Genomic DNA, 142632 nt, shown 5'->3' with positions numbered 1-142632 from the left:
CCACAGTTTCTAGATTTATTTTCTAGCCAATAACAAATTAATTATGTCTGTACCTGTTGTAAAAAAATTGCAACCTTCGGTTAACAAATTGCTTTCTTTAAGTATGTAGTATGAATGAGGAAAAAACAAAAAAAAGTAAATCTGAGAGGAATTTGCACGAGGTTTAGACTTCAGGCAAACAATATGTTCAACAGAGAAATAATTTGAGATACAAATTTTTATCCTGTAGTATCTCCCACTGACTTTAGACAAATAATTTAGTTAGGTAATAAATAACTTAATTAATTTCCTCATTGTCTCATCTGATCACCTGCAGACATCATTGTCTGGAAGCTCCCTTACATCAGAAGATGAGCAGAAACTTATTCTCCTGGTGCCCTTTTATAAATGTGTTTGGGATTGGTGTAATTGTAGCCCTCTGCTGCTTGGATGGAGCTTCCTGTCCCTTTATATTGCACAGGAGGATTGGGCCCATCCGTAATAGATACAATGAAGAGAACAAAGAGATAACAACTCAGTGAGGAAGCAAGGCAGGGGCCTTGTCTGCTGGGAACTTAGTAACACAGCTCTATTCATTTGTGCTGGGAGTACTGCGCTTGGAAAGAAACAGTGCTGTGCAAAGATAGCCCTGGAACAGGCTGATAGCCAAAACTGAAATTTCAAAAGGGAAGCTACAATCAAGCCAATAAAAAGTGAAAGGACTACTTTGTAGTTCCCACTCCTCCCATCCTTATTTTTTGTTTCTCTGTGAGATTCTAACTGGTGACCTTTAAATGTGTCCTTGAATTCACTGACTTCTTACATTTATTTTCTACTCTTAAACACTGATATGTTTTTCTCACCAGCCCAATACTCATCCTTTGAATTCTCATTCTGAACAATGCAGCCCAATCAATAGTAGTTTTTAATTTTTCTTCAAATTACATAATAAAACATTGACATGTTAACATTCAAATTACTTGTATATGATATTGCTTGTCATTTAAAGTCCAGCAAAATATTACCCATCAGAAATAACGAGTATAAACAATCTGTTGTATATTTTTCATCTGTTTTTCTATACATATATCAAGATTTTATGTATATATATATATATACACATATATATGTAAATAGTATTATCCCATATTAGTTTAACTTGTACACATCTGTCTGTTATAAATTCTTTATTATATTCCAAGCTTTTATATTAGGTACAACTATTTTATATACTAAGAGTTTGTAGTATGTTTTATTTCCTGGTAAGGTGTGATTTGAATCTTTTTAAAACCTCTCTTCCATTTGGTGAAACTGTCACCTTCCATATATAAATTTTAGAATAACTGTAACAAACATTTCTCTGAAAATCTTGCTGGACTGTTTCTTGAAATCACATTGAATTCCTCAATTTATTTGGGGAGAACTGACATCTTTAAAATGTTCATGTGTCCTTTCCATGTACAGGTTTACCTCTACATTTAACCAGATCTTCACTTAAGTACTTTAAGTGTAATTTTTAAATAGTATCTTTAAAGGTCTTGTTGCTTGTGATGATGCCAATTTCTACACATTAAGGTTTTTTCCTACTGTAAATGGTATGTTAATTTGTAATAGCTTAGATGATTTTAGCTGGTATAAAGAAAACTTTTGGTTTTTTAAGTTCATCTTATATGTGAACATCTTACTGAACATATAATTCTAAAAATCTGTTTATCATTTTAATGATTATATCATATGAGAATAATGATAGTTGAACCATTTTTATTCTGATCATTAAAACTCTTCTTTCTTCCTTGACTTAGTGTGTTGGTCAGGAGTTCCTCTTTCAGGTTGAACAGTTACAATAATAAGGGTATTCAACTGCTTTCCCTTTGGTACAGTGCCCTCAGCACAAGGAGGCTGCCTTTTCCAAAGTTATGCTCCCTCCCTGGGGCAACGCCAATCCAATGACTAGTTGATGAGAGAGATCAAAGGCTTGGCCCACATGCCCCAATTTTGGCGACTCTGAAAAGCTACCCAGAGCTCCCTATACAATTATGTGGGTTCTTGTTTTTGTTTCCTCAAATATTTTTGGATAGAATCACACATGCATGAACCAATCAGTACTGTGCTGAATACTGAAGGAGGTCCCGCTGTAGATTTTTGAAATTCTCTTTTTATGCTGTTCTATTTTCATCAGTACTCTACCCTCTGAACTCTAGTTGCTTTGGCCTCCCCTGATTCCCATGTTCTTCCCCTCAACACAGGAAGATTGTCAGACACACCCAGGTTTGCCCTCCTTTGGGCATGGCCTGGAATTTCTCTCCATTAAGCTGCACCAATCTTTCTCCACTAAACAGGGCTCACCTCATTTTTCTTTTTTCTCAGGGATCATCCTCCATTGCCTCATTGCCTAATGTCCAATGTCTTCAGAACCGTTGTTTCACATACTTTGTCCAGTTTTTGTTGTTGTTGTTTCAAGTGAGAGGATAAATCTAGCCCTGTTGCTCCATCTTGACAACCTGAAGTCTTCCTGAGTATAGAAAATCATGCTGGACAAGCAGAAGAAAGCACCATCTGACTTCTGACTGCTCCCTGGGCTCAGAGACGGATTTGTGACTGCACAAGCTTCCTACACTGTTTTACAGCTGAAACCTTAGTATCTTAGCAGGACTATGCACCATAACAAAAGGGAATATACCTCCAGGGGAACCTGAAGTCAGAGTGATTTGGGGACTCCAAAATATACCTAAGAAATTTGAAGAAAGTTGTAGGACTGGAGGAAGGGCAGTGGTGTATAGAAATAGGAAATCAAGTGACATATGACTAGTTTAGGACCTTCAAGATTAAGAATAGTACTTAGGTTTATTTTTAAGTGAATAGTCTATCAAAATTTTCTTCCCTGTGTGTTTAAACCTTAGGATGTGTACTCAGAATTAATATGAGTGTCTTAGGGAAGACCATGTGAATTTTTTTCACAAGGTTAAGTAAGGACAGCTGTATGACCAGGCCTCCAGGTTAATTATGTTGGGCTGTAGGCACCCCAATCTCTGTCTTCACCCATAAAAAGAGAAACTTATGCCAAAATTTCTTGAATAATCAAAGACTGGAGATGACAAAACCCACAGAAGCGTCAGCATTAAAATATAGTCATCTTTCTCTCCCTCTCACATATTCAAATGATAATGAAGTTCTACTCATTCTTTAAAGAAACTTCTTTAAAATACTTTCTTTCACTTTTTCTTGTGCCCTTTGCAGTTAAAGGGAGTAAGCAGCTCCCCAGCTCTTCACCTTTCACCAAGTTTTTGTTATACTCTATGCATAAAATATATACTTTTTCATCTAATACTTGCAATTTATCAGTCAAGAGACATTTCAAAACAAGATCATATTTGTTGTGACAAAGGATTACACTTCAAATGCTTTTAAGAATTTTAGAATCTACTCTCCAGAACCAGAGTCTAAGGACCTCCTAAGAGAGTGGCCCTTGCTTTCATCCTATGGGATGTTGCAAATAAAAATTATGTCTAACCTTTGAGTTAGGTTATTAGATGAGCCTCAGCCCTAAATTCCCTACTACCTGTAAACAAAAAAAAGGGGGGGGGGCTATGTAATAAACTTGACAAGTTTCGGGGGCTACATGGCAAGCCTGACAAGCACAATGACCAAAAGTAACCACACAGGATGGTCTGGTCACAAATTCCTAACTGGGCAGGTCATGGTGGGTAGTGACATCCCAGGCTTATAGATTCCTTAGCAAAGGTCAGTTTTACCTTAAGTGAACACTGTCCATTGTTCTCCTATCTAGGATAACATGCCTTTGAAATGTTAATCTTTTCCAAACCCTTGGGAGACATAAATCATCTGGTAAATCACCCAGTGGAGCACAATGATTGAAATTTCTCGTTGTTTTCTTGTTGCTCACATACCATCTCCATTAACTGTAACTGTTAAATGTTAACTATCCTGTACCCACCAATGTAAGAGAAATATGTGTCTCCATTTTACCTTTTATCCAACCCTAGACATTTCTCCCTACTGCTTTGCTTTTTACTGCTTCCTTAATCTACCACCAATGAATTTCCTGTACCTTCCTTATGTTCTCTCCTTTGATTCTAAATGCATAAAATAAACCGCAAAACTACCATTCTCCAGAGCATTTTCTCACTCCCTTGACATCTTGCTTCTGGGCACGTCCTCAAAATTTTGACTCAAATAAACTCATAATTTTTTTTTATAGCTTTGGACATTCTTTCATCGACATACCCATGCAAATAATGAAATGACATCACTGCCTGCAAACTATAATAATATATTGTGTTTTCTCACTCCTATTCATCAGGTTATGATATCCAAAAGTTTTACTATATGCCATACTTACCATCCCGTCATTTGAGGCTCTTAAGTGCAACTCCAGACTGTATGGAACATGATTTGGAGTAAACAGAATGTCCCCTATACCATCACAGTCAGTTTTACCACTTCCCATGTTACTGGTCTTCTCATTCCCCACCTCCACCTCCACTAGGGTCCTCAGTCTCCTCATCTTTATATAAAGAGTCTGAATGTGTATGGCTTCTGCTGGACATAGATTGGTACCTCCATGAATATTATCCTTTGTAATTGAAGTTTGAACAGTCATGATTGGAGAAAGATAGTGATCTCTGTGAATTCTGTGCCTCTGCTTACTTCTTCCTTACTCTGAATGGGAGAGTCTAGAGATAAGATGCTTATTGGCATCAACAGGTTCAGAAAATGACACAGAGGTCATGCCTGAAGAGCAGAGCTAGAGCTTCAATTGTACCTGAGGAAGGGGTGTCATGTCTCAGAAACTCTGCAGTCAGATAGACCTACACTTGAATTGATGCCCACCACTCACCAGATGGAACCTTTGTCAATGTTTCTCCATAAACTTTTGTTTTCTTATGTATAAAGTAGAATAATAATTCTTGCTCTGCAGAAGTATTATAAAGGTGAAATGATTTAAATTTATAAATGTCTAGACACAAAGTTAAGTACCTAAGAATGTTAGTTACCTGAACTATGTAAATGAACTTTGGGCAGATATTAAGAGACCTACAGTAATTCCTGATATGGAAGGAATAGAGATTAGGTAGGAAATATTCCTTATCCAAGCATTATTATACTTTGGGGAACCCTAAATGCTGGAATAGCAACAGAGGAAATAGTAATAAGTGTTCCTATAGAGAATCCCTTCTGTCTATTTAAAGCTTCCTCTGTAGCAACTTCTGAAACTCCTGCTTTAACTCTTTGGTCCGAATCCCATATACAATAGGGTTCAAAGCAAGATGAGGTGATGAAGACATTGAGCAAGATCAGGATGTCCATGGGGACCCTCTTCCTGGACACATTTGTCAACACCACAACCAATAGAATGGCGCTGAAGAAGAAGATAAAGATGAAATGGGAGCCACACGTACTCAGGGCTTTGACTGCAGCCCCCTCAGCCTTGATCTTAAGCACAGCTCTAAGAATGAAGGTGTAGCAGAGGAAGATGAGGATGAAATCCAAGCCTAGTAAGGTCCAAACAGCCACAAACTGGTAGATTCCATTAGGGTGAAATTGTCACAGGAGAGCCTGGACACCGAAAGGTTGGCACAGATGTAGTTCTCAATTACTTTTTCCACAACAATGAAACCAGTCAGAGAGAATGGGGAGTGGTGAGAGAAGCAAAACATTCCAAGCCATGAGGAAAACACTAGCCTTGGCCACAAATTTGTCAGTGATGATGGATGAGTATCGTAGTGGGTGGCAGATGGCCACGTAGCGGTCATAGGCCATGACCATGAATGTGCAGGACTGCATGGGGAGTAAACTGTTCATGATGAACATCTGGAGGAAGCAGGCAGAGAAGCTGATGGACCTGAGGTCAAACCAGAAGATGGCCAGGACCTTGGGGATGACGGTGAGGCAGAGCACCATGTCCAGCAGAGAGAGGAGGCTGAGCAGGTAGTACACGGGCTGGGGCAGAGAGGCCTACAGCCGGATGGTGATCAGAAGAATACCATTGGCCACCATGGCCAGGAGGAAGAGGAGACTGAGGGGCAGGGACAGCCAGTGCTGCCAACTCTGGTAGTTAGGGAAGCAGATGAGTACATGCTGGGAGATGTCATGAGATAAATCTTAATATGAGGACTCTTCACCTGAGTTTATGTATGGTAAGGCACACGAATTAGGTCAATAAAAAATGAAGTTATTGAAATATTTGCTAACACTTACCCAGAAAACTGATGAAATATAGAACAGCAAACCCAAATAAAAGCCAAGTTCAGTGAAGATAAATATGAATAGGGGGAGAGCTTGGCAAAATATTTCTAAAGTTAATTTGGAAAAATAAAAATAATAGACTAGCCACAGGTTTAGAAGGAAAATAATGAGAAGAATTACCTCATTAAAACAACTGCAAAAGTATTACCTTGTCTTGTGCACCTGAAACTAATAAATAAAAAAAAAAGACAAATAGTAACAAGTGTTGGAGAGGCTGTGGAGAAAAAGGAACCCTCATCCACTGTTGGTGGGAATGCAGACTGGTGCAGCCGCTATGGAAGGCAGTGTGGAGGTTCCTCAAAAAATTACGAATAGAATTACCATATGACCCAGCAATTCTTCTCCTGGGTATCTATCCAAAAAATCTGAAAACATTTATATGTAAAGACACATGTGCTCCAATGCAGCTTTATTTATGGTAACCAAGACATGGAAACAACCAAAATGTCCTTCGATAGATGAATGGATAAAGAAGTTGTGGTATATATACACAATGGAATACTATTTGACAATAAGAAAAGATGAAATAGGACTATTTGTGACAACATGGATGGATCTTGAGATTATAATGCTAAGAAAAATAAGTCAGACAGAAAAAGCGGAGAACCATATGATTTCACTGATATGTGGTATCCGAACCAAAAACCACAAAAGAACAAGACAAACAAATGAGAAACAAAAACTCATAGACACAGACAATAGTTTAGTGGTTACCAGAGGGTAAGGGGGGAGGCGGGTGGTAGATGAGGGTAAAGGGGATCCAATATGTGGTGATGGAAGGAGAACTCACTCTGGGTGGTGAACACACAATGGGATTTATAGATGATGTAATACAGAATTGTACACCTGAAATCTATGTAACTGTACTAGCAATTGTCACCCCAATAAACTTTTTTTAAAAAGGAGGAAAAAAAAAAAACAACTGCAAATCTACAAAATTTTTCTATGTGATACTAAGCAAATTGACTAATTGTAGATCCCATAGGTGGCCAGAAATGTGCATTAGTTTACAGAATAATTCAGAATTCATAAAGATGTCATAAAATCATATTTAACTGCAGGTCTTTTCAGTAAGTATTGCTAACATAATTTGTTAGATAGTGGTAAAAACTTAGTTTTTCCTCACTTTTTATCACACACCAAAGTAAACTGAGATGAAAAATTTATGATGTGAATGATACTCCCAATCCAATGACAAAAGAAAAGTAAACATTGATTAAATATAAAGAAGTTCCCCAAATTCATCTATCATTCTGACTTATTGTACCTTTAGCACAAACCATTCTGGACACACTTAGTAACTCAAGCCTGCACAAGCGCAGTTCAATGTTCCTATAGACAGTTATGCTCAAAGGCAGGCTGTTTTCATTAACATTTTGGCCACCAACCTCAAATGAGCACTTAATAGGCACGTTCAATATAACAGCCCCTGGTTAGTTCACTTCTTCACTCACTGTAATCAGTTTTTCTTTTTTCCTAAATTTTTTTCAAATGCTAAATCCTTTCCTCTGTTCCACAAAGAGAGCAGAGACTATCAGATAGATGAATGGATAAAGAAGTTCCTCAATTTCCCACGATAGACTCATAAACTCATAGGTACTTATACCCTTATCTTCCTCTTTGTATTTGACTCAAGGATCTACTCCTCCTCTTACTTCCAATCCCTTCACCTCTGATTTGGAGTCTATTCACTCCGATCTCCTCAGGAACTTTAACCTATTAATTATCCAATCAATTTTCTGTGTTTTCAAGCTCTCCCTTCCTAGATCCTTCCTATGGACATGAAAAATGCTCAAGGCTTTCAGATCTTAATACATTTCTACATCTATCCCACATCCATGTTTGGTGTAAAGACCATGATTTCAGTTTTGAACAAAGACACCAAATCTCTATCTCTCCTTCCTTTTTTTTTTTTTTCTACACTGAAACTTCAAGAACCAGAATAGGAAAGAGATATCTAAAAGGAGACAAGCAACTGTTAGCTTCAATACTCCAGGTGAAAATTGATCAGTGTGTAAACAGATGGCTATGGAATGGCTCTGAGGGTATAGAAAGGGTCACCTTTTAGAGATATAAATATATTGCCATAGATAGAGATTAGACTAAGTAGTTGTATAGAGGAAGAAAGGGTAGAACTTCTAAACTTCTATTGTCTCTTCTGGATTAAACAACTAAATGAATTTCACAAGACAGACAACAGGCTTTGAAAAGACTTGGTATATACTGTAAAGGCAGAGATGATGGATCCAATTTTGACATGTTGAGTTTATAGCATCTGTAAGATATCAAAATAAACATAATTATGAACTGTTGGAGAAAAGAGTTGGAATTCACTTGAAAGTATGGAGTTAATAGGTAGGGAATTGGAAACTATCATCACATAAGGTATAGTTCAAACCATAGCTATTCTTATTTCTCACCGTTTACTCATTCTCCTGGTTGACTGTTTTTAGTCTTATCCTGCCATCCCTGAAAGATCCTTCCTTAGCTCTTTGGTTTTTTCCCTGTCCCTTAAGTGGCGCCTATCCTTGATCATACTTCACAAATGCAAGTCTCTGATCCATCCACATCCCTGTTTTCATTCTTTCCTTGCATTGCAGAAAACTATTCTAATTAAGCTCATCCTTCTGTTACCTGGATTTCACTAAGGAGGGTGTACGTAATATAGCATAACAAAGGAGGGGGTAAAAAGAAATAGGTGAAGAAAAAAGGAGTCAGATGCCTGGATATAATGTCAGGTGGAAGTACAGACATGAATGAGTTGAAGTTTTTATATATTCAGTTAATAAGAACTACTAAGAAACTTACGATCTACTAAAAGATGTAACCATGATTAGAGAGAAAGTGGTGACTCTTCTATTCTGCTTTTTCAGATTCAAGCACCCTTAGAGTATTGTGTTCAGTTCAGTGCGCTTTAATTTAAGGAACATTTTTGAAACTGTACCTTATAGAAGAAGATAATCAGAATAAAGAGGGCCTTAAAACTCATAATGAAAAACAATTTAGGAAAGTGAAGAGATTTTACCTAAGCGCTGCCTTCCACATGGATGGTTGACTTTCAAGAGGAAGAGATAAAAACTATAACCACTAAGAGAAAAATCACAGAGAAATCTGTTTCTGTTGACTATGAGTCTTGTATAATAATCAAAGGAGACTTTCTCTCTTGTTAACACTACTCTGCTAGAACGCCTTGGGGAAAGGCAATAACCAAATTTCCTCAGCAGCTCTCTCCAAGCCTTGTGGTCCTTGGTGCCCAGTGTTTTATTAAACACCAAACACTGTCCCTGTCCCGGAACCATCCTTCATTCCTCTGGAATCCCTAGACAGCTTTTCCGGGCAGGCCATATGGATTTCAGGCATGTACTTGCTGAAGTTCCCAGCCGTAGAAAACATGGGACCTCTTGTATTCAAATATATGGGAATGCTGAGACTATAGAAGTGCATTTTCTTTCAGGAGGAACCTAGAATTTCTGAATGTTCATGCGTCTGATACCAACACTCACAGCCTTTTCCTTTTTTTATCATGGGAGCCAAAATAAGAATGAGAAGGTCTCCTGCTCTGAGTGCCTTACCAACCCAGCTGCTACATTGCTTTCATCCCTTAACCCTGGAACTCACCAAGGATGTGACAGATTGGATCCTTCCCAAGGAGTCAACTGCTGCATCCAGAAACCAGAACTTGAACTATTTCCTTGGCTCCGATGAAAAAATCTAGAGTGTTTTCTGATCTACAGTCAATTCTTCACACTGCCCCACCCCTTCTCCAAGCCAGCTAGGAGCACTTGTAGTTTGGGATACTGGGTCCCATTAGCTGAGGAGCTGGATCTCATGAGAACCATCTTCTTACCCTTCTTACAGCTATTGGGTGCTAGTAGTTGAGAAGTGGGGAACAAGATTTGAAACTGACTTAAAATTCAAATCTGCATTTATCTGCTTGACCCCACAGACCATCCTATTAAACATTATACCACTTTCAACATCCTGAAATGGTATATTGAACCTTCCAGAATTTCTTAACAAAGCTGTACTGTTGCTTTTTATATTATCCTGAATTCAACTCAGCTGTTTGATATGTGCACAAGTTTGGGCAGCTGATTAACCCTATCTAAACCTCAATAATGCAATGAATACATATTATTATCAATCATATGTATAGCACAAGGATAGTCACAGGAATAAAAAGATGAATAAAGGAATTAAGGCTCCTTCCCTTGTTGAGATTCCTATATAGTAATTACATGCCATTATTGTATCGGTACTGATCAGTACTGTATCCCCAACTGATCATTATTGTTCATCAAATAAAGCTAACTTTCGTAATATGGACTATTCAAGACTACACATGAACCGGACTCTTAGCTTCATGAGCATTAGATCTATACTGATTTTGTTTCTCATTAATGTGATACCTCATAGTGTTTAGAATGTAGTGGGATCAACACGTTTTTACCTAATTAATTAATTCAAGTTCATACATAATCTTCTTCCTACTTTTCTAGTGTATTTAGAACTACTTTTCTGAGTGATTATTCCAGTCATAGATATTTGTTGAATATCTCGTGTGGGATTGTGATGATGAAGTTAAAATAAAACCAGTCAGATTCATTGTGGGTTTTTTTTTTTCTCTTTTACCAAACAGAAGAAGAAAAATGGAAGGTGAAGAGAAGGGAAGGGAAGGGAAGGGAAGGGAAGGGAAGGGAAGGGAAGGGAAGGGAAGGGAAAGGAAGGAAAGATTTCCATACTTTTTTTTGTTTTTGTTTTTGTTTTTTGTGGGGCTTTTTTGGTCATTTCCATCACTTTGTTAAAATTCTTGTTTTGTTCATGATTTGTTAACTTCATTTTATTTGGTTGTCTGTGTGGTCTTATAATTCACTGAACTTCTTTAAAAGGATTATTCTGAATTCTTTGTCAGACAATTCATAGATAATCTTTTTTTAGGTATTAGTTATTGATGTTTTATTAGATTTTTTGGTGGTATTGTGTTTACATGATTCTTCGGGATCCTCATATCCTTGCACTGATATTTGCCCACTGGGGTAAGCAGTCTCCTCTTCCATACTTTACAGGTTTGCATTGGCGGGGAAAAATCCTCCACCAGTCAGCTCTGCTTCAGGTACTGGGTGGGTCAGCTGGCAGCATCCAAGGCCAGGTGGGGCTTGCTGTCGTGGTCTTTAGTTGGGCAAGGCCACTACCTATGCTCTGAGGTTCTAGGAAGACAGAAGTCATGCTGACTGGGTTTCGCAGTTGGGTCATCCTGCGATTTGGGCTCTGCATTCAAACAGGGCTGCTGAGTGGGCTCCCTGGTCAGGTGGAGCTGACTGTGAGCCATCTCGTTAGGCTCTGCAATCATCTCCAGTTGGGCAAGATTGCTAGCTGTGTTTCCTGCCTGGGCAATGCCACAGGTTGGACTCTGCAATTGGAGCGGGCTGCAGGCTGGACTCCGTAATTACTCCTGGTCAAATGGGGCCTCTGGCATGCTCTTCAATTGGATGGTGTTGCTGTGTTCAGGTAAGACCACAGGCAAGACTTCACAGTCAGACAGGGCCTCAAGCTGTGCTCTGCAATCAGACAGGGCCACAGTCTGTGCCCTGAATTTGGGTGAGACCACAGGTTGGGCTTCACAATCACGTAGGACACTGGCTGTGCTCCGCTATTGGGCAAGTATAATGGCCAAGCTCTCTGATCAGGTCAGCCTTCCAGCTTATCACCTAGCTGAATGAAGCTTGAGACTTCTCTATGGTCCAGCATTGCTGCTGCCCAGGCTTTCTGGTTGTATGGGGCCACAGGCTCCTCAACTGGGCAGGTCACTGGCTGGACTTCCTGCCTGGGCAAGGCCACTGGCTGGGGAGAATTGTAGGCTGGGCTCCCAGGCTTTCAAGGTCACTGTTGGCAACCTGGTTTTGAGGGATCTGAGGAAACGCTCAGTAGTTGGGCAGGGCTGCTGGCTTGGCAACCTGCCTGAGCAGTACAGGGTTTCCTGGTCAAGCAAAACTGGAGAGTATGCTCAGCAATTGGCAGGGGGTGACGGTGTCTGCGAATTTGCTTCCCTACCTGGGTGGGGCATAGAATGGACTCTAATGTTGGTAAGGCTCATTGATTGGGGGCCCAAATCAGGTAGAACTGCCAACTGAGCTACCTGGCCAGACAGGGCCACGAGCTCAGGTCTGCAAATGGGCAGAACTGCTGCCTGAGATTTCTGCTTAGGCTTCACTGCAGCAGAAATGCAGCCCTCCAAGATCTGAGTGCAGGTTGTTATGAGACCCACCCACCCCTCTTCTTCACCTCTATCTGACCCCTGATGATCAAGCCTTGCAGATTACCTCGTGATCCCTGTGAAATGAGACCTGAGTTAGCCTCCGAGAAAGCATTCAGAATGTTGGCATTGCTGGACGACTACACTGGGTCTCCTTTCCCACTGGAAAAACAGGAGGTCCAGGTGGGCCCTCTCAGCACGGTGCTGTGCCAGCCTGAAAGAGGGATGAGGCAGTCAAAGTGAAACTGCTCCTCTTACCTTTCTAACGCAGTCTTTCTCGGTCTGTGTAGTCCAGAGGGATGTGACAGTCTCACCCCCGGGTTCTGGGATATTCACAACGGTGTCTTGTCTATGGATAGTTGTTAATTGGTCTTCTTGTGAGGAGGACTGAAGTCAGACAATCTGTATTGCCATCTGAACGACATCACCTCCCTCTCTTTTCTTCCTTGATAAGTTGTATTAGGGCTTTATAGATTTTATTGATATTTCCAAATAATCAAGTTTCAAATTTGTCGATTTTCTTCATTGTTTCTGTTTTCTATTTTATTGATTCCACTTTTATCTTTAGTAACGCCTTACTCTTGTTTACCTTGGGCTTAATTTATTCTTCTTTTTCTAAATTCTTAAGTTATCAACTTAGATAATTTATTTTAAATCTTTATTCTTTTCTAAAACAGGCATGTAAAAGTATAATTTTCTCTCTAATTTCTCTGTAGCTGTATCCCACAACTTTTACTAAATGTCATTATCAATTAGTTTGAAATATTTTCTAACATTTTCTGTGACTTCTTATTTGACCCATGGATTGTTTACATATGTGTTGTTTAATTTCCAAGTGTTTGGGGCTTATCACGACATCTTATTGTTATTTCCAATTTAATTATATGTTGATAAGAGACTATATTCTGCAACATGTTGTTTTTTGAAATTTATTGAAACATAATTTATGACCCAGCACACAAAAAGCATTCTGCCCCTCCCTACATTTTCCAACCCTCATGTAACATTATCAATCTCATCCAAAGGATGTGAAAGGAGTGTAAATGCTGCTTATTAAAGAAGCATCTGATTTCTTCCACTTTCGCTTCATAGAGGAAGGCTTTTCTTCCCTCTTACCACAAGGGGGAAATAATAGCGGAGAAACTTCTGCTCTTTTCCCCCTCTCCTCCTCCCTTCCTCGCTTCATCATATGGGAAGAAGGATCACTAGTACAATTCACAGAGGTTGTTGGAAACAGTGGTTGGGGTTATTCCATATCAAGAGTAGGAAAAATATTCCAACCTATCTGTTTCACTGCCTGCCTGGAAGATGTGTAGGGCCACCAGAGGACTTTCTTTGGCTTCATTTTCAAATATCATAAACTCACCTGTCCATAATCTCTTTCCCTGAGAGAAACCTGGAAACTGCCCTTTTCTCTTGCATTTTACATTCTGCTAGGGCTCCATTTAGGGGGATATTGCAACCCTTTTTGATGACTGGGTATTTGTACTTGGAGCAAATTTTCAAATCAAATCTCACCATATCTGGGTAAGGGTAAGGGGTAGAAAGGGATCCTGAGACCTAAAATTTAGGGAATGAAATTGAAGGCTTCCTTTTTGTCCTCTGATCCCACCTATATTTTCCAATTGTGACTTGCCAGAGAGCCATGCACATGAAATATATTAATTTTTTAACCACTATTACCTCGATCTCTCTTTAATGCCTTGTGGACATTCTCTACTGCTATGAATGCAGTATGGATAAAAACTGAGAAATCTGCACTTTTAATCTCCAACAGCATGCCTGAGCTTCTGTCTGTCAAAGAGATGCCCTGTCTCTGTCAGGTGAAGAGCATCTAATTCTAAGATCGAAGATCTGTCCTTCTAATTCAAAACAGAAAATCACACTAAAAAGTAATAAAAGGGAACACCCATTGCAGAGATATAAATTTTGTGCAATAATTGAATTCAGTATCTCAAATAATTATGGAGGGTGTTTGTTCTGTTGGAGAGTAAGTCAGACATTCAGTGTTGAGAAGTAAATGAAACCTAAGATTGTTGCTTTCCTGGAGCCTACAATCTAGCATGGAAGATATATACAATGTAAGTAATGCTCATAAATTGTAATAATTCTGATGCAAGATGTTAGACCGATAACATGATTTACTTCCTCTCTTTCTCAAAGTTACCATTTTTTTTCAAACATCTCTAGAACTTATTTATCTTACAACTGGAAGTTTATACCTTTTGAAACACCTTCACACATTTCCCCCACCCCTCACATCCCACTTCTAGCAACCACCAATTTGTTCTTGGCTTTTATGAATTCAGTTTTTTAACATTACACGTATAAGTGATAACATGCACTATTTGTGTCTTTCTCTTCTGACTTATGTCACTTAGCAACATAACCTTATGGTCCATCCATGTTGTCGCAAATGGAAGGATTTTCTTCTTTTCGTATTGCTGAATAATATATATATATATATAATATTTTCTTTATCCATTCATCTGTTGCTCAACTTGTAGGTAGTTTCTATGTCATGGCTATTGTAAATCATGCTGCACATAGGAGTGCAGCTATCCTCTAGACAATGATTTTGTTTCTTTTGTTTATATACTTAAAAGAATTGCTGGATCATAGTACTATTTTTAATGTTTTGAGAAACATCCATCCATACTGTTTTCCGTAGTGACTAAACCAAATCACATTTTCCCTAACAGTGCACAAAGATTCCCTTTTCTCCACATCCTAACCAACACTTATCTTTTGTCTTCTTGATAACAGACATTCCAACAGGTGTGGGATATCTCATTGCAGTTTCAATTTGCATTTCCCTGATAATTAGTGATGTTGGGCATCTTTTCATGTACCTGTTGACCATTTGCATGTCTTCTTTGGGAAAATGTCTGTTCAGATCCTCTGTCCATCTTTCAATCCATTGTGATTGGTTGGTTGTTTTTTTTAATTTATTTATTGGGGTGACAATTGTTAATGAAATTACATAATTTCAGGTGTACAATTCTGTATTACATCATCTATAAATCCCATTGTGTGTTTTTTGTTTGTTTTTGCTATTGGGTTGTATGAGTTCTTTATATAATTTAGATATTAACCCCTTACCTGATATGTTATTTGCAAATATTTTATCTGATTCCATAGGTTGACTTTTCATCTTATTGATGCTTTCCTTCGCTTTGCAGAGCTTTTTACTCTAATGTAGTTCCACTTGTTTATTTTGGTCTTTGTGGCCTTGGCTTTTGTTGTCAAATCCAAAAAATCATTGCCAAGACCAACAATTGTCAAGTTTATCTCCTATGTTTTCTTCTAGGAGTTTTATTATTTCTAGAGAGAAGAATGTATATAGAGGAAAAAGACATTTATAAAATATGTAATATTTTTAAATGACCTTTCCATGCACCTTTGAGGTGGTAGAAAAGTAAAGAATTCTAAATCAGCAGGAAAGACAAGAAAAGGTTAACCCAAAGAGCCATATTTAGCTGAATATTTAAATATTTGTATAATATTGATAAATGTTTAACATGGGTGATCAAACAAAACAGACAAGGCACAAATAAATACAAATATAATGAAATAGGGGAAATACCACAGGCACAGTATGAAATAAAACAATAAGAAAATGTTACAAATAATCTTCTGATAGTAAATTTAAATGACAGTAAAATAGGAATTCAAGTGGCATGACTACTTCCACCTTTATTAGTAAAGGTATGTTTGCCAACACTATATTCCAGCACATTTTATAGTTATTAGCTAATAATAATTACATGGCTCCTTTTTTTGTTAAATTAGTACTTATAAAACACACATATATTCAATACTTGGTCTTATTCAAAGTATTTATTCTAAGAAAAAATATAAATAAATTAAAATACAATAAATTAAAAATACAGACTTTATTTTAAAAAGAAATCCACTGTACATATAATGTTTCTTTTTGAAAATAGGGATTATAACATATTTTTCCTAGAACCTATTGTAGTACCTGCACAACTTGAGTTCTTTTTAAATAAATGAGTAACTGCTATATTGTAATGAAAGATGTTTTCCACATTGTGGACATCTCAAATGCTTTGGAAAGAGACATTTTTGCTACACAAGAGTCCAGTGACCTTGAGTTCACAGAACTTAGAGGGTTTGAGGACACTCTAAAACTAAAAACCACGCAAAGATTGGGACTTCCCATTCCCATTCCAGAGGATGTTATGCAGTCATTGGTTAAAGGCAGAAAAAAATGGCATATCCATCAGTTTATCCTATCCCCAAGTTTCTCCATCACAAGAAGTAGGGAAATGTTGGGATCAGGAGGAAAAAAAAAATGAATACAAAAAATATTCACAAATCCAACAATCCAGGTACATCCCAACCAGCTAGGGAACAAAATGGCCATAAGTACTCTGCCATGAGACTCATAGGACTAGAAGGACTTTTTAGTGTGGGATGGCTTCTGTTTATATAGCCTAGACCAGGCATGGGCTCCTGGCAGTACCTTTGGCAGGAGCCTCTGAAGAAAATAATCAAGATGTATTTATATTTATCCTTTTCTGTAGAACACCCTGAGTACTCGCTCACGGATCTGCTGAGTCTTCACCCCATAGACAAGAGGGTTGAGTGCAGGGGGCACAAGGAGGTAGAGTGTGGCCAGAAGAACATGGATGTGATGGGGTACATGGTTGCCAAAACGGTGAGTGAGGAAGGAAAACATGCCAGGAATATAGAAGACCAGGATAACACAAATATGAGACCCACATGTGCTAAAGGCCTTAAATCGCGCCTCATGCCCTGGAAATTTCAGTACTGCCTGGAGGATGAGGACATAGGAAATACCAATGGCCAGGACATCTAGTCCAACCACAAGCAGTGCCACTGCCAACCCATAAGCTCGGTTCACTGTGGTATCTGAGCAAGCAAGTTTCACCACAGCCATATGTTCACAATATGCATGACCTATGACAGTGGTGTGGCAGAATACAAGTCTCCACAACAGGATGGGGAAGGGGAGGAGGAGGAGTAATCCCCGCACGAGCACTGCTGTTCCAATTTGCCCAATGGTTCCTGGATGCAGGATGGTGGAATGGTGCAGAGGGTGACATATGGCTATATAGCGATCCAGGGCCATGGCCACGAGTACACCTGATTCCATGGAAGAGAATGCATGGATGAGGAACATCTGGATCAGACAGACAGTGTACCCAATCTCATGGGCATGACCCAGGAGCACTGCAAGGACTTTGGGTGCCGTGGAGGAGGCCAGGACCAGGTCAATGCCAGATAATATGGCCAGAAAGAGGTACATAGGCTGGTGCAAGGATGGGTCAATCCAGATGATGAAAACAATGGTGACATTGCCCACTAGGGCAAGGAGGTAAAGCACACACAGTGGCAACGCTATCCAGTGCTGGCTGTCCTCTAAACCTGGGATGCCAATCAGGAAAAAAGAAGGCTGGAGTAGCCTCCAGCTAGAATTGCTGAGGGTTATCATGAATATCTCAGAGAGGAAAGAGAGAAAAGAAGCCAAAATCATGATTTCTCCAATCCTGATAGGTTATCGCATTGTCCAGATATTGCTACCATTTTCATGAGAAGAAGAAGGCTTTAACTGAAACACAAAGGGATAAACGGAATAAATATACAAGGAAGAAAATCTCCTTTTCTTGAGATAATTTTTTTTTATAGCTGAGACATCCAAATGTCTGAATTAGGATAGGTCTAGTTTCATTTAGAGATAAGAGTAAGCATATGATGTTTTTAGATACATGTTTAAAGTCTACCATTCAATTACTTCTAATTTGCAATTGTCTACTTGAAAGGATACTCTTATTACCTCTTGGCATTACCGAACAATGTAAACCAATCTGTTATTCTTTAGTCTCCCTCAGTTTCCATAGCATAGTACGCCACGGTTGTTTCTCCTATATCCCCAGTACCACGATCTTCTATCTATCCATCGTATGCTGTTGATTTCTGTCTTCTCCTCTGTTCCCGTTCTATCCATTATGTCTTATTGCATGGTTTTAATTACTTACATACTTTAATACTTCAAAATCTATGTTTCTAAGTCAAATAGCTTTCTGAAACGCAAGTCTATTTTTTCATTTGCTTCTTAGTTATACCACACATTCAAAAATAGCTATACCACACATTCAATGTATTTAAGACCAAATTAATTCACCTGTTCTACTCAAATCTTCTCTACCTCCATTTTGTCTATGTTTTTGTGAATTATATCACTTTCTATCTATCCAACCCAATGTAGAAATTTAATACTATCCTTATTCATTCTTATCTCTCATCCCTTTTACCTATTTACCAGTTCCTGTTGACTTTATTTTTAATTCTTTTTTGTCAACCCCTAACATCATTGCCATCTAGTTCACACTCCCAATTTTTCTTACCTGGATTATTTCCTTAGATCTCTCTGCCTTTGCTATCATACCCTTCCCAATCACTCTCCACCCTGAAGTCAAGAGTTTTTCCTGAAATGTAGATGTCGTCATGTCACCTTTAAGATTAAAGTATTTTTGAATTTACTCCATGGAAAGATACCGTGCATTTAAGACCGGCATACAAGGTTTTCAAAGGTTATCTTATGTAAATGATCTTATGTCAATATTGTTATCATTACTAATGTTAATAATAAAAGATCACTGAGTATGGGATCACTGGCCTCTTTCTTTTTCTCTTTATCTCCATGAGTCTTCTTCTTGTTTCAAACTTTTACTGTCTGTCTCTCATCATGGTGTGATGATGATTCACTGTTTCTGACCCCCCTATGTTAACAAGAAGCACCAATGAAATAAGTGCTCTGTTTAACCTTCTACATATGAGTCACCTCCTGGCCATTAAAACAAAAAACTTGAAACTGGATATGTTTGTGTCTGTATGCTTGTCTTAAAAGCCAGGCAAAGTCTGAAATAATTATAATTTTTATGTAAGGTAGGGCTGCACATGTATATGTTTACGTAAAAAGAGTCAGGGATAGCAAAGTTCCTGTGAATCATGCACCCTTCTATAGGTCACTCCAAGAGTCTTTTTATGGATCAATGATGACTACAATGTTGCCCAGAAACTCTGAACATGGCAGCTACAAAATCTGAAATGCCAGGTGGGCATATATCTTCCAGCCTTTTGTTCTTTTCCTTCCAGATTCAGATCCACTGTTAACTTCAAGTTACAGTGACATATTTTTACTGAGACCCCCCCACCAGAAGAATCTCATAATCTTACAAAAATTCACATTTCAGTGCTTAACATTCTACACAATGAGAAAGTTAATTCTCTTTCTTAACCACTCTCCTTCTGCTGCAACTTTCAGCCCATTGTTTAGCTGAGGAGTCAGAAGAGAGCTGAACACTTGGAGAAGGCCACCGGTCACTTTGACAGAAGAGGTGTCAGTGGAGCAGTGAAGAATGAAGCCAAGCTACAATGGGTGAAGGAGAGAAGCAGAGATAAATGCATGGGCCTGAAAATAACCTGCCTCTTTGTGCTGCGTGGTTTGTGAGTCTAGAGGAAAAGCCTAGAGCTGCTTATTAAGCATTAATCACTAAAGTAAATAAGAGGTCCCTCCATGATTTTTAGAAGAGAAGCAGAAGGGATTTTATTCCCAGGAACCTAAAAGTGAAGATATATTTAGCTCTCTGATCAGGAAGCAGAGGACAATTAGCAAAGAACTAATGTTGTGCTTTCCTACTTATTCATGTAAATTCAGTCCAGGTGACCTGTCTACTGTAAAGCTATTCCCAAATTCTGTAATGCAGTATAGCATGTGTCCTTTTCTTTCCTGTGAAATCACTTGACCTGCCCTGTCATTGCCCTGATTACTTTGCATTGAAAACCTGTCAGTGTGTCCATCCTTGAAGAGTAGGGAATGTGCTCTGTTTATGGCAGCAGTCTCGGGACAAGTTCTAGAAGTGCTGGAATCCAGCGGGTACTCGGTAATGTTTGCTGGATAAATAAATAAATAAATATCTATGTGATTAAATTTTAAAAATAAGTAGATTAGTATATAAAACAACCAGGAATCATGGGAACTTGACCAGACACACTGAACTTACAGGATGAGAAGGAGGTAGCAGATAGTGGGGTGTCCATGAATGGACTGACTCTTCAATGCTCCTCACCTGAAGTGATATTCTGGGTGCTCCACGGCAGAAGGAACCCGATCTCTCTGCCAAGGAAGTGATGCTAGAATCCTGGGTGTGTGTCAGAAATGAGGGATCCTGGGGTCACGACTGGTCACGTCTGTCACTGTACCTGTTTCTGCAGGCAGGGAGGCTCCTCTGTGGGATATGGCCTGTCCCTGTCTCCTGAATCTCCTTTTTAACAGTGTCATGGACTTTACAACAGTGGTAATAGGGAGATGCAGGGATACACGAGTGAGCTTGCAGCAATGTGTAATCTGAAAGGCAGAAGCTAAGGGGCATGGAACAGAGAGGGTTAGTTTTGAGGAGTCAGACCTGGGAGAACAGCTCCTCTGAGACAAGGGCGCAAAAATGTAAGACTACTATGAGGTATCAGACCGGAGGTGTTGGAAGACCCAGAGCCGTAACAGCCAACCAAGCAATAACTCCTATTACAAGAGCTACAGGAACGGCAGAAGTAGTGAGCTGTCAATAATCTTCCCCAAATCCATAAACCCCAAACCTGACCTCATTTTCCACACCTGAAATCCTGTAATGAATGTTTAGCTGCTCCTGTCATCTTCACTCTGAAAGGCAAGTCTATTCTTGATACTTCGTCAAGGCAGGGCTGGTGAGTGTGAATAAAGCACTGGGCAGGTAAGATATTATTACCCATTGACAGGGCTCAGAGGACACACCGGGGTTAAAGGTGGCCTCGAGATTGTCTGGAGGCTCCCAGAGCAACGTCTCCTGCCCCAGGGATAGCTGGCTGGGCAGATAGGCAGAGCAGAGAGTGCCACCTGCACGTAGCCAAGTGTCCCACATCTTTCCAGTGTTTGTCATCGCCCCTAAGGCGATGTGGCCCCTAAGCCACATCCTGGTGGCTGTGATAGGAAACCTCATGCTCAGTGAGCTAGGAAACCTCACATCTGAGCACTATAAGCTCATACTTCTCATTCTCACAGGTCAAACTCAGACCAAATAATTTCTTTAGTGGATTCTGTTGTTAAATGTGTTCACTCCTCCATCTGCTATGAGTGTTGGCTGCTAAAAAGCTCATAATTGAGTTACTTTCACATGCGCAAAGACAGCTACTTACCCAAGATTAATATTGTTATCTGAGAGCCCCTCTTACTCAATAACGGGTCTATATAGGAATACAAAGACTTGATCCTCTTTCTTCAATACAAAACAACACTGAAGAGCCATTCCTCTCAAGAGCTTCCCCTGGAATTAGCTCAGGCATCTGGGGAAATTAAATCATAGTTTAACTTCTTTCTCTGCTCCATCCTGCTTCCCTCACTTTTGACAGGTGTTATTTCCTAGTCTGCTTCACAATAAGGTTCCTGCATGCAAGCCTCTGCCTTAGAGTCTGTTTCTGGAGAATCCAACCTAAGACAAATACCACTTGTCTCAGGCTAATTGAATGCTCTGCTTCTCTTCTGGAGGACTGTGACAGGTCCATGGACATCAAGTCCAGTACTATGGTAAATATGGAATTAATATAGATTCTCAGACTATACATCCCAAAGAGATGAGCTAAGACCTCCTCTATCATATCTTCCCAACACCAGACAAATCTTTCCTTTGGTCCCATCTCTGACAAAGCAGCTACCGGTTCTCCCCAGTGTCCACATTCTCCTTTAGAATAATGCTGCAATTGCACGGTCTATTCATTCATCTACTCAACAAGTATTTCATTCACAGATCGTGGGAAGCCTCATTTCTCATTCATTCATTCCATTTGGTTGGTAGATATTAAATATCTACCAAATCGATGTACTCTGCTAGAGTTGGAAAAAACAGACAATGAATATGATAAATGGTTCTTGTCATCATAGCTCATAGGACGATATATGTTACATATATGATCACAGATACCTAATAATAGTTATCAGTGTTATAAATTAAAATTACAGTGTGTTAAAGCATATAATATGAGAGCCTTCACTAAATGAATGGGTTAAAAGTGAAGAGAGATGTAAGAATATGCTAAGGATACAAAATCCCTGAGGCAGGAGGGAAGGGAGCATGATATCGCCAAACCTGAAAGAATCATGAAATTTGGAAATGTAGTACTCGCGAACTAAGCCTGGTGTGTAAGCAGAAAGCTTAGCATGAACATTTTAGGTCATGTTAAAGGGCAGTGGAAAGTTATGAAATTTTTAAACAAAAGATTGAGACATGATCAGAATCTCATTATCAAGTATCATGCTGGGAGTATGGATGAACAGGAAGGAATGAAGCACAGATTCTGGGAGACCTGTTGGAAACAAATACAGTGATCTCTCAAGAGGTCCAAGGATATGGCATGGAAATCAGTTCTGAGGTTAGTCTTTGGGGGAAAAGAAATCAAGACTATAAAAATCCAGAGGGTTCAATGGGTCATTTACATAAATACTGAAGTCCCTACCAGGATTATGGGTAGGCAAAAAATTAGAGAATATATTGATCGAGTCAACATTTAATGAAGAGCAACCAGGAGATATATCCATAACTGGGAGTGGTAGAGGATGAAATACATAAGATAGAAAAAACAGAGGTAGAAGAGGTGTGAGAAAATGAATGGTCCCCACTTAGTAGAAAGTGTAATATTTTAATCAGAAAAATAAATGGAAATAATGAGAACATCAGCTTCACATCCATTTTGCGGGCATTAAATGAGAGAGTTTATGTGCAAAGTTTTCTTTTCAGGGCTCAAGTTACCATGCAGTAAGAGCTGAACAACAGGAGCTGCTCATATTATCAAGATTTCATGCTAATAGATATATTCAAACTAAGACCGTTCAAAACTAGTTTGGCCAAAAGCACTTAGAGACCTCTAAGCCATTGGCCATAACCATCACTCATCCTCCACCCACTGAGGGAACTTCCTTTCCAATACTGTGGCTGCTCCCACTCTCCTACAGATCTTTCTTCCACTCCCACCCATGGAGCATGGACAAAAGTTGTGAGAGGGTCTCCACTATTTGCCCTATCTTTGAAGAGCTAGACTCTTGCTAATAATATTGAAGATTAATATTTAACAGGAGAAATGGGATCTTAGAGTATGGCATAGAGCAGAAGCTGCTCAGGGAAAGATTGAGGCAGTCTCCCCCTAGGGAAATAAGTTTAGCCCTGATCTTCCTCCTACCTACCCAACAAACCAGGTCCATTGTCTTCTAAGCCCCGGTTATTCATTGTATCAGTTCAACCTGACCAAACCCATGTCCCATTCCTGCCCATTACCTCCCGTAGAGATTTAGTCCTCTATGAATTGGAACCAATCTCTAATACAGCACTATCACATTTTACCATAATTTCTATATTTTCAATTTTATTTTAAATCACACTCAGAGCCTGGTAAATACTCAGGATGAGGAAGAAAATAATGAAGAAAAGGAGAGCACATGAATTTAAAAAGGAAGACAAATGCTAGTTTTCTATTTGTTCTCTGCTTAGACACAGCAATGAGTCTGCATTATAAGAGTACTCATGTCCTCTAGTGTTGTCTGCACAGTGTCCAAAATACCAGCAGTTGAAATTACATTTGAAAAGACTTAGTTAAGTTTGTGTTACTCATGAAGGTGGCAATAAAGACAATAATGTTAATAGTGATCATGATTGCAATGGTAATTCTGTGACAACTTATTTCTTCAACATAAATTTATTGACTACGTATTGTGCTAAACTTTGGAGATTTATGTATTCATGTATTCAAAAACACACATGTGTCAATGTGATTGATGAGGAAATATATTAGTAATGACACAGTCCATTAAAATAATGAGTTTTATTTATTGAGCAAACACATATTGAGAGCTTATCATGTGCCAATAATTACTATGCTAAAAATATAATACAACTCATCATTTAGCAAGAATGGAGACAGAAATAATTCAACCAATCATTTTGTAATTATAAATTACGATGGATAATGAAATAAATATACACAGAACTCTGAGTTCAGAAAACAAGTGACCCGATCTAGTTATGAAAATCTTCTTTAAGGAGGTCAGGTTTGAACTGAAGTTCAAAATGAGAAGGAATGGTGAGGATAAGGATAAGGGTATGTATTCCCATTAGGAAAAGCCCAGATTATCCATGGCTGGCGGAAGCATGGACACTTGAGAAAGAAATATAACTAAGAACAGTGATATTAGAAACACATGATGCTCAATCAGCACTACATGTATTGCAAGAATATGTAAATACTTAAGAACATACAACAAACACATTAAAGTGAGTGCCAGTGGTAAGAACCGGAAGATAATGTGCAAGGTAGTTAGAAATGAAGACAGAAAATAAACAATCAAGAATTAGAACAATAATTATTGTACACAATAAACTCTAATTCAAGTCTCTACACGTAGGCTAAAAAATGAAGAAATAAAAGAATTATTATTACTCTCAGAGGATAAAACTGCATAATACTACAAGAGTCATAGACAGTCATCCATCTCAAAAACAGGCTGGAAAAGTACATGGAATAAAGAAATCAAGCTTTATCTGCAATTCCGGAGTAAGATGGAACATGAATTTGTAAAGAGTTTCTCTCATAAACTGAAAACTCTAAAGTATTTCAATAGTTTGCAACCCGTTTCTGTGATGCCAAGCTTTTCTGATAGAGAGAGCCTGTCTGCTCCCACATACTGGTTATGCGCCAGTGTCATGATGATGGGAAGTGATCCATGTTTTCGTATGTTTGAAATAGGCACCTAATTCATCTCTTCCTAAACTTCTAGTCACTTGATCCAGGTCTGTCAAAGTCCTAACTGTTTCTTCATTACATGATGCATTTATCTTGTCAACACAAGTTAGTCATAAATTTTTAGAAGAAAAAGGTATCAAAAAAATTATTTGCTAATTGATCAGTTGAGATAACCCCAGCCTTCTCAGTTTTCCATCCCAATATATAAACACCATAAGCCTCAGGAGAGATTTCCCAACTTCCAAACACCCAGGATAGCTTTATTTGCCTTCTCTTCACTCCAGGTAAATGACCTGGGCTGTGAGGTTCCCACCTCCCCAGGGGATGGTCTCCCTGGCCCGTGAAGTCTAGCTGATGAGAACTGTACTCAGGTGGGATCAATCCTCTTAGGGTTTATAATTTTAAACAGCTGCTCCCGGATCTGCTTAGTCTTGATCCCATAGACAATGGGATCCAGTGCAGGGGGAAAGAGCAGGTAGAGATTGGCAAGGATGACCTTGGCAGCAGAGGCTGTGGGTGGGCCAAAACGCTGCATGATCACAGAAAGAAAGCCTGGTCCATAGAAGAAGAGGATAACACAGACATGAGCTGTACACGTGCTGCCCGCTTTAGCACGTGTCTCAGGTGAAGAAAAATGGATTACAGTCCTCACAATCTGCCCATAGGAATAGGCAATAAAGGCCACATCTCCCACACCAAGAAAGATTGCCACAGCAAAAGCATAGAGGTTATCCACTGTGGTGGCCCCACAGGCCAGCTTCACCACTGCCATATGCTCACAGTAGGTATAGGCAATTGTGTGGGAGCCACAGTAGGGCAGCCGATGGGCCAGGCTTGGAAAGGTGATGGTTAATACCACACCTCGCAGCACCACCAGGCCTCCAATCTTGGTGACAACAACCGGGGTAAGAATAGTTGCATAACGCAGTGGGTTACAGATGGCCACATAGCGGTCCAGGGCCATAGCCACCAGCACTCCTGATTCCATGGCAGAGAATGCATGGATAAAGAACATCTGGGAAAGACAGGAGTAGGAGCTGATGGCTGTAGCACCAAACCAGAAAATGGCCAGCATCTTGGGCAGAGTAGAGAGGGAGAGAATCAGGTCGACAAAGGAGAGCATTGCAAGAAAGAAAAACATGGGTTGGTGAAGGCTGCGTTCTGTCCAGATGAGAAAAATCATGACACTATTCCCAGTCACTGCCAGAAAGAACATGAAGCAAAAGGGAAGTGAGATCCAAATGTGGGCAGCAGTCAGTCCTGGGATGCCAGCCAGGAAGAAAGTATGTGGGAAGAGATGAGAATTATTGGCGAGAACTGTGGTGAGCATCTCATTTAGAAGAGTAAAATGCCACTGCAAAAAAAAAAAAAAAAAAAAAAAAGTGGGTTAAATTCAATGACATGGGGGTTGGGAGCTCAAGATATATGGTCTCAGTAAAACAACCATCACTATCACTCTTGCCCCCACAGTCTTCCAAAAACAGTGAAAAATAATTTTCTGTTTAGTCAATATTTCTGCAAGATCTTCAAACACAGAAGAGTCACGTCAGTTTGGTCCAATGGGAAATGCATTTGACAAGAAGTTCAGAAACGAGGTTCCAGCTTCCAGAATTAATTATCCTAATATATCTGTGACCTGGAGCAATTCACATAACCAGATTTAAGTAAATGTTCAGGAACTGGTGTTAAATCAAAATCCTTCACATCCTGCTCATATTCCCAAGTTCTGAATGTTGATTAAATTTAATTAACATTGGTCTCATATGGTCCCATAGTCTTATACCACTAGCCTTCATCTGAAAATGCCTAAAATCCTAACATCTGAAAAATCCCTTAATTTGGAGACATCCCACTCCCCCAAATTTCATTTGACTGACAGGTTAAGAATACATGGTCCCTGATGACTCCAAGTGATCAGCATCTTCTTTGGATTATTTCCCAGTCATTTCACAAATACACATCTTATTTCTGTCCCCAGTATCTCAATGGCTATCTGATTTCACCATCTCCTGTATCTCCCTCTTCTTCAAGGTATGGTTGTACAGGGATAGACACAAAGTTCAGAGCTGTGGTGACCTGGAATAAACAGAAGCTCTTGGTAATAACAACCAAGTGAAAGCCAAAGAATTCTGTGTCAGAGCCACATTACTGAGAACAGGAGAGAAAATGGGCAGATAGTTCCGTTTTTCATGTAATCACACAAAGTGTACAAAATTATTCAGATCCCCAACATGTCCTGTGCCCAACATGTTCTATGCCCTAACCAGAAAACTGAGGTCTAGAAAGAAGTCAATGGCCTAGGGTCCCAGATATATTTACTGACAGAATGAGATGAGAACTTATATCCACTGATCCCTGAACTAGGAAGTCATCATCCTGTCTCCATGTTAGCAGTGATTGCTGCAGAACCAAGAAACAACATCCAGTGCCTGTGGCCAAGGGTTGGCAGTAGAGGAATCAAAAAGCTAAAGAATGATTTAGGGATTATATGTCTCCTCATTACCCCCCAATACCTCCAGTACCACAATCCTCTCACATGAAAGGAAAACACAAGGACACACAGAGACCTGGGCTAGGGTCTGAGAGGGCTTTGGATCATAACATAATTGATTCACATTCCAGGCAGAAAAGCTGCAGCCACATTGATCTCAGTTTCAGTGACAGCAAGAAGAGGTCTCTAAACATGAGGGAAAGAAGCAGAAGTTGGTCCAGGAGCATTGTTCAAGAAATAAGAAGCATCACAGCGTTAAAATAGCCAAGAACCTTTTGTTTTTCTCCCCAAGAGAAACCGTGTGATTATTTCCCATACTTTCAACCACAGATGCTAAGAAGACTATGTGATGACAGCCGAGATATGAGGGCTGGAAAGATGGGAGAATTGAGTGGACCGATAGTTCTGGTGTCATGAAACAAACTCTGGACCAGGAGTCAAGATCCTGGTTTAGGGTACTATTTCTGCCATATGTCAGCTGTGTGACTTTAAGCAAAGCATCTAACCATTTTCAAGCCTTAATTTCCTTATATGTGAAATGAGTATATCAAAGCCTACCTCCCAGGAACATTGTGAGAGTCCAATGATATATAAATATGAAAATTATTTGTCAAATGCTAAAAACAGTAATTTTATTATTTTTACTAAATTTTAAGAAATAAATGATGCATTAGGAGGAATCTGTTTAAGAACAACAGAAACTAGAGATTCGGAGACAAAGCATTTGATTTAACAAAACATGATAGATTCATCCCATGGGCAGATGTTTTATAGGAGTAACCTGGAGCAACCCAGTCAAAAAACACTACATCCTCCCTGACCCTGCTCCCTGCCTCCCTCCCAATCACCCCTTATTCCCTTCAGCACCTCTAGACTACGGTAATGGGTGGAGATGTAGAGCACATGAGGAAATGTGGTTCTCATCACCTGAACATCTGCTTCAAATTATCTTCAAAGTTGACCAACCCTAAGCCTCAGCCCACCTTGTGGAACGTAACAGTGTCTTTAGAACAATGTAAGAAATAATTGCATCTGATGTCCCAACTATCCCCTCAGGACTAGTAAATGTCCCTCATTATAAGATTGTGCCTTAAGGAAAAGTCTGCCCCAGTATGCTCAGCTCCTCTACCTCCATCAGGAAAGTAGGTAAAGGGAGGTAAGGGGTCCTGGAACAAGAAAAATCTGGTACACAGATTTAGGTGCCTCCATTCATGTGACTCACCCTGTGGGCTTCAAACAGCAGCAGATTTACAAATAGCTGACTGATGAGCTGGGACTAGAATATTTGCCTGCCTTTGGAGGAAGAAATTTGCACACACCTAATCCCTCCCTCGCCTGTGTCCACATAACATGGAAGATCCAGATAGACCTCAGATGATGTACAGAGTATTGGCGGTATTTCCAATTTTCCCTAGTGATATCAAGACCATGCATTTCCATCCCAAACAACCTGTCAGATTATCCAAATCTGGAAAGCTTGAGGGAAAGCTAATTTGTGATGGAGCCTGTATATATCTCTCTTCCTTGGGCTTACCCTTAGCCATTACTCACCAAAGAGCTGCACCTATCGAGTGATGAGAAGTTAAGCTACCAGTCAGGTCCCAAGAACAGGGTATATAATGGGCACCTTTTCAGGCATTGCTTTTAGGAATCCAAAGCAAAGCTCCCACCATCAATATACCAATTAGTACTTCTGCCTCCTCTTCTAACAAAGGTTTAACAAGGTCTTTTCCTCTTATTGGGGCCTCAGGGAACAACTCCAGCAGGGAATATTTTGAACAGCATACTCCAGGGTGCCATGTCAAGAGACGGCCAACGCCCTGCAAGCAGAAGCAAGGAGAGGCTTCCTGCTGTGGGGAAAGGGACCACCTGGTTTGGTTACAGGAAAAGAGGGTTCTTGGCTTCACATAGGAAAGAATTTAAATGTGAGCCAATACAGAGTTTAAAGTAAATATATGTTCATTTAGCAGAGTACATAAGAAAACAAAGCCCATCCCAAAGACAGAGTGGCAGTCTCTAATTGCTAGTGGAAGAGACCCCTTCATCCCCCAGGCTAGGGTTTATATGTGTTTTCTGCTTCCATGGAAAATTCATTGGTATGGGGGGAAAAGAGGATAGAAGGACAATGGTAAGTTATCTTTAACTTTAGTAAGAAGCAAGAATAGGGGCAGGTTTGTTTTTATTTTTTTTTAATTAAAGTTTATTGGGGTGACAATGGTTAGTAAAGTTACATAGGTTTCAAGTGTACAATTCTGTAATACATCATCTATATATCACATTGTATGTTCACCACCCAGCGTCAGTTCTCCTTCCATCACCATATATTTGACCTCATTTACCCTTCCCCTGTGGTAACCACTAAACTATTGTCTGTGTCTATGAGTTTTTGCTTCTTTACTTGTTTGTCGTGTTCCTTTGTTTTCAGTTTTATATACTACATATCACTGAAATCATATGGTTTCTACTTTTTCTATCTGACTTGTTTAGCTTAGCATGATAATCTCAGGATCAATCCATGTTGTTGCAAGTGATACTATTTCATCTTTTCTTAGTATTAGTATTATACTAAGAGTATAATTCCATTGTATATATATGTACATATATATCTACATATATACAATGGAATACTATATGTATATATATACCACATCTTCTTTATCTAATCATCTATTGAAGGATACTTTGGTTGTTTCCATGTCTTGGTCACTATAAATAAAGCTGCAATGAGCGTCGGAGCACATATATCTTTACAGATAAATGTTTTCAGATTTTTTGGGTAGATACCCAGGAGAGGGATTGCTGGGTCATATGGTAATTCTATTGTTAATTTTTTGAGGAACCTCCACACTGCCTTCCATAGGAGCTACACCCATCTGCATTCCCACCAACAATGTATGAGGCTTCCTTTTTAGCCCCACAGCCTCTCCAACACTTGTTATTATTTGTCTTGATGATAGCCATTCTAAGTGGTGTTCGGTGAATCACAAAGAACTAGACAATCTAAATAGACCTACCAAGAGTAAGGAAATTGAATCAGTCATCCAAAACCTTCCCAAAAGCAAAAGTACACAACCACATGGCTTTATTAGTGAATTCTACCAAACATTCAAAGAGAATCTAATACCTGTCCTACTTCAACTCTTCCAAAAAATTGAAGAAGAGACAATGCTCCCTAACTCATTTTATGAGGCCAGCATTACCTTGATACCAAAACCTGGTAAGGATAACACAAAAAAAGAAAATTACAGACCAATATCTCTGATGAATACAGATGCAAAAATCCTAAACAAAATTCTAGCAAATCGAATGCAACAATGCGTTAAAAAGATTATACATCACGACCAAGTGAGGTTCATCCCAGAGGCATAAGGAAAGTTCAACATACACAAATCAATCAATGTGATACACCACATACACAAAATAAAGTACAAAAATCATATGATTACATCAATAGATGCAGAAAAAGCTTTTGACAAGATACAACATCCATTTATGGTTAAAACACTTAATAAAATGAGTATAGCAGGTTTGTTTTTAACTCTTGTAAAGAACAACCTGTATTTTTTTCCATGGACTTAATTAACTACAGGGGTGGTCATAATGGAATCTCTCGTCTTTCGATAGTTTGCTCTATGTAATTGATCAATGTCTGCCTGTGTCTTGGACCACATAGGCAGCAGGCTTAGAATCCAACCTTTTAGTTCCTTTTTCTGCAAAAACAATCCTTATGCCCCTTCCCTATATTAGTTTGATGGCCAGCCAAGATCTGATCTAGGGAGGGTGGTGGGAAGGGGCAACAACAGAACCAGCATACAACATTACCTAGATGACCCCCATTACATAGGTGGAACCAGGAGAGAAAGAATGTTTAATAAGCAGGAGGCTTTATGAGAAGAGAGAACCTGGGCAAGGCATAAGGCTGGAGAAAATGGCAGGTGTCTCCTGTGCCTAAATTCAAAATGATAGATACAAGGGTAAGCCAAGTCTTGTAGATATTGTCATCCATATATTACCTCACTTCAGTGAAATAACTCACAACTCTGCCCCTATTTAATCAGTATCTCTACATTCGACTCTCATCTCAGCCACAAAGAGCACTCCTGAAAGTGCTGCCATATTAATCTATGGGAGGATATGCAAGAGAATGAAGGATATGGACATTGCATTGACTTGAGAGAGATTGGAGAAATTGAGTATATACAGCTTACACAGAAGAACACTTGGGGTGGCATACATGATTCTTCATGGATTCTTCAAACCTAGGAAGAAACTCCCAGTGAGGAAAAAAGAATTTGTCTTATGAAGCCAATGGGAAATACAAGAATAAAAACATGTAAATTTATAGTTCAGGACTCAGTCAGACCTGTGTGCCTTCAAAGTTATAATTCCCTATTAAAGATACAGAGACCAACACAGGCTATGTTGGAAGGAAATACTAGCACAAGGTTGATTGGGAATGGTCAGAACTCAGAATCAGGCCATCCTTTTAAAAGACTATGTTCTAAGGGCACTGACCCAGTTCTAAAGGGAAGAAGACATAGCAGGTGTCATTTCAAGTAGAGCCAAGATTATGAACCCTAACATGAAGCATTCAGTTTTCTAACCGAGAAGTCAAGTTTGGTAACAGTGAGCTTAGGATACATGATGCTATATACCTCTGAAACTGCAGGAGGCAGGCATTATGCAGTAGAAAATACCAGTGGAGGAGGAAGCAGTAGGCAAGACAAGTAGCAAGAGCAATACAAAGGCCAGTCCAAGAGTAACTGAGGGGTTGTACTGAAACTTAAGCCCAGAAAATAGTCTTAGAACAGGGACATTCAATTAGTGTGAATATGGAACACCTGACTGAAAGTCAGCACCCTCAACTGCAGTCAAAAATCATGTAAAATATTAAGAGATTGAGACAAGATTGAAGCTCCCAAAACAGTCAAGAGGCTTGGAGCAATAATTTAGATGAAAAAACAATTTTTTTGAGTTCCTCTTAAGAGTGTGGAAAGAAAATACAGAGATTTTAAATGGGTCAGGTGGCAGATACACATCAAACTGAAGTAAGGCACCACCAAAGGCAAAGCAGAGGTTCATACAAAACCTGCAGCCACACCTTGAAGAGATGGAAACATCTTGAAGAATGAGCATCTAATTATGCTTGTGGGGACCAGGGAAGGCTTCACAAATGAGGCAACATTAGAGAGGAAAGTTGAAGAGTGGGAATAGAATACTCCAGAATGGTTCATTAGCATTGAAAAGGACACCAAAACTCCTACAGTATGGAATTCTTGATGAACAGCTAAGAGATCCATGTTGAGGGAGCAGTGAAGAGGGATGAGATTTAAGGGGGAACTTGGATCTAGACTGCGAAAGGCCTTAAGTGCTCTTCCAAACATCACTGAATGTTAATAAGAGGTCACAGACAGCACAATAGACAAGTTGTTTAAGCAGGGCAGTGATAGTGATAGTTTAGTACTTTAATAGATTTATTTCATAATATTCTGGGCATAGAAACAAAAATATGATATTAGAATGGGTAGGACTTAGTGAAATCTTGGAAGAGAGCAGTGACAATAGGATAAAAAGGAGAAAACTAGCTTAGGTCTTTACTGGTAAATTCTATCAAACATTTAAGAAAAGAACAATAACAATACTATGTAAACTTTTAGAAAATAGGGGAAAAGGCAACAATTTGGTTTAATAGAAGAAAATCTCAAATAGGTTTAGAAGAGGTAAGGAATTGGGAGCTGTATATTCAAAGAGATGTTTTGGCAAGTTTGTAAAAAAAGAAAAAGGAAAAAGAGGAAGCAGATTCAGGAGCATGGTACAGGGAAAGAGAGAGTTGAGATGAGAAAGCGTATTGGTCAAGGTCCCAGCTTGCAGATGGTACATGCAAAAAGGGAGATAGAGGAAAGTATAATGAAGAGAATGGTCCAAAGATATGGGGAAAGCTTAAATAAATAATAATAAAAGAAAACAGGGATGGTGACATACACCAGGGCTGGCAACCTCAACAGCCGTTACCATCTCACAGACGTGGGGAGCAATGGGAGGAAACCGCTACCAGTATTGATAAGATCTTGCCATGGAGGAACCACTTGATAGGAGTAGAAGGCCTTCAGGAGAGGAACGCAGACACTGCCAAACAGGGGACCAGTAGGGAAATATTCAGAGGAATAAATCCCTCAACTTGTCTATCTTGCTGCCCTCTGATCTCCCGCAAGTGCCTCCCATTAGCCAAATCCAACCATAAACCAAGGGCCATAGACTTTAACCTTTATGGGTACAGAGGAGAGAGCAAAGTAGATCTGGAGGGGCAAAGAGGTTTCCAGCAGAAGGGTCATCTGCATTTTTAGATGTGTACATATTGGAGAAAAGGAAGTGGTAAAAGATAAAGCATAGAGAATACATCTGCTGGAAGATGGTCCCTGAAGGGAGACATGTGGGAGATGGGGGGTGAGGAGTTCAAGAATTCACAGGAGGAAAGCCTCTTCCTAAACCTTCATCAAGACAGACATGACCATCAAATAGTGGTTCCATGGGACTGGGGAGTGAGTATTTTTGTTCCCTGAGCTGAGCTTGATACATCTCTGAGATCACTGGGAGCCTTCTGGAGCTGGGATGAAAAATAAAAAATAAAAAAAACACCAAGCCTTGATGCACACAGGAAAAAAGATTAGAGAAAGCCACTTGGAGGTCCTAGGGAGTGGCAGAGAAAGTCCAGCGCATCTCCAGGCTCTAATTTGTAAAACAGCCCAGGTCCCAAGAGAGAGAAGATGAACTCTGATGAGACAAGTAAAGAGTTAACAGGAGTGAGTTGTAAGCTGGCAGGAGCCAGCTTAATCATTAACTGCTTGGCTCTGACTCCCCTGGCCATCACTACACCTGCAGGCTGACAAGCACTTTACATTCATCATAGGTGGGGAAAAACTAGTTTCCAATCACAATGGCAACATCTACAAACTAACGATCACCCATCAGGACAATTCCCAGAAGAAGACAATTGTAACCACAGCGCTGCTGCAAGCTGACAAACACCCTACGTCCTGCTTAGAAAAACATAAAACCCCAGCATTCCTTCTCATCAGGGCCTCTGTCCCTATCAGGCTCTGTCCTGGCAAAACTTCCTTTGCCAGAACTGTCTCTCTTTGACTTTCAATAAATCTTTGCTTACTCTTGTAGAGTCTTGTAAATTCTTTTTACATTCTGCAAACAACCAGGGGTTAATTCTACACCAAGACACCCTCAGCGGTAAAGGCATAAAAGAGAGGTGTAGCCAAGAGAGTAGAAAGCAGCTACAGAAGGCAGTTCCATTTGGAAAGGACCCCTCCAGGACCTCCTAGCAGGGAGTAACCAGGGGCAGAGGTGAGAGGAGCAGGCCCTTTTCTTGCTCTGTGTTCCTCGCTCTTTCTCCTCCCACCTGGGCTTTCTCACTTTGCTTCCTTAGTTTGATCCTTCCAACTCTGACCCTCTTTTCCCTTAAGATCTTCACCTGTACAAAGAGACAAAGGCCTGAGATCTGGAGAACAAGTAAGAAAAATGAGATGAAGCTCGCCTCTGGACGTGTTAAAGCAATTAGAAATTTCTACCAGAGGAAAGAGCAACCATTTTAGAGCCTGACCCAAGGGAGGCGGGCTGTCAATGCTGACAGAAGGTGAAAGCAGGACGTCCTCCCATTTCAATTCCAGATCCAAGATCCTGAAAAGAGATAGCCATTGAATTGACTCATTTCTGATTCAAAAATAAAATCAAGAATATCAAATTACCCAAAATAATAAAGGGTTATCTAAAAAGCATTAGCCACCACCCCACTGAAGGAAGAGCTCTAGAGGCATTCTACTTAAAGTCCAAACCCAGACCCTTATCTGGGTCTAGACTATCAGCACTTCTTTATATTATTTAGAAAAGTATAAACATTTTAATAAGATGCAAAATAAAAATAAGAGCTTACACTATTTAAAGTTCTCCTAATAATCAGTAATACATTTTTCTACCGAAAACAAAAATTCTGAGAATTTACAAAAAGTTATTAGCTTTGGAAAGCAATAGTGTAAAATAGCTGTAACTTGTGAAATGTTTTTTGTCTGTTTTTTTTTTCTTTTTAATTAAAGTTTATTGGGTGACAATTGTTAGTATAGTTATATAAGTTTCCCATAAAGATATATGTGCTCTGATGTTCTTGCAGGTTTATTTACGGTGGCTAAGACATGGAAACAACCAAACTGTCCTTCAGTAGATGATTGGATAAAGAACATGTGGTATATATGCCCAATGGAATACTATTCTGCCATAAGAAAAGATGAAATAGTGTCATTTGTGAAATGTTTTCAAAGTAGCAATCATCAGAAGGTTTTTTTTTTAAGTAATAATCACCAATTAGGAAATATAATGAAATAAAAAAGTAATAATAATGGGGGGAAATTCCAAAAATACCTATGACCGAAAGGAAAAACATATTAGATTTCTGAATGGAAAGAATCAACAGGGTAAAGACATCAGTTCTTCCATGATTAATTTATGATTTACTTTAATATTTAAAAAAAATCACAACTAGTCTTTCTTTCTTTCTTTCTTTCTTTCTTTCTTTCTTTCTTTCTTTCTTTCTTTCTTTCTTTCTTTCTTTCTTCTTTCTTTCTTTCTTTCTTTTTTTAATATTCTCCACTTTTACTTTTATTATTAATAGAATATAGACATTTGGAGACTCAATCAGTCTTTCTTTAACTTAAAAAAATTATTTGAAATTATTAGTAAGACTCTTCTCTACCATATAGTAAATATACTAATTCAGTTGGTATTGGCATAAAAACAGAGAAGACTGTCGAGTTAGGCAATTATCCTTGAATGTATGTTCGAACTTAATATTTGACAGAAAAGCACATTGCAAATTAATGAGGAGGGGAAGATTTATTTACTGAATGGTGCTGGAACAATGGGTTAGCTATTTGTGGGTAAAATTAATTTGGAGACTTTCTTACTCCATGTCCAATTTCAAATGTTACAAAATTAATCTTAAAATAATTTTGTAAATGAAATACAGCAAACACTTATTAAAATACGTGATTTTACATTATTTAAAGCTTAAAATCACGAAATAACTAATTTTAAAAGTACGATTGTAATGAATACATAAAAGTTTATATTTTTATGTAATATATTTTTATGTATTTGTTTAAAGGATAAATAGAATTTAATGGAAAATGAATCAGGAAATATTTCCGGAAAATTCAACAGATAGAGGTAATATTCTTAAACTATAATGAAACTCATACAAATTCATAAGGTCATGTTTCCAGATTCCATGCTAAGCACTTGAAAAACATTTCATTTAATACTACAAGACAAGTTAAATATAAAGCTAAAAGTGAAAATGGAGTAAACATATAAATGGGGGGGGGGGAGGAACCTTTGAAAAAGCCAAAGTTCACTAAATAATGAAGTAAAAGGTAAACCAGAATTTAAATATCAATTTTTACTTATTTTATTAATAAAAATTTTTAAATCAAAATATCCAGTTATGGCATGGATGTGATGAAATACACACCCATAACTAATTCTGGGTGTGTAAAGTACTACAGTGTATCTATGAAGCAACATTTCAGTGTATGACAAGAGCACTGTTGTCATGTAGGACCAGAAAAATTTCTTGAAAAGACAATTTGGCAATGTCAATCAAAATCATTTTTTTTTCCATTTCACCCAACAATTTACTTCTAGGAAATTATTCTATGGAAAACTTACATATATGCTTAAAGATATATGAACAATCTACATTTTTAATCATTTTTTACAGTAGCAAAATACTGGAAGCAAATTGAATTCATCAAAAGTGCTCATAAAAATACTGGACATCCATGTGGTAGAAAATCATGCAACTTAACAACTATGAGACCTATCTCTATGGAGATAGGGAACAGTCTTCAAGATAACTAAGCTAGAAAAGAAAAAGAAAGGAAACAAAGGATTAAAAAGGGTATGATTAGTATGCTACCATTTATTTTTGCCTTTTATGGGAAATATATATACCCATATTCTTGTTCATGCAAAAACTATCTCGGAAGGATTCCCAAGAAATTGGTATTAATGGTTACCTGTGGTAAGGAAGGGATTTGGGAAGCCCAAGCACAGGAGTCTTACTTTTCATTGTTTATTATTTTTCATTTGATTTGATTTTTTTTACCATGTGCGTATATGACATGTAAAATAATATCAAAATACTGTTAAAAGTAAAATTTAAGGTGGCTATGCCTTTTGTATGTATTGCTTTTGTATCATTTTTTAAATTTTAGTCAAAGAAAATTATCTGAAAAGTAAAATATTGGTGAGTAATTTATGAAATAGCCAAACAGGAATATAAAGCAGTCATTAGAATTAAGATAACATATTGCTTTTAATAATACTGGAAAACTGTGGTTGATGTATTCATCCATGCAATATATTTTTGCTGAGAGCCTATTTTATGTCTTAGAAGACAATGCTAAAAGACAAAGGCAACATACAAAATTACCTCTGTATGATGTAAACTGCTTAAACAGAAAACAGAAAAATGGAAGTAAGTAAACCAAATATTAACATTTGTTATCTGTTGGAAGGAAGATTATTGTTAATATATTTGGACATGCTTATTAAACACACAAGTGGTAATGACAAATCGCTGTTCTAACCTACCTATTTAGAGCTAATTTTGGCTTTCTTTATTGCTCTTCTGTGGAATATTTCCAAGAGAAAAAAAAAATGTCGCGGGTCATTCATGAATAAAAGAAACTGGGTTGGTGGTGAGAGTCTCTCTCAAATCAGGAGCCTCAGCTGAACTTATACATGCAACTCCTTCCTATTTCAGTTTTATGGACAGACACTGAGAATGAGACACCCGTGCCATGGATACCTCCACCAGTATTACCAACAGCTCCAGTCTTCGGATTTCCCAGTTCATCCTCTTGGGACTCCCAGGCATTCATGAGTGGCAGCACTGGCTCTCCCTGCTCCTGGCTCTGCCCTACCTCTTAGCTCTTTGTGCCAATCTCCTCATCTTGATCACCGTCCAACATGAATCCACACTGCATGAGCCCACGTACCATTTCTTTGGCATATTGGCAGTCATGGACATTGGCCTGGCCACCACCATCATGCCCAAGATTCTGGCTATCTTCTGGTTTGATTCCAAAGCCATCAGCCTCCCTGAGAGTTTTGCTCAGATCTATGCCATCCACCGCTTCTTGTGTATGGAGCCTGGTATCTTCCTCTGCATGGCAGTGGATAGATACATAGCATCTGCCATCCCTTCACTACCCCTCCATAGTTAGTGAAGCTTTTATGATCAAAGTCACAGGATTCATGGTGCTCAGAAATGACCTGTTGACCATCCAGTGCCTGTACTGGCTGCCAAAGACACCATTGCTTCAAAAACGAAATTGATCACAGCCGGTGCTCTAACTTGGGGGTTATCAGTGTGGCTTGTAATGACATTACTGTAAACAAATTTTACCAACTGATCTTAGCCTGGATCCTGGTTAGGAGTGATGTGGCTCTGACTTTTTTCTTCCAGTGCTCTAATCCTTCACACTGTGCTGAAGCTGAACTCAGCAGAAGCAATGACCAAGGCGCTGAGTACCTGTAGCTCCTCCCACCTCATCCTCATTCTGTTCTTCAACACAGGTATCATTGTGCTGTCACATACCTTGCAGAGAAAAAGATTCCCTTTATGCCTGTGCTCCTTAACGTGCTGCACAATGTCAGCTCCCCTGCTCTCAATCCCATGGTCTATGCTCTCAGGATGAATGAGTTCAGACTGGGCTTCCAGAGGTTGCTTGGGCTGGGTGAAGATGTGCCTACCAAGTAACTACAGCGTTAGAAGGCCATCAACGTGTTAGGAAAGGAAGAGGTTTTAGCTCTGAATAGGCCTGGATTTTAATCTGCCTTTATCTCTCACTAGGAAAAAAATGGCCAATAACATCATGAAAACTGTCAGCCTCACTAACTGAAACAAAGTTACAATGAGATTTCCTATTACTAGAAATAAGTAAGCGTAGAAAAATGAAATGTTCTTGACCACCCAGACATACACCACTACCATGCTTTAAGATATGATGTACATGTGGAAAAATTCATCTAATTGTGTGGGAAATTTTTCTTCCTAGGAAAAGAAGAATATGGTCCTAGAAAATGCCCTAGCAAAGTAATTCCAAAAAAACAATAAATTACATCTAAATTAACTTTTACCATTTGCACATCTAACAAAAATGCACACTTTTGTGTACAAGGACCCTGATCTTTGTTCATTTTGTACCTTTGCTGAGCCTAATACACAACTCTGTGCACAATAGATGCTTAATAAATACTTTATTCATGATACAGTCAGTCAGGAGACAGGCATAACATTATCTGCTGAATCCTATGTATTGAAGAAAATATCCTGGACCATGGTAAGAATGACCTCAGGAAGCTTGCATATGATTTCACCTTGAAGAACAACCTCTGAGAAGCAGCACTGGGACCAAAGCAAGGTCAGAAACCGTGAGCTTATACACTGCTGGTGGGAATGTAAACTGGTGCAGCTGTTTTACAAAACAGTCTGGCAACCTCTTAAGTGATTGAACAAGAGTTGCCATATGATCCAGCAATTCTACTCTTACATACATACCCAATATAATTGAAAACATATGCCCACACAAAAATTTGCACATGAACATTCATAGCAGCATCATAATAATCCCAAAATGAAAACAATCCAAATGTGCATCAACTGATGAATGGATAAACAAAATGTGATATATCAATACAATGAAATATCATCTAGCCAGAAGAGGTAAAGAAGTACTGATACATTCTACATCATGGATGAACTTTGAAAATATTATGCTGACTAAAAGAAGCTAGACAGAAAATCACACATATTATATGATTCCATTTCTGTGAAATGTCCAAAATAGGCAAATCCATAAGTATAGGAAGCAGATTAGTGATTGCCAAGGGCTAAGGGAAAGGGAAAATGGGGAACAACTGTTTAATGGGTACAGGGTTTCTTTTAAGGGTGATGAAAATTTCTGTAATTAGAAGTGATAGTTGCACAACATTGTGAATGTAATGGAACTGAATTAAACACTTTCAAATGGTTAAAGTGCTGAATGTTATGTGAATTAATTAATTAATCAATTTAAAAAAACCTTTCTTCTTATATTGTCTCTCCACTGCTCTCTACTGACAAAGTTCAGCATCCTTCCAGCTGACAAAGTCATATTATTTAAAGGGCCCAGATCCACATTCACAGAGTAGACCAAAAAATATGAATTTGTAATTTAGTCACAATAAGTTTATTACCAGCATAGTTCACACCTTTGACTACTTAGCTTCCACATGCACATTTTTTACACACATTTGAACTCCCATAAAATAAACAAGTCAACACATCTGTTTTAAAAGATACAGCATTTCTTCATACAAAGGAAGGAATTCTACCTTTTCCTCCAAAATGACAAGATGCACAATCCCAAGAGTCATTGTACGCATTGCTGGATATATTACCAATTTCTCAAGTTCAGTCAGTCCCACTGAATATTCTATCACCTAAAGACTAAATTGTAACATTAACTTCCAATAACTTGTACGCATATATAGAAAAGAAAATGGTTAGCATATAGAAATAAAAGTTTCATATAAAAAGCAAATGGAAAATATTCAAAGCTACTACAGTTCTAATTTCTATAATTGTTCACAAGGTCATAAGTGATATCTACCACATTCCCCCCAACTCTGTCAAAACTTGGTAGAGTAACCAGAACCTTCATTCCTAAAGGGTCTGAATTCTCAGTCATCCTGCTAAAGATTTAACATCCTGCTAAGGATTCAGCATCCTTTTTTGTTGGTATACTTTTCTGTTAACCTTTACTATCGGACATGGAAGTACTAAGAGGTCCCTCAGAGTACAAGTACCCTGGGTTCCCAAAATAGTCTACTTGTCTCCACTGTATAGAAGCAACCTAATTTCTCCTTGGTAATCGGGATTAATTACTCCTTACGAGGTCTGACAATTAAGTTCACAAACTCATCCTAGAAAAAGTGCTACATACCTCATTGCTGAATATCACTATGGTCACAGGTGTGACCATACAGAGAGTTATGTTTTAGTTCTATTTATGCAGAAATACGGATCTTTATTATTCCTTTAAATTGCCACATAATTTTACAGCATATGATTATGCCAAATTATATTTATTTATCTATTGATATACTTACAATTATTTGGGGTTTTTTTGCTATGGATACCACTGTTAACATCTTCATGTATGCTTCCATTTTCATATATATGAAAGCTTCTCTACAGTATACACCTAGAAGTGGAATTGCTGGGTCATAAATATTCACATTTTCACCATTAGCAGATATTGTCAAATTGCTCTTCAAAATAGTTGGTCCAATTTGTATTCCCACTAGTAGTTCATGAGAGATACTGTTTTTTAAATTCCTTGACAACGCTTTATATTATCAGACTTACATTTTTGTGAATCTGATTAATAAGAAATATTAGCTGATTATTTTTAATTTACATTTTTCATATAATTACTGATAATTTAGGTTTCCTCTTCTATAAGTTGTCTGATCATTTCCTTCGTCCATTTTTTATTCAGTTGCCTTTTTTACTCCTGTATTTTTGTAGCCCTTCTCTATACATTCTGGATATTAATGCTTTATGTTGGAAATACAACCTTCCAGTCTATTAATTATCTTTTAATTTTGTTTATGATGTCATTCGCCTTACAGAAAATTATAATTTTAATAAAAAGCACATTTAGGCCATGGGGTTTTGTGTGTTATTTACTAAGTCCTTTCCTATCCTGAGATTGTAAAAATTATTATATGAGTTCTGACAATTAGGTTTGTGAACACATCCTAGAAAAAGTGCTACATACATCATTGCTGAATATCACTACGGTCACCTACGAAGTATTCCCCTAGAAAAGCTATGCACCAACTCCAGAGCCTAGTCCACCGTTCAAAGAAATTATGGAACTCTTTTTCTGGAATGGCCATCAGAGCTGTCATCACATTACCCTTGATGTCCTAAATGTCTTCCTTTCAATATTTCCTTTATCTTCAGGTAAAGAAAGAAGTCATTGGGGGCCAAATCAAGTGAGTAGGGAGGGTGTTCCAATACAGTTATTTGTTTACTGGCTAGAAAGTCCCTCACAGGTGGTGCTGTGTGAGCTGGTACACTGTTGTGATGCAAGAGCCATGAATTATTGGCAAAAAGTTCAGGTCGTTTTTGTCTAACTTTTTCATGCAGCCTTTTCAGCACTTCTAAATAGTAAACTTGGTTAACTGTTTGTCCAGTTGGTACAAATTCATAATGAATAATCCCTCCGATATCAAAAAAGGTTAGCAACATCGTTTTGACTCTTGATTTGGGCTGATGGAACTTTTTTGGTCGTGGTAAATTGGCCGACTTCTGTTGTGTGCTTTGACACTTCGTTTCAGGGTCATATTGGTACCCCCATGTTTCATCACCAGTGATAACATGGCCCAAAACATTATCTTGCCTCTCCAAACAGTCTTGGCAAACTTTGACTCTCCTTTGGGACCATTTTTATATACACCTTTCTCATGCCAAGATTTTCAGTTAAGATTTTCCTAATTTTTTTCTATCAATGTTTACTTGGTCTGCTATGTTTCTCACAGTCAGCTGATGATTTTTAAGCACAATTCGATGAATTTTTGCAATGTTTTCATTAGTTCTGCTCATTACTGGTCACCCTGACCTCTCTTCATCAGTGATGCATTCCCTCCCCTCGGAAAAATATTTAATCCATTTGTACACTGCTCTTTTCTTCATGGTATTATCCCCATAAACTTGGACTAATGTGTCCCTGATTTCACTTCCACACTTACCAAGTTTAACAAGAAATTTAATGTTTGTTCATTGCTCTAATTCAGGGGTGTCCAAACTGTGGCCCGCGGGCCAACTGCAGCCCATGATCTATTGTTAATTGGCTCGCAGCAAATTCCAAAAATATATTTAGTTTACTTAAATAAACCAGGTAAGGCAATACGTACTTCACCTCGATTGAGTGGCCCGGCTGTTTGTGTATTTTACCGCATATGGCCCTTGGTGAAAAACGTTGAAAAAAGTTTAGACACCCCTGGCTCTAGAGGATCCTCTTAGTTATGTAAGTCAAGATTTTTTTTTCATGATGCCTTTTCAGTTTATTTTTTTGTACTTATGTATTCCTAAACAAAGTACAGTATTTCAAATGTTAAAATTTATACAAATGATGTATTCTACAGTCTACAGATTGTTTTGTTTTGTTTTATTAGTTTCAAGTGTACAAAACAATGTACTAGACATTTACACCCCTCCACATATAAGTCAAGAATTTGACAGGAATTATTTTGTCACTTTACAAACTTTTTGCCAACTTATGAGCTAATTTGCACTAAACACTAAGAGGAATATTTCAACCCTTTTTTTTAACATTGAACATTACTTCAACTTCTCTAATGACTTAAGAAAATCCCAGTGAGATCCTATGGCAGTATAAAGGACACAAAAATTATCTAAAATGGGACTTTCCCTGGAAGAGAAATGATGAAAATTTGTGGACAGGAAGAGAAGTTGATTATTTGTTTGCTTGTTTGTTTGTTTGTTTGTTTGTTTCAACGCCAGATCAGCAAAGGTGAAATGTTGGCTCCAGGATGACATGTGGATAAGTTTGGGACCTCCTGACACAATCACATGGCATTAGGGCAGACTGAGAAGAAAGGCCCAACTGTGCCAGTAAACTTGGAAGCCCAACAGTGAGAACCTTAGGCCATTAAAATTCAAGGAATTGAATCATCTTACCTTTGACAGAGTAAGTTAGATAGCAAGGACTTTATTACAGCTATCAATAAGGCAGAATTGGATATGTACTTTCACCTGTTTTAACAGTGATCCCACATACCAAGAAAAGAAACACTGACAGCTGATAAACAGAAGTGAGCTAATGGATGGGTCAAATTGCCTGTTTCTCTTTCCATACAGTGTTTAGACTAAGTTCCTGAAATTCTTTGGCATTTCAAGGAGTAAAAACAAGTCCCAAAAGAAACATACTGGAATTTCTTCTAACCTGGCCCTGGAAGAGGTTAGATTTCCATTTCTACTAATGGCTGATAGGATAACTCAGATAAAGCCACCAAGTGAAAACAAGTAGAAATGATGGAAGAACATCTTTAATTGGGTATAAAGAGATTGGAAAAGTAACAAAGTAGCAAAAACTCATGTGGCTAAAATCTGAGGGTAAAAGAAAACTCAGAAAGACTTTATTTCAGCTCCAACAGGTAAAGAGAGCTTAGAAGTTGTCACTCCTATCCTTACATCAAGGAAAAGTTGGGAAAACTGAAAGTCAACCACTTTTCTTCCACCCATCAGAAAACTGAGGCCTAGCTAACATCCAGGAGTCAGAGAAACACCCTTTCTCTAGGTGAAATATGGGCCTAATAATGTCTTTTCCCTGAAGAGGAGTTTTCTATTATGGGGAATGCTCTGGATGTATTTCACAATGTTAACTCTTCCCCCTCCTCTGCCAGAGCCAGCAGACCATGCTTGGATCTTTACTATAAGAACCTGCTGGGATTGCTGAACATAAGTGTGGGGCCTCCCTAAGATTACAGTTTAAAGTACTTCTCATTCCCATGCTAGTCCACACTCATCCTCCAGGATTTTTCAGAATTATCTTTGAAGACTTCCTACTAGCTTGTGGCTCCAGCAGCTTCTGCTCCAATTAGCCACATTCTCTATATTCACCAGTTTTTCCAAATTTGTGGTTGTGGTTGTCCTGCAATGTCAATTTTTTGATGAGTCCAAGAAAAGTCATTTAATTTTCTTTTCGTCAGCTTTTTGTTTTAAGAACAGGAGCAATGATGTAAAGTTCTTTACATGTCAAACGTTCTAGGACTGGATTATACTTAAAGTATGAAACAAATATGTATGAGTCCATACTAACATAAACAAGTATTCCAATAAATAGATACATAGGGGGCAACAGACAAACATCCCATGGAGAAAAATTCCAAATAATTTATGTAGCTACACCACCCTCAAGAAGATGAAGCATAATTCCTCATTTCCTAAGTGCACAGTGACTTCTTTCTAAAAGCCTACCTTGGCTACAAGTAGGAAAATAAAAATAAAAAAGCAAACTAACACCAAAATATGTATTTGAAATTATGTATTATTATACCTTCTTCCTCAGTATGCCCTGTCAATTAACCAAATGTTAATAATTTCTTAAATCCAACTGACTCTCCAAAGCCACAGATTCCTCTATAGACATGGATTTTACAACTGGAGTTACCACATGGCTGGGAGCCATGGAGACACATGATCCAGAGACAAGAAAAGAGAACAGGACTGAATTTTCTAGGCTTTTTATTATATTAACTGCTCAGATTAACATACTCCTACTCTGAATTGAGAGCCTAGAAATAACACATATACATGGGGCAAACAATTTTCAACAAAGAAGCCAAAAACATACAATGGAGAGAAAAAAACTTCTTCAATAAATGGTGCTGGGAACATTGGAAAGCCACATGCAAAAGAATAGAACTAGACTGCCACTTGTCATCATACACAAAAGTTAACTCAAAATGCATCAAAGACCCAAATATAAGACCTGAAACAATAAAATACATATAGGATAAAACATATGTACTAAACTTGTAGACTTTGGTCTTAGAGAGGATTTTATGAGTTTGACCTCAAAGGCAAGGGAAGTAAAAGCAAAAATAAATGAATGGACTATATCAAACTAAAAAGCTTCTGCACAGCAAAAGAAACCATCAACAAAGCAAAAAGGCAACCAACTAAATGGGAGAAGATATTTCCAATCAACACCTCCAATAAGGAATTAATATATAAAATATATAAAGAACTCATACAACTCAACAACAACAACAAAAATAGCCCCAAACAACCCAATTCAAAAATGGACAGAGGACCTGACAGACACTTCTCCCAAGAAGACACACAAATGGCCAATAGATACATGAAAAGATACTCAACTTCACCAGCTATAAGGGAAATGCAAATCAAAACTACAGTGAGATACCACGTCACACCTGTCAGAATGGCTTTCATCAACAAGACAAGTAATAACAAGTATTGGAGAGGTTGTGGAGAAAAAGGAACCTCATACACTGCTAGTAGGAATATAAATCAGTACAGACACTGTGGAAAACAATATGAAGATTCCTCAAAAAATTAAGGATAGAGTTATCATATGACCCAGCAATCCCTCTTCTGGGTATCTACCCCAAAATTTTGAAAACATTTATTCATAACGATATATATATATATATATATATATATATATATCTATGTTCATTGCAGCATTATTCATGGTGACCAAGAAATGGAAACAACTGAAGTGTTCTTTGATAGATGATTGGATAAAGAAGAAGTGGTACATATATACAATGGAATACTACTTCGCCATAAGATGAAATACTGCCATGCGGGACAACATGAGTGGATCAGGAGAATATCATGCTAAACAAAATAAATCAAATAGAAAAAAGTCAAGAACTATATGATTTCAGTCATATGTGACATACAAAACTGAAAGCAACAAACAAAAACTCATAAACACAGACAACAGTATGGTGGTTATCAGAGGAAAAAGATGGTGGGGGCGGGAGAAAGAGGTAAAGAGGGTTAAATATATGGTGACAGAAGATTTGATTCTGAGTGGTGAACACACAAATCAATATAAAGATGATGTATTTATTATATAAATGTACACTTGAAACCTATATAATTTTATTAACAAATGTCACCCCAATAAATTTAATAAAATTAAGAATATATATATGTATGTATGTATATATATATATATATATATTTATATTTATATATATGTATATATGTATATATTCCTACTCTGGATAGTGAGTTAAGAATAAACAAAAGCCAAGAGTATTATGACAATGGACTGACCACCACATAGCAAAAAAAAATCAAGGGGAAAAATGCACCTTCTTCACATTAGTAAACAAACTATCAATTAGGATTGTGTTTAGCTGTATATGAGCCAATAGATTATAGTGGTTAGACAAATTGGAGTTTATCTCATGCCACACATACAATCAGAGGGGGGGGGAGGGAGGGAGGGAGGGAAACAGAGAGAGGAAATCAGGCAGTTAAGAATTGTTAAGGCAATTCTATTGTGCCATCAAGGGACCAGGCTCTTTTTACTGCTCTGCCATTCTAAACTGCAGCTACCATACTCCACATTCAGACAAGAAAAAGGAAGAAATTTAAAAGGAAGTCTCAACAGACTTTTACTCACATCTGTTTGGTCAGAAATGTGTCTGATGTTCATCTCTGGTTACAAGGAAGACTCAAATGTTAAGTCTTTTAGTTTCCCAGACTCTATGATAGTGGAAAGTTTTGGAAAGGTGGGCTTAAATGAGTGCTGAATGAACTAACTCCCAGTAAAGACAGACAATACATACACATCACATTATTTTCATGAAATATTTTCAGAAACTGATAAAATATTGGTCCATAAAAAACTCTTAAAATTCCAGAGTAGTTAAGTTCCAAAGATCTCTGAATCAACATAACAAATTCAGCACTCACTACAGCTTCTTCCTCCCATTATAAAACCTAGTAATCACTAACAACATAGTCAATAATAAATCAACTAATAACAAATGGGGAGCCATTGACAATACAGACAAAAATTGAGTAAACACCAAAGATGAAAGGCAACTGTGATGGAATTATAAAAGACTAGAAGCCCAAAAGGTGTACAGCAAAGGATTGTTATAAAAATAATGTAGATTCAGACTGAGAAATATCTGATACTGAGAGAAGCATAGGGCCATGAGAAAACCAATCTGGTGACTAATAGGTAGCACAGTAGGAGTAGCCAGGCATGCCTATTCTTCTACACATACACTTTTGGACCAAAAAGTGGGCTAAAAGTCAAGCAACAACTGTGGATGTTTCCAGAATATCAGAGATTGGATCAGAACACAGGGCAGCAGTGACCCATGAGGCTATGAACAACCATGCCCTATGAGGTATGGGGAACAAGCTCAACCATAAATCAAGCTACTAGCACACCTCACATCTCTACAACAGGTTGCATCAAACAAATACAACAGCATCCTGAGATTGCCTACTAGAAAGGAAAACAACTAACCAATGACAAAGATGGCTTGGTCTAAATTTTAGACAGGTTTCTTTCTGACTACAGTCCCCTGACCTCTCTTTTCTTATAGCATTTGCTTCAGAAAACTTGTACTTGTAAATTCTTTCTCTGCCCCTTTGTAGTGTATATAAATCCTATCCTAACCTCTTATCAGTTATATAACCCAGGAAATGTCTTTCTCAAGGACCTGGGAACTATCTCTTGAAATTTAAACATTGAAGGAGATAGCATCCCATCTCTCAGTCTCTGTGGAGAGTAGAAGCCTAACTTCCAAAGGCGCCAATTAGCAAACACAGATGGCCTAATCACAGACAAAAACATTTGCAATCTCAGGAATAACTCAATGTGCTTGACACATGCCATTGATCAACCACCCCCTAAAGTCCTTCAGTAGTTTTCCACTAGCTCACCCCAGGGCTTAAACCCATTTCACAAGACACCTTACAACCCAGTCTTACCTTTTCTTTAAGAAGAACTGGATATCCAGAGTTGGTCTGTGCTCTCTTCCTCATTGCTCGCAATAGTATCCGAATAAAAATCAACTTCCATATGCTCATCCTCTCTAGTGCAATTTTTTCTTTAACACCAAATACAACCATCTATTTGAGCAAAACCAACATGAAGAATGGCTTTAAAATTAATAAGCACAACTCACACCTGAAGAGATAGAATAAATTCAACATCAACCAAAAAAACACTTCCTCTCAAGGTAACCTTCTCTACGCCAACTCCACTTCAGGATTCCAGTCACTCATCCTTTCACGTCTAGAGGTTGTGACTAGTGCTATTATTAGCCCTAGGTAACTGTACTATCACTTAGGATCTCTTACTGACTACATCCTTATAAATAGTCCCTTTGTAAGTACTCCCTTCTCAAATTTTTTAATTTGAGAAATAACAAGAGTTGTCAAGGATGTAGAAAAAGGGAACTTTTGTGCACTGTTACTGGGAATGTACATTGGTGTAGCCACTATGGAAAACAGTATGGAGGCTTCTCAAGAAATTAAAAATAGAACTACCATATGATCATATGATTCAGCAATTTCATTTCTAGGTATTTATCCGGAGAAAACAAACTTAAACAATGGGATACGTGGTACTGCAAAAGAACACAGGTTTTAACACTCAACAGACCTTGGTTGGGATTTGATTTCTCTTCTTCATTAGGAAATATAAATTCTTAGCTAACACATGAACAAAAATTCACATACTCTAGAAATAAAAATATTGTAAATGACAATAACTATGAGAGGTGGTTTCTGCCTAGTGGAAATATATACATTGTTTTTAATGGTATCAATATACATTTAAAAGTTTCAAGCATGGAAATAACTGAAATGTCCATCAGGTGATGAATGGATGAACAAAATCAATAGATTCATATATTGGAATATTATTCAGCAATAAAATGGAATGAAGTACTGACACATGCTATAACATGGATAAACCTTAAAAACACTATGCTAATTGAAAAAAGCCAGACCAAAATAAGGGCCATATGTTGTATGATTCCATTTACATGAAATACACATAATAGAGAAATCCGTAGAGACAGAAAGTAGGTCTGTGTTTGTCGGGTTCTGTGACTGCCGGGTATGGGGGAATGGTGATGACTGCTAATAGGTAACAGATTTCTTTTCATGGTAATTAAAATGTTCTGGAATTAGATAATGGTAATAGTTACACAACTCTATGAATATACTAAAAACCATTGAATTGTACACTTTGAAAGGGTAAATTTATAGTATGTGAACTAAGTTGATATTTTTTAAAATGTTGCCAGATGTTGTCTAACAGTGAAGGCAGCAGATTTTTCTTTCGTCTAGAAGAATTAGCATAGTAAAAATTGTGTATGGCAAGAGTGCAATATACATTATTTTGTGGCTTGAAAAAGGCCTGACCTCTCTCATTATATATGGAGCTAATTTGTATTGGAGCCAAGAAGCTTTCTGGAAGAAAGGTAATGAAATCACCTGCCCCATAATCTCTTCATTTTAGTTTAACATAATATTACCTTCCCTGATGAGTAGATGAAGATGATCCTAACAGTCTAGATTTAACTGCATCAAAGATCATAGAAGATCCCATAAGGGAAAATCGCACCATAAGTGGAGTGTGTGTGTGCGCGCGCGCGCTTGCATGCATGCACGTGCACACGTGTTTGTGTTGGGAAGAGTAAAACTGATGTCCTGGGATTAATGGCAAAGGAGAACAAGTGAGGGTTGCCAGATTTAGAAAATAAAAATACAAGCTGTTAGTTAAACTTTAATTTCACATAAATAGCAAGTAATTTTTTTAGTAAAAGGATGTGCCATGCAGTAAACTTGGGAGTTCAAGCATGAAGGATTCTTAGCCAAATATTATATTGAGGAAATGTACCCATCTTACCTGTGATATTTGGTACCTACTCAGACTGAAAAAGTATTCATTGTTTATATGAAATTCCAACTCAACTTGGTGTCCTATATTTTATCTGGAAAACCTACAGGGAATAGATTGCTTCCAGGTCACCATGCAGCTGAGGATGAAATTCCTTCTGACTCTACGGGAATATTTTGGGAAGAGTAAGCATATAAATTCAAGCTAAAGAACTATAAATTTGGTAGCCCAAGTATGAAGCATGCTTGGCCAAACATAATATTAAGGAAATGCATTCATCTTACCTCAAAAAAATTTTTTAGGCAATAAAATATAGCAGTATGGATGTGTGAAGAAGTCGTGAACCCTCACTCTAGGAAACAACTGTAAAATTAGAAAAAATTATCAGAAATACTCATTTCATGGTTCTGGAAACACGGAGCCCACAGAGCAGTGGAAAACCACAAATTGGGAGACATTTATTCATGAATAGCTGCTAAACTTCAAGTAGGAGGCATAGGACTCTGTTGTTCTTGCCTAGGTCTGCCCCTCATCCAACTTCCTCCAGCCCAACTTGGTCTGTGTAATAGTTTTATCAGGGAAAGATTGGCTATAAAATAAGTAGCTTCAATGCCAGGGGGCGCTGACTTGATTTGGAAGGAAGAGCGGAAAACCCTTCCCAAGAGTGCCAAATGGAAAACTCCTGTAGCCCATTCTAACCAAAGGCTGTTGTCCTGGTTGGTGCACACAGCAGACGGGAAGACTGACCAGAGGTTTTTCAGGGAGAGATTACAAATGAAATAAGCACAGGGGGTTTAATAAGCTCTCTACATGTACCTGATTGACTGAAAGGCTATACATACACTCAAGGGAGAAAAGAGCCCAAACTTTTCTCCACACGCAAAGCTGAGGAAACTGAGCACAGGAAACTGAGTGCATATGCAGAAGAGACTCAAGTTGTCTGGAGGAAAACTAAAAGCTAGGGGAGACTTGAACACTGCCTGAACTTTGAATATGCTTCCCAAGCCATACGCAGACCTATTAGTAGAGGACAGAAGTAATACTGGCTCAAGGTATTCGGGTACAACTTCTGATAAATCATTGGTAGTCCACTAAGCTATGCAGACACAGGGCAACGCATAAAAATTCAAGATTAAAAATAAAAGTTTAAAAAATATATGAGCAGCAATGTCTGGTGAGCATTGTGAAAGAGACAGATTCTACAGATTCCAGGAAACATTACTAAAAACAAACAAAACAGCAACACCACCTCAGGAAAAAAATCAGAAAAAAAAGTTCTTTAAAATGTCTACTTTTTAAAAAAATTAAGTTGAGACATGAAAAGAAACAGGAAATTATGACCTACGGTAGGGGGAAGCAGTCATCAAAACTGTCACTCAGTGGACCCAGATGTTGGGTTTATCAAACACAAACTTCAGGGCAGCTATTGTAAATATGTTCAAAGAATTAAAGAGAACCATATAAAGAATTAGAGGAAAATACAGAGAATCTCAACAACAAAAAAATAGAAACTATACAAATGAAAACTGAACAGGTACGTGCAAAAAAGTGAAACTGGATTGCTCTTGTGTACCATATACAAAAATAAACTCAAAATGGATTAAAGACTTAAATGTAAGACCTGAAACCATAAAACTCCTAGAAGAAAAAACAGTATCTCTCATAAACTACTAGTGGGAATATAAACCAGACGAACTATTTTGAAGAGCAATTTGACAATATCTACTAACAGTGAAAATGTGCATATTTATGACCCAGCAATTCCACTTCTAGATGTGTACGCTAGAGAAGCTTTCATATATATGAAAATGGAAGCATGCATAAAGATGTTAATAGTGGTATGCATAACAAAAAAACACAAATTGTAAGTATATCAATAGATAAATAAATATAATTTGGCATAATCATATGCTGTAAAACTACGTGGCAATTTAAAGGAATAATAAAGATCCGTATTTCTGCATAAATAGAACTAAAACATAATTCTCTGTATACAGTAGGAGGTTAGTAAATATTTTAAGGCACTAATTAGCAAAAGCATTAAAACCTGAATTAAAATGATAACACAATTTATGATAATTATTGTCTCTAAGGTGAAAATGGAACAATATAACAATATACGAGATAAGAGACTTTAATTTTATCTGTAATTTTTACTGCCTTTATTTACAAAGGACTAAAAACAAGTGGGACAAAATGTTAATAATTGTCAATTCTGGATGTGTTGATACATGTGCATTTGTTTTTATTCTTTGTACTTTTATATACGTATATATTAGCCAATTCCCAAATAAAAGTATAAAAAAAATACAAAGAAGTATATCAGAGACAAGGGTATGAGGGTACTGCAATATTTTAAGCTTGTGGGATGTAAAATAGGACATTCTCTACTGGGTACAGAGAGAAGAAATACATGAGGTCTTAAGATGGGCATCGGTGGTTGTTTGAATTTAATGGTAAGGGAGGCTGTTTTCCCATTCATAATACTGTGCTTGGCATATAATGAATTCTTAATAATGTTTGTTGAATTCTGTGGATGACGTTAGTACTTTTTCTGGTTATAAGAGTCACGCGTGTAATGTGAGCATAGAGGAAGGGAGGTTATGATGGGAAAAGATAAAGGTGCTATCTATTATATTTCAGAAAAGAACTTTAGGGAATTAATTTCTTGAAAGATGGCCCCAACATAGGTAGTCAATTCAGAAGATCCTTCTAAATGCTAGAGAACCTTTAGAGGAATCTACTCATGTTCTGCAGGAAAGCCTTTGGAAGACCATCTCAGCACTGATCTCTTTAGCCAACACTGGTCAGAGAGGATTAGTCCAAAAAATGCTTCTTCCATGCTTCACATTAAAGGAAAAGAATGATTGGATAAGTTAAGGGGTCTCAGGGTCCTAATCTAATCTTATTGTCTTACAGAGTTGTCTAGGAGACAAGGATAGAAACTGTGACCTCACTATTCAGGAGAACACTAGAGCCACTGCCATATATGGTCAAAGATGGAATCAGTCCAAAGGACTGACCGGATGCAAAGGAAGGGAAAATGGAGAAGAGCAGACAATATTATAGGAGAATTGATAAAAACTAGGTATGACCTACTCCATACGCTTACTAGTACGTGACTTCCACTAGCTTCTATTATAATATAGAGGGAGAACAGTTTCTCTCCCAAATCTACAACCTCAGTGCCAGACCATCCACTATCCTGGGGATTGGGGACTCCCAGAGCCCCCAGAGCTTTTTGGAATATTAAGGACATTCTTACGGAAGGACTGGTGAGCCTCAGGTGGAAGGGCAAGTGAAGCTAGAAGACCTAGAAGACAGACGGAGTGGTGTGTTCCATGCCTTACTTCCACATCTCCATAGGATAGTGCCACCTTAGGATTATAGGGTCCCTCTGGCCCTCCCGAAACTGAGGGAAGGTGAAGCCTGGGCTACTGTGGGGCTACTTGTCACAGAGTGGTCTCATACTGACCTGAGAATTGAGACTTGACAATTGAGAATTTGCCTTAGGAGGTTTCTAGAAGAGGATTCAGTGTTCAGTGGTACCACTAGGACCCAAGATTTTCTGATCTGTAATCTATTCTGTAAATGGATAATCTACTCTTATATGTTTTGCTCATTGGCCATTGTAAGCAGAAAACCAGAGACCCACACGGACACAAGCTGATGTTTCGGGACCCTATTCTATAGCAAGTGTTGATGGTAGCTGTATTAGTCAAAGAAGTCAGAAAATCAGGGTCAGTTCCCAAACAGAGCCCTCTCTTATCTGATTTCCCATGCCAGTCCAGAAGCAAATGAGAGGTCCAGTGAGCCTCCCCTCCTCCTCCCACTCTGGCACCCCCTCTGAGGAGCAGACTCTGGCATATAGCTCCCCAAGGTCACAGGTATATTGTCAGATCCCCTACTCCAATGGCCAGTATCACAGAGAAAAGACCAGCCAGGTAATCAGTACAGTTCAGGAACCTCCTATAATGTTGGGCTGGGACCTGGGAGACAAACAAAGAAATGTTTCTAGAGATAAAGTTGATGGTATCCCCTAATACATCCTGGATTACGGGAGAGTGGGAAATGCAGAATATATCACATTTGCAGGAACTTAATGACTTCAGTTCTGTTGGGCTTAAAGTGTATGTGATTTATCTTATGAACAATCTTTGTACAAACAATGTCCAGAATAGGCATTTTCAGCCAAAAGTCCTATTAGTGTTCTCTCAAGGCCATTTGGATGTAATGGCATTCAAGGGCATTTTTTCCCAACCCTCTCCTTCATGGCTCTCAATCCACTTCTCCCACCTCCCAACTGCTTCTGCCCCACCCCCAAACAGATGAGAGCTCACCATTTACTGCCAACTAATTGCAGCTCTTTCTACATCTCCCCATTCAGCAATCGTAGGACCACCTGCCAATCTTAGGTTCCTGAACTCTTCCTCCCAGGAACAGATGCCTTTTGCCCCAACTATCTTAGAAAACTACTCATGTGCTAAATCTCAGTGGGAACATTCCAAATAGTGGCTAAGAGCAAGGATGCTAGAGCAAGACTTAGCTAATATCCTAACTGCTATTTACTGGCTGTGTGACCTTAGGCAAGTTACTTCATCTCTCTGTGCCTTAGTTCTTTGTCTGTACAAAGATGGGAGAAGGAATTGTACCTACTGCAGATGCTTGTCGTGAGGATAGGGCTTAGAGCAGGGCCTGCACAAAAGAAACTCCAGAGGACTATCACCATTACATTCAGAGAAGACTTCCCTGACTCCTGGAGGAGGGAGAAGAGGCTTCTTTCTCTGTGCTCCCACCATACCTGGTACTGACCTGAGTTAATGCAGTTACTTTATGTGTCCACTCCCTGTGTCCACCGGACTGTGAGCTCCTGGAGGGGAGCAGGGTCTTGTTACTGCCATTGTACTCTCATCACATGGTATGGGGCCAGGCACAAAAGAGATTCAATCAGTTCTGCTGTAAAGCTAGTTTTGAAATGAAAATTTGATCCATTCAATTGATATATTAGGAAAATGAGCATAATGTGAATTTTGTCTTTGCTTATGTGTGATTCCATCTGTGAGAAACTAAGTGAATGCGGAAAACTCAGCCAGCTGAACTGAGCCGCGTAGGAAAACTGAACACGCACACGTGCACACACGCAAACATCTACCCGCTGCCTCAGGTCACTGCTTGTGTTACGAGCCACATCCACCCACCTCTGGTGTTACAATATTTCACCTGATTTCAGATTAGCTCTCTTTCTACCTTTTCACAATAATTCACAAGCTGCTTCCAACACTCATTTCCACAAGGAAAACTCCAGGTCTTTTCACAGTGAAGTATATTTACTGGCGTGTTTATGTACTTTCTAACCATTTAACATGAGCTACTGTTTTTATTAGTTTCCTATCCTTTTTAAAATGTATCACTGATGAAGGTTTTAAATGTTGTGCCCCATTCCCATTTTTCCTGTAAGCCCTGAGTTTTTTATTGCATTATCTTGCATAATGTAGTGATTTTTAGGATATGCCTTGTTATAGCAGAAAGAATCATACTCAGCGGACTTAAGGTTGATGGCAACTAATTCTTTCTCATCTCCATGGATACCTAAGGCTCCTGAAACTGTAGGAGCCCCTGTTAGTCAGCAAACAGTTTTGGCCAGCACTTCTGTCCCACAATTAAAAGCAATAAATATTTGTTTATTCATAGACAACTACATACCAGGCATTGTGATGAGCAGTGGAGCTACTGTGGCTAATGAGAAGCACTGCCTGTGACTGTGTCAGCCTAGTTGGGGCGGGGGGGGGGGGAGAGAGAGAGAGAGAGAGAGAGAGAGAGAGAGAGAGAGAGAGAGAGAGAGAGAAATTACAATAGAGAGGGACTGATGCTATTACAGAATAAAGCAAGGTCTCTCTCCAGACTTCAGGGAATCAGCTAAGACCTCTCAGAGGAAGTGTTCCTCTTTCCCAGATCATTGCACTCCCATAAGTCAGTCTGTTTCCTTGTTGCCCCATTTCTGCCTCCTTACTCTATTTCCTGAGTTACCAGGCCAATCAGCTACTGAGCAAAAGACAGAACAGAGAAGAGTTAATGTGGCACAGGTGGGATGGGTAAGGGCCCTGAGGGAAGCAGGTAGAATAGCCACATAAAGGCTATTGGGCATATAAAGGCCACGGGCACTGGTCACGACAGAGAAGCTGCCAAAACGTGGTGCTCGGGATCTTTCCCCAGTCAGATCTTCTGCTGGTGCTTTCTTCCTCCTTCACTTATCTATTCCACATTTGTTAAGCTTCTGCCGTGGGCTGCATTCTGGGAGGAATCGGTTCTACTTGCCCTGCCTCCTCCAACATCAGAGATGCTTCTTCTTCCTTCTATCACTGCTACTCTGGGTTGAGTGCCATTTCCTCCCCCTCTGTCACCTCCACACCCTCAGGCACAACAGGAATGAAACTAGTGGAACTCTCTTCTGGATTGTGAAGATGGAATAGAGAAGTGCCTTTTTTTTCGCTGCCATCTCTCTTTCTCTGTTGCTTCCTAGGCCCAACTTCAGCTCTCCAGCCCGTGTTCAAGTTCACTATTTCAGCATCAAGTTAAAGATAACATAAGCACCCCACACACCAAAAACCTACTGAGTTTTCTCCTATCACATAGGGCTTCCAGCTTTATTCCAGGTCCCATTTGCCGCCACCTGCTGTTTCTCTCATTCTCTCTACTTTCCTTTCTTGATGGAGAGCTGGTGCCCAGAATGTTAAAGCTGGGCAACATTTAAGCGTACTCCCATGATGGAGCTGAGGAAGCCAAGGCCCAGGAGTTCTGCCTAAGGGTACACAGTCAGGGACAGGACCAGCCTGAGGACTGAGCCTAAGGGTACACAGTCAGGGACAGGACCAGCCTGAGGACTGAGCCCTACCCAGCACTGGCTTTCTCCCCATCGCCAGAGACTGAGACTGACTCTACTTGGACCCTGAGGAAGAAAAACTTTCCACTCCATTTTCAGCTGACCTCCAAATGGAGGGCTCTGACCGTACAAGTCACTGAAGCAGTGACCTTTTCCCCCTCCTCACTACCATTGTCCTCCATGTCTTCCCCTACTATGCTCATGGGTTTTCAAGCACAAAGGATTTTCCCATTTCAGCTAAGTGACCTTAGGTTATAACCCTGTGATCCTCCCAACCATGCACTACCCCTACACATACTCCATGGATGGGTCTGTGTCACTGTGACACGCCAAAATCTTTCCCTTTGTCCTTCCCCTATCAAGAGTCATGACCCCATGAGCCCTAAAGCTTTCCCCCCACCTCCCACAGGATGGCAGAAGCTCCACAGCCAAACTCTACCTCCCCATGCCCAGCCTTCTTCATACTGACTGGCATTCCAGGGCTAGGGGGGTGCCCATGTCTGGCTCACACTGGTCTTTGGGCCCATGTATCTGCTGGCCCTGCTGGGCAGTGGAGCACTGCTGGCAGTGGTACAGGTAGATTCCACGCGGCACGAGCCCATGTTTTTGCTCCTGGCCACACTGGCGGCCATAGACCTAGGCTTAGCCACATCGATAGCCTCAGGGCTGCTAGCTGTGCTGTGGCTTGGGCCCCGTCCTGTGCCATACGTTGCCTGCCTGGTCCAGATGTTCTTTGTTCACGTGCTGACTGCCCTAGAATCTGGTATATTGTTGGCCATGGCCTGTGATTGTGCTGTGGCAGTAGGGAGTCCACTGCACGACCCTAGCCTAGCCACCAAAGCCCGCATGGGCTATGCAGCCCTGGCATTGACACTGAAAGCTGTGGCTATTGTTGAGCCTTTCCCTCTGCTGGTGGCACGATTTAAGCACTTTCGAGCCAAGACCATGGACCATGCCTACTGTGCACACATGGCAGTGGTGGAGCTGGTGGTGGGCAACACATGGGCCAACAACCTGTATGGGCTGGCGTTTTTACTGGCCATGTCAGGTGTAGATATTCTGGGTAGATATCACTGGCTCTTATGGGCACATTGCCCACACAGTGCTGCGGCTGCCTACCAGGGAGGCCCGTGCTAAGGCCTTTGTGACATGTAGTTCCCACATCTGTGTCATTCTGGCCTTCTATGTGCCTGGTCTCCTCTCCTACTTCACACACCACTTCGGTCGTCTCACTGTCCCACAGCTCTTCTCTAACATCCTCTTCTCTAACATCTATTTGCTGCTGCCACTTGCCCCCAAACCTATCTATGGGGACTGCACCAAGAAGATCAGGGACCGACCGGGAACCTTCCCATTCAGAAAAGGCCAGTTCTAAGGGTACTGAAAACAATGGAGCCTGGGGGTGAAGGTGGGGGACATTCAGAGGAGAATCTGGGGTCTGGATTATGTCATCCTTGTCCCATTATCTGGATATGACTGTGATAATCACTCAACAAATTTTTGCTGTGAAGCCCCTGCCTAGCCATATATCCTTGGGAGGAGGCAGGAGGCAGGGGGCTATGTGTTACCATGATCACAGTACACAACATTTAACTTAAAGCTCCCTCCTCGCCTCTCACCATCATTTAAACCTAAGTCTGCCCATGTTCCCTCACAAAAGCTCCCCTATAGATCCTGAAACCGGGAGTCTAAGAAGAGAAACAAGTATTACGGTACTTGTCTGGGATCACAGCCCTCTCTGTTTCTGGAGCCGGATTCTATTTCAGCCAGTCCTTGGACAAGGAATCGTGTAAGCTTATCCCCAACCTTCTGAGAATCTGGACAATGTGTCCCGTGGTCCCAATTTGGCCAGGACACTGATCTTTAAGACATTCCCAGTTCAGAGAATCCTCTTGGTCTCATGCATAATCACTATCTCCCCTACCCCTCGGTCCCCTGCCAAAGTCTTAAGAATAAATGGCTAGATGTTCTCTCTCTGGGCTTGCAGCTTCAGGAGTCAGGCATCCACCTGATACACATTTTGATATCCCAGAAAATCATTGTAACTGTGTCACCTGCTTGCCTGAGATCCACAGTCACTATGGTCTCTTACCAACCTGCTCTTTTGGGCATCTTCAGCCAAGAGCGCAGAATTCCTAAATAAAATCCTCCTCAGCAACTCCATTTGCCCTAGGCAACATCACCAGAAGCACATGATATTGGTGTAATATAATGAAATAGGAGTATTTCACACAGCTGTGGGTGCCAGAGAATAGAAATATTAACAGGAAGTGTCATGGTGTTGCCCAACAGGGGATTCACTTTCCACTCCTCATTGGAAGGGGCATTACATAAGACATCTTTCACACCAGCATGGAATGCAGAATGAGTGTAATCTCAGACGTAAGGCAGGAAGTCACTACTACAAGGTCAGAGAAAGCTGCACGCTGCACAAGCAGACCTAAGCTCTCCAGAAAAACTATCACACCCACAGGTATTGGAGTTAGTCATGAAGACCTGAAGCCAGGTGCAACGCTGACCACTGAGCACAGGTAGCTGGACCACACACTGTGGGATACCACACGGGGCCACGGATCTGAAAAAGCAGGTGATGCCATCTCTAGGGCCACATGGGGTCTCACCAGGTCCTCATTAACAAGGAACTGAAGAAATAGCCCAGGAGTTCTGCAAGATGTTCAGAGGTGTTGTCACCCTGAAACCAAAGGGATGAGGAAAAAATCTACACTTGTCCACAACCCGAGTGTGAGCTCAGTCATTCTCTCAGGAAGTTATGAGTTAAAAAGCCCTCCAGGTAATGATTTTGTGGATTACTATGACAGAATTCTAATCCTACTGGTACACAGGTCTTTAAATTGTCCATATCCTTCTCTTAGAGGTTTCTCTTCAATAAATCTATCCTGACAAAATAATTAGACGTGAACAAAGATGTATGCACTAAGATATTTATTACAACATTATAAAGAAATGTATGTATGGCAGTCACACATACACATATGCACACCATTTTTCGCCTTTCCCCTCTGGTACGTGAAAAGGGAAATCATATGCAGCCAGTGTTCATAAGCAGTGAATTCTGTCACCCTCCCAGAACAAGCAGCCTCTCTTCTAAGGTACTTTCTTCCCCGGTTGTGCACAACTCCCCAACGCAGCTGATTCCAAAGCTGTGCATTATTCATTGTAAGAACTTGCTTCCTTCAACCCCAAAAGTCACCCCCTTGGATATTTGTATTTTGTTTTGGATTGAGATTGCGTATATCTCTACCATGTGATATGTTTAGAAGGCTTTACCAGCACTCTTTTACTCATCACAACAACCTGAGAACCACTGTAAGCCCATAACCCCTTATCTACAATTCCAAATTAAAAAAAAAAAATCTCTGAACAATAGTTTTTGGTCCAAAACCTGACTTAAACCGTCCCAATTCTATTTATATTTATTTTAGTGTGACTATTTATATATTTAGCTGCAGAAATACTGATATGCCCGTTTATAGGGCACTGCTCTGAATGAATCTCACTGGAGTTGCCTCTGTACCCCTGTATCTCTGTCTCCTCCTCGCACTATTAGTCAGTTTTGCCCATGTCTCTCTTATATAAGGGTACTATACTCCCTTTCTAAAATCTGAAGAATTCTAAATTGTAAAATACATCTGTCCTGGAAAGTTTTCAAATAAGGGATTAGAAACTTCTACGATTACCCCTTAGCCTGAGAGAAGTAAAGCGACTAAACAGGGCTGTTTATCACTCTGAAGTCTGCTATCTGTGCTATTCTATCCTGTCCTAAAGGTCCCTGCAGAGAACCTTGTATTCTCTGGAAGATCAGCCCCCACCAGTCTGTTGTCCTCACGCTCTTCACTCTGTTCACCCCTCAGATGTGCTGCAGGTGATCTGTGTCTTTTTCCCAGGGAAGCCCCAGAAAGTGCCACACGGGAGGCAAACCCCATGAGCAGGGTGTGGCCCGCACAGCCCAACCCTTGGGCTCATCAGCTCCACCCAGAACTCAGGTGTCATGTTTGCCTTCAGCAAGTTTCTATCTCCGACTCTATGAGCCAAAAGGAAAGACAAGCTTTCTTCATGTCAGGGGAGGGTAGTGTGGAGCTCAGGGAGCCTAGAAAATTGTGATAAACGATAGCAAAAGAGAGAAGACAGCGGTATGGGCTTCTTGGTGCGGAGTTCATCAGTACCCAATCTCCCCGCTCAGCCCCTCGATGAAGAAAAACCTGAAAGAGACCTCATCCGATTTCACCAACAGCCCATCAACCCTGCGCCTACCTCATCCATGCCCTTCTCATTCTGGAACCCCCTCAGTTATGGATGTGCTTCCTTCCTTCTCTGCCCGTTTATCAGTGACTCTCATGGTATCTACCTCTGCATCTCTGTCTCCTTCCACTGTCAGTTTTGCCCCACGTCTGTCTCTTGTCCTGTGTATCTCTCTCTCGCTCTCCCTGTGTCTACCTTACTTAGGATTCCTTTCTGCAAGGAACAGGAGTGCCCACCATACTACCCCAGGTGAACTCTCCTGGTCAACCGTGATAGAAAAATGTGCTAATGGGGCGTTGGAAGGACTTGGCTTCACTTGTCTCAACGGGAAACTTGGGGTTTCAATTTGTTCTGTTGCCACTCTCCTCTCACCCTGCCTATTTCCTCTTCATGCCACCACTTTGCACTTCCATCTAGCAGGCAACCCTTCCACCTTTTGGTTTCTCCCTTCACCAAAAGGAACTACTGTTTAATGATAAAAGCCGGAATCAGGAAGACTTGCACTTATTTAATCTCTCTGAGCCTGTTCATTCACTTGTAAAATGGGCAAATGATAGTAACCTACTTCAAGAGATTACAAAAGGATTAACTAAGATAATGGACTCAAAATGTTTGGCACAGCCGCTAACACTTAAGAATTCAACAAGCATCTGGGATTAACTCCCCTCCTGGAGCATGGGCCCACACCACTGTCACAGCTTTGCTCAAAGACCTGGCACCCACGTCCTTAGCTCTGTCTAGGGAGACCCTCCCCTAAGGCCAGTTACATCTCTTTCAAGAAAGTTTTCTTGGCAACACTCTCCTACCACTGTAGAACCTTCTCTATTCCCCAAACTCACACCACCTCGGCCAGCTCAGACAAGGGCCAACTTTGTGGGCTAGCTCTACTCACTGAGCTGGGAGAGGGGAGGACGCTCCCCACACATGACAGGTCTTCCTGAGCACACAGGGGGTTCTGCAGGAGGACTTGGGAGAGAACTCTGGACTGGTGAGGGGCAGAGCGGAGAGGAGTACTAGAAAGGCTCTCTAGAGTGGTTCTTCTCTGCGGAAAAACCACTCTTCTTTTCCAGCAAAACAGCAGGTTGAGATCACTGGACAGAGACCCAAGGGGAAGTCACACATAGGTTAGGGCTGCAGTAGGAGTACCTACGAGACACAGATCAGCCTAGGACAGGGAGTAGAGCGTGAAGAAAAATGTCCACAAATTTACCTGGATAATTCTGGCTTCCTGAGAGTTCTCTCTCGTTACTAAGGCAACAGTATCCCAATTAGATTCTTATCCTCCACATTGTCACTGTTCAGCATGGCACCCTCCTACACACACCTGGTTTTCATTGCAGTTTAACCCACTTGTTAATAATGGGTTTCAACCCAGGCTACACATTAAAACTGCCTGAGGAGCTTTTAGAAATCCTGATGCCCAGGCACATTCCAAACCAAAATCAGAATTTCTGGGGGTAGAATCCAGGCAACAGTAATTTTTAAAGCTCCCAGGTAATTCCAAAGTAAGGCCAAGGCTGAGAACTAGTGCTTGATTCTGTTTAAGTCCTGATCTGTACTTCTCTCATGACTTTCAGGACCCCAAGGCAACCTCACAAAGTCATCTGCAGGTGACAAGGTACCATAGTAAATTGTTTCATGGAGGCTGCTAACAGGAAGAGGGACCTGGTCCTTTTTCCTTAAAGAACTCAGACTGAGAACTACACACACACACACAAGCAAACATATACAGACATCCTAACAGGTATCTACATTTTCCTCCCCTAAAGCCCGAGAATGGATAGGTGACTCAAGAGTTCAGACTCCGGCTATGAAAATAGTGAGGCTAGGAGAGTGACTGCCCTCTCCTCACCCAAGGCTCCGTCACCTACCAGGCCCTCTATGACCTCACGCTCTAGTAGGTCAGAGCCTAAGGCCTGGGCCTCACCTTCCTAGGTGGCTTGGGGCTCCTGCAGCAGCCACTGCCCTGCCTAACCCTTCCCATACCTCACCATGTTGGTTGGTGCCCCCCACCTGCTAACACTGGATGAAGCTGATGCCGCCTGGACCCTCATCAAGGATAAGGTAGGTAAAACACGAAGGCTAAAGGCGAAGTAACAAAGTGTCACCTACTTGGGTCTGAGAAGCTTATGAATAGGAAGGAGTAAGAAGCCTGAAGACAATAATAACTAACATTTACTCAGTGCGTGTTTATTATGGTCCAGGCACTGCACTAACTGCTTTGCACAAACTGTCCAATTGAATCACAATTGCAAAAGCAGCAAGAAATGTTACTTGAATGTATAAGGAGCTATGAGAGCAGAGAGGAAAACTGTTAAGTCAGGGGTAGGACTTGGGAGGTCAGGAAGTCTTCCTGAAAAGAGTGACATCCTCGCTGGGTAAGTAGGAGTTATTCACGCATAGAAGGAAGATGACTACTCACATATAATCATTGCTTAATAAACACTTGAATGTGTTTATTCACATGAACTCACATGAATGAGTTCATGACCAGCGGGGGCATAAGCGATCAGTGTACCAATTAAAGGTAGAGCATATGTAAAAGCCAGGAGAGGAAAAAGAGAAATGTGGATTCGTGAGCTACAAATAGTCCTCTAGAACAGAGTTCAAAGGAATAGTGGTAAACACAAGGTCAAAGATGTACAGGGGCTGATCAGGAAAGGCCTTTTGAGTTTTCTAAAGAACCTTAGCTTTACCTTCAACTTCTTCAGACACTCCTTCCACCTTAACTTCCACAGAAAGAGAAATCTGGGTTTTCAGCCAACTATGTATATTTCAAGGAGCAGGCAGATCTTGGCCTGAGTTGTAGGTATCCAATAAATCCCACCAAATCTAGGTGACTAAAAATTTCTGAGGTGAGAATTTAGGGTTATATGGTTATATGACCCGAAGGAGAGTGAATTTAAAGCACTCGTAGAAGGCAGCCCACCAAGTTTAATAAAACAACCATCTTAAAAGTTGTGCCTACCATACTCAAAGCAGCCTTAATGGCATGTAGCTCCCATTCGAAATGGAGTAGCTGCTCACCACAAAGGTCAGCTTCCCAGGGAAGCAGAAACATGACAGCCAAGGTCCAAGTTTTAAAGTAACTGGTTTCAGCACTGGAAAAGGTTGGCCCTGGACTAGATCAATCAGAATTAGTGTGAAAATAAATGCAGCCTTCAACTATTAGAAAGCTACACCATCTCTGAGCACCAGAAAACAACCCTATTCTATTTAGATAGAAAAATTGTCAGGACAGTTGGGGTAGAGACATGCAGGATAAATCACTAGCGGCATGTGGCAAATTCAAGCAGAACACCTCTGAGTGACCTGCTTTCCTCTCTCAGGAACTGCTGACAGTTTATTGGGCACTTTGTAGAACATTTGGTTAAACAGAATGTGGCTTAAGAGGTCCCCATTCAGAATTCAAACCAGTCAAGGTACATTCAAAAAGATAATCTTCCATCATCACTATCCTGGGCTGCCCCCGGGAGACCTAAATTTGCAGTCCTGTAAGTTCCATAGAATTTCTACCCGGAAGTAAAAGTACAGTGGAAACAGGGATTAGTCTCAAATGGTGATTCTATCAAGAACACAGTCACCCTAGCGTAGAACTGAGTGCCTTATTGTTCCCATTTGAGGATAACACTGGGGCCCTCAAGGGTAAGAAAGAAGACCTAATAAACCTCCATGATATATTCATGTCTATGTTTTGACAGTATCCAGCTAACCCAGAGGTTCACCTTTTAGCAGAAACCTGGACCATAATATCCAAGTGTTGTGTCACTCTTCTGTTAGAGGAACCTCTTCTGGAGACACTCCCATTTGTCATATTTCTTTAGGATCCTAGGCACCAATGGAGGAGCCGGGGTAGGATTCTGAAGTTATGCTTGGTGACTATGGTTTGATTGTCATGGGACAGAGCATTCTATACATAAATACCAACCCACCAGTGCTCTGCTCCCACCCCTGGAAACCCAACTGGCCTTTCTCAGAGCCCTTTTCTTCAGTCTGATACCCCCACCCAAAAATAAGGGTTCCATGTCTCAGTGAAGCCAGGGAGAAGGAATGACGGGAAATTCTTCCGTGCAGATCAAGTAAGAGCACCAGTTATTTTCTTGGCTAGGTGACAAAACACAGTAGTCTTCAAGCTACCTGAGCTTGTGGGAAATGCAGGCACAACTCCATCAATTAGCCACCCTTCTCTCATGCTCGATGGCAGCACTTCCAAAATGGCTTCATGTAGCAAAAAGCAGATCAGCCTTAAGGGACCACTAGTGAATTCTACCAGAAGGCCAGCCAAGTGGGCAATACCATCAGAAGAGGCACAGACATGTGAGATGTGGAGGCTGGGGGAGGGGAGCAAAGTACACAGCATTTGAAGAACAGGGCTCTAACATGAAAGGGACCCAAAATGGAATTTTGTATTCTCCTAGCAGAACACAGAGCCAGAAGTCTCAGCCAACAATATCTTGGATGAGTTGTTATCATACCTAAGTACAATTACTGCAGAGGACCTTACAGTGTTTTGCAGTTGGTCGCGAAGTTAAGCTTTCCAGAACTGGGTTACCAAACTCAAAAAGGCAAAGACAAGTAGGAGAACACCAAGAGGAACTGGAATCCCTAAAAGCATATTGGAATTAGCATTACAAAGAAGAGGCCTCAGATCCTTAAAAGAACCCTCAGCTAGGGCAGGTGTCTCCTAAGGGGTGATAGACTGAGAGTAAGAATGGATATTCCAAACCTATTTTTGTACACCCTTTCTTGGTTAATGACATTACCCATTTAGGAATAATCACCTAAGAATAATCCTTGAGGATTCCTTTCCCACACCCCATTAGTGACCAAGTACTACTAATTTATAACCTGCAGCTCTTCCCTCATTATTTTAGTTGAGGGCCTCCCCATCTTGCCGGGAGTATTACAATACTCTTAATTATCTTGACTTTTCTCTCTCCTTAGTTTCTGCCTCCCTATTCAAAATTTGCTTTCTAAAATGCCTATCTGATCCCAACCCTCCTAACAAGAGCCCTTCAAGTGGCTTCCCATTGCCCTCAGGATAAATTTCCCATCACTTAGGGTGCGTGACACAGGCTTTTCCTAATCAAGTTCCTGTATGCTTGTTCCTCCTCATACCCTTCATTTATACGATATGAAATGACATGTTCCTGATGTGCCCCTCTTAGTTTGCAAGCTTAGGTTTTCTCAGTGGCCATTTCTTCTGCCTGGACTAACCATTCCGCCTGGTTCATCCCTTCAAAGCTCAAGTATTACCACCTAGAAAACTGATCAAAGACAAGGCTGTTAAATCATTTTTCATCTCCTCCATGGCACGCTATTATTTTCCATAGCTGCTACTGTTCGTTTAAATTTTTGTCTCCTCCTTTAGACTGAGCTATATTAGGACAAGGACAAAGTCTCATTCTTTTATGTATTCCCTGTATCTAGCAGTTTGGCACACAGTACACATTCAAGGTTTTGCTACAGGAAAGAACTGGGAGATAAGCAGAAGGCATGACCGTCTGAGTACATTGTGGAGATGTAATTGGACAGTAACAGCAGGAGGGTCGGTCTAGAGCAGGCTACCAACTCCTGACCCATAAACTGGCCACTTACAGGTTATCGAAGAGCGCTTTGGGCCCAATGGAGTGGCAGTACCTTTCCTGTCGGATGCAGCCTGCTATGACCTACTGGGTGTGCTAGTGAAGCAGTCCCGCCCAGCCCACACCCGCTTGGCTTTGCCGGGTCGGCAGGGACGGCGGGCACTGCAACCAGTGGGACCACTACCGAACCTCCTGGAGCAGGCAGGGTCCGATAGTGCCTTTGCCCACTGCACTCGGGAATACTCACCAAACGGCCGCGCAGAGATAGCCTATGAAGAAATGCGACTCTTGGATGGGCAGCCCTGCCGGATCCACCTACATATGGGTGGTCTGCGCAAGAAGGTGGCCTTCCTGCAGCTGCCACCAGGGCAGGTGGGCTTACAGAAGACTCTCCCCTGGCTCCGAAGCACCCACAGCATCTATGTCATCTACCAGGTCTTCTCCTGTGCCTGGCTGCAGCTGGGGCTGTTGCCTACAGGCCGTGAGCCCCAGCTGCTCCGGTTACAACGGTCACTGCCTATTGCCTTCTCATGCCTCAAGTTTTCACTGCAGCCCAAGGGAGTGCTGGGACCACAGAAGCCCCTAAGCAAAGACCCACTACTCCATGGAGCCCACTGGGTCAGACCCAACCTCAGCATCATGCTACCTCTGGCCCCCATATCGGCCCCTGACAATATCCTCGAAGCTGCTGATGTACCCCTACCTGTCCCAGCCCCACCTACACCACCTCCCCAGGAAGGGCTAGAGGGCAGATTCACCAGATTCTCCTATAAGGGCCGAAACCCTTTCCGAAGGGGGCCACACATGCTGTCAGGTACTACTGGGGAAAACGAATCTGAGGGGGACGGGACAAGGTGGAGGGAGAGGGCATGGAGAGTACAGCCCAAGAATGTGGGACACCCATAACTGTGGTGAGGGGGATGAGGAAGGGAGGGTGAGATGGAAGCATGATCTTGATGACGGGGTGGGTACAGTACAGAGGACCAGAGGGAGGGACCAGGGAGACTGAAAGAGCAGGGCATGAGTCAAGCTGTGACTATCCCCAACCCTGGCAGAGAACTGGCTCTTCAGCCCCCGCAGCCCCCCACCAGGAGCCCAGGGTGGGGGCCCCGGGGACCCCGACCGGCACTCCATGTCCCTGCCCCTGCTGCAGGGTCTGTCCTCGGAGTTCGACAGCGACGACTGAAGCTGAGGCGAGAGGTGCAGGGGGCAAGGCCTCTAAGATCTGGCATAGGGATATTGGTCCCCAATAAACATCAGCTGCTGCTCCCCCAAACCACCGTGTGGCCCTGCTGCTTCTTCCTTCAGGGCTCTGGAGAAGGGGTAGAGTCCCTACTTTTTCCCCTAGGTGTCATGTCCCCTCACTCTTTGAGGGAAGAAGGAGCACCTTGAAACTTTGGCATCAATGTTCCTACCAGAGAGAAAATATCCCTGACCACCTCCCCATCTATGTACACCCTTCTTGGGGCCCCAACACCATAAAAAAAAGGGTGGGAAAGAAGAATGGCACAGAATAGAGATTTCCCTTTTATACATATTGCAACAAGTTCTCCATAAAACATTCATCTGAAATAAATTAAAAAGTCCTCTTGCCACTGCCTCCAAACGTAAAAAGGAGCCTGTACCCTGGCCCCAACCCAGGCCACTCAAGGCCCTGATTGTCCATGGAAGAAAAGTTAAGGATTGAGGGGCCCGAAGCCTGAGACCGGAAGGGCACATCCCTCTTCTGAAGTATCCAACAAGAAAGGCGAGGTGACAGCATGGGCCTGGGAGATGGCAGCCAACTCCTTGAGAAACTCGGGGAAAATGACTGCACAGTAGACAGCATTCTTGACTCGCAGAGCCTCGCCTTGGCGCTCGGGGACCCCGCCCCGGGGTGTCAGAACAGGAGTGGAAGCCCCAGGGGAGCCGCCACCTAGGCCAAGTCCTGCGCCATCTCTCGCAGGCTGATGAACCACCTGTGCCGCCTGCCGGGCCCTGGTTGGACTGTGTGCATGCCGCAGGAGCAACTCTCCCAAGGATGGCCTCCGGCTCTTCACTGCAAACAAACGGGGGTCATGAGGTGCTGGGCTCAGGCAAGCTCCCTGCGTCTGGGGGAGATCTCCCCACCCCATTCCCCAGGTACGTGGACTTCTCAATTAGGACTCAAACACAAAAATGCTACCTGCCCAGCCTTCTTCTCTATCCAGCCTCCCCACCCAGCAAACCATCATCCTCAGCCTTCCTAGTCAGTCAACACTTCGGCCACTTCATTCCCAGGCAGATCCCTTTCTTCTCCATGCGCCTTCATGCGCCTGGGGGATTCATGCGCCTGGGGGATTCTCTTACAACTCTTCTTTCCAACCACTACTCTACCATCACCAACCTATTTCTCCCTAGTCCAGAACATGCCCTTACTTCATGCTTACCATCAGCCTCCTGAAGTAGAGTCAAGCACTTCCACCTCTCCGCTGCCTCTGTAACACGTGACCCGCAGCCTCTGCTGTTTCAGTGTCACAGAGGCAGTCATATATGCAGTCAGTTTAGTGACGTATCATTTCTGTCATACTCCACTATCCCTCCAAGATCTGCTCTCCTGTGCCACTGTGCTTCTTCCTACTGGTCCCTCTCCTATATTCACCCAAACCAGCCTCCCACGGGTTGTGGGCAGACAACTTCCTGTCCGATGAGCCATTTAGAATACTGCCCTCTCTCCTCTAATTCTCTGTCTAGATTCCTGGCTCTGGATCTACGTCTAATACCTAAGGCCTAGACTCTAGGGATCTGGTCTCTAGATCATGATCCAGCCCCCATTCTCTACCTTTATTACTGGCTGCACTGACGCTGGACAGATCTATTAAATTTGGCATTCAGAACCCTTCACAACCAGGCTCACCCTCCCTCTCCAACCTCTTCTCAAAACTTCCTCCCCACCCTGCCTTTGCACCCACACCTTTCTGCTCTTCCTGGAACCCTCCAGGCTCTTCCCATGCTTCTATAGCCCCTTCTGCCTTATTTTTGCTCTCCCTACTGTTTTCATCTTTGACTTACTTTCACAATCCCCACCTCTCAGGGAAACTGTCTCTGATTTGCCCTCCACTGACTTCCCATTTTCCTGCCCTTCCCACATTGTATTTTAATACCCTGTTTGCATGTCACCTACCTCATACACTAATCTGTGAGCTAAAGGACTGGGACTCTGTCTCATTTACCTTTGTATCCCTGGGCCCTCCACAAAGAACACAGAACCAGGACTGTGGAAGCAAGAAATGTTCACAGTACTGGACTGTCAGGAACTCATGCTAAGGAACTTCGCTGGGTCTTCACAGCTGGATACCCTTCTGGTACGCTATTCCCAACCCATGCACTTTTCTCTGTAAGCCATCTTATCTCCGGTCTCCTGCTCTCAGATATTTTGCCTCTTACTTTGATTAACTAAAGGATGGCTTCAGTTCCCTAACCTTCCCTTCCACACCTCACAACTTCTTTAGTACATTTCCTTCTTTGATCTCTCCTCACTGGCCTCAAAGGGGGGAAAAAACACCTTTTCCTGTCCAAAGTTAATCCCTTCCCAGTGATCTGGCTCACACTACTTCCACCACTTTGGAACCTTGCTCCTCGATTATGACATTCCTCTAGTCTCTCTCTAGACCATCAGCTCTTTGAAGGCAGAGATCTCATCTTGTACCTCCATGAGTTCCCTGGACCAAAGACAATGCCTAGCTCATATGGCAAGTGCTCAGATATTTGTTGATAAAAGATGAGGATTTAAAACCTCATGGTCATATTTAATTAATCCTTCTTCCTTATAACCCCACAACCACTCACCAAATTCTGCCAATACGTCCATTCTATTTCTACTTTTTCAAATTCTTCCTTTCTATGTCCGCTATTCTAATTCAAGCCTTACAGGTCACAACTACATTACTGCAGAATCTTCCTGCCTGCTCTTTCTGACTACATTTTCCCCTAGCTCCAATTTAGCTAGCACATGAACTAATATTAATATGTAACACTTATCTCACCACTCCCAGATCTAAAACCCTCCAATGGTTTCTCATTGCCTAAAAGATCACAACTTCTACCCAACCCAACTTCTACTCTGAGAACCTTCTGCTCCGGTCAAATCTTTCCAGCTTTACTACCAACTATTCTACCACCTTCCAAATCCCCTGCTCCAACTCCATTTTCTACCCAAGTCCCATCTCTCAAGGCCCATGTGAAATGCCATGTCCTTTACCACGCTGTAACAATACTTCAACCTAGAGGAGACGATGTCCCTTTCTCTGTCCCCAACTCCTAGAGCAGTTTTGGCTGGTACTGTTGATTTCGCTCTTAGTGGACAGAAGTATGTTTATCCTCTGACCTGAGGATGAACACCGAGACTCTATTCTCTGCAACTTCCCAGTTCCCAGCACAACGCTTCACTCTTAGTAAGTGTCCAATTAACCTGGGCTAATTAGCTGTCTAGAGAGGGTAGGGAATGGGCTGGTGGGGTAGGCCTCACCTAGGGGATCAGAGCGGCGGGGAGCAGGTCCTGCTGTAGGGCCCTCGGCCCAGTCCAACTTGCCACGGGCAATGAGGTACTTCTTGGCTTTGGAGAGCAATGCTGGGAAGTCCTCCTGGGAGGCCGCAAAGCTCTCAATCTTATTCTTCACGGAGCCCAGCACCTACAAGCACAACTTCATGGTACTTCTCGGTGGCTCTAGATGCACAGTCCTTTCTAGTTGCACGGGGCCTGTTCCCAGCCTCCCCTCCCCCACCCCAGGACCACTCCAGCTGCGGGCCTGGCCCACCATGGAGCCTGGACGCACCCATGCATGCATGCATCGCACACCTGCAGCAGGGACTTGACACTGGGCTGGAAGACCATGTTGGTGTTGAGCAGGAAAGAGCGGAGCAGGGGCTGGGGGTGACAGGCCAGCTGGGCCACCAGCCCCGTCAGCAGGAAGTTGACATAGACGGAGTTCTGCAGCATATTCTCGAGTTTGGCAAAGAGCACAGCCATGAAGGGGCCTGGCGGGTGGGCACAAGGATACCAGGCCTGAACACAATGCTCATCGCACGCATTCCTCCCCAAAAAACAAGAGACACCCCCCCACACTAGATGACAATTATTTGTATGTCAATCTCTAGGTATGTTGAAATATCCCGTGACCACCTATTCTGGAGGAGATAAAATGGCAGGCGCCACATGGACCCAGAAGAGCTCAGATGCCAGCGTTAGCTATACACACACTGGAGCTGAAGAGTCAGATCACAGGCTCCGGAGTCAGACAGACCTGCTTTCAAACTTCAGTTTCACCCCTCACTGGCTATTGGATGAATCAAGATTCTCCAAGCTTAGTTTCCTACTTGGTAAAATAAGAAAATATACCCACCTTATAAGGTTATGATTAATAAGAGGGTCAAAGAGAGACTGATATAGAGCATTTAACCTAAGATCAAGCAAATTATAAGTATTCGATAATAGCTATAAACTATGTATTTCTCAATTTTTAAAAAAGCTTCATCCAAGAGGCACAACAGAAGTAAGAACAAGCGAGAAAGTGATTAGGACCAAAAGAAGACTCGGGTTGCACACAAAACAAAGGCTAACTCTAGACAGGTCAGAAGGAAAGCCAGAAGAAAGTGTAGTGAAGGCAAAGAAGGTGACTATATGGGCTGACTGAACGTTGGGGGAGAAATCTGTGGAGGACCAAAGAAATCAGCTGTTTAGGAGCTGGAAATAAGAAGGTGGGTAAGAAGCTATAGGAAGAAAGAGCTTACTTCAGAGCTAGAGAAAACCGATTCAGGGCAGGCTCTTTGATGGGGGAGAAGATAACAGAAGGGATTAGAATGGTCTAGGGGAGAACCGGCCTCAACGGAGCCAGATCCCCAGCACTAGGACTCCAGACCATCAGTTTATCAATCAGGGGTCTGTGGGGCAAAGGGAGTGTACCCAAGAACTGCACTGTGAACTGAGACAGAAGAACAATGAAGGACAAGAGGCAGTGAATCCTGGGAAAGGTCCCAGGATGGTCTCCACTCCAGATGCACATGACTAGCCTTAACTCCAAGACATCTCTAGTTTAAGAGGCTCCTAAGACACCCCATAACTTTGTCCTTCTATTTCTCTCATTTCCTGGCACTCTCTTGCAAGAGAAAATTCAAAAAGGTCAGAGAAGTTTGTTTTTGCATAACTTTTTTTTTGAAGTTTCGGGTGTACAAAACAATGTAATACTTAGACATTTATAGCTCTCACAAAGTGATAACCCTCCTCCCCCAATCTACTACCTCTGACATCACACTCAGATGAGTTTACAAAGAAGTAAAAGGACAGAGCTTCAATTAATGCTCCAAGAATGTGGTAAAACCTGCACACCACCTTCTGTTGGTGCTGAGCAGCAAGGAGCAAAGACTGAATAAATAAATGGAAACATGTATTTTCTGTAGTCTGCAAGACGGAGTCATCATGACTCCAGAGCAGAAGCCCTGATGCTATGCAAATAAGGCAGCATATGTCCCAGGCCCAGTTAGGACACGTACTGATCAAGGCATGACAACTTGACCTCAACCAACCAAAAGATGGGTGGTTGCCTTGGTCAACTTATATCTGCCATGCACCCAAGAGATGATAATCCTAATAAAAAGCTGCCACGTGCCTAGTTCTCACAATGTAGCAGCATCCCAGTAAGTGATTTACATGCATCAGTGACATAAATGGAACGCTACTCAAGGTATGTCTAGTCCAAAGCCCTATACTGCTTCCCAGAGGGGGTTTTTTGTTTGATTTTCCCCCTAACTCGGGAGTGGAGTAAGGCTAAGCACCAGATGAGGGCTGGGCTGGGTAGAACTGGCTCTCAAACAAAAACAAAGAAGAGTTAGCCCAGATACTCAGGTTAGGTCCAGCTCTAAGGGCGTCCTGGAGAGACCGAAAGAACTCAGCTGAGGCACTCGGGGCCACACTTGGTCATTTGCCCAAATGAGGTATTTCACTCTTTCTGTTTCAGTCCTTACTACAAACCATACATCCTTAAGAAAAGCTTACAGGACAGTCGTGGCAGCCAACAAGATATGAGGACAGGGAACAGGAGACACGTGAAATTAACTCTTTCTGCGAAGAGGCTGACAGAACGGAGGCGAGGACTGGGGAGGGAAGAACACCAGAAGAGCTCATCCGGGGCCACAGAAGAGCTGACCGGAGGCCTAACCCCCAGATGGACATACTGGTGGGAACAGTATCACAGCACGGTTGACAGGTGCCTCACACACAGGACAGCAGGAATGTCTTCCACGTGGTTCAGGTATCGCTGTGATTCACCAGGAAACACTAAGCACAATATCCTAATCCCAAATCCCAGTACCTGGCCAGACGTGGGAAGAGGAACATGCACATAGGACAGACAGACAAAGCTCAGACACAAGTCAATACTCAAACCAGCACAAGCATGGGAGACGTACACACAGACACAAGAGACACAAGTATCACATGTATGTATCTGGAAGGAACCCAAGCAAAATGGATGAGGAGCTAGGCAAGTACACAGAAATGACATGGCCAAGAAGTCTCCGAAACCAGCACAAACATGTTGAAAACATGCAAAGAGCACACGAAGGAGAAGGCCTAGGGTAAGTAGCTTACCAGTGAAGGGCTGGCTTGGCAGCTGGTTGAGAGTCCGCAAAGGGCTGCTGAGGAAGGGGCCAGGGGGCTCAGGCGGACAGGTGAAGCTCTCGTAGGCCTCCTCCTCCTCAAGAGGTAGTGGGGGCTCTAGTGGGGGGTCTGAACCAGCGCCCCCATTGCTCAGTGCCACCTCCAGTTCCCGGAGCTCCTGCCCAAAGCCTTCTAGTCCTGCCATGCCCTCGGAGGTGCCCGCTAGCAGTTCCTCGGCTTCCTCCTGTGGCACCCGACGAACTTTCTTGGCCCCATCAGGCCATGGTCCTGGCATCCCATTGAGCTGGGGAGGAGGCAGGTGGCTGGGGCCTTCCCCTGCGCCCCCAGCCAGGGCCCCACTCCCCAGCTCCTCCTCTTCCCCTTCCCCATTGTCCCTCTCTTCCTCAGGCAGGAGGCTGCGTTTCTTAGTCCGGCAGCCAACAGGACTAGGCTCAGGAGGGGGCCGCTCGCCGTCATAGGGGGCAGACCAGGTACGGCAGGCTCGGACGCAGCGGTCCACACCACGGCGCGCCTCCCGCAGATACTCCAGGTAATTGTCTTCCAGCTCAGCAGGCTCCTCAGCAGGGCTGGGCCGTCGGCCAGGACTGGAGGCCGGGGATGCAGCAAGCCCTGGTGAGCGAGGGGCTGGGGCTGGAGACTCAGAGCCACCCAAGCTCTGCTGGCGCAGGAAAAGGGCCAGACGAGAAGGAGTAGAGGGCCGGGGTACTGTCACCACAGAAGAGGAGTCAACACTTGGGCTTCCAGGGCCTGCCGAGGGGAAAAAACCATAAGAGGGATTAAAGAGACAAGGTCCAGGAGGAGGGATAAGACACCTAGGGAGACTGAGAAAGAAAGCAAGGAGGCAGCAGAAACACGGGACCAATTCATACAGCTGACTCTCCACCCTCTAAATGAAGCTTTTCCTCATCCAACACCCTGTCTCACCACCGTCATCAAAGAAACCACGGAGACAGGAAGAGGACAGGACTGCAGAGGAACAGCTTTGCTCAGAAGCTAAATTTCTTTGGTAGCGTTAAGGATCCACCCTGCAAGACCCCTCATTGACTTCCCCAAAGATGGAATGCCACTCACGGCCACCTCCCTCCCGTCACCCCTTCTTATTAGGCTCCCCCAGAATCCAGGCCATACCCGTGGTGTCCTCCCTTCTCCCTGCCTCTCTGCTAGGCCCACCTCGTGCCCACGAGGCATGCTCTGGACGGGGTGGGCTGGGGGCACAGTGCCGACAACAGCGTGGGATTAGGGAGAGAAACTTGTCCGCTGCTCGTCCGTAGAGGTCCACATCACGCACAGCTGGCTTCTGGCTCAGCATCACATGGTTACACGGAACAAGATACCTGGGAAAGACAGCAGAAAAGGGACACAGGACAGATCAGGAAGGAAGGACAGGGCTTGGGAGAACATCAGGCCAATGGAACTATACGGCTAAGCCAGGCTCCAAGAGGAAACATTGAGCAACCCAGGACAACCCATCGCCCCAGTAATGCACAAGGCCCTGACGGCCCTGAGGGTCCAGGATCAGCCATCCCTCAGCCCTGCCCCCACAGGTACCTGAGAACCAGCTGCAGCAGGACATCCTCACAGCTGAGGTTCAGTAGGGTCCTGAAGAGACTCAGAGAGACCATGCAGAGCTGAGGGGGTGGGGGAGGAGGGAGGGAGTCACCATAAGAGCTCTCTACCCTCCAAGATGTTTACCAAATGGGAAGCCCCCCTCAGCCCCAGGTCCAACCAACCGCTCCTAGAGGAACAACGTGCACGGGGCCTGGCACGTAACATTTAAATATTAAATAAATGATCACATGATCTTTGTGAGCAAGACTTCATTACTCACAGTGAGGAATGAACCATGTGTCACATTCAATGTATTCCTATAGACCATACACACGTTAGCAGACTCTCTGGCTCTATTCACCAGTCAGCAGGGATTCCAGTAGCACTTAAATGGAATGAATACCCAAGAAAAGAGACCCTAGGAAGTAGTAGGACAGAAAGAATGGCCTAGCAGGAGACAACAGCAACATGATAACTAGATGAATGCCTGCCAGGAGAGACGGTAGCAGCACAGTAACTGAATGCTACCAAGGAGAAAACTGAAGGAACCTGGAAAAATCCCAGCTGGGAAGAGGGCGGGGCTCTGAACAAGAGTCTGAGTCACCTTTCCAACACCAGTGTATTTCTCAGAAGGTAGGATAAAGAAAAGCTCAAGGGCAGCTGACAGAAAAAGGAAAAAACAGGTGGGTCCAGAACAGGGGAAACCTTGTTTTAGAAAAGGAAGACGGGTGGTCTGTCTCCAGCGAGACAAAGAGAACAGACACCAACCTGTCAGCTCTCCTCCGCTCTTCTGATCCCCACAGCCCTTTCTCTACACCTGAAAGTACATCAGATACCTTGACCTCCCTGAAGACAAGTACGGCGCTTCGTCTAGGGCACGACTGCACTGTCTAGGTGCTCATCATTTACTAATGACTGTGGGAGAATTCAAAGCCAGCCACGGCAGGAAACAGATGAGACAGCAGTTCACATTTTGGATAGTATGAATGTTTAGGTTTACCCAAAATGCTCATTTTAACTGGCAGTGAAAACATTCAGACTCACTGAAAGGTTGTGTGATAGGGAGAAAAATGCCCACTGCCCATCCTACCCACCGCAGCCCTGCCAAAATGTCCAGGTCCGAATCTCCAGAATCTATAAATATTTTACCTTACATAGCAGAAGGGACTCTGCAGATATGATTAAGGTTACAGAATTTGACATGGGAAGATAATCCTGGATTATCAAGTATCAAGATGGGTCCAATCAAATCACACAAGCAGAGACTCTTTCCCAGCTGGGTCAACAAAAAAGACGGAAGAGAGATTCGAAACATCAAGAGGGACTCCATCCACCACTGACTTTGGATGGAAGAAGGAGGCACAAGCCAAGGATGTGGTTGGCAACCAGAAGCTGGGAATGGTCCTCAGCTGACAGCCAGCAAGAAAATGGGAATCTCAGTCCTATGACTGCAATGAAATAAATTCTACCAGCAACCCAAATGAGAAAGAAAATGGATCTTCTAGAGCCTCCAGAAAGAAACGCAGCCTCACCACCACTTTAATTTTAGCCTGGTGAGATCGTGTCAGACATATGAACTACAGAACTGTAAAATAATAAATTTATGTTGCTTTAAGTTACTATGTGGTAGCTTGTGGTAGTTTGTTATGACAGCAATAGGAAACTAGTACAGGTAGTCATGCACACAGAGACTGACTCGCCAACATGATTCACTTTAAGCCACAAAAGACAAGCTACAGAAGTTATAAAGTCAGGCCAGCAGAGTCAAGCTTAAAAGGACTAAACAGTGGAAAGGAAAGCATCTGCACATTTAACACAGGCATCCTGAAATCAGAAGAGATCCGGTTCCTCCAAGAACCAGGAACCAAGAAGAAATACCCCAACAACATAAAAGGCTCCTGAGACCAGGGGACCAAATGTGAGACTAATAGAAATATATGCTAAAGATTAAAGACATGAGGGAGTGTCAAAGAAGTTGGGATAACACTAAGACAAGCAGGATGGATAGAGGCCAACACAGGAAACAAAAAAAGTAAACAATTGACCCCAAGAAGGAAATCAACTGTCCTGAAACATGAGCAGGACAGTCCCTGAGGTCAAACAGATAAAAGACCACAGTATAACTGCAGCATAATGAGAAATAAATTTTTTGATATCTTTGTAAAATTAAAGCTTTGACATCTATTCTCTATTGGTTTACACCAGTAATTCCTAACCCAAGGCATGTATCATGATTACTTTTTGGAAGATTTTTTAAAAATACACATGCCATGGGCCTACTCCCAAAGAGATCTAAGGCAGAGTTTAGAATCTGTTGTAGTCATTTTCAAATTCTGAAGCGTACACTTGGTTCAGAAACACTGGTCTAACCAAAGTGAGTCTTGATTATCTCATATATACCCTAACTTAGCTATTCGAAAACCTCACCTATAAATGTATACAAAACACAGCTATGTGAGAAACTCACCTGCCTAGAATCCTACTACCAGGTGCCTCAATTATCTAGAACAGTTTTCTAGAACCCTTAGTGATCCAAGAACTTCCGTTTTAAACACAAGGACCCAGCGAACTTAAAATTATTTGTAATAAAAGAAGGAAACAAAAATGGTTCCAGAGCCAAAATAAATGCCATAAAGTCCATGGCTAAATTAATGTTTTATTCCCCCAGAAAGACTTCAGGTTTTCATTACTTGGAAATTATTTACTCTTATTTTATACATTTTTATTGGTTAAAACCCAAACTTCTTACCATGGTCTACAAGGCCATGCACAATCTCACTCCTACCTGCCTCTCTACTTTCATCTCATACGCTTCTCCCGCTTGCTCACTACACCTCCAATCACACTGGTCCTTCATTTCCTCAAACACAGCAAGCTCTTGTCCATTTGCTGTCCTTTGCATGTTGCTGCCTCTGTCTAGACTGCTCTTCCACTTGCTTGTCAAGAGGCTAACTCCTTCATGACCTTTAAGTCTCAGCTCAATGTCACCTCCTCAGAGAGTGGCACATTATTATGTCACTGTATTATTTTATAAGCACCCTATTTGATTTTTTCATAACGACATCCACAATTTTCTATTATTTCAGTAATGTGTTTGCTTGTCTACCTCCTCTAGAAAGGAAGTTCCATGACATCAGCAACCATATCTACCTTGTTTACTATTATATCCTCGGTACCACAGAACTGTACGGCACATAGTGAACATTCAATACAAATGTTTAAGAGGAAGGGATGTAAGTAGATAGGTGGATGGATGGGTGCTCCACGTTATAGCAGTTCGAATGCAGCAAATCCAAAGGGGAGAAAAAGTAAGCACACCAGTAGCAGCTGCTCATCTATCAAAGCTCGCAAAAATTAAAAAAGTGACCTTGAGTTACCCGCAACAGGCCACAGAGCGCTACATACCGTAGCTGAAAAGAACCTCAGGCCAGTGCTACATTACAAGCATAGCACAATGGCAAAACCTACAGCCATAAGCAGCCAAAGTCATCCAGAAAAGGAAACATATGACTCGGTGGTCTAGAGTCATATATTATAAAATCAAGGGAGTAGTTTAAAATCTGTACCCAAAATGGTTAAAAGTTAAATACTAGAAAGTAAATGCCACCTAACTTTGAAGTGATTGCAGGAGACAAAGGCCAAAGAAGGGCAGTACCACCCTCCCAGAACAAAGGTCAGAGAGAGGAGATGGCTCACCCAGGTAAGCTGGGACAGAGGTAGGGGCCATACCCGGGAGTTGCTGCCAATACGGGCAACGAGGGTGTCAAGGATGGTGTGGGTGTCATGCCGGTGTAACAGCAGGAATCGCAGGAAGGTACGGAGCAAGGCGGGCTCTGAGATACTCCGTAGGAAAAGTTCCAGATAGGCGGTGCTGGCGATCATCTCTTCCACAGAGGTCTGGATGAAGGGAAAGGGAAGTTTGGATACTTAGGGCTTCCCTGCACATACACAGAGTCATTTTCCCTGGGGCCTAAGGAGGAACGAGGAGCAGACAGGGAAAAAGGGAGGAGCTTCCTATGCTGCAGCCCACTGTCTCCCACATTGGTCCTGGCACTGAAGTTACCACCCATCAGCCTAATCCCCTAGTCTACCTTGCTACCCACGACTCTCACCTTGTGCAGGGCAGGGCCCATGACAGGTACCAAGAACCCATTATGGATATAGTCAACCAGCTGCTGCTGCACCAGAGGGTGAGCCACCTGCAGGAGTGCGAGAAGGAGGAGGGTTATGAGGAGGACCACTGTCTGGAAGAGAGTACATGGCACAAAACAAGCAGGGACCCTACCCCCACGATGACAAAATAGCACAACTTCAGGGAATGCACCACCTCCCACCCCATCTCCCCAGAAATGTCCAAGGAACCCCAGTCCCACCTGAATGACTGCATTGCAGAACTCTAGGGAACTCATGAACAGTGCAAGGGCTGGCACCCCCAGCCAGTCCTCCCGTCGCAGGCAGTGCCAGTCGTCCCCTGGGACTTCAATCTTTCGAGGCAGTGAGGAGTACAGGGCACTCAGCCCTGTAGCCAGCACCTGGGGGCCATCCCCAAGGATAGGTTACCCACGGCTCAGACATTAAAAAAGGGGGAACAGGGGAGCTAGTAACCCTGAGTTTTAATTGGAGTCGGGGCAAGAGCTACTAACAGGTATTTAGTTACCCAATGTGCCAGGACATCCCCTGGGAACATTGGTCCATGAAGAGGCTTAGTGCCTGCCCTATCCACCTAAGCCCATGTTTCATCCCCACCCCAACTCCAGGCAGGCTTTCAGACGCCAGGGGCTACTTCCTGAGGAGAGAGCCCTGGGACACAGCCCTCCACATTTCTTGTCCAGTGCCCACACCCACACACCAGACCCTACCCCCCATCCTAGGAGGTGCTGACCGGGCAGAAGTAAGAGTGATCTGCGATGTAGCGGCCCACAGTGGGGCTCCCAGCTGACAGAGCCATAAGCAGGAGTAGGGCGTCACGGGCCTGCTGGCCCAGGGTGCCCTCTCGATGGACGAAGGGAACAAGGCGAGAAAAGAGGAGGAGACGGGGGGCAGCTCCAGGCTCAGGAGGTGGCTGCAGGAAGAACTCAAGCAATGAAGGCTCCCGGGCCAGACACACACACAGCTGGCTGAGAAGTAGCACCAGGCCTTCATCCAGTGCTGGGCTACTGGGCACAGGGCGGCCACAGGCATCCAACAAGGTCAGCAGAGCCTCACGAACGGGACCATGCCGCAACAGTGGCTGACGAGCTTCGCTCACCAGCATCTCAAACAGTTTCAGTTGCTCAGCCCGCCGTTCTTCAACCCCATCCCCAAGCTCATCCCATTGAAGCTGCCATGCCAACACACGGTTTAGCAGATCCTCACGCAGAGCAAACTCCAGAAGGGGGCCAGGGGCAGTGGGGGACAAAGGGACGGCACGATCCTCTACCAGCAGTGTCAACATTTGGTAAGTATGGTTGCGCACAGCACTGAGATCGTCTGCACCCCCAGGAGCTGCCCGAGGGCCTTGCCGCTCCAGGATTCGCACCACCTAGGGACACAGGACAGAAGACAGAAAGCAGCTAAGATGATGAGGTGACTAAATGGGACGCTAAGAGAACACAGAAGGTTAGGAGGACTGGTTAGGACTGTGGAAGCCAATAAACTAGGCCCTTTGGCATATAGTCTCCTACCTGGGACCAGTGATTCTTGAAGACCATGAGGCAAGTCTCAGGGTCAGCCATGACAGGGGTCTGCAGACTGGCCCCTTGAGGTACACGGTGCCCAGCGCCCCGGGAGGCCAGTCTGCTCAGCCAGTTCATCCTCTCCATTAGGCAGGCTGGACAGGGCCAGCGGCCAGAGCACTACACTCTGAGAATTTGCCAGCTGGAGGCTTTCTCCACTTGTGTTTCCAGTCTGCTTCATCCGGTCTGTAGGAGCCAGTAGCTGGCCATGAAGCCAGAAAATACACCAGGCAAGTGGCAAGCCCAGAGGTTACTGACCAGTCCAGACTTACAAATCTAATTCAAAAAGAGAGAATGGAAGAGGTCAACTGAAGTCTGCCTCTCTGCACTCCCCAGCAGGAAGAACTCAGTACCACCACTCCACTGCAAGCTCCACATACACATGCACAAATGGGAGTCAGCATCTTAAACTTAACATGTCTAAAATAACTCATTTCTACCACCAAGTTTATTACTCCCCAGCCTTTTCCATCTCAGTAAATAGCAACATTTACCTACATGCTCAGGCCAAAAAGCTGGATATCATCCTCATTTCTTCTTTTCCTTACTTCCAATATCCAGTTCATCAGCAAACTCTTATCATCTATACCCTCAAAACATGTCTCACTATTGCAATAGCTTCCAATCTGGTCTCCATGCTTCCAGTCTTCCCCTCCGTGAGAGTCTATTCTCCACACAGCAAACAGAGTGATATTTTTAAAACATAAATTATATTACATCTGTCTTCTGCTGAATACCCTCCAATTATTTCTTATCAAACTAGTAATAATCCAAATCCCTGCCTTGGCCTAGATAATCTAATCCATATAACCAACCATCCTCCTCCTCATTCATACTTTTCTCATACAGGCCTTTGTGAATACTTCCCGTTCCCTCTGCCTGGAATTCTCTTCTTCTGATCTTCACACTGCTCGTGTAACTCAGTGCTTTTCAAATGCCATCTCCTCAGAGAGGCCTTACTCAACAATTCTATCTAAATAGTACATCTTCCCACCTTCACTTTCTAGCTTTCTAATCTTACTTTCTTCTTAGCAGTTTTTACTACCTGAAATTATGTGTCTATCTTCCCCACTAGAATGTAAGCTCACTGAGGGCAGGGTTGGTCTGTTTTATTTACTGTTGTATCCCCAGTACCTAGAACAGTGCCTAAAGACTCAATATATATTTGCTGAAGGTGTGAATGCTTAAGTGAATGAATGAATGAACAAACGAACAAATAATCAAGAAACCCAGTCTTGATCTGACTCCAGCCCTCTGGGACTGTTAAGAAAAAAATTTTGTTCTGCCTATCAAAGATCCCTCCCTAGAAGTCCACCCAGCAGGAAATGAACAAATAGACCCTTAACTGCCTGAATATTCTTAAGAGATGGAAATCCAGAGCCAACCAAAAGAGCAGAACAATTTTCATTCTCCCAAGGACACATTCCCACATACACACATACCCCACTCCTGTCAGATACAGCAACACTCACTCTTGGGGACATGACATGACACCCTCACTAAAGAAACAGAATACCAAAATAGTTGTTGGCTCACAGTTCCTTCTCCATAACACCCACCACCCCCTCAGCAGTATTGTCTCTAAAGAATGTAAAAACTTCAGAGGAAAGGTGTGGTTCAGTTGTCCTTCCTCTTTATACTCAACAAGGGCTGAAGAAACCCAGAGACCTGGCAACAGCCCCACACTTTGTTCTTGGGTTATAGTAACCAGCATCTCCTTTCACCCAGATACCCTCTCACAATCATCAGCTCACAACAAAAGGAATGTAGCAACTACATTCTGTAGAAGCAGACCTTCTACAGAAGAGGAGACAGTCTTACAAGGGGTGGGGTCAGTCCTAAACAGCAGACTAGACTCACGCACTGCTTAACTCAATGTACATCCACACCGATGAAAGTACTGGGCACTGTGCTACGTCAGCACTAGAAATACCAAGATGGATAAAAACAGCTGGGGGGAGCATAAACAGAAACTCCAATAAATACTAAAAACAAAGGTATTTACAAAAGTGACACGGGGGGCAGGGGGTATGAATGAAAGCAACGAATTCTGCCTGGGATGCTGTAAGAGGATTTCAGGAAGGAAGTGATATCTGTCTTAAATCTTAACAATGAGATACTGGTCGCAAAGAAAGCAGAGGAAAACACTATGTACAAAACACTATGTACAAAGAGAAGCAGAGGGGAACACTATGTTAAAAACACTACATACAAAAATATAGCACTATGGCAAATTTGAAGAACAGTTTCAAGTTTGATGTTGCTTGCAGACTACAGATACAATATTGAGTTGAAGCGTAAATATGGTTGATGGTTATAAATATCACTGGACATCATGCTAAGGAATTTGGGTTTTGCCTACTGACACCCTGGAGACAAAAGAGGTTTTTAAACAAGAAAATGACAAGATCAAATGTGCCTTTAAAAAATAAGTCAGATAGCAATATAAGGTGGCCAGATAGACATGACAGTGGACAATTTATATGAACCTGTTTCAATAGTCTGTTTTAAAGGACGCAAAAAAGGATGGCATGAACTAAGGTGGTAGGAGCAGGATTAGAAAAGAGATATCTGAGATTCACCTCTATCTTAGCATGTCCCATGTGATAATGAAATTGTTTACACCTATAATATTTCTGCCATTAATAGTGAGCTGCTTGACAAAAGTGACCATATCATTCATTCTTCTTTGAAGCTCTAGCAAAACAGTGCCTGGCATTCAAAAATTCTTATGAAACTGAATGATGAATTAAAAGTAATTATAACGTTACTATGTGCCAGGCTCTAGCCTAAGCACTACATGTAGTAGCTCATTTAAATCTCATAAAAACCCTAGATGTACTATTATCTCCATTTTACATATGAGGAAATCAAAACCTAGGAAGGTTGAATAAATTATCAAAGCTAGGCAGCTAGGAAGTGCCAAGACTGGGATGCAAATGCAGAAAATCTGCCTCCAGATTTAACTTATTCATGAAGTAGAAGCAATAAGACCTGGCAAGTGAACGGAGGAGAAGACCCTAAAGCGAAACACAGGAGACTCAGTAAAAAATAATGCTATTTACAGACTAGGAACACATAACAAAGGGAAATGTGTTTCAGGGGAAAAAATGAGTACAGTTTTGGATATGCTAAGTTTTGAGACACCTATAGGATATCCACAATCTCCAGAAAGCAAGTAAAAATATTATAATTGAGGTCAAGAGTGAAATCAAGACTACAGCTACAAATCCAGGAGTTACCAGCTCATAAGTGGTAGATGAAGCAATAGAAGTGGATGGAATCATCCAAAGAGATCAGCAGATCATGAAGGGAGCTAACAGTGACATCCTGGGGAAAACCGCGATTTAGGAAAGCAAAGGAGGAGTCTTAAAAACAAACTGTAAAGATGGCCAGAAATGGAAGGAGAAATCTAAGATATAGTGGTAATCTAGAAATCAAGGAAAAAAAAGTTTCAAAAAACTGGAGGTTGCCCATAGTGTGTAGTCTACACAGAGATTAAGTGGAATAGACACTGAAAATGGTCAGTTTTAGCAATTACATTTTAGATAAACTTAGGAAAGTCATTGGCTAAAGAATGACTAGGAGCCAAAGACAAGTAAGATGAAATTTCAGGAAATTCCGTAATATAGGGAAGGATGAAAATAGGGCAATAGTTTAAAGAAACTGAGAGGAGTGGTGGGGGGTCAAGATAAAGAGTTTTTATCGTTTGGTTTGGTTTTGTTTTGTTTTGTTTTAGGATGGAAGAGCCTCAAAGGTGCTTATCAAGTGAGGAAAAGAAATCTGAAGAAAGCCACAGGTCATTGGTAAATAAGATGGGGATAACTGACAGAAAAATGAGGTATACCACTTTAAGAAAGGAGGACAACAATAATAAATAAAGGATGGGTGCCACTTCAGGTAAATCTGAAATGTGAAAGAGGGAAGCTAATATCTACCACTACCATCCCCACCCAACCTTCCCTCCCTCACTCACCTAAGCAATGGGGGTCAGGGAGAAGAGAAGGGGTGCAGAATGGATGCTCATTCTTTCACACACGGTTCCCTACAAACCATCAAACACAGTCACACAGACTACTAGCTGTCAGCAGCAGGGATGCACTGAAAAAGGTACTCATCCATCTGCCCAAATACTTATGGTCCCAGGTGGACCTGGGCTGGAGAAGGCAAAGCGAACAACTGAGAATTCTGGTAAGAAGTCTCCTGTTACTACCCCTCTCGTTGTTATCAGCCCTGGGATACTGCATCAGCCCTTGCTGGATTGTTTGAATTCTGCCCATATATCTGTAAATATCATCCCTTTATTAAATTTTTCCCAAACCCAATTTGTGCCACAGGCTACCTGCAAAGACCCTGACTAAGACAAGAGTATTATTGTTTACAAAACACTATCTCAATCGCATGGCACTTGAGTACTGAAAACAAACAGAGGCCCTAAGGTCAATCAAGAGAAACCCGAAGTAGGTAAAACAGGAGCTTGAGTCCCTCAAACAAAGGCTTGAATCTCAGTCCACCATTTGCCAGCACTTCACACATGGGAGCCTCAGTTTCTTTATCTATAAATTTGATGCAATCGTGTTGTTACTATTTTAAGAATTAAATACCATAATCTATGTAGCACTCCAGGCATAAAGCGGGTGCTCTATAAATGACGTTTACCTTCCCCCACTTCCCTCTCCTGGTCCTGTTTCACCAAGGCACCCTCATCTCTAACTGAGAAGAAAGACCTAACTTGCTCTGACACGTCCATCCTCACCACCTCACACTCATACCCTGGTTAGACAAGAAAGGCCAAGCATCCAGTCTCAAAAAGTTAAGGCCTTAACATGTCCAAACTGCCTCCAGCTTCTGGAACACAATTCCAAAGATTAACAAACCTACCATGCAAATATACCTGGGATGCCCACTTTTGCTCCACTGCTTGACCCACAAAGGACACTGCTCAAGACCCAAGGGGGAATGGCCTCTAGTACCTTTCCTTGCCCCCACCCATCTCTTTTCAAAGACATCAAGGACAAGAGGCAGGCTGGAATTAGTGCCTCATAACCCAGAAGCCAGCACTTAATGGGCCCTGTTTGCATAATGCGGAAACATCAGAGAAGACCATACCTTGGTGTCCCTTGTCACCTAGATTCCCTGTTAACCCTGCAAAGTTCAGAATGAGACAAAGAAGACTCTGGAATCACCACCCTATTACTATGCCTCTTCCTCCATAGCAAAGTCTAGAAAAAAAAGTATATCCCCTCTTCTGAGATTTACCTTCACGTTCAGTCACAGGGAAAAAGGAGAAGAAGATGATCTTTTGGACCCACCAACAGCCAAGGTCAGACATTCATCTTAGGGCCCAAAATACAGCATTCCAGGCACATTCGGCAAGCGTGTCCACCAACCTGAGAACAGCAAGCACAGGGCAGGAAGTAGCTCAGCCTGACTTATGAACCTTTGCCCTGGGAGAGGCAAAAGAGGGAGGGAGCTGGGGGCAGGGAAACACCTGCAACACTTACAGCACACAGGGAGGGACCAGAATGACCTTCCAAGAAGAGATCGGTAAAGTCCTACACTTCTCTCCCTACAATAGCTCTCCCTAAACAAGATGACTGATACTGATAGAAGAGGCATGGATGAGCTGTTACCCTAAATACTAAAGGTAGAAAGACCAGATTAAATCCTCATTGGAATACGAAAAGTAGAGTGGGGGAAGAACCACCTCAAAGGAGACTACCAACCTGGAGCTTAGCTTACACATCTCCTCCCTGCTTGTCTGTCCCTCAGCTTCTATGTAAAAGACAAATGGGCGATCAAATGGGACAAATGGTCCCAACTCGCTCCCTCACTTCTCCCCACCCAGTACCACCTGTTTCTTACAGGGAATCCTCTCATCAGACTCTAGCAGAGCCCTTGTAACTCACAACGTGAACCTGAATCACACTGTGACTCCCCTTTACAACAGTGAATCCCCACGTCACACATGGTTATCTCTACCCCACTGGATGAGGGTGACAAAGAAAATGTCAAAGAGGAGGTAGAGCTGAACTAGATCCTAAAGATGAGGGAAGTTCACTGGGCAGAGAAGAAAAAGCATTCCTAGTAGAGGAAGCAGCTATTACAAAGATTTTGAGCTTTTAGGGAACTGTGAACAATTTATTCAAGCTAGAACACAGAGTAGGGAGTAGCAGATGAGGCTGGAGAGGTGAGTTGAGGCCAAATGATGCCATATTAAAGAATTTGGATGCTGTCCTACAGAATACAAAGAGCCAAAAGTTTTTAAGCAGAGGAGTTCCGTGATCTGATTTATATTTTTAGAAAGATCATTCTAGGGACAGACTAGAAAAGAGCACGTTAGAAGGCAAGAGATTGCTGGGGCGGGGGGGGGGGGGGGGGACATCCAGATGAGAGATGAGGAGGAAGTAAACTAAAGCTGAACAGTGAAGCTGTAGCATTGGAGATGAAGAGGGATAACAAAGAAAATGTATTAAGATTTTAGTGACTAATTAAAGTCAAAAGGTGAAGAAAAAGAAAGAATGGAAGATAACACTCAAAACTTGAATGGATTGAGATGCGGCATAAGATGGAAAAGCATGCTTTCAGAGCAAAGACAATGAGTTCTGTTTTGGACATGTTACTTTGGCGATACCTGGATACCTGTGGAGATATATAGTAGACCACCAAATATGTATGATGGAACATAGGGAGAGATTGAGACTAGATATAGAGAAGTAATTACCTTATTATGATAGATTTTTATATTTCATATTCTCTAAATTGAAATTATCTTTTCATGTATCTATCTCTCCCACCCAGATTGAGAATTCCTTGAGAACTCAGAAGACCATGTCTTATTCATCTCATAAAATATGAGCATCACAAGAGCAGGCTATATGCTGAAGAAGTATTTGCTGAATGAATAAATGAATTAATATGTGAATGAATGAATCTGTCCTCCCAGCACTTGGTAGAGTGCCGGCATATAGCAGATGTGGAATAAATGGTTACATACAGCAGCCCAAACATGTTTCTATCTCTACATCATCACTCTCATCTATGTTTCATCTTCTCAAGTATACCACTGAGCTGTATGTCATTAGCCAAAATCCACCATACTTAACGCACTGCTATGTCAACAAAGAGTTCAGTATAACAAACAGTTAAGTTTACCAAACCCAGTGCTTTCTCTAGAATACCCAAGGACTTGGCCAGTCCCGAAGAACCCTGACATGTGACTTGACTCATCCTATCACTGTCACGATGTGATCCAGGTATTACGTGTATATCGCTGTTCCTATGTCATTGCCACAATATTAAACAGAATCCTCATCCCTATGTCACCCTCAAACTACCTTTAATTTTTTAGAAACAGAACAATTACGAATCATAAAAAATGATTTTTGCCCGTATAATGCCCCCCATGAAGTCACAACCTTCCTACACATCACATGCCTGTTAGTGTTAGCCCACATCACCTTCACTCTGTACTACAAACTTTCTTTCTCAAGTCACTCACTCTCAGGAGGCCAAATTTTGGGTTCAGTTTTGCCACTTGATCACTATCTGACCTCTGGCTTCTGAACTTGATGCCTCATCCTTAAAATAAGAATTCCTGCCCTTGCCTACTTCATCCCGTACAATTTGTGATTGCTATGTAGACCACAATGCTGTTCAGATGTCAGAACTTATATAGAATTACTGTAGAAATGCATGCTTCCTCAATATAACACAACAGCCACAGCATTATCACTAAATTTCTGGATTTCATGATCCAGTAGAAATAATTTTTTTAATTAAAAAATGGGGTTCTTATTTTAACAAATAAGACCATTTTTTTTAAACCCACCATCTACTGTCATCATTATTCCATCAGTGGGAGAGCATTTAAACACCAAAATAATAGAAATAATAATCACAGAATAAATTTATGAAAAACTCATGTTTCTTATGTTATCTTTCTCTCCTTCCACCTTGGATGGATGAAAACTTCATCATGGACTGGCAACATCCTAGGCCCACTGTTTAGGAATCACTGCTCTAAACCCTGTTATGATACATATGAGGTTCCACAGCGTTCTGACCATCGGGGCAAGTTGCCAAGGGTTCCACAAGCATGAAACCTTGTTTGGCCTCCAGAAAGGAGCAATGAAAATATACCATGGGACAGAAAAGTAGTTGGCTCTGATGCTGAGACTCTGGAACAGGCTGGGAACTTGGGCTGCCCCGAATTCTCAGAGAATGGTCTGGATAGGAAAGGCCTAACTCTTCTTGAGGTTGGGGAAGGTGTCTTGGCATTGCGGCACACTGTCAATAAAGGGGAAAATTTAGTGGTGTAAAAGTGGCCATTGTCACTCAGTGCCAATCCAGCTTTCCAGAACTTTCAAAATTTTCATGGCCATGTGGGTTAGCAGGGAGATAGGGACATGGAAAATGCTAATAAAGTGAACCCAATATCAGGTGGTGGAGGAAGGTATGAATTGCAAAGGGACAGGAGAAAACTTTTGGGGGTGGTAAAAATGTTCAGTATCTTGAAAATGGTATTGATTTCACAGATGAAAACGTATGTCAAAATTCACCAAACACATACACTTCAAATATGAGCAGTTTATTTATGAGCAGTACATAAATCTACCTCCATTAAGTAGTTTTTCAGAAAATTTAACTGTAAGAAAATGAGAGCAAAGCCATCCTGTCTGGGAGCCTAAATGTAGTGGTGTATGTAACAAACCATGTGATTTCCATCAAAGTAGAATTAGCGAGCGAACGTGGTTAGTCCCATACAGATAACAACCATCAAAGCCCCACAGCTCAGCATAGGTGAGGAGCAGCAGGAGAGTTAAGATTACCCAGAAGCAGGTGGAGAGAGAAAACAAAAACATGTAGTCATAGCCAAAAAACCGCCATGAGGGGAACTATCTTCAAGTCTGCTGTCCCAAGGAGGAACCTGAGGGAACGTGGGTCCCAGTCACTATTCTGTTGAAGACTAAGCCTCAAAAATTATTTCATTATCATAGTATCGCCCAAGACTTTTTTTTTTTTTTTTTTTGCCCTGCAATATGTGTCGAGTCCATGGACGCAGAAGAACTAAGAGCACGACACTTCCACCCAAGCTGTCCTACTCAGCCTAGAACTAGCGCTCTCACTGGGCAGGACAGTCCACTGAAGGAGGCTTCAGAACCAGCCAGGCTCTCCCCCTTATTTATCCGAGTCTCACAACCCTCAGTCCTTCCTCCCAGGCCCTGCCCTCGACTCCCTCATCAATGTACCACCAGCCCGCATGTTCCCGCCTTCGCCCTGTCCTCTCCCCAACCCGCACAGGCCTCACCCCCTCACTCGGGTCCCGGAACTGTCCCTCATCCCAGCCTACAGGAGCCCCAGGCTCTCGGTAAATCGTGTTCACAAGTCCCTTCCACTTGGCCCCTCGGAAAGCACCCCAGTCCCTCCATGCAAGCCAGCTCCTGATCTGCCCACTCACCCTTAGGTTCCCACCCTGCTCTCCCACCTGAGACACTCAAAACCGACCCCTCACCACATGCTAGCCCCTCACTCTGTCCCCTCATAACCCGTAGTCACAAACCCGGGGCCGTCCTGGCCCCGTCCCTCACCCCCTCACGCGCCTCTCGGGGCTCTCCGGCCCATACTTACTGTTACTCACGGAACCCCTACCCTGACCAGGCCCGACCGCCACGGCGCCACTAGGTGAGCTCAGGCCGCCGCCATCGCTCTCAGGCGCACCAGCCGCGCCCCGCCCCGCGCCCCACGCAACCCGCGCCCCCGCGCACCACACGTAACCACCCAGCGACGCACGACTGGGCAGTGGCGTGCCAGCTCATTGGCCGGGCCCAACCAAAGCAAGAGAGTCGATGCCTGTATCCTGGCAACGGCTGAGCGTAGGGGCGGGGTCGCCGACGGCCGGTAGAGCTAGAAGTACCGCCTCTTCCCCAGGTCCCGCCCCTTCGTGCTGTAAACCCCGCCCCTCAGAACCCCTCGGATGTGTCACAGGGGAAGACCTCTTGGGAGGCGGGGGCCCGCAGGGCAGAGGCGGATCCTGAAGAGGAAAGGTCGAACCAGAGGGCAGAAGGCGGGACACGACAGAGGGACACGACTGTTTAAGAGCCCGGGAAAGACCGGAGGGCGGGGGCTTAGGAGAGAGATGGGAGTGAAATGGACTAGCAGGGAAGGGACGGGGCCACCGGTCCTGGGAGATGCTTAGAGTGGAAGAGTGGGCGTGGAAGGGGCGGGGCTAGCACGAAAGGGTAGGTCTGAAGGGGTGGAGTCAGTGTGGGGGCGGGGCCTGTGGAAAAGCGGAGCTGTAGAGAGGGCTGACTGCGAACAATCTAGGTCATTTTTGCTCCATCTGTACGCGTGGCTTGAATAGTACCTGGACGATGACCCCTACTCTCGGCTTCTCAACGCCTGCTGCCCCGTGATCCCTTGGACACTATCTTATTCAGTCACTCAGGAACACGGAATAAGCGCCTCCATGTCAGGGGGTATTCCAGATCAATTATAACGGACCTCTACCCTCCAGGACTCAACCCGTTAACCAGACAATTGCAACATAGTGTAATAAGTGCCATGGAGAAACAGCACTTAGCATGATTTGTGTGTATAGAGGATGAGAGAAAAGAAAGGCGCCGGGGCTTCCCGGGGCTTAGGGAAGCCTTCCAAGAGGAGGTGATGTCTGAGCAGTCTTGTGAAACAAGCAAGAGTAAGATAAACTAAGATAGTGCTTTGGAAGTTTCAGATAGGACTCTAGTTTAGTTGAAAGTATTGTATCAATGTTAATTTCCTGTTTTTGATCATTGTACTCTGGTTATTATAAGACGATAACAGGGTAAAATGGGTGAGAAGTTTACAAGAACTTTCTGTACTGTTTTTGTAACTTTTTGGTAAGCCTAAGATTAGTTCAAAATAAAAAGTATTTAAAAAGTAAAAGAAATGAAGTTTCAGCTCAAAAGATCACCACATACCAAAGCAAAGGAGAATGGACATGTCGGGCGTGCTCTAGGAATTAGAATCAGTACAGCCTGTCTGGATCCTAGGGAACATGCAGAGGAAACACTGTGAGATGAGGCTGAACACACCGACAGAGGTCAGGTACTAGAGAGCACTTACTGGAAACGGGCAGAGTGGGGCTCTTGATGTGAGTGCTAGTTACATGAGCATGTTCACCTTGTGAAATTCGTCAAACTATATATGTAGGAAATATGTACTTTTCTGTATGTTGTTTGTTCTGGTTATGCTGCGTAACAAACCATCCCAAACTTAGTGGTATAAAACAATGGCCATTTTATTCTGCTGGAAATTCAAACAAGACACAGCATGAATGGTGGTATATCTGTTTCATGATATCTGGAGCCTCATCGAGGAAGCTCAAACACCTGGAGGTGACTTGAGGCTGGTGACTGGAATCATTTATATGTCAGATACCTGGACTGGGATAACTCAAAGGCTGACCTCAGCTGGGACTGTCAAACAGAGTACAGACATATGACTGCTCCTTATGACTTGGACTTCTCATAATATGGCAGCTAGCTTCCAAGAGGGGTCATCCTGACAGGGAGCTTCGGGACAACGAGCATTCCTAAAGAACCAGAAGGGAGCTGCATGGACTTTTCTGATCTAGCCTCAGAAGTCACAAACATCACTCCTGCTATACTCTTTTTGTTGAAACAGTCACACAGAAGTAGTATCAAAGAATTCGTGACTATTTTTAAAAACTGCCACAGTGTCTTACAATAATAATAATGTTAAGTAATAATAAATACTGGTGCTAGGTGTTTTGGCTGAAAGCCAAAGATAGGGATTATAAGAGAAAGAACAGATGGAGGAAGATAATGAGCTCAGTTATAGACCCATGGGCAGAAAATGACTGTAGGATATCCAAGCAGGGACATCCAGTGAGCAATTAGTGGTATAGATAGGCCTGCAGCTCACAGAGAGTTATTGGAAGTCATTAGATGGGAAAGGATATCCTGTGGATGACTGAGATTGGCCAGAGTCAGGAGGATGGAAAAAGGGAAGGCCTAGGACAGAATCCTAAAAAACACCAACACAGAGGGATGGGCAGAGAGGCTTATGGAAGAGATTAAGAAGAAATAAACAGAAAACCAAGAGGTTGGTGTCACAGAAGCCATGGGAAAAGAGGATTTCAAAACAAAAGTAAAATAAAATGTTGGGGACTATATATATTCCTTCCAAGAAACTCTCCAAAACCTCAAACCTGACCATATCACTTAACTGTGCAGAACACTTCACAGGTTCTCCATTGCCCTTAGATAAAATCCTAGCTTTATAACATTACTGACAAAGCTTCCTGAGCTATTCTCTGCCTCATTCAGCCTCATCTCTCACCACCAGCCCCTTAGGTTCTCAACAAAAACCAATTGATGGTCACCCAGTTAGACATGCATTTTTTGTTCGTTTGTTTTTGGGTTTGTTTTTTTTTTAGATTTTATTGGAGAAGAGGAACAGGATTTTATTGGGGAAATGTGTATTTCCAGGACTTTAATGGGAAACAATGTGTTTTTCCCAGGACCCATCAGCTGCAAGTCAAGTTGTCGTCCTTCCAATCTTAGTTGTGGAGGGAACAGCTCAGCTCCAAGTCCAGTTGCCGTTGTTCAATCTTAGTTGCAGGGGGCGCAGCCCACAATCCCTTGCAGGAGTCGAACAGGCAATCTTGTGGTTGAGAACATGCGCTCCAACCAACTGAGCCATCCAGCTGCCCAGGAGCTCAGTGGCAGTTCAGCAGCAGCTCTTTGTCTTCATTCTAGTTGTACAGGGCGCAGCTCCCTGGCCCATGTGGGAATCGAACCAGCAACGCTGTTGCCCAGAGCTCGCGCTCTAACCAACTGAGACACCCATCCACCCCCAGTTACCCCTGCATTTTGAAGTCTATGTCTTTGCACACTCTATGCACTTTGCCTCTAGTGCTCTCCACCCTCCTATCTCTATACCTATTCATCCTACAGAACCCGGGCTCAGATGTATTGTAATAGCCATCTGTGTACCCACCTAATAGAATACCCATCAGACTGATATGAAATTACCTACCTACCCAGCTATTTCCCCTACCAGATTGTTCCCCTACCAGAGGACAAGGAGTGTCTTTCATTCATCTTTTATCCCCAATACTTAGTACAATATTGGCCTGACACATGGCAGCTGTCCTGATTATGACTTGTTGGCTGAGAAAGATGATAATAGTGAAAGGGACATCAACTTAAAGGAGAAATTTTAGATTTGGGTTTTGTTTTGGTATGGGAGGGATTTAACCATGTTCACAGAAAGAAAAAATTGAAAGATTAAGTTTCCAGAAAACACATGGAATAGTTGGTGGGATCAGGTACTAGAGATAACAAGAAGGAAATGGGGCAAAAACACCACAGAATGGCCCCCATCACACTGATCCAACAGAAATAAAGTAAGGTGGGTGTGGTTGTAAGATAGGGTGCAGATCACGAAAACAGAACTCACGTCTATGTGACAAGTATTGTTTGTCCCTGGAGACTAGTTCAGTACCTGACACAAATGAGCCATTCAGTAAATAGTTATTAAATGAATAAATAATGAGGCCCAAGCAGGGAACTTGCATAAAGTAAAACAGAATGAATGTCTGAGCCTACACTGTCACCCAGGTCTCCTCTGAGTAGCGGACCCCTATATAGTTCAGCTTGGAGTTGGTGGGAGGAGACAAGGCCCAGCCTTACTGCTGAAGTATGCACCCCCACCATCTCCAGGGACCTCATTAGAGATGTTTAGCTGGGCAGGTGCAAACCCAGGCCCTGGGAGACAGGGCAGGGCACTGAGCCACAGTGCCTCCGCCCCTTCAGTGGTGCTGGCCCTGGCTGTGTTGCTAAGAGCTTCAGAAGCCAAAAACAGTGGAGTCGCAGCTGGAGAGCAAGGGCAGCCTCTTTGAGGCTTTCAGTCACTAGCCCCCACCTCCTGAAGCTGTCTACAGGCAGAAGCCCTCGTTATCTCACACCTAGGCACCAGTCCACAGAACCATGAGCCAGGACAGCAAAGTGAAGACGACAGAGTCCAGCCCCTCTGCCCCATCCAAGGCCAGGTGAGAGATCCTGGTCTCGTATGTCAGATCTGCCTGCCTCACTGGATGGAGCCTGATTCTTCTTGGTGCCTCCAGTCACAACTTCAACATTTAATGATGAATAAATGAAAGATGACTTCCCCTCTTGCCCACAGGAAGTCGCTGCCAGTCCTGGACCCATCTGGGGATTACTACTACTGGTGGCTGAACACAATGCTCTTCCCAGTGATGTATAACCTCATCATCATCGTGTGCAGGTTTGGCAGGGCACTAAGGGAAGGAAGGGCCTTAGCAGTGACAAGAGCTAAAGAGTGAGGCACAGAAGAGGGGCGGGGCCGGAGGAGGAGCGGGGCCTAAGTGAGAGCCCCGGGGCGGGGCGGAGTGCTCAGTGGCTTGGGAGATCGTCTCACACACAGAGGGTGCCCTTAAGCCAATCCCGTATGTCCCCGCCATGCAGAGCCTGCTTTCCTGACTTACAGCACGGTTACCTGGTGGCCTGGTTTGTGCTGGACTACACGAGTGATCTGCTGTACCTACTGGACGTCGTGGTGCGCTTCCACACGGGTCAGTGAGTCCCAGTACTGGCCCTTTGTTCCCAGTTCCTTTGCTAAAGAGAGCCTCTTACTCACAAGAAAGTGACCCCTCCCAGACAGCACTCTTACATGCCTCTGTACTTGACAACATCCCTTATGCTCACCCCACAAACCCTGGAGCAGCGTTAGACCCACCCCCACCCTGTCCCGGTGACTGTCTTCCGGTCTGTTCTTGCCCTGCCCACCCTCACCCTTATTGCTGGAGCAGACAGGTACCCTGAATGAGCCCCATACCTGACCCCATCCCATGACTGATCGCACCAATCCTCCTCTCCCTTTCCCAGGATTCTTGGAACAGGGCATCCTGGTGGTGGACAAGGGAAGGATAGCCAGTCGCTACGTTCGCACCTGGAGCTTCCTCTGGGACCTGGCTTCGCTGTTGCCCACTGACGTGGCCTACTTGCGTCTAGGCGTGCACACACCCACGCTGAGGCTGAACCGCTTTCTGCGTGCGCCCCGCCTCTTTGAGGCCTTTGATCGCACAGAAACCCGCACCGCTTACCCAAACGCCTTCCGCATCGCCAAGCTGATGCTCTACATTTTCGTGGTCATCCACTGGAACAGTTGCCTCTACTTTGCCCTGTCCCAGTACCTGGGCTTCGGGCGTGACACCTGGGTGTACCCGGACCCCGCTCAGCCGGGCTTTGAGCGCCTCCGGCGCCAGTACCTCTACAGCTTTTACTTCTCCACGCTGATCCTGACCACCGTAGGCGACACGCCGCCGCCAGCGCGGGAGGAGGAGTACCTCTTCATGGTGGGCGACTTCCTGCTGGCTGTCATGGGTTTCGCCACCATCATGGGTAGCATGAGCTCTGTCATCTACAACATGAACACGGCGGATGCGGCCTTCTACCCCGACCACGCGCTGGTGAAGAAATACATGAAGCTACAGCACGTCAACCGCTGGCTGGAGCGGCGAGTTATTGACTGGTGAGGAGGCTGCGGATCCAGACGAGGGCAGGGAGAGGTGTCCTGGGCGGAAGCTGAGGCGGATGGCTAGGTTCTCGTTGCCTGCGGGTCAGGAAGGCCATCAGGAAGCGGCATTCATTGTGGGGTTCAGTGGGTGGGGCTTGGCATAGGGTGTTGTCCACTAATTGGATCTGGACTGAAGGGGAAGAGTTGGGTGAGAGACTGATAGAGACAGGAGCTTATCCACAAGTGGGGATAACCTGGAGACCAGGGGATGGGAACTGCCTCTGCCTGGGAGGGCTCAGAAAGCCCTGGAAGGAGTAAGGGAGAAGAGCAATACCCCCCAGGAGATGGCCAACAACAAGATGGTTTACTAGGTCACGGTAGTATATGCTGTGAGCTGAACAAAAGGAAGTGTCACCAACTATAGCCGAGACTTCTAGAGAAGATGAGGCTTGGTGATTGAAGGGGATATCAGAGGGATGGTACAAGACATCATGGATTGGTGGATAGGGTAGAACCTGACCGGAGGTAAAGGCTGTCTTATTTATTGTCTGCTGGTGGAGGCTTCCTCCCTGGGTGAGGGAGAAAAAGTCAAAACATCTGTGACCAGCAAAGGAGACTGTGGACTGAAGATATTCATCAGCCAATTTTCAAGTATTCTCATGACCCCTGTGAGATCTCAGGCTGGTTGGGCTCTTGGCTGAGGCTCAACTGAGCCCTGATGGGAAAAGTGGAGGGAGGCGTGTAGGACGCTGGTGAGGAACTGGTGCTGTCCTTGTCCCCAGGTACCAGCACCTGCAGATCAACAAGAAGATGACCAATGAGGTAGCCATCTTACAGCACCTGCCCGAGAGGCTGCGGGCAGAAGTTGCTGTGTCTGTACACCTGTCTACTCTGAGCCGAGTGCAGATCTTCCAGAATTGTGAAGCCAGCCTGCTGGAAGAGCTGGTGCTGAAGCTGCAACCTCAGACTTACTCACCAGGTGAATATGTCTGCCGCAAGGGCGACATTGGCCGAGAGATGTACATCATTCGCGAGGGTCAGCTGGCCGTGGTGGCAGATGATGGCGTCACACAGTATGCTGTGCTTGGTGCAGGGCTCTACTTCGGGGAGATCAGCATCATCAACATCAAAGGTGGGCATGCCAACATTTGTTCTGGGGACAGGGCTAGGGGAGGGGCATGGGGACAGCAGAACCCAGTACTGAGACCAGATGGTACTTCAGGGCCTAAAGAGTAAGGACACTGGCCCTTGCCTGAGTCACTAGAGGGCTCAGGAGAGAAGATCATGGAGGGTCTGTTCCCTGAGAAGAAGCTGAGCCAAGGTCAATGAACAGGGTGAGTATTTGGAAGAGAGAATAGACCTGAGGCATCAACAGTCCAGGGCAAAGTGGCAGAAATAGTAATAGTATTTATTGTATGCTTACTACATGCCCTGTTCAAAGTGCCTCACATGTACCAACTCAAATTCTCACAGCAGCTCTATAAGGTAGGTTCTATTGTCTGCATGTTAAAGGTAAGGAAATTAGAGCATAGAGAGGTTTAGGAACTTGTCCAAAGCCAAACAGGCAATAAGTACACACACTTGGGGACAGTACAAGGAACAACTTTCTCACAGCAAGTGGAAAGGAAGAAATTCCCATTTACTGAACACCAACTCCAGTTGGAGCCAGGTACTGTACACTGGCTCCTGTATTCCTCTTAACGCCTGTGCAGTAGGAGTTGTTATGCCTAATCACAGCTAAAGACATTGAGGCCACGGGAGATGGGAAAGCCTGGAAAGGGGTGAGCCCTCTGTCACTGACTGAGGCTAGATGCGCTCTCAGCCTGGGGATCCTATTCTTCAGCTGCCCTAAAGGCCTCACGTCTGTCCTCCACGGCCCCCTCAAATTCCACATCCTCTATGCAGTTGCCTGCTGTCTGCCTGACTTTGGACAAGGCATTTCCCTTTTTTGGGCTTCAGTTTCCCCACCTCTCCAATAAGGATGATATTAAGAACGCAAAAAGTTATTTGTGAGGACTAAATGAGCTACATGCGTGAGTCACCCAGAGCAGCGCCTGGCATATAACATGTGTTCAACAAACGGTAGCTCTCTTACCCCTTCTAAGGTCCTTCTAGCTCTGAGACTTTACAAAATTCGGCCTAATCTACCTTCCCACCCACCCATCCCCACCAATGCTTTCCTAAAAATGCTATGGCCTGCTCAGAATATTTCATTAGTTTCCCTGCACTCTCAGCGTAAAGTCTGAACTCCTTACCATGGCTTAGGAGACCTGGTGTGACCTGGCTGTCCCTTCCTCTTTCCATTGTCCTCACCCTGCATTTCAGCCACTCTGGACTGCTTCCTGCTTTCTGTACCCACCAAACTCTTTCCTACCTCCATCCCTCTGCTCACGCCCCTCCCTCTGCCTAGCTGCCCTCCCCACTTTCCTCCTTCCCCAAATTCCCTCCCACTCAGTCAGGAATCACTTCTTCCAGGCTTCCCTAAATTCTCTGCCTTACAGTTATGGGCTCTTTGCCTGTCTGCCCACATTACCAAATGCATACATCTGCACTGCACCAGCTATACTGATATGTAACTATCCGATTAAATGTCTGTCTCCTTTAGGGTGTGACTTGTTGGAGGCAGATCACTGATACCCACCCAGCACAGGGCCTAATCCCCGGTACATTACTGAATGAAAGCATTACTGACGCAGAAAGAGAGGTAGAGAAGCACAAATATGGAGGTGGGGGTCTTGGTTCAGAGTGAAATGCTCCCTCACACCCACTCTAATTAATTCCCCTTCCATCTGCTGCCCACACGCCACAGGGAACATGTCTGGGAACCGCCGCACAGCCAACATCAAGAGTCTAGGTTATTCGGACCTGTTTTGCCTGAGCAAGGAGGATCTGCGGGAAGTGCTGAGCGAGTATCCACAGGCCCAGGCTGTCATGGAGGAAAAGGGCCGTGAGATCCTGCTCAAAATGAACAAGTTGGACGTAAATGCTGAGGCAGCTGAGATCGCCCTACAGGAGGCAACGGAATCCCGGCTGCGAGGCCTTGACCAGCAACTGGATGATCTCCAGACCAAGTTTGCTCGCCTCCTGGCTGAGCTGGAGTCCAGCGCACTCAAGACTGCTTATCGTATCGAACGGCTGGAGTGGCAGACTCGAGAGTGGCCAGTGCCTGAGGAAACAGCCGAAGCCGATGATGAGGGCGAGCCTGGGGAGGGAACTTCCAAGGGTAGAGAGGACATGCCTGCCCAAAAAGGAAACCCAGGCCCAGAGTGACCCCATCCCTAACCTTAGGCCCCCCACCTCCAAGTGAATTCGGAGTGGTAGGAAAGTCTGCCTGCAGAAACTCTGCCATCCGATCTGCTAGGTTACAGAGATGGGAGTGCATTGGGTCTGCAGATGCCCACCAGGAGATGGAGACGTACAGCACAAGTTCATCCCCAACTCACCAGCATGCACACACAGTTGCACATACACACACCAGCCCCAAGACTGCATTCCATGTAAAGTGCTCTGGAGTTCCCATTCTCAGAGCACGCATGCTTTCTCACATAGATATGTCATATACCCACGTGATATGTACACATTCAATCATGAATCTCATAAACACACACACACACTAAGAGTCATACACCAGTAAACACACAGATACCCTCCACAGGTGTGCACACACTTGTGCACACATAAAAGCATACCCACAGCCCTCTTGTTCCAAAATATCCTTTTAATACCCCCCATATGTGGTCACAAGTGTACCATGCAAGTTGCACTTCAATAAAATATTTGCCTCCTCACTAAGCATTTATGGGGCTGACAGGAAAAGGCTATTGGTTTAACAATGGGCCAGGGTGGCTTCTCTCTAAATTCTGAGTGACAGCGATAAAGGGCATGGTCTGTATAATGGCTGGTGTGTTGGATTCAAAGGAGGCTGAAGTAGCTGATGAATTGAGAATCAGTACTGAACTAGGCAAGGAAGCTCATGCGTCACACTGCTATAAGAGTGTGCGTGTGTTCATAGGTGTACTCACATGCGTACAGACACTGATCACTGCATCTCATGGCAGTCAGCCTTGTGAGCTCTGCGAAGTTTGATCTAGCTTAGTGAGCCAGAGTCGATACCTCTGCTCCTTTTTCCTTCCCCTCGCCCAGCCTGGAGCCTGGGGCCAGGGCTACCCTGCATTCAGGACTCATTCCAAGGGGAGAATAGTTCCCAGAACCACTCACCTGACCCTGTACTCCCATTTGTTGGAGTTGTTCGAGGCCAGTTGTTGGAGCTGGCCTTGATACTAATATTATCCAGCCCTCATTTTATACACAGTATTCTAAAATATAGGGTGGAGACTAAAATATAGGGAGAGAGACTAGGTGGAGTGGAATATCATGGTTGGGGACAACTGGAGATGAGCTTTTTGGGGATTTTAACATACTTGGAAGGAGATCTGCATGTTTGGGGCTGGGAAGGTGTTGTGGGGTCTGTGGGGAGGAGTCTGATTTCATCTCTAAATCAGATTCACTCTAGTACCTAGTCACAGCTTTACCTCCTTTAGGGCCCAGCCAGTCTTTGTGTGTGAGCTATGCCATGTGGTATTTTTAAATGTACCTGGAATTTAATTATCAGTATGATGGAGTGATGACACAGAGAGGTCAATGGCATTGAAAGAAGAATTTATTACTTACAATCCCCAAGAGGAGGGGGGAGGACACACTGTACCATGCAGGACCACATGGGGAAGAACCAGAATTGAGCAAGAGTAAAACAAAAAACAAACAAATGAAAAACAGAGGGGAAGTCATGGGTAAAAAGCCTTTATTACTATAGTGGTGGGAAGTTTTTAGGTGGGGATGTCTCCTACTAGGCAGGAAGCAAAACACAGATTTCGGAGCTTGTGGAGGGTTCATAATATGATTTCTAAGCACCCGTAAAAGCTGGATCAAAAGGAGATATTGGTCATTAGTTTGGCACATAATTTCAAGATTCCAAATCATCAATTACAGAATATCAAGAATGGTTATTACAGGTGGTACAAGAGAATGCAAAGTAGAGTCATCAGTGCTGGAAGGGCTGCATGTGTGGGCAGCATCTACTGCTGTGTGGTCATGGACACAGTCCCCCAGAGCTTTTGGCGACCAGCCTTTGGATATGGTGGGTACAGGTGACATAGATGCACTCAGATATGAAGGACTTGGAACAACACTTTCACAAATAGTCATAGGAGCTGAGGCTGTGGCTGAAGTCAAGGTGTCAGAAGAGACTATGAAGGACATTACACATTAAATTACTTTAAATATGTGGTTATTTTGTGATATCTTCCTCACAAAATATGAGATCCATAGGGCTGGCACTGGGTCTGTCTTGTTTATCTATGGACCCTCAGGGTCAAAATTGTACCTGGCACATAGTAAGTACCCAAATAAGCATTTGGCAAGCAACGAGATGAGAGTTGAAGTAGACAGGCCTGATGTTGGAGGAAGATGTGTGTTAACTTCTCAAGAGATTTTCCTACCATCTCTGCCTTCAAATCATGTTGAGCTAGAATGCGTGGGTATTTTATGAAGGCCCTTTTGGTAGTACCTGATGGATTTAGGGCTGAGAATAAGTTTTTCACTGACATACTACAATGTGCACACCTGTCCCAAGTGAAATGAAGGCTTGTTTAGAACGCATAGCCCTGCCACACCACAGAATCCTGGTCTACCATGCAAAGAGGGTGATAACTGGCCATCTTCCCTATCCTGGATGAGAAACAAAACTTTCCTGTGGCCAGATGAACATTTTGCTTTTCTTCTGCTTTTCTGGGATAAGATCAAATTCCTCATGGTGGAGCCACTACATCAGATGATACCTTGAATATCAGTAATTCCATGTTGGGGTCCTCTAGTTGTGGAGTGATTTCCATCATTATGTGGAAGACAATGTTTGGACAATTTAAAATTAAGCTGGGTAGAGCTAGGTCAGAATGGGAAGAAGGGAATCCAAATTTTAAGTTCCTGACATAGCCAAAAAAATAAATAAATAACAATAATCTTGTAGTCCAAAGAATATCAGTTACTGTGTATCAAGCACTGAGCTAAGTTCTTATATGAGTATATGTGGCAGAAAACTTTGCTAAGATATTCGTTTGGGTACATTTTATCTCTCTTCCCATTATAGGAAAGCACCTAAAGCTTTGTATCCCGTGGACTTAAAGCTTCTTGAATTGCAGCATCAAAAATAAAAATTTTCAGGGGCCGGCCCAGTGGCTCAGGCGGTTAGAGCTCCATGCTCCTAACTCTGAAGGCTGCTGGTTCGATTCCCACATGGGCTCTCAACCACAAGGTTGCCAGTTCAACTCCTCGACTCCCGCAAGGGATGGTAGGCTGTGCCCCCTGCAACTAGCAACGGCGACTGGACCTGGAGCTTGCCCTCCACAACTAAGACTGAAAGGACAACAACTTGAAGCTGAATGGCACCCTCCACAACTAAGATTGAAAGGACAAGTTGACTTGGAAAAAAAGTCCTGGAAGTGCACATGGTTCCCCGATAAAGTCCTGTTCCTCTTCCCCAATAAAATCTTTAAAAAAAAAATTTTTTTTCAGAAACTCTCTGCCCTAGCTTTTGTTTGTGAAAAGCAGGACCCCTGACTTTTCACAAACAACTGTGCTCGATTATCTGTGAGGGCTTAAAGTTAAAGAAACAGGAGCTTCTGAACCCAAGAAGAGATTTCCCAAGACTAAGAAAAGGAATGGGATTCTTGAACATTATATTAGTTTTCTTTTGCTGCTGTAACATCCTAGCACAAATTTAGCAGTTTACAACATCATGCATTTATTATCTCTCAGTTCTGTGAGTCAAAAATCCAGGCACAGTATGGCTCAACTGAGTCCTCTGTTCACGGGCTCCCAAGGCCAAAACCAAAGTGTCAGCTGGGCTGGGCTCTTTTCTAAAGGCTCTGGCAAAGAATCTGCTTCCAAGATCATTCAGGTCGTTGGAAGAATTGAACTCCTTTTGGTTGTAGGACTGAGGTTTTTTATTTCTTTCATACATGGTCCCTTCATCTTCAAGACAACAAAAGCATGTTAAATATTTCTCATTCTCCAAATCTCTTACTTCTCCTTCTATTACAAGGCTGAGAAAGGTCTCTGCTTTTTAGGACTCGTGTGATTAGGTCCACCCAGATAATCCAGGATAATCTCCTGATTTTTAAGGTCAGCTGATTATTAACCTTAATTATATCTGCAAAGTCCCTTTTGCTATAATCACAGGAATAACACCAGAGGGCAAAGGTAATGGGAGCCAAAATTCTACCTTTCACAGGGCTTCTGGGGAGGAAAGCAACGTGGACCCCACTTTCACAGGGATCTCAGAATAGGGAACATTAAGAATTGAGTCTTGGAAACTGGAGGAAGATCACCTAGCTCCCACTGGGGCCTGAGACAGCGCCCCCTAGGGGGAGAGCCGGTTTAAATAAGGTGCATACCAACATAACCAGCATGGTCTGAAGGCCAGGACCGTCCCCACCTCCAAATATTCTGTCCAATATAAAATCCCCAGAGACTATGCAAGACACTAAGTTGGGGGAAAAAGAGAATGGAAACAAAGCCACAAAACACAAGTGCCAGAATCAAGGAAATGTCCAATTTTTAACACACTGTTATGGAATCATTCATTGAATAACTGCTACACATATATTATCTCGTTTAGTTCTTAGAAAATATTAGGAAGTTTAAATTGTTATTATGCTCATTTTTCCAGGTCAGAAAACTGAAGCCCATAGAGCAGGGGTGTCCAAAGTGTGGCCCGCCGGCCAACTGCGGCCCGCGATCCATTTTTTACTGGCCCACAGCAAATTCCAAAAATATACTTAGTTTACTTAAATAAACCAGGTGAGGCAATATGTACTTCACCTCGAATGAGTGGCCCAGCTGTTTGTGTATTTTACCGCATATGGCCCTTGGTGAAAAACATTGAAAAAAGTTTGGACACCCCTGCCATAGAGAAACTAAAACTATTAGATATGATATATTATTGTAAAGCATTTTATCCTAAATCCTGGACTATGTGTATTGTCTTAATTAATCCTTACAACTATATGAAAAAGAGGTTATTATTACCCCCATTTTGAAATGAGGAAGCTAAGCCTTTGGGAGATTAGATAACTTGCCCAATATCACAAAGATCCTAAGTCACATGGAATGAAACCTTACTGTTTCTTTTAGAGAGATAAAGGAAGAGGCTACCTCAATTTAAGCTGAGGCCAGGCACACTGACTTCCTTTCTGAGAATGGCTGTTGCAGACAGTAACAGTGGTAACCAGGGAGAAGGAGCCAGTCGTACAGAACAAAGACTGGGAATCACCAGCAAGCCTGCCTAATGTGGTGAAGTGTGATCTCAGGGCTGCAGCCAAAGACAAGGGACTACCCACTGCTTTAGAGATGAACTGCCAATTCCAGCTCTCCTGTCTGCTTACATGCAGCTGTGGGAGGAGGGCAGGAGTTTTGGAGTCACTGGTAGATTACTACAGGGGTGTCAAGAACTGTCCAAGGGCCCTCCTACTGAAAGCCCAGCTGCTTCTGGCTTAGCTCTTCTCCCTCCCACAGGACCTAGAGCTCATCCGCTTCCTTTCTTGGGTCACTAACCTCAGGACACCTCAGCTTGGCTAAGAATTGGGATACATACTCCTCCTCAGTGTTCCCAGTTAGCTGCTTCCCACAGAAGCTTCTTTGGCCCTTCCCACTTAACCTTTTTATTTTTTTTTTTAACCTGAGGATTTGGCTCCCAGCGCCCAAAAACAGATGGAAATAAAGCATCAAGCTTGGAGGAAATCAGATTCATAGGGAGAGAAGCCATTCAGCCAAAGGAGGTATCTGGTGCAAACACTAGGAGCAGACGGCAGGGTGGGTGGATTCTAACTTGGGGCTGAAGCTAGGGTTTGGCTTTGAGGCTTAGATCAGAGATGGATGGTTAATCTTGGTTAGAACTGTGGTCAGAATCATGGCCCAAGTCAGGGCAAGTATTAGGCTGGCCTTAAAGCACAACAGATGAGAAAGAGCTTAGAGCTAATCAGGTGCTTGGAGCCAATTAGAGTCAGCTTTTAGTTCTGTAACATCACTTACTAGCTGGGGGATTCTCAGCCCTCTACAGAATTTTTCAGGGTTTTTGAAAAAAACACTTGGAGAATTAAATGCAAATAAGATAATGAATATAAACTTCCTATAAGCGCCTGGCGGATAGCAACTGCTTAAAAATGAATAGTAGCTATGACCATTATTCCTATCCCTCTAGCAGCAGTTGTGCCTTTGAGGGGCCCTGGGGCAGAGGTTGGCTGGTCCTGCTTAACCCTGAGCCTCTGGGCTGTGCTGGCAACGCCAGACCTGGCCAGCAGAGGGCACAGGAGTTTCCTTCTCCCCTCCTTCCTGCTCCCTACCAGGCTTCAGGATTGCATTGCTTTGTAAATTTGGGAGAATTAACCAGGGAAAAAGGGAAACTTAGGGACATAATCGTGATCTCGACTGGTTTGTGAAAACCCTTGTTTAGATTGTTAAAGAAAGACTAAAATGCAGCAGTAGTGGTGCTGAGAGACATTACAGAGGAAGCCATGCCAAATCAGAGCCTGAGACAGCCCTGTTGGGGGCAGCACCATCTACTGGCTGGGAGCATTCAGGACTGCCCTCCACACAGCCTGAAAAATCCTTGTACTTTTCACACAGAAGGCATGGGTCCTCTGTGTGTCTGGCACTGCCTTTCCAATGTCAGTGCCTTGGCTTGTTGCCGTCGGCATTGCAGTTGACCAACAGGTCCCATAACGCCCCAGAGGCTAATAACATGGATGTATTCACTGAAGCCCTCTCTCTAGGTGACTTCTTGAGCGAGTTTTCCTGTGACTTTTTCAGCCCTCAAGTGAGGCCCTGATGGGAAGATCCCCCTTAACCCACCTGTGAGAGCCTATGTCTGAAGCCAAGTGTAACCATCCAGTAAGAGTCAGCCCCTAGGGGTGTGCCTTCACTCTCCCCAGCACAAGCTCCAGGCTCTGGAAGGCCTGTCCTGTCACCTGTTTTTTTCCTCTGCCCAACATTCCTGCCTGCTCTGGTTCCAGCCCATCAGTCTTCTCAGCCCGCTCCTTCTTTGTTTACCCGAAGAGACGGGCCTCCTAAGTGGGCAGGAGCTCAGCACATAAGCATATCTGCATATCATAGAAATGCAGAGAAAAGAAGGCCTTGAAAGATGTGGGGAGAAAGCAGCCTAATCAGCCACAGAGGGAGGGACTGGACCAATGTGGGAGTGGACACCCTAAGAACTAAACTGTGACTGGTTTCTCTCCTACACTTCATCCCACCTGCCAGGAGCGCCCAAGGCCGCGCCTATTCTGACATTCACACCATTGTGTGTGTTACTACTGGGTTTCCTGAGTAAAGGGCTGATATTTTGTGGGCCTGTGAGCTACCTAGAATAAGCAGTACCTTGTAAGGCAGGTTATCTGGCTGTGCATTAGGCACTATATTCTCATCACTTTAGATGTTTCTGCTCAACATTTACTGAAGTGTTGTTTAAATATTCCCCTTATCTCAATTGTGATATAGAATGTTGAAAAAGTACCTGCCTAAACTTGGGCCAGTAGGGGCAGTAGCTGGGTGATTGAGACTTCCCCAAGAAAATATAAATTGTTCTAGCTACAAGAGTCAAGGTAAGTGGGCCAGCACCCCCCCCTCCAAAACACAAAGAGAGAGAGAGAGAGAGAGAGAGAGAGAGAGAGAGAGAGAGAGAACACAAAACAAAAAAACTGACAACCTTGGAAGGTCAAAGCTTGAGTCAGAAAGGCGGCTTCCTTCAGGACTGAGTCTGGTTCTGCTTCAAGACACCTTGCTTCCTTGACCTCCTAGGTGTCTGATTTGTTCTGGGACAAGGGTCTAGGTCTCTTTCCTCTGGCTACCCATACTGACTTTCCAGTTGCCTCCTTGTTCTGATCTAAAGGGCCATTTCCTGGCCCTGAGCAATCCCATTCTCTGAATGCTGACTTAATCCCAGGCAGAATGGAATTTCCTGTTTTTGGAAATGAGCTTGAACCCTCTTAGCCCTGCATTTTCACCCCCTCCTCTACTCATGGTATGGCTTCTTCACTGTAGTTATTACGTAGTTTTTTTTCTCTTTACAAACCATCTTCGTGAGATAATATATTTCCACCATCTCTCAGCCCTCACCTCCCATTGCCCACCTGCATTTAGAGGGGAGATTATGAGTGAGGTACAAGGGTGATGAAAATATGGAATGCACCATTAAACTACAAGCAACTCAAGGTTCCTTGAGCATAAAGAAAAGATGGAAAATAAGTAATGTGAATAGTATGGAGAACAGTTTGAGAGACTGTAGGAGAAATGGACAGGAGCAGACCCTTGGAACATAAACAGTGAAAAGGCAAGTACAAAACATGTAATTGTAAGAATTACCATCATGATAGGTACAGTGTTACAGAAGTACACAGGAGAGGCACCTACCCCACACCTGTGGGGTTCAGGAAAGCTTTCAGAGGAGTTTGTCGTCTGAAACTCTTTTTCTAACATTAGCAAACTCATATCCCCAACTTTTTCGAATACGTTCCCAACTCCTGTGTTAACTAAAAGCAGCAATCCAGAAGGATGGTGCAAAAAGGGGTGGTTTCTCATCCCCTCGCAAACCATGTATGTAGATTTGGGATCCTCTGCGTTTATGGATGCCGTTTCTTCACTCCCAATAGACCCCTGCTCCTTGACATTCAGATGTCCACTGAACAATCCTCTTCCCTTTCTCACTGCTGACAACTCCTACCCTTCCAGAGCCTACTTACTACTCACTTTAGACTTTGTCACCTACCTCAAAGTTCTGCCTTCTCCATGTCCAGCTGAGATTTCATGGCCCATTATTTTATCCTTGTCCCTTTGGTTTTTCATCCCACCCACCTGGTAAAATCTTAACTTTGGATGAATTGAACCATCAACATTCTCCATGCTTGCATCCAACCATCTCTGCTGGAGAAATTGATACCACTAGATATTCTTAGTTATTAACTCTTCGTTGGGTCCTCAGTGGTTTCCTACTTATGTTACTACATTCCTCTGGTCTGCATTTTCCCTTTCCCATTATACACAGTTTTCTCAAACCATCTTGACTCCTAAAATTTCAACCCTGTCTATTCACACACACACACTCGCGCACGCACACACACACCACTCAGTATAATCAGATATCTAACTTCATAGAGAAAATAGAAAGTATCAGACAGCAGCAGCTCTCCACCAAATCTAGACACCTACTTTCTTAATTAGGATACAGATCAAGTTGCTATGACAGGAGAGAGAAAAAAATTGTATGGCCATAAAATTGTAGTTTCTTTCTTTTTCATACTGGAGAACCAAGGGTGGTAAAATGGGTTGAGACTATAGGAGACCCAGGTTCCTTCCATCTTGTCACTCTGCTATTCTTAGTGTGTTGCCCTCACTGCGTGACTAAAGGTAGCTTACTGCCACATCCACATTCAACCTGTAGGAAAGGGCAATAAGGAAGAGAGAAGCCATTTCTCCCCTTTAGGAGCTTGACCTGAAAGCTGCATTTATCACTTCTACCCACAAACACTGTCTAGAACATAGTCATAAACTCACCCTTAGCTGCAAAAATAATCTAGGAGATATAGTTGTTACCAAGTTGGCCATGATTTATTTTCATCTATAATTATTCTCTTCTACTAACTTCTTACAATTGAATCTCCACTCCTATCAAAATCTAGAACCCTGCACATGTGCTCTGGGTTCCATACCTCCCGACCTTCTCAGGAATCTTGCATTAGTGATTAACTTCTCTTACAATCTCACCACAATGGTGCTTTTTCCAAGATTGTCAAGGGTCTCCAGGTCACTGAATTCAGAGAGCATTTCTGTTTTCATTGTCTTGGTCCATTTGAATCAGTTCAGCACTTTTTTGCTTTTATGATGCCTTGCTCTTCTTGTTTTCCTCCCACCCCTCTGTCTGCTCCCCTTGGTCTCTTTTGCAGGCTGGTCTTTCTATATACAACTTTTAAATAATACTTTTTTTCAGACTTCTGAGCTGGCTCCTCATTTCTCTTATTCAGCACACTCTCATGAATGCTATGGTTTACATTACTTCCTCTACAACCTGTATATTCAGCTTCCTACTGGCATTCTTACTTAGATGTCTAATAGGCATCTGAAACTCAACGTGTCCAAAATGGAACAGATTTGCTGCTTGGAGTTGCTGTTTGATAGTAACTATTTTGATAGTTACTATTTTCTCTATGAAGTGGGAGACTGACTTACTTATTGTGAGTGAAGGATGGGGAGTGTGTGTGTGTGTGTGTGTGTGTGTGTGTGTGTGTGTGTGTTGAAATTAGAGAGTTTGTGAGTCAAGAAAATTTGAAAAAAATATTTATAAAATGAGAGAAAGAAAGTGATCAGGGACTTTTAGTAAAACTTACTCATTCTGGGAAGCAGCACAGTATGAGAATCTGAATTCTGACTTCCAAAATCCCTAGCTTTAAACTATGGCTCTTCTACCTAGTGGCTTTAGGGCTTTGGGCAAGTTACTAAAACTCTCTGAACCAGTTTTGGGTGTTTTGTTTTTCTGTGTAAAATAGTCATCAATACTATTTGACCTAGATTTGTAGTTATTGGTGAGGATATGGTTGGAATATAGTAGTTGGTCATCAAACCATTCCTATCCTAAGTTACCAGAAAACTTACTCATTTTAATTTCATCCACTCCCTCACCTTCCACATGCAAACGGCCTCTAAATTCTGTCTCTCTACCTCCTAAATAGCTCTTGAATCTGTCTTCTCTACGAACTCCATGACGTTAGTCCAGGCCACTGTCATCTCTCACCTGATTACTACCGTAGACTCCCAATTGATCCCACCCCTTAAATTGTTCTCCTCACCAGCTGCCACTGCAATCTCTCCAAATCTTTCTAAATCTTAACAAATTTCCAATGCCCCCATTTCTTCCTTGCATAGCTCGTAACGGTGTGCATTTGCTACTTTCCAAAATGAGAAATGTGTTGTTTTCTATTGCTGCTGTAACAAATTATCATGAATTTGATAGCTTAAAACATAAATGTATTAGTTCATGGACATGTAGTTCAGAAATCTGGTATAGGATGGCTGGGTTCTTTGCTCAGGGTATCACAGACTAAAGTCAAAGTGTCAGCCAGCCTAAATTCCTTCCTGGAGCCTCTGGGGGAAAATCTGCTTCCAAGCTCATTCTTGTCATTAGCAGAATCCAATTTCTTGTGGTTGTAGCACTGAAGTCCCTATTTTCTTGCTGGATGTCAGCTAGAGAGTGTCTCAGCTAGAGGCCATTCTCAGGTATTTACTTGCTCTGTGTCCTTCTCCATTATCCAGCAAGCCACAGCCACCCTTATTCCTTGCCATCTGGCCCCAGCCATCTTCAAGCCAGCAAGCATATTGAATCTCATTCTTCAAATTTCTCGAAGTTCCTCTTCTGCTTCCAACCAGAAAAAAACTATTGTTTTTTAAAGGATTCATGTGGTTTGGTTAAGACTAGTTGGATAACCTCTCTATCTTGAGGTCAACTGATTAGTAACATTAATGACATCTGCAAAATTCCTTTTGCCATATGACATAACCATGGGAGTAGTATCTCCTCGTATTCACAGTATCTCCTCATATTCACACCCACACTCAGGGAAGATTATACAAGAGTGAGATTATAGAAGATTATACAGGAGTCATTGGTGGTCATCTTATAATTCTACCTATCATCGGAAGGAAGCCAGGAAAAACACCCCTGAGAAATGCTGGGACCTTGAGCTGAGATCAGAAGGATGAGTGAGAATTAATTAGATAAGGAAGAAAAGCCTCTAGAGAACATGTGCAAAAGCCATGTAATTGGAGGACACATACCAAAAAAAATAAATAAATAAATAAATAAATAAAGACTATAGGAAGACCAGGTGTCTACAGCAGAGAGAACAAGAAGCACAGTGACTTGGAATCAGGTGGTTAGGGAGGTCCGGAGGAGCCAAGCCATGCAGGCTTCAAAAACTCTCTTTACAGGTTTTCTCTATGCCAAAAGTAGAGGTCAGAAGAGTGACATGATCAGATTTGTATTCTGATCGCTTCCTTCTGGCTATAAAATGGAGGATGGATATCAGGAGGCATCAGTAAAATGAGGTAGACCACTTAGGAAGCTTAGAAAGTAGTGCAAGAAATAGTGGGGTGATATCAGTAGAGATACAAGCAGACGGATTCAAGGAACACTCAGTAGCTAAAACCAACGGGGCTTCATGATTGATTAAATATGGGAGTGAGGCAGTGGTGTTCCCAGGAAGTGGACTCTACCACAGAGATTACTGTGGAGGATGTTTACTAAGGAGTGCTCTTCGAGTCAACACCTGTGGGAGAGAGAGGGTGAAAGGAGGACTGGACAAAGGGAGAAACTGAGCGGTAATTCAGTCTCAACAAAGGCCTCAGTCAACTCCAGGAGGAGCTGTGAAGAGCTTTCAGAGTTGCTCTCTGCCGGGGTGAGGGGACTGAACTTTTATACCTCTCTACTCATCAGTCATGGGTTGCAGGATGCCCCAGAAAGGGAACATGACTTTGGATGAGTCGACTTTCTTCCGTTCAGGCAACTCCTGAAGGGGCTGACAGTTGAGGGCTGCTTTCCAACAGCCTTCTCGGCAGCTGGAGAATAAATCGTTCATTTCTGAAGAGTCTGGGCTTTTCCTCACAGCCTCCACCACAGCGATGAAGACGCATAAGACAGTAAGGCATCCAGGATGGTCCCTAAATTTCTGTTTAGTGCATTTTGGTCGATGTTGTATGTTGTAATCTTGGTGGACCATACCTTCTAATCATTGGCTTACTTGTCATTCTCTCCCCTCCTCCCTGCCCCACTAGAGTGGAAGCTACTCACGCACAGACTGCATGGAACGACTAGTACACAGCCTTATACCTGGCATATACCTTGCTGAATAAATGAATGCCCATCGACCTCTATTTCCACTCCTCTCTCCCCTACATTTGCTTTGCTCCCCCAACCTCCACACTCTACCGTCATCCAATGTGGGAAAAGTCCAGCATGTTATCTGAGGCCCCACCTGTGCTGGAGCTGAACAAACAGCAAATCAGGATCCTCTGGTCCAGGACTCTCTGATGGGAAAGGCAGGCAGTGCCAGGAGGAAAGTGTGTGTGGTGGGGGTAGAGGGGGTGAAGCAGGTGACGACATCCCCACCCACCTCAGGCTTAAATCCTCCTTAACCGCCCAGCCCCTTGAAACTCAGCCCTAGGCGGACCAGGTCCTTTCCAAAAGACTGGATAGGGCTCTCTGAATTCCCCGCAAACTCAGACCTCATCCCCTGTCTAATCTGCCCTTTGGGCTAAAATATTAGAGGAGGCAAGTCCAGCCCAAGGAGCTGAATCCGATTCAGTCCTGCGCATGCTCTCAACAGCTTTGTTTCCGCTGCACCCCAGTGACCCAGCCCCCTTCTGGCCCCTCCCGTGGGAACCTGACGCCCCACACAAGCTGTTCCACCTGCGTGGAGAGCAAACAGGGAGCGTCGGTGTGTCGGGTGACGGTGGGCGCTGCCTGGAGACCACGAAGAAAACCAGCAGCCTCCTGCCCTCTTATGCCTACGCAGGGCCCCAGAACCATACCCCCAACCCTCACCCCACTCCACCCCCGTTTATCCTAGGTAGTTCTCAACCCCCACCCCCCACCCCCAGACTCCTCAACACCCAAGTCAGACTCTTCCTCCCGGCAGCCGTTTCCCCCGCCAGGGTTCCCCGTGGTCAAATGCTGCCTCTCCCGCCCCATCCTCGCATGCTGCTGAGGGTTCCTTGGCAGCTTTGGGTGGAAGGCTGGGTGTTGGGCCTGAGGCAGGACGAGGCGAGGAGCTGTAGGGAACTACGGGAACGAGAGCACCGCGGTCACTGCGGCCACTGCGGCACAGTGTGGTAACTGCAGCGTTCGCTGTGAGCTAAGTCATCTGCGCCGAAGCCAGTGACCTCGCACGCGGCCCCCGGCTCCACGTCCACGGACACTCCAGGGAAAGATGCTAAACCTCACGGCAGCAGCCCCGCCCTACCCCACCCCTCTTACCCTTCCCCCCCGAAACCTACCTCTTGACAACCTCCCCATCTCTACATCCACCCCCAAGCCCCACCCCACCCTTCCATCTCGGTTCTCTCTCTCTCTCTCTCTCTCTCTCTCTCTCTCTCTCTCTCTCTCTCTCTCTCTCTCCCCTCTCATTCCCCGGGGGCGGAGACTGTAGTGAAGGGGAGTGGGCGGGAAGAAAATCTCTAAAAGAAGAACGGAGAGATTTATTTTAGGGTACGGAGGGCTCAAGCCTGGAGGACAGTCACTCAGGGGGCAAGTCCTGAGCGGGGAGGGGGGCGGAGATCACCTGGCAGGACAGCCGAGGCCCGGAGCTGGGGGGACCCGAGCCCAGGCGGGGCGCACCGCGGAAAAGCTGAGAGCAGGAGCCAAGGTTGGGGGCGGGACCAGGCGAGGCGGGCGCCTCCGCGGAATCTCAGCGCGTGCAGGTGGAGCCGCCGCGGGAGCCCGCCCGGAGGAGCTAAGGGGGGGGGGGGGCGGCTGGGCCAGGGCCATGGAGCTGCTCAAGCTGAACCGGAGCGTGCCGGGATCCGGACCCGGGCCAGGGGCTTCCCTGTGCCGCCCGGGGGTCCCCCTCCTCAACAGCAGCGGTACTGGCAACCTCAGCTGCGAGCCCCCTCGCATCCGCGAAGCCGGGACACGAGGTGGGTGCCTCCCTAAGCCCCCTCCACAAGCTCCTTCTCACTGCACCCCATGACACGAATAGAGGATCCCCCTGCCTACACATTGCCTCCTCAAACACCCACACCATGCCCTCAGGGCACTCCCTCAGTCCCCAAACAGCTCCCCTGAGGAAGACATTTGTCCCCCTCAGCTCATAAAACTCCATCCCAGCTCACACTGCCTGGTGAGAAACCCTACACACCCTGGCTCCCGGGTCATACCCGGAGCTTCTAGTCACCCCCCAAACACAGTCCCTTCCCCAATACACAGAGGGTGGGGAGTTAATCCTTCTAGGTCTCTCTTTTGCCTTTACATCCAGTTCACAGAGCCACAATGGGGAAAGAAAGAAAGAAGAGAAGGCAAGATTGGGGAAAAGAAAGGGGCTGTTTAGGGAAAGGAGCAGTCTGGAAGGCCTGAGTGGGAAGTTAGAGTTATAATCTCCTGTGTCCCCAACCCCAACCCCCAATCTTCCCCGAAGCGATTGTCAAACTTGAATTAGGCTGGGTGCTGCTCGGTAGAGCAGCCTGTCTCCATTTCACTGGTCCTCAAATCTTCCTGCCTCCCAACATGGAATTCTTCTCAAGGTCTGAACTCTCTCTCTTCTCTGTCACCAAGTAACGTCTCCAAGTCCCTTCCAAGCCTCCCCTCCAGACTGCCTCTCCTTAGGTTTCACCATCCTAGAGCCGGCTGGCCCCTGCATCACCCCATCACTTTGTGCCGCCACCACCCCTTCAGACTACTTCCACTCACCGAGTCCCCAAAACAACTTTCACTCTTCCCATCAGCCAACATCTGCATTTTCTTGATGACCCAGCTCAAGTTATATATTTTCTACTTCCTGTACGTTTCCTTTCCCTAAATGTTTCCTGGGCAACTGCTATTGTAGTCCATGGGGACATAGGGATGAACTAGACCCAGTCTGGACCCTCGTCTGCCCATAGTCAAGTGCAGAGAGGAGACAAAAAAACAATAGAAAAATCACAGTCAGCATGGGAAGACCCACAAAAGGGTCTGAACTGTGGGCACCCAAATGGATTCAAGAACTTCACAGAGGGAATCTGGGAGCTGGGTCTTGAAGTTGGAGTTTATTATGCAGACGAGGAAGAAGTGGGATTCCAGGAGAGGAAATACGTTAAGCAGAAGGAAATTATGCCAATCCCAAAAAGGGAAAGTGGGAATAAATTATAATTCAAGCACTTTGTACCCCACAAAATACTGCATGCTTTCTCATACCAGTTGTTACAGACTCTCACTTAGATTTTTATTTTATTCAACAAATGTTTATTGAACCAGGGATTGTGCTAGGCACCAAAACTGACACAGTTCCTATTTCATGGAGCTCACAGTTTAGTGAATGAGACAGACAAGTAAGTAAGGAATTGCAGCACAAAGTGCCTTGAGAGAGCTGTGGGAACCCAGAAGAGGAGCACCTCTAGCCTAGCCTATCGTTGGGAAATCAGTTAGCCTCCCGAGGAGGCAAAGTATGAACTGAATAAAAATAAAAAGGATGAAAGAAAGCCAGCCAAATGAATGGCAGAAAAGGGAAAAAAGGAAAAAAGCACTCCCAGAAGAGGAATAGTATGTGTAAAAGCTCAAAGTGTAAAACCATGGCACTTTTGTTCAGTGTGTCATAGTTTCTGAATGCCTGAAACATATACAATGGAACTACTGGAAGTTTCAGTGGTACTGCCAGGATTCATTCTGTAGTGTAGAGGATGGATTGGAGGACAAGACATGTAAAGAAGGGGGATGGGGGTGGGTGGACACTTTAGAAAGCTATTATTACACTGGTTCTGGGGAAAGATGATACTGGCTTAGACTAAGTTACTGGCAGTAGGGATGGAGAGAAGTGGATGTTTGAGAGGCACTTCTGGAATCAACAGAATTAAGCTATTTATAAGAAATGGAGAGGGAGGAAGAGGTCAAGGGATAACATCCAGGTTTCTGGCTTGGACAATTGGATAGATGTTGGTGCTATATAATGAGAAGGATAACAAAGGAACAGAAACAGATTTGAAAGAATAGATAATAAATTCGATTTGGAACACACTGAGCTTAAATGCTGGTGAGATACTTAGGTGAGGTCACCCAGTAAATTATTAAACACAGGGGTTTGGAACCTAAGGGTGAGGTATGAGCTAGAAATATAGAATTGAAAGGTCTTTGCCTAGAGGAGGTAATGGAAGAGGGAGGGAATAGATAAAATTATACAAAGATTGTGTAGGATGAAAATAAAAGAGGTCCTGAGATAGGACCCTGAAAAAGACCAATATTTAAATGCCAGACAGACGCAAGAAAATCCAAGAGGGTCAAACATGCAGAAGATAGCAGGGATAGTCAATAGAGTAAGGGACCCTAAGAAAGCAGAATATAAGGGACTCAAAGCACAGGTATAAGAATTGGCCTCTTATCTGGCCGTTGTTACCTACACACAGTGGGATATTACACAGGCTGTCAGAAGTTACCCACAAAGGCTCTGCTAGCCATGCTCACTCAGATATTACTCTCACAAGTGCTTGTTATCCAGGCTCACTCCAGTGTTACCAGTAGAAATTTGGATGTTACCCACGCTGTTCTACATAATCCACACAGACTTGAGTGCTACCCATGTTCACTCAGATTCTACCCACAGAAGAACAGATGTCATCCACACTCACATTAATATTGCCCACATCATTTAGATTTACTCATTCATCAAACACACTCACTTTCATTTTATTATTATCCACACACAATCTGATATTACCCATGCTCACTTAAGTAATCCTTCTCTAGATATTACTGTCACACATTCAGATACCACCCCCAAAGATTCAAATATTCACTCAGGTGCTCAGTTATTTCACTCAGATTAACATCTCACTTAACATCTTAACACGTTAACTTCCCACATCCATACTCACTTAAATACTGTTCACACATACTTGCATATAACTTCTGTCTCAACAAGACAGAGGCAGAGAGGAGAGGACAGTCTCAAGCTTTAGAGGCACAGCGATGAAGGGTGAATGAGGAAGAACAAAGCAGGTGCACTTGTGTGCCGAGTGACAGAGATTCATTCCAGATTCATTAACAAGCATGTGGTAACACCTATGTGTGGGACATTATGCCAAGTGCTAGGGATATGCTGGAGAACGAGATGGACATTGCCCTCATCCTCAAGAAGCTCATAGTCTAGTGAGGGAGATAGAGAATTAAACGTCATCATAACACAGTGAGAAATACCATGATAGAGAACAGAGGAAGGAAGAGGCACTGAGATTGAGATTTGATTGGGAAAAGGAGGCAGCATGATGAATGACAGAGGAGTGTGGGAGCAGTAGCAGGCAAAGCATTTCACAGATGTGGAGATTTGGCTTCTATTCTGATTCTGCCCCTTACTTATTGTGTGCTTTGAGTAAATTATGTCACTGCTGGGTTCAGTTCAGGGATCTCTTGTAAATAGCATTTACTTGATGGCTATGACAGCTTCTGAATTAGTTGGTTATTTTTATGAGAAAACAGTTTAATTTGGGGGGTAAGGCAAAAATAAGCCAATATATAGGGGGGCTGTGGAAGAGGAAATTGCACTTCTGGGCCCTTCTCTACCCCCAACCAGGAAGGCTCTGTCTTTTCTCCCTTCAAGCTCTAGTTTCCCTCATGCTGAGGCCATGGATGTGGGTAACTAGGCCAGTTTAGTTCAATTCAGTTTTGTCTGGATCTGCTTTGCTGTGATATAGAGGCCCAAAGATGTATCCATCTCCCAATAGATGGTGATGCAAATCCCATCTGGGGTCGGCCCTCTGTCTAGACCAGCAAACCTAGTGTCCCTCCTGTGACTTCCACAGCACTCTGTGTATTCCTCAACCTCACTCCTTATCACACTGTGTGGTCATTGTCTGTTTATATATCTGATTTTCCCTCCTTTTCATGTTCTTCTCTGTCCCCAGTGCCTGGCATAAAGGGAATCCTCTATAAATGTTTGGTGAGTGAGAATGAATGTTTGGAGATCATTAAAATACAAGGCAGAAAGTAAAAAAGGTTCTAACGAATGTGTAAGGAACATGCATGGGTCAGAAGAAGGGGAGATTAACTCCAAATGAGATGTCCAGAAAGGCCTTACAGAAAAGGGGGCATTTGATCTGAGTCTTAAGGACAAGGGTAAATTGGAATGCACCAGATACAGACAACAAGTTTGTGACAGGAGGCGGGGGTGGGGAGGAGGGTGGTGAAGAGCATCCCGGACTGAGAAACCAACATGAGCTAGAGAGGAAGTCATGAGTGCACATGATGCCTTCAAGAAACTGAGTCATCCAGCAGCTTGAGAGGGTGCATCACAGGGAGGAGGGAGAAGCAGGAACAGGGCAGTCTCAGAGAACCTGAATGACATGCTGATGGGTTTTAGACAGCGGAGAGTAGGTGCAGGTGGTTTTTTTAGACAATTAAGGACATGATCTGACCTGTCCCCAGGGGGGGAAGGGGTGCCGGGGTGACCTGGGCGGACCCCAGGATCAGACCAGGGGGTGCCTGGGCCAACCCGGTTAAGTAGAATAGGCTGAGAAGAGGCCTTTGGATTTAGCAGTTAAAGCTCAGTGACCTTGGGAAGAAGTGTCCTAACAGTGATGGGCGGTCAGATGGGGCACTGGATTGTAATGGGTTGAGAAGTGAATGAAAAGATGCAAATAATCCTTTCAAGAAGTTTGGCTGCAAAGAATAGGAAAGATTTGTAGTAAAGCTTGAGAAGAAACAGGCTTTTTTTTTTCTTTTTCTGTGTGTGTGTGTGTGTGTGTGTATGTGTGTGTCTTAAAACATACATTTATTAGCTCACAGACTTGTAGGCCATAAGTCTCGGTTCTGGGGGAAAATCTGCTTCCAAACTCATTCTTGTCATTAGCAGAATCCAGTTTCTTGTGGTTGTAGGACTGAAGTCCCTATTTTCTTGCTGGATGTCAGCCAGAGACTGTTCTCATCTAGAGGCCATTCTCAGGTACTTGCTCTGTGCCCTTCTCCATCTTCCAGTGAGCCACAGCCACCCTCATTCCTTGTCATATGGCCCCAGCCATCTCAAGCCAGCAACAGGGTATTGCTGCCTAGAGATTGCTGGGGGTCATTTGACAAGCAAATTTCCTGAAGTTCCTCTTCTGCTGCGAAACCAGGAAAAACTGTTGACTTTTCAAGGATTCATATGATTTGGTTAAGACTAGTTGGATAACCTCTCTATTTTTTTTTATTAGTTTCAATGTACAAAACAACATAATGATTAGACATTTACACCCTTCACAAAGTGATAACCCCACCAAGTCTACTACCTATCTGATATCGTACATAGCTATTATAATACCATTGACTATATTCCCTATGTCGTACTTTACATCCTGTGACTATATATATATATATAACATTCAGTATTATTTTATATAAGTATCAGGTGTACAGTGCAGTGATTAGGCATTTATATAATATATATGAAGTGATCCCCCCATAAGTCCAGTACCCACCTGACTCCCTATATAATCTTTACATTAGTGATTATAGTCCCCCTACTGTATTTGACATCTTCAGGACTATTTGTGACTACCAGTTTGTACTTCCTAATTCCTTCACCTTTCTCACCCATCCTTCACCCCCCTCCCATATAGCAATCATAAGTTTGTTCTCTATATCTAGAGACAGGCTGTCTTAAGGAAGGGTCGAGTTAAGCCAATTTAACTGAGCCCCAAAGGGTTAGAAGGGCAAGGAATTCAAGTTCACCATTTACTGAGGGGGGGGGGTGGTGTTCTTGGAAAGCAGAGCATCTGGCTGGGTAGTGGGGGTTGGGGATAAGTGGGATTGGAGGATCTGGCTGAGTGGAGGCCAGACCCCCTATTATCACCTCTCCCTTTTCCTACTCAGAATTGGAGCTGGCCATTAGAGTCACCCTTTATGCAGTGATCTTTCTGATGAGTGTTGGAGGAAATGTGCTCATCATTGTGGTCCTGGGACTGAGCCGCCGCCTGAGGACCGTCACCAACGCCTTCCTGCTCTCTCTGGCGGTCAGCGACCTCCTGTTGGCTGTGGCCTGCATGCCCTTCACCCTCCTGCCCAATCTCATGGGTACATTCATCTTTGGCACAGTCGTCTGCAAGGCAGTTGCCTACCTCATGGGTAGGTGAGACTACCACCCTGCCCCCCTGCCCCTCTCCTCTTCTAAAGTCCTTGGCAGAACTTAGGGTGTTTCCTGGTAGGGGGTGGGAATGTGACACTGGCGAATGTGTAGTACAAGTTTCCTAGGTGACCCTTTCCCCTTCCCTTGCTTAGGGGTGTCTGTGAGTGTGTCCACACTGAGCCTCGTGGCCATCGCCCTGGAGCGGTACAGCGCTATCTGCCGACCACTGCAGGCTCGAGTGTGGCAGACGCGCTCCCATGCAGCTCGTGTGATCGTCGCCACGTGGATGCTGTCTGGACTGCTCATGGTGCCCTATCCCGTGTACACCGTTGTGCAGCCAGCGGGGCCCCGTGTGCTGCAGTGCGTGCATCGCTGGCCCAGTGCGCGGGTTCGCCAAACCTGGTGAGGGTGCCCCTTACCTACACCTGGAAATTCCCTTCTCCATCTCCGTCACCTGCTTAGAATCATTCCCAAGAATCTTCCTTTCGCTGCCCCAAGAATTACCACTCCAATTCCCTTTCCGCACCCACCACCCCAAGATTCCTATTTGGGGACCCTCTGCAGTTTTCCAGCCCTTCCCAGCAGCAAGTCCAAATCCTACACGTGCCTCAAGGGCCTGATCACCAACCCTGGAAACATCAGTCCTTGGCTCTCCCCCCACCTGTCATTATAGCTGACAGAGAGCCGCATGGTTGGCCTGTGCTCTGCCTCCAGGTCGGTACTGCTGCTTCTGCTCTTGTTCTTCATCCCGGGTGTGGTTATGGCGGTGGCCTACGGGCTTATCTCCCGCGAGCTCTACTTAGGGCTTCGCTTTGACGGTGACAGTGACAGCGAGAGCCACAGCCGAGTCCGAAGCCCAGGAGGGCAGCCAGGTGGGGCGGGGACAGGTGGGTGGAATCCGGAAGGGGCGGGGCTTTGGAAAGGGGCAGGGCCTAGGTGGGTGGGGCGAAAAGGAGTCAGAAGAGAGGCTAGAAATGGGGGTCAGGCTAGGTGGGGTTGGGCTGGAGGTGGAGAGGATTGCCATCTGCTCTGAGCGCCCACCCTCTGTGCTCAGGTCCTGCTCATCTAAACGCGCGTTGCCGGCCGGAGACCCGCATGGCTGGCGAGGATGGCGATGGCTGTTACGTGCAGCTTCCGCGTTCCCGGCCTGCGCTGGAGCTGTCAGCGCTGACGGCGCCCTCTCCCGGGACAGGATGCGGCCCCCGGCCTGCCCAAGCCAAGCTGTTGGCGAAGAAGCGCGTGGTGCGCATGTTGCTAGTGATCGTCGTGCTTTTCTTCCTCTGTTGGTTGCCAGTGTACAGCGCCAACACTTGGCGCGCCTTTGATGGCCCTGGCGCCCACCGCGCACTTTCAGGTGCTCCCATCTCTTTCATCCATTTGCTGAGCTATGCCTCGGCCTGTGTGAACCCCCTGGTCTACTGCTTCATGCACCGTCGCTTTCGCCAGGCCTGTCTCGATACTTGCGCCCGCTGCTGCCCCCGGCCGCCACGAGCTCGCCCCAGGCCTCTTCCAGACGAGGACCCTCCCACCCCCTCCATTGCTTCACTGTCCAGGCTGAGCTACACCACCATCAGCACACTGGGGCCTGGCTGAGGGGTGGGGGCAGGGTGGGGACTGAGGCAGGACAGACCAATTCCTACAAGCACTGACCCATCCAGACACACAAGAGACACAGACCAAAACTGACACAAGATACTGACACCCGATATCGTGGATTAAACCCAATGCACAGGAAATAAACCAAACCCCCACACAAGAAACGAGGCGCATTCTTGACATGGCACATCGAAATGGCACTGACTTTGGACATACCCAGGCACAGCGTCCCTAGCTGTGGATTATTCCTCCACAGTGGCAGCTCTGATGGGTGACTTGCCTCTCATACACATAGAGGAACGACACTAATTGTTATAGGAGCCTGGCATGGGGCTGACTCCTGAGATGCTCCAGGCTGCCCCCAGTTTGACCTCACAGTGCCCTTCCCGAATCAGCACTGGAAATACCATCCTCATCTCACACATCCCTGACCAAAAGGCTGGTTTGCACTGAAAAGTCCCTTCATTCCTTTCCAGTTAAATACTATGCCCCCGCCCCCTCCTCCCTCACCTGACCTCTTCAAGAAATAATAAATGGCTTGGCTTCCTCCTAAACTTCCTTTCTGGACTTTTGGGGGGCAGGTGAGACGGCATGGGGTTTTGTGATCTTTCCTGTCAGTTCATACACAGTACGACCCCCTGCCAGAAAGCCCATGATCTGAAGCTAGATGAGGCTGTGTGTATTCTCTCTGGGTTGTCATCCCAGACCCACCTACACACCAGTGTCATAGTAACTGAGAATAGGGGTGAGGATGAGAAGTGGAATATCCATAATACGTCATGAGTCCTGAGCACATTTTCCTAAAGTGATGCCATTGTTATGGTACTATACTCATGTTAATAGATGCTTATTAAAATTTTAATGACAAAATAAAAGAAGAACTGTATAATGAGACTCAGTTTATTCAATGTGTATTTGAAAAATTAGAGATCAGATCATGACAGATATACAGAAGGTACAGAAGTTAATTAAAAGCTAGGACCTTTTAAATGCATTCTTCTCTAGTAGCAGAACCTGGTCAAGCTTCTGCCCCATAGAAGCATCCCTACTGGCCAGCAATGACAAAGGGTGTGTGGGCAAGGTGGCGGGTGTCGGGGGGAGGAGGCTGGACCTGAATAGGAGTCCCATAGCTCAGCCTCCCTCTTGACTGTAAGATTGATCCAGCCCCAGAGAGAGGAAGAAACAAAAACATCACTCCATATACACGACAAACAGGGAAAAACAGATGACCTCACCAAGGGAACATACATGGCTTATCAAAGGTATGGTATGTTGGGAGAGGGGTTCTTTGACATCATCTTGTAACAGATGGGCAAACTGAGACCCAGAGCAGGAAAGAAAACTGCTCAAGATCATACAGTAAATTAGAGCAAGACAGAAATAACCCTATTGAAGTAGACGCTGAGCTAGAGATGGGAAAGTAGCCATACATATCAAGGGGTAGCCAAGTTTTGTGGCACCTGGAGCTTATAACATTTGAAGTCCTTTTTAAAGAAAAGGAATATAAAATTACAGATATAAAATTGCTAGCACACTGACTAGGCCCTTGGAAGAGGCCTGTGCAAGTGAGGAGCCTGGAAATTTAAGCCTCATTAGCTTCACAGCTAATAATACCTCTAAAATCCACCCACTAACTACACTGAACAAAGACCTGATGGAGCAAAGGACAGTGAGAAAGGAGAGTGGGTCTTCTGTTTACCATTGCTGAAGCAGCTCCCATCCATCCTTCCAACGGTGCTCTGGGCTACAAGAGGCAGGAGGAAAGAGAAAAGGAGAGAGAAGGTGTTTCCAAGCTGTCAACCAGGACAGTGCTGGTTAAAAATAGAATCCCAGCCGGTCTGAGGAGCTGAAGGCAAGATATTGGGCCTTTCCTTCTCATATGAATTTTTCCAGAAGGTGGAAGTAGGGCTGCCCATAGACTTCACTGCCCTCCCTGCCACACATCTCCACTATCATTACCATCCCTTCTGAAGAGACGCAGCCTTGGTGAGCCCCTCCAGCTGGGGCCTGGGCTCCTCATGACCACCAGATGGCAGTGGGGAGCCCGAGGAGGGAGGACTCAGTCCAGCCTCAGCATGGAGTGTAAGTAAGGTCAGGTACTACAGGGATGGGACTAGCCTAGAACCTAGCACATAGGCATGGCCCGAATAACCCCATTTCACACACTGGGCAGACCTTTAGTCTACAAAATACTTACACATCCATCATTCCTCCCTACAGCCTATCTAGTTACTAGTCATGGAATATTGGGAGTCTCCTATCTATTTCCCATCTCTTGAAATGTGACGAAACATTTCAAGTCCAGATTTATTTTGCTGCCTTCATGAAGTCTTGCTTGACCCTCCTAGTAAAACTCATGAGCTTGTACATTACTTACTGCTTTCTCTATTCTATTATACAAGTAGTTATTGGTGACCCTGCCTGATTTCCCATATTGGATTGGGAACAACATGACGCAGTGGGAAGATGACTGAGCCTGGGCCTAGGAGTGATGAAGGGGAGTGCTGGTGAAATCTAGTGCTTCTCGGTGCTACATGACAGCTGTTTTATATACACCAATTCATTTCATTCTCAGAACTCTTCTACAGAGCATTTCTCTTCATTGGACAGAAGAGAAAAGTGAAGCTGAGAAATTTAGGTCCTGCAGCTTGAATGAAGGCAAGAACTAAGTTCAGGTATCTGCCTCCAAAGTTTTTCCTCTTTCCATTATGCTGTGTTGCCTTCTTTCAAGCCTTGAAGACCTGGGTTCCAGTGGTCCTGCCTTTTAAAAGTTGTGAATTTGTGCAAGTTATCTCAGTGAGTCTCAGTCTCAATGAGTCTCAGTTACATTAACTCCTGTGACATTGTGATTTTTATAATAAATATATATTCAGTCATCATCCCTGTTCCATTCCTAGCACAGAGCTCCCAAACCCTTAGAATTCTCTGAGTGTGGAGAGCCATAAATGTGTCTTTTGTTATGTAAATGAGGTGTCTTTTGGAAAGACCCTAGGTCACCTAAGGATGGAAACTTGTTGCCAAAGGAACCAACTTTGTGATTAGAGGGTTGGAACTTTCAACTGCACTCTACAATCTCCAAGGAGGGGAGAGGGGCTGGTAATTGAATCAATAGCACAATGCCTAATGATTTAATCAATCATGCCTACATAACAAAACCTCCATAAAAACCCCGAAGAACTGGATTTGAAGAGCTTATTGGTTGGTGAGCACATGGAGATTTGGGGGAGAGTGGTGTGCCTGGAGAGGGCTTAGAAGCTCCGCGCCCTTTCCCCGTACCTTGCCCTATGCCTGTCTTCCACCTGGCTGTTCCTAAATTATATCCTTTTATAATAAACTGGTAATCTAGTAAGTAAAATGTTTCCCTGAGTTCTGTGACTCACTCTAACAAATTAATCAAACACAAGAAGGGGATTGTGGGATCTTCCAATCTATAGCTAGTCAGTCAGAAGCATGGATGACAACTTGGACATGTGATTGGTATCTAGAGGGGTGGTGTCTTGTAGGACTGAGCCCTTAATCTGTGAAATCTGACACTATCTCCAGGTAAATAGTAGCAGAATTGAGTTGAATAATTTTCGGACACCCTAAGCAAATTGCTTGGTAGTATGGAAACACACAAACACACACACACCCTGTAATTTGTGTGAGAATAATAACTGCATGCTGCCATTTTAAAAATTAAGGCAAAGCTCAAAAGTGCTTATCATTGTACCAGGCACAGAGCATAAGAAGGGTTAGACTTGAGGTTGCCTCAAGACCAACATAAAGGAAAAACACCAGGAAACAAGGCCCTCTGCAGACAGAAGATCATCCCTAACTGAACTCTGAGTCCAAGGGGAGGCTTGGGGCCTGCAAGGAGGTGGTGTTAGAAAAGTGGTGGAGTCAGAATTTGAACCCAGGCCCATACGAAACCAAAGTTTGTGTGTCCGATACTTCAAAAAGGTCAAAACTCAAAATGTCAGAGTTTGGAGTAAGGAAATGTTTATTGATTGAGAAGGTGCGGCCAACCAAAAAGATGTGAGATCTATTGGTGACTCAAATCCATCTTGCTTGCTGGACTAGGTTAAGGGTTTTTAAGGGGTTAAAGGGGGGAAATTATGTGAAAGTGCTGGTAGAGCTAGTTTTAACTGGAGGAACTTGAACTTGGCCATTTATGGTAAAGGGACCTGAACACCTGATCTTCCTGGACAACAGACCCTTGGCTTCTGAAAGGGTTCTGGTATTCAAGTTCTGGTTATGTCCTGGTCCTTTGGTTTCATGGGCAGGGGCAGGGGGTAGACTTTAGTTCTGGGTGCAGCTGGAGGTCAAAGTTTTCTCCTCTGTGCATGCTTCAGCTGCATGACTTGCAGTTTGGGTCTGTTGTCTCGGAAAAGCAACTCAGTATCTGGTTAAACAGAATAGGACCATTTTGAGCTGGTTCTGTCGTGACAGGTTTTCCCAACTCCAAAGCCCATGCTCTTTTCATTCTACATCCTGACTTTGACCTCCCAGGGGGATCACTCAGGGCTGGAGAGTTGGAAGCACTCAGCACTCTTCCCAGGGCTCAAAGTAGAAGAACAGGTAAGTCTGTAGCTCTGCAGGCCCGGATCCTTCAGCAAACCCAGTTCTATCACCCCCATCTCTGGAGGGAAGCCCTGGAGATTCACCTCCATAAAATAAGAGGAGGTGAATCAGCTGTCCTGGAAAACTCACACCCTCAAACCTTCCAGGAAAGCAGGTTTCCTGGCTAAGTCTCAGAAACTCTGGCTGATATGGAGACAAACCAGAAAAGAGGAGGTGTCACAGTAAACATGCACACAAGTAGACTTAAGGCCAGAAACTGGTGCCTCTCACAGACAACTCTAGCCAGAGTGTTAGATGACCACACACTGTGGTTACTCAGGTCTGACTAGCAGGGAGCAAGGGAGGCTTTATGGAAAGACTTTGTTCCCCTGAGTTATCTCTGGGAGAGGACAGGTAGGAGGGATGAAAAGCAAGCAGAAAGGGTGGGGAAAAAAGCAGGCGCCAGGGGTCAAAGCTCTGTGGCTGGGATATAATGCCTGGAGGTGGGGCCCTCTTGGAAATGGCCGCCCTTATTGCAGAGTCTAGCTGTGGTCCTTTGGCTGCTTCCCATTCTCTGAGCTTCATTCACCATCCCCCAACCTTAGGGATTTCTTGGTCAGTCAGACTCTTGGTCCATCACGAGCACCAAGTACAAAGATTAGCACCTCCCTCTTGGTAGGGCCAGATCTTTTGGAAATAGAATTCTAGCCCATCCATGTAGCTACATCATGAGGGAAGGAAATGGTTAACCAATTAGGCTCACTGAAGTAGCACTTTGTCTTAATCAAATAGTTTTGGGCTCCAGAGACCTAACTGGGCATATAAGGAGTGAGAGATTAGACATGGAAAGGCTCGTAAGGAAAGTATACTTTAATGATAAGGCAGGTTTGAGTGATAAGGCTGTCCAATTTCCCAGGGTGAATCAAGTAGGCTTTGAGCAACGTGGAAAAGGCAGAACCACAAGACATTCCCAGCCAGGATACATGACCCCTTCTGTCCTTCAAGAAACAGAGCTACAATACTACACATAGGCTAGGAGAGGCAGGTGCAAAGGCCCCACCTGGACAGGGGCAGAGCCTTCCAGGTAGAACTCAGTTTGTAAGCAGGGAGAAAAAAACCCTTTCTTGCCTCAAACCAGAGATAACTCCCCAATTCTTCCAAATTTAGCAATATTGGCCCTCCATGAAGTAATGGGCAGCACTTCGGGGCATTTGAAGGTCAGCCACCAGGCTGTGTGGACTTGTATTTCTGCCCAGAAGAGGCAAGAGCAAGAATAATGGGGTGGTTGAGGCAGGAAGTCTGGCTTTAAGCACAGAATTTGTAGGTATTGCAGCCAGGAAGATGGAGGGCCCTCACATGTGTCAGGGAACAGCTGCAGCCACCAACTTGGAATGGTAAGGCAGGTTAAACCAGATCTAGACAGCAAAACTAGGGATCTGGCCAGAGGAGACCAATATGCAGCCACAATCTAGGGAGCTAACACCAATTTCCTGGTATAAACAATGGTCTCATCGGCAGAAGGATCTGGTACCCAATCTACCTCAATGTCACTTACTAACTTTGAAGTGACTACCTCTGCCTAGTTACTTTCCTTTTCTGAGCTTTACTTTCCCTCATCTGTCAATATCCCTCACCAGGGATATCCCTCATGCCTTACTATGTAGTTGTAAGGGTTACACGAGACTATCTCCCCTAGAAAATGTACAAGCTCAGGAAGACGGGTAGAGGCCCTAGCATTGAAATAATTTAGCACCCACCTCCATATATAATCCAAAATAAAAATAATACAGAATCATAACATAGTGTAAGACGTCCAATAAACTTCTGCCTTCTCCATGATAAGTACTTCAGAGTCTTTTATTTGAAATGTCAAACACTGATTTATTTATTTTAATTTTATTAGTCATATATGCACCTAGCTTAAAGAGTCAACTAGTTCTGCAATATTAAGATATAGAACAGTCTCCAGCTCTCTGCATTGTTCCTCTCCCTTTCCCCTTCCCCATCACTTTCAAATCTTTTAAGTATCCACTTCCTTTTAGTATTTATACCTGTATTTTTTAATAGCATACTAATATTACTTCTTGGGTCTTCTGTTTGGCAATATTATCTATTGACTGAAGACCATGGAAGATGAGGGTTTAATTCTCATTTTCACCATCAGCCTACCAGACACACACATTCCTATACCCCCTTTCCACCCAACAAAATCATAACATAATTTTTGTTATTGTGATAACCAGACCCCAAGGTGTTTCCCCAATGATACTCACCTTCTTGTATTCATGTCCCTATGTAATCCTGTCCCACTTTAAGTAGGGCTGACCTATATGACCAACACAATATCAAAATGTTTAATAAAGATGGGATCCAACCCAGTACCTGAATGACTTGGCCTCACCTCACCTTAACCCAACCCTGTTGGGCCCTATGTTTATTTAACATGTTGATGTTTTGTTCATAATGGATTTTTTTCTATTAATTTTATTTTTTAAATATTGCATTAAAATACTTTTCATCCTAATCACTGAATGTTTTGATGCCCCTTTAATTTTTCACCCAAAACATATAAGCACCTCACTCACTTTACTTTAGTCCCAGCCCTAACATATTCTAATAGTTTCTTAAGAAAGGATGCATGGAAAGTAAATTTTTAATAACTTTGTATCTACATATGTCTAATTCAACTTTCACATTGAATTCATAGTTTGGCCAGGTATATAATTCTAAGTTGGGAATTTTTTTAACCAATATTTTAATGTTATTCTTATAAAAATCCAAAGTCATTTGACTTCTGATCCTTTGCTTTATTTTGGCTGTCGATTTTGGAATTTTGTTGGTTATGCAGGTCAGTCCTATTCACAGTAGGACAGGACTTAAAGTTTAGCAATGGAAGACTAAAAGCTGATTGGAAGTTCTGAGCAGTGGGTGGGGCTTTTCAATTTGGAGCTTCACTATAGGGTGATCTGGTTAGACTGTTGGGGAACTCCATGTCTGGACCTTCAAATCTTTCCTCTTGGACTAGTCAGATCTCCTAAAGAAAAATTTTCCAATTTCCTGAATAGAGAGCAAAGGTCTGGATTCCAACATTTGGGGAGCCAGTGGGAGGAGAAGATGTGGGATAGGGTGAGGTAGGGTGGGTTTGGCTGGCTAAGCATTTAGCAAGCATATGTGCCCTTAAGCTTCCAGTGGTTTTATGGTTTCCCTGCCTTCAATTGTGCCTAAAGCACCCTCAGTTTTACCTTCTCCAGACAGATCTACTATTTTTACCTGGTGAGAAGAGCAGTAGGGAGTTATGGAAGGGATCTAGGAATCTACGTTCTTCTCAACAGCTTACAACTAATTTTCTCTTATTTTTTCACTTCCAGAGATACCTTGAATCACCAGGCCTTTTGAGGGTTCTATCATTTAGCAGTGGTGGTTCTTTGCTTATCCTGTAGTGTTAGGTTTCTGCTTACTTGGGTCCATGAGGTCATTCAATACCTGGCCATCTATTTTTCAGTTTCCAAAATGTTGTCATCATCTCTGAGGATTTATGCCTTAAAAAAAAATCCCTTTAAGCTCAGTTAAAGGATCAGGGCAATCCTCAGCATGCTGCCAGAGGGGTGACAGAGCACAAGAGATGAGGACATATCACACACTTTGCCTAGGATAGATGAGAAAATCCTATTCCCTAACTACCTCTCACTTTCACTCATATTGCAAACACTGCATTAGGAAAGGAGGATTACTGTAGCTTTAGTGGGGTTTAAAAAGAGAGCAAAATTTTATGCCTGTGTTCAAAATGTAATATTTATTCTGTTTAGTTTTTCTATTGAATTATCCAGCATGAGATGAGCTGCTTTGGGAGGTTAATTTGAACCTTTAAAGGAGCAAATACTGCTGATGTCTACTTGAAGTACAATTTTACTAACAGCATATGCAGTGCATTCCTCAAATAATCATTTTAATTCTAAGAATTATAAAATCAGTTATTTTGTATAGAGAGCATGGGCAAGGAAGACGCTCCTAAGGGTTGGGTTCTGGGTCCCACTTGTCTGATCTTTGTCTGCCATAATTCGTCTCAAGGTCAGGCTGTGAAGGAGAGACCGACCCAGAGCAGCTCAGGAGGAGATGCAAAGATGTGAGGTGTGCCCAAGGGAGGTGGTTCAGCGCCAGGCCCTTTCCTAGGTAAGGCCCAGGGAAATCGGATCTTCTTGTTCCTCAGGTGCTGTGGCGCCACCCTCACCTCCCCCCCACTCATGGGCACACGCGTAAGCCAGTGCACTCCTGAAAGCTTTGAATTTTCAATGTCTAATGGTGAGAACCCGAGCCAAGCACCACCTGGAAATGGCTGAGGCCAGGAATGGCTGAGTGGCTAAGATGGAAAGAGGCTGAGCGCAGTGGTGTTCCTGGCTGAAAGGGGCTTTCAGCGGGAGAGAGGGTAGGAGGAAGTGCAAAAAAGAGTGGCTGGAGGAGGAGGGTGAGCAGTGGGGAGAAGCTGGCAACAAGAATAGGACATAAGGAGCAGGTGATGAGAGCAAAGGACCAGAGGCAGGGGAATAGGTAGTTTCAGTGAATGATCAATAGAAGCAAGGAACAGATGGGCAAGGAGAAGAAAGAGAAAAATGAAATAGAGGACGGAAAACTAGGGGAAAGAAAGGACTTGGGAGGGGAGCCAGTGTGCTCTCTGACTCTAGCAAGGAGGGTTCCTCACCAGGGACAGGAAAAACACATGGAGCTATAGAGCCCAGAAGTAGCTGCCTGGGTAAGCCTTGATTCTAATATGTTTTGATAACCCTGCAAGACTCTCAGCAGGACTTGGCAGACATTGCAGTAACTATTGTGTTGGGTTGTAACAGTTGTGATCTGGCAAAATGCAAATAATTATAATAATCCTACCTCCTGGTCACATAACCCTTTTAAAGTGCTTTCAAAGTACTTTCCCTTGTTCTAATTTGGTCCCTGCAACAGCACTGTGATGTCGTTATGTGGTTGCATTTTACAGGCAAAGAAGTTAACACTCAGGTGAAATGACCTGCTCAGAGTCATAAATGAAGTAATACTGAGCTTGGTTGTGATCTTATTGAAGCCAGTATTATTGGACTAGTCTGGAATAAAAATAATTATAGGAGGATGTGACTCGGTGACATAAACCTGATGACTTGCTGAGCCCACAAGACAATGTCTCCAGACTCAAAAATCATTCCCTCCTCATCATAAAGTTCAGGAAGACAGAAGCTCCTCACCCTGGTCCTCAGGTCTCCAGGTCCCATTATAGCATCTCTGACAGTCCTCAGTGTGGAGCCTTCTATCAGGCGTACCTTTACTCAGAGTAACAGTCAGTTCAGAAATTGGGAGCCTATCTTAGGCTGATATAACAGAATACCATCGATTGGGTAGCTTATAAACAACAGAAACTTATTTCTTACAGTTCTGGAGGCTGGGAAGTGCAAGATCAACGTGCTGGCAGGTTCCATGTCTGGTGAGGACGTGCTTTCTAGATGGTTATCTTTTGGCTGTAAGGGGCAAGGGAGCTTTCTCTGGCCTCTTTTATAAGGGCACTAATCCCATTCATGCGGGCTCTGCCCTCATGACCTAATCTCCTCCAAAAGGCCCCACTTCATACCATCACCTCGGGGGTTAGGTTTCAGCGTATGAATTTGGGGTACACAGGATGCAGACCACAGCAGAGCTGTAAAAGACTCAGTGCTAAGATGGTGTCAAATATGCTCAGGTAAAAGGATCGATCCTTTGTTCTCCAGGAGTGAGGCAGAGCTACAGCCTCTAATCTCTTAGACTCGCTTGCCAGCCCTCCTTTATTATTTTAGAATGCGTTTAACCTTTCTTCTGATCCATATAACTTAGGTGTTCGTTTAATCTATTGATGCTGAACCCAAGGGAGATTCACGGACTTTGAATTGGTGGGTAGGAGCCAGGTAGTGAAAGGTCTAAAAGAAGTGTTTTCCAGGCAGATGGAATGGGGAGGGAAAGGCTCTAGAGCAGGAATGAACTTAGGAAACAAGAGCTCAGGAAACAGAGGTCCCAGGAGCTGAAGCACGTAACCTTGCAGGCTAAGATATGAAATCTGGGCAGAGGTGGGCTAACAGTAGGAATGTCCCCCTAGAGACCCCAATACTACAGAGCAGTAGAGGAGGTGAGACAAGAAAATGTATGCCAACCTGTCTGAGCCTCCTAAATGAAGAAGGCTGGTAGAGATGACATGGAGTGAACAGGAAGAAACACAAAGACCACTAGTTTGTAACACAGCGAGCCAGTGACCTAAGGAACCTTATTAAGAACCATACCAATGTCTCAAACCCAGAAAATGAAGGGTGTTTAGGAGGATATTTAAGACCACAAACCAAATTCAAAGGTGAAGACTATCTTAAGTGACTCCTTTTTAGAAGATTCTGTTGAGAACTCTGTGGACACCTCTGAGGATGGAGATACACTGTCTTCTTTATTTAAAGGGTGGGGGAGGACCTTTATGTTGTGGATGGCAGCACATAGAAGTTTATTACTCACTGGCTGGGGGCTTGTCTTCTAAAAATTTATAGTTAGAATATATAAATAGGGTTTTAACAGATTGTCTGACAGTAGGTATGGTTACAATGGAGGATAAATTCCTAAAAGGTAAAAAATACTGGAATGTAATTCTACCTAATAGATTTCAGAGTCTTAATGAGTTTCTGTATAATCCTAGCACTTGAGAGTTTCTGTATGATTTCACTTGAGAGAAAATGTTGATATAAAACTCCTCAATGTTTGTTTTTAAAGGACTTGTTTTTAAATTATTCACCCCTTCTATCTGGAGATTCTGTATCGTTTCCACCTTATACCACCTTATACCATAATCCAGGTAAAAGACAAGCCACCATTGTCTTTTACCTGGATTATGACAATAACTAATTAATTTATCTTTCTGCTTCCACACTTGTATCCTTACAGGCTGTTCCTCAAATAGCGGTCTGAATCTTCTAAACACTAAACCAGGACTTCTTTTTCCCAGTAATCGTGGGCTACGTTATTTGGATCAACTCTCTAGCTGAAAACAACTTGAAAGAGAAATACTCAACAAAACGTAAGAAACATTTTCTTAAAGTCAATGAAGAGATGACAAAACAATAAGGAATTATCATGCCAAACAGTGAAGGGGTAAGACTTAAGAGGGGTAAGAAGGCATGGAGTCGCTTTTGCTCTGAAAGTACTTCCGTATTCCCCAAATTATTAGGTTGGTGCAAAAGTAATTGCTGTTTTTGCAATTACTTTTAACCTTTTAAACTGCAATTACTTTTGCACCAACCTAATAGAATGTTTGCTTTGTGAGAATAGTGAGTCCAACGTATAGAGATCAAAACCAGGGGCTGGCAAAATCAGGAATCTAATAGGAGACTGTGGTGAATAGGCTCTAAGGTACCCACTTTTCCCCACCCCAAGTGTAGGGGAAGGAACCTATGACTTTAACCAAAAGAATGTGGCTAAGTGATGGAATGTTACCCCTGAGATTATTATTTCATAAAAGTCTCAGTCTTGTTAGTAGACACATGGCAAGGAGCTTAGAGCAGCTTCTAGCAAGAAATTGAAGCCACAAACCCTATGAATCCCAATAAATATAAAGGAAATCAACACCTAGAGTCAATATAAGAAACTGTAAAACACCAAAGGGAAAAAAAATAGCTTAAAAGCTGCTAGAAAACAGGACAAATTATGTTTAAGAAAGGTACATGGTACATGGGAGACTCTTAATAAATATTTGTTGAATGAATAAACTATCACACTGTATTTGGGAGCTTTTCTGCTTACTAGCTCTATGATTTGTGTCACTTGACCTCTTTGAAACTCAGTCTCCTAGTCTGCAAAGTACAGGTAACAAAACCTACTTTGTAAGGACAAGTGTCAGGATTAAATTCGTATTGAGTTATACATAAGACCTAACAGCTCCTACTATATATTGTATTATGTGCTCCTGTTCTATGCAGATTCTCTCCCAAATTTGGGTTTCTGGTCTGTTCTACGCAAATTTACTCTCTCATCTAGGCCTCCAGTTCAGGCTTTCTTCCCAGTTCCAAACATCCATCTTGAAATACTTCTGTATCTAAAACATATTTCCTTCCTTCCTTTTTAAAGTGCTAGAGGTTTCATAAAAAGAAGTCCTATTGCAATAACACCTGTTTGGCCACAGGCAGTAAAAAAAGCTGAGTGAACAAACATCTAGCTTAGAGAGCACCTGATAATTCCCTGACCTAAATTACACTCAGCAGTATTTTCCGAATTTCTGCCATGATAAGAATTACCTGGGCAGTTGTTACAGTTTTTGGTTCTGTTCTCCTGAACAACATGATTCTTTAGGTTCAGGGTAAAACCCAGGAATCTGACTTTTTAACGAGCACACAGGTGATCTCACTTTCATGGAGTAGTGGGAATATGGCTAGGAGGTGAGGATTATAACATTGGCCAAGCCACTGATTGATTGCGTGAACATAGGAAAGGAGAGAAGAAACTACAAAACAAGAGACTGGATCTGTGAAGGTGGATGTAACATGGTCCATGTCTGGATAGGTTCACCAACTTTTGGAAGACATAGGTGTACATTAACTATTTTAAGGCAAGCAGACTATGCTCCTATTGGATGGGCAATAATGGACAAAAGAGGGGTTTTGATGTGGGGACCTGGGAAAGCTCTTTGAAGGAAGTCTAGCTGAGGCTAGACTACTCTCTAGACTTCTAGAATTTTTTTTAGGTGCATATAAAAAGGAAATGGAATTCCAGGAAAGGAAAATTGTTCTAAGCAAAGGAAGAAAGATAAAAAATGGCCAAGTTGATCCAGGCAAGAAAACTGAGGCATTCTTTCCATACTTACAGGGAAGGTACCTGAGCTAAGAGTGTGGGGGAGGTATAAGAGTCAGGTGGAAATGAGTGCACAGTTTGAAAACCCCATGCAGAAGATCAGGCCGGATTAGAGGACAGAATGGGCAACAAGAGGGAGCAGAAATCTGAAAAGTCTCCCATGAGATAGGAGCCCCTGAGAGAGAGAAAGCCGGAGATTAGTTCCTACCTCAGGACCCCTGATTCCACACCTTCAGGGATCACTTTCTGAGGCCACAGCTGACTGGGAGATCCTGAAACTTTAGCTCCCAAATTCCAAAACTCCTGCTAAGCTACCAGTAGTGGGTAGAGACCCCCGAGATTCCCTCCTGAGACTGTAAACACTTTCTTAGCAGCTCTGACGCCTGCCTATCTACCCACCCTCTCTCTTTTATTCAAAACTCCTGTTTGTTCTTGCATCAGGAACCCTTTCTTTTTTTCATCAGCAGTTTCCTCTGCCCAAAATGTTTTCGTCCTCTTCATTTGTTACATTCATTTGTCAGGTCTCTGTTTAAATATTTCTTACTCAGAAAATCCTTTCTCACTCCCCTAATCTAAACTGTCCTCCACTCATTATTTCTTAGACACCCATTAGACTTTTTCTTCATAGCACATACAAATATTTAAGATTACATGCTTGTTTGTGTTTGTGGCTCTCTCCCTTCACACAGTAAGCTCCACGAGTCTGTTTCTCTCACTCTACTGGGTACCCAGTCTAAAGCAATCTTCCACCATTAACACTTGTTTTAAAGAAGAAGGGAGGAGGGGATTGTGACCTTAGTAACTACTAACCTGAGACCTTGGCACACCCCGTTCTCCAAGACTCCTCAGTCATAAGACACTAATGCCTTTCCTGTCCTCTCCTCTGGAGCTCGTTCCTGGTCAAATCCTAATATCAGTATTCACTAGCTGTGGTTCACTGGAGAAACTGCTTAAATCTCAGTTTCCTGTTCTTATAAAATTGAGACAATAACAGTTCCTACCTCGTAGGGTTCTGAGGAGGATTACGAAAGAATTCATGTAAAACATCTAACAGAGTACCTGGAAAATAGTGAATGATAAAGGTTAGCTGCCATTATTATTCTTGCTAATAATTAATTACCTTGAAAATTCAAGCTTTTGGGCTTTTTCCCCACAAGTAAGTCCTCACTGTATTAATGTATACAGAGGATACCAAAAAAATGTATACACATTTTAAGAAAACTGTATTGCAATTGTAATACTCAATATATACCAATAACAGAAGATGAATACAAGTCACATTTGACTTCTGCAATTACAAGAGGTGCTCAAAGTTGTTACCATCAGTGTCCAGACACTTCTGATTACGGAAAACTACTGCTTGAGCAACCATTGACTGAAGTGACCACTTGTATACGTTTTTTTGGCACCCCCAGTATAAAGAGATATTATAAAGCAATAAGAAAATACAATAGAAAATGGGCAAAGTTTATAAACATGCAAATTCATAGAAAAATATTATCAGAGAGAAAGAAAAAAGCCTAGTCTGGCTCTCAGATACTCCCACATCTTCCCTCTAGTGCTGGGAAAGAAGGAAAAGCAAAAAGGCAGGTGTCCCCTTGCTTAGTAGACTGATGCTGGACTCATATATCTTTAGGTGGTTACTGCTCCTCTGGCTGACACAGCCTGCCATGATGCCCTCCATGCATGCTATTATGGAGCTCACATGTGGTTCTTTTGAGGTCATATACTTCTCTACCTCTTGCCATGCCCCTTAAGCCCCTCTCACCAGAAATGTATTTGTGGGAATTGCCAGTGATGTGTCATGCATGCTCTCCCATGTGTCTGCCACAGTTCTTCAGGGGTTCCATTTAAGCAGCCTCACATCTGTTGGTTACAGACTTCCTAACCATTAAAAAATAACCCAACCCAGTATAAATGGTAGATTTTGAAGGAATGTGGAAATCATCTGTACCTGTAACTTCATAATACCTTCTTCTTCAGATATATTTCAAGATACATCATTATATTTCAATATTCACTTATATCTGAATAATTATGGATGGGAAAATGATTATAATGCACCTATTTTGTTAGCAGATGTATACATTCATGGTGCTGAGAAATAAACAGCACAGATTACATTGAAATTATATCTGCACAGGGTCCTTAAAGATAATTCTTTCCTCAGCTTATAACTTGTATCAAAGATTGGTTTAAGGATATTGCTGCTCTCAGCAGAGAGGTTGGAAGGGCTCCAGCTAGTGTCCACCTGCCACTCCACGGTGCAGAGTCTCTAGAATTCACCCAAAGATTCCTTGGCATGCTTCCCGGGACTTAAATCTCACAAAGTACAAAGAACTGCCTTGTGAGTGTGTTTTTAGAACTCATTGCATTTTCTGTGTGGTTTGACTTCTCCATGGTTTTGATCAGCTGGATGAGTCAGCACTGATTTTTTTTCCTCCTTTGATAAACAAGCCCTTAGCTCTAAAACTGTCTGTCTGATGAATCCCATGGAGTATTCAAAATCTAAAGGCAATGCTAAAAGACCCTGAAAAAAAAACATGAAATCTTGCTATTATTTTCCTGTTTGGCTGCTAGTTCTGTCAACTAAAAAAAAAATAATATTGACTAGGTGTTTTGTCACCAAAAATGATTTATTTATTCAGGAAAAAGTGTTGCAACCCAATGCATGCAAACATGACAGGCCACATGCATGCTCTGGCCTGCATGCCAAGATGGAGGGGTATTTATAGAAGGGAAAATGAAGTTAGAACCATAAAGCTTTATTGTAAACGTAAGAGTTCTCCCTGTAGGGTTCTTGAGATTATGCAGAGTGCAAGAACTTCCATAAGCTATAGCTCCTCCTGTAAACCCTCCTGATTGATTATGTTTTCTTACAGTTTTTGATAGTCTTTGTCAGTTCTTTATGATTGACAAGTTTCTCAGAGCCTGCAGGGTCTTTTTCTGGCTAGGATATCCTGGGAATGGAAATTTCTGAAGTCCTGTTGAACCATTTTAGGAGGACAGTGTTTGGCTTACTAAAAGTTGAGACAGAGGCTGTCTTCTTTGGAGCAAACTTACACAGCTGTTATGTTAAAAGGGTGGCATTTGACAGGGCGTGCTCAGAAAGCAACTTCACTTTTTCATGTTCCTTCTGCTCAGGGGCTAGTTTCTTCTTTCTTGCCTTTGGGTGAAATCTCAGGCGTGTCCCTGTAGCTTTTCTAAACACTCAGAAAAATTAAAAGGTCCTCTAGTCAATTTTAGTCATGAAGTATTTCATTTCTGTCATTGAAATATCCAGTCCCATGTAATAGTTAAGACTCTGAACTTTGTTTAATGCAAATATTTCTTCTTTCCCAGCTAAGGCTAATTCAGGCTAGAAGTCTGAAATGAGGAGAATGAGGTGGGGGCTAAAGGAATGAGCATGGCACAACTGGCTTCTCTGTTTTCCCACCTAATATTTTACTCCTCCTCCCCGACTCCCTCTAGGAGGTGGGTCTGGCAGGGCTTGGAATGGAGGTGGGAGGAGGAAGGAGCAAACGGAGGAAAGGCCTTACTTTAGGGGAACTGTTTCTGTTCTAGGATCTTGGTGGACATTCACTATGGACTCCTCCTCTTATACGACACTTTTGTGGGGCTCTTGGAGTTGACTCCACTGAAAACAGCTCCTCTGCTCCACTGGCTTCTGCATTTGATTCCAAACCCCTGATGCCTATCAGCCTAGCAGGAAGCCCACCTCTGTGGGAGCTCCTTGAAAAGACCCTCATTTTCTCCCTTCCCCCATCTCTTCTGCTCTGTGTTAGGGGTTTATGCCCTCCTCTTTGTTCTACCACGTGACTCCGGCCACAGCCTTTTGTATTTCATCTTCTCTGGCATGGGTCAAACACCAGTTGCTTTGGCCCTCTCAATTCTAAAGGACACCATTTTCTGACTGATCTTTCAAAGCCCCTTCTCAAGAGACAGGTGAGAAGGAGCTCACCTCAAGGGGGAGGAAGTGAGAGGGGAAAAATGCCACAGTGTTTCAACTATTTTTTCCAAAATCTCTCTTTTCAAATTCTTTAACCCTAAACCTTGCAGGGTTGAGGCATGAATGTTAATCTAAGGGTCACAAAACTGTCTCTAAGTAGCTCCTTTGTTGGTCCTCCTAGGTGGTTTCACAACCCACCTTGAAGAAAGGGGACTTGCCACCTACTGTTTTTTCCTTTGCTTCTGGGCCTCAGCTGCACCCACGACGGATAAGGCCCATTTTAACATCATGCTGTGCTTTCTAGCTCGATCATGTACCCATGAAGTTTCATTTTAAAACCTTAGGAGGAGAAGGACAAATCCCTACATTTTATGAACACTGTTTTAGACTTATGAATGAGACTGCCTTTTTTTTTTCTTTCTGTCCTTATTAATAGTTTATCATAGTACATTTTTGTGAGAGTTCCTTTTTTTCTTTTTTTAACCATTTAGAAAAGAGACTGGGCAATTCATCACAACTCTGAGTTGAAAATAATTTTTATAGAGAAGTAAAGAAGCCTGCTGTTTTTCTTGTTGAAAGCAGTTTAAGGAAAATGCTTTTAGATTTATGAGTGCTTTCTTTTTACATTTAAAACTTAAGTCAGGGAGATTTTAAGCAATTTCAAGTTTAAAAAAATTTTTTTTTTTTAGTTTTGAGTTTTTCACATCTGGACTTCAGAAACATCGGAGGAAATTATTTTCCCTATTGTTTGTGGCCTGGCTGGTGATCTTGTGGGTGTTAGGCAGGAGTGCTTGGCGTAATTGAATGAAAGTGTGAGGTGGTTGGGCTTGGAGAAGGGTTGCAAACATAATCCTAGAGTAATCCCCACCCCTAGTTGGGACCTAAGTGTGACTGAATTACAAGCAGGTCCAGTAAGACCATATCTTTCTAGGATAGGGAGTGGCATCAGCGTCTCAACTTTAATGATAACCTTATGTAGGAAAAACTTTGAGCTTCAGTAACACCCTACATTGTTTATAGTACACCCTTTCCATTATTTGATTCTGAATCTATTGGAGCTATTTTACAAAACCAAGTTGTAGATAATAGCAAATAAAACACCTTCCCTCATCCCAACCCCACCCCAAAAAATAATCAGTTTGGGCTCTATTTGTACATGCGTTTCAATAATCCTATCCGACAAATGTCTGTCCGTTCTTTGAATTCTCCTTTGACCTAGATATTAACACCTAACCAGTTCCCGCATTAATGAGTTAAATAAAATTTTTAATACATCTTTATACGTATATGAGAATTATGCTTTTTTCTTCTTTTGAAAATGG

General features: G+C 43.2%; 8 protein-coding genes and 1 pseudogene across 17 annotated transcripts; 5 read left to right on the top strand and 4 right to left on the bottom strand.

The window, feature by feature from the left end:
* Positions 1-5183: 5183 nt before the first annotated feature.
* LOC308503399 (olfactory receptor 56A1-like) lies at positions 5184-11575 on the bottom strand (annotated as a pseudogene). The gene is made up of 3 exons: positions 11479-11575; positions 6199-6206; positions 5184-6078 (listed from the first exon to the last, which is right to left on the bottom strand). The product of its transcript is annotated as an olfactory receptor 56A1-like (transcript).
* A 5458-nt stretch (positions 11576-17033) lies between these two features.
* On the bottom strand, positions 17034-18023 carry LOC308503791 (olfactory receptor 52L1-like; the record flags this gene model as incomplete). The annotated part of the gene is made up of 1 exon (XM_081063454.1): positions 17034-18023. The coding sequence occupies one exon, from the start codon at positions 18021-18023 to the stop codon at positions 17034-17036; it is 990 nt and encodes a 329-aa protein (XP_080919580.1).
* Positions 18024-25676: 7653 nt separating this feature from the next.
* On the bottom strand, positions 25677-26639 carry LOC308503799 (olfactory receptor 52K1-like; the record flags this gene model as incomplete). The annotated part of the gene is made up of 1 exon (XM_081063463.1): positions 25677-26639. One exon carries the CDS (start codon positions 26637-26639, stop codon positions 25677-25679), a length of 963 nt encoding a protein of 320 aa, XP_080919589.1.
* A 12023-nt stretch (positions 26640-38662) lies between these two features.
* OR56B4 (olfactory receptor family 56 subfamily B member 4) lies at positions 38663-39624 on the top strand (the record flags this gene model as incomplete). The annotated part of the gene is given in 6 exon segments (XM_081063465.1): positions 38663-39066; positions 39068-39144; positions 39147-39167; positions 39170-39315; positions 39317-39460; positions 39463-39624. Coding segments are annotated over 6 exon segments (954 nt in total).
* A 19021-nt stretch (positions 39625-58645) lies between these two features.
* Positions 58646-59610, top strand: OR52W1 (olfactory receptor family 52 subfamily W member 1; the record flags this gene model as incomplete). The annotated part of the gene is given in 3 exon segments (XM_081062392.1): positions 58646-58720; positions 58722-59303; positions 59305-59610. Coding segments are annotated over 3 exon segments (963 nt in total).
* A 4419-nt stretch (positions 59611-64029) lies between these two features.
* LOC308503648 (uncharacterized protein C11orf42) lies at positions 64030-69266 on the top strand (the record flags this gene model as incomplete). The annotated part of the gene is made up of 3 exons (XM_081063118.1): positions 64030-64559; positions 68096-68894; positions 69136-69266. Exons 1-3 carry the CDS (start codon positions 64488-64490, stop codon positions 69264-69266), a joined length of 1002 nt encoding a protein of 333 aa, XP_080919244.1. The 5' UTR covers positions 64030-64487.
* A 318-nt stretch (positions 69267-69584) lies between these two features.
* FHIP1B (FHF complex subunit HOOK interacting protein 1B) lies at positions 69585-92765 on the bottom strand. 9 transcript variants are annotated; one of them, XM_081062831.1, is made up of 13 exons: positions 92606-92702; positions 88235-88365; positions 82925-83251; positions 82144-82782; positions 81635-81793; positions 81374-81460; positions 80991-81158; positions 77262-77341; positions 76842-77047; positions 75684-76460; positions 72897-73075; positions 72567-72729; positions 69585-70118 (listed from the first exon to the last, which is right to left on the bottom strand). In XM_081062831.1, the coding sequence occupies exons 3-13, from the start codon at positions 83060-83062 to the stop codon at positions 69757-69759; spliced, it is 2958 nt and encodes a 985-aa protein (XP_080918957.1). In that variant the 5' UTR covers positions 83063-83251; positions 88235-88365; positions 92606-92702; the 3' UTR covers positions 69585-69756. The 9 variants fall into 9 exon arrangements, 6 of the variants coding, with proteins under 6 accessions (XP_080918957.1, XP_080918956.1, XP_080918960.1 ...); XR_013994196.1 differs by having other exon boundaries at positions 69586-70118; positions 72874-73075; positions 76884-77047; positions 92606-92697; XM_081062834.1 differs by having other exon boundaries at positions 69586-70118; positions 76884-77047; positions 92606-92696.
* Positions 92766-96969: 4204 nt separating this feature from the next.
* Positions 96970-101788, top strand: CNGA4 (cyclic nucleotide gated channel subunit alpha 4; the record flags this gene model as incomplete). The annotated part of the gene is made up of 6 exons (XM_081063757.1): positions 96970-97031; positions 97166-97267; positions 97468-97574; positions 97888-98533; positions 99301-99650; positions 101328-101788. The coding sequence occupies 6 exons, from the start codon at positions 96970-96972 to the stop codon at positions 101786-101788; spliced, it is 1728 nt and encodes a 575-aa protein (XP_080919883.1).
* Positions 101789-116008: 14220 nt separating this feature from the next.
* CCKBR (cholecystokinin B receptor) lies at positions 116009-124884 on the top strand. The gene is made up of 5 exons (XM_081062645.1): positions 116009-116251; positions 122142-122393; positions 122547-122796; positions 123109-123266; positions 123449-124884. Exons 1-5 carry the CDS (start codon positions 116101-116103, stop codon positions 123985-123987), a joined length of 1350 nt encoding a protein of 449 aa, XP_080918771.1. The 5' UTR covers positions 116009-116100; the 3' UTR covers positions 123988-124884.
* The last annotated feature ends 17748 nt before the right edge of the window (positions 124885-142632 follow it).

This window comes from Rhinolophus hipposideros (assembly GCF_964194185.1).
Source record: "Rhinolophus hipposideros genome assembly, chromosome: 10".
Classification (NCBI taxonomy): domain Eukaryota; kingdom Metazoa; phylum Chordata; class Mammalia; order Chiroptera; family Rhinolophidae; genus Rhinolophus; species Rhinolophus hipposideros.
This window is presented reverse-complemented; position numbering and strand designations above follow the sequence as displayed.

What these genes read in the sequence shown, in the direction of transcription:
- FHIP1B (XM_081062829.1), bottom strand. Translation starts at nt 83,062, where the DNA reads ATGGAGAGGATGAACTGGCTGAGCAGACTGGCCTCCCGGGGCGCTGGG. An exon ending in CTCTGTCCCAGCTTACCTGG is followed by an intron (nt 77,342 to 80,957) that starts GTGAGCCATCTC and finishes CCACCCCCTCAG; the next exon opens with CTCTGCATGGTCTCTCTGAG. An exon ending in GTGTCAAGTCCCTGCTGCAG is followed by an intron (nt 72,730 to 72,896) that starts GTGTGCGATGCA and finishes TTGTGCTTGTAG; the next exon opens with GTGCTGGGCTCCGTGAAGAA.
- CCKBR (XM_081062645.1), top strand. Translation starts at nt 116,101, where the DNA reads ATGGAGCTGCTCAAGCTGAACCGGAGCGTGCCGGGATCCGGACCCGGG. An exon ending in GGCAGTTGCCTACCTCATGG is followed by an intron (nt 122,394 to 122,546) that starts GTAGGTGAGACT and finishes TCCCTTGCTTAG; the next exon opens with GGGTGTCTGTGAGTGTGTCC. An exon ending in AAGCCCAGGAGGGCAGCCAG is followed by an intron (nt 123,267 to 123,448) that starts GTGGGGCGGGGA and finishes CTCTGTGCTCAG; the next exon opens with GTCCTGCTCATCTAAACGCG.